At 40.2% G+C, this 144,179-nt stretch overlaps 12 protein-coding genes and 1 pseudogene across 14 annotated transcripts; 9 read left to right on the plus strand and 4 right to left on the minus strand.

Moving 5' to 3' along the window:
* Nucleotides 1-7,109: 7,109 nt before the first annotated feature.
* LOC139153551 (olfactory receptor 5AR1-like) lies at nt 7,110-8,062 on the plus strand. The gene is given in 2 exon segments (XM_070727624.1): nt 7,110-7,185; nt 7,188-8,062. Coding segments are annotated over 2 exon segments (951 nt in total).
* A 6,746-nt stretch (nt 8,063-14,808) lies between these two features.
* Nucleotides 14,809-15,768, plus strand: LOC139166960 (olfactory receptor 5AR1-like). Its single transcript, XM_070751310.1, has one exon. The coding sequence runs from the start codon at nt 14,809-14,811 to the stop codon at nt 15,766-15,768; it is 960 nt and encodes a 319-aa protein (XP_070607411.1).
* Nucleotides 15,769-33,442: 17,674 nt separating this feature from the next.
* LOC139167015 (olfactory receptor 5AR1-like) lies at nt 33,443-34,066 on the plus strand. Its single transcript, XM_070751447.1, has one exon. It carries the CDS (start codon nt 33,443-33,445, stop codon nt 34,064-34,066), a length of 624 nt encoding a protein of 207 aa, XP_070607548.1.
* Nucleotides 34,067-38,422: 4,356 nt separating this feature from the next.
* Nucleotides 38,423-39,361, plus strand: LOC139159166 (olfactory receptor 5AR1-like). The gene has a single exon (XM_070736521.1). The coding sequence runs from the start codon at nt 38,429-38,431 to the stop codon at nt 39,359-39,361; it is 933 nt and encodes a 310-aa protein (XP_070592622.1). The 5' UTR covers nt 38,423-38,428.
* A 6,172-nt stretch (nt 39,362-45,533) lies between these two features.
* Nucleotides 45,534-51,770, plus strand: LOC139167091 (olfactory receptor 5AR1-like). The gene is made up of 5 exons (XM_070751546.1): nt 45,534-46,458; nt 46,706-46,862; nt 50,023-50,082; nt 50,459-50,582; nt 51,654-51,770. Exons 1-5 carry the CDS (start codon nt 45,540-45,542, stop codon nt 51,768-51,770), a joined length of 1,377 nt encoding a protein of 458 aa, XP_070607647.1. The 5' UTR covers nt 45,534-45,539.
* Nucleotides 51,771-55,119: 3,349 nt separating this feature from the next.
* On the plus strand, nt 55,120-57,549 carry LOC139159175 (olfactory receptor 5AR1-like). Of its 3 annotated transcripts, none has more exons than XM_070736537.1 (2): nt 55,126-56,025; nt 57,535-57,549. In XM_070736537.1, exons 1-2 carry the CDS (start codon nt 55,126-55,128, stop codon nt 57,547-57,549), a joined length of 915 nt encoding a protein of 304 aa, XP_070592638.1. The 3 variants fall into 3 exon arrangements, with proteins under 3 accessions (XP_070592645.1, XP_070592638.1, XP_070592631.1); XM_070736530.1 differs by lacking the exon at nt 57,535-57,549 and adding an exon at nt 57,131-57,158 and having other exon boundaries at nt 55,126-56,027; XM_070736544.1 differs by lacking the exon at nt 57,535-57,549 and having other exon boundaries at nt 55,120-56,085.
* Nucleotides 57,550-63,526: 5,977 nt separating this feature from the next.
* Nucleotides 63,527-69,434, plus strand: LOC139167172 (olfactory receptor 5AR1-like). The gene is made up of 3 exons (XM_070751627.1): nt 63,527-64,472; nt 68,603-68,631; nt 69,396-69,434. Exons 1-3 carry the CDS (start codon nt 63,533-63,535, stop codon nt 69,432-69,434), a joined length of 1,008 nt encoding a protein of 335 aa, XP_070607728.1. The 5' UTR covers nt 63,527-63,532.
* Nucleotides 69,435-78,720: 9,286 nt separating this feature from the next.
* Nucleotides 78,721-80,708, plus strand: LOC139167255 (olfactory receptor 5AR1-like; annotated as a pseudogene).
* Nucleotides 80,709-90,061: 9,353 nt separating this feature from the next.
* Nucleotides 90,062-91,030, plus strand: LOC139167341 (olfactory receptor 5AR1-like). The gene has a single exon (XM_070751840.1). The coding sequence runs from the start codon at nt 90,071-90,073 to the stop codon at nt 91,028-91,030; it is 960 nt and encodes a 319-aa protein (XP_070607941.1). The 5' UTR covers nt 90,062-90,070.
* A 10,602-nt stretch (nt 91,031-101,632) lies between these two features.
* LOC139167438 (olfactory receptor-like protein OLF1) lies at nt 101,633-102,571 on the minus strand. Its single transcript, XM_070751917.1, has one exon. It carries the CDS (start codon nt 102,569-102,571, stop codon nt 101,633-101,635), a length of 939 nt encoding a protein of 312 aa, XP_070608018.1.
* Nucleotides 102,572-108,567: 5,996 nt separating this feature from the next.
* LOC139159199 (olfactory receptor 4S2-like) lies at nt 108,568-109,524 on the minus strand. Its single transcript, XM_070736554.1, has one exon. It carries the CDS (start codon nt 109,516-109,518, stop codon nt 108,568-108,570), a length of 951 nt encoding a protein of 316 aa, XP_070592655.1. The 5' UTR covers nt 109,519-109,524.
* Nucleotides 109,525-119,588: 10,064 nt separating this feature from the next.
* LOC139159210 (olfactory receptor 4S2-like) lies at nt 119,589-125,866 on the minus strand. The gene is made up of 2 exons (XM_070736563.1): nt 125,857-125,866; nt 119,589-120,547 (listed from the first exon to the last, which is right to left on the minus strand). The coding sequence occupies exon 2, from the start codon at nt 120,537-120,539 to the stop codon at nt 119,589-119,591; it is 951 nt and encodes a 316-aa protein (XP_070592664.1). The 5' UTR covers nt 120,540-120,547; nt 125,857-125,866.
* Nucleotides 125,867-138,467: 12,601 nt separating this feature from the next.
* On the minus strand, nt 138,468-139,424 carry LOC139159220 (olfactory receptor 4S2-like). Its single transcript, XM_070736571.1, has one exon. The coding sequence runs from the start codon at nt 139,422-139,424 to the stop codon at nt 138,468-138,470; it is 957 nt and encodes a 318-aa protein (XP_070592672.1).
* Between the last annotated feature and the right edge of the window lie 4,755 nt (nt 139,425-144,179).

The raw sequence follows: 144,179 nt of genomic DNA on the forward strand, positions 1-144,179 counted from the left end.
CTATTAGAGTATCATAGTTGTTTGATTTTAAGCTAGACACTCTGTTTGTCAAATTGATGCCGAGGTATTTAATTTTTGTAGCTATTTGGATGTCCAATTTAGCTGATAATATATCTTTCTGTGATTGTCGCATATTTTTGGTTAGAATTTGGGTTTTAGTTTTATTTATTTTGAGGCCTGCCACTGTACCATAATCTTCCAGGACTTCTAATAATTTGGGACCTGAGTCTAAAGGATCTTCTAAAATAAATACCAGGTCATCTGCGAAAGCTTGGAGCTTATAGGTTTCTTTCTTACAATTTAATCCCCTTATATCTTCCTTGTCTCTAATAATTCTCGTTAGTACTTCAAGGGTTAAGATAAATAATAAGGGAGACAGTGGACATCCTTGTCTTGTACCCTTGTAAAGAGAGATTTTTGTCGATGTGTCCCCATTGAGAATAATATAAGCTGATTGGACAGAGTAGATGGCTTTTATTGCATTTATAAATTTGGGACCAAATTCCATATATTCTAGTTGTTTAATATATATTGACAAATCTAATAATTAAAATCTAAGGTAACAATTACACATTTAAAAAATCTAAAAGCAAGGAACCCCAATATAAAAAACATACATACAGTCATATCATGCACCAAAACTACATAGGCAGGGGGAGATGTCTCAGTTCCCCCATGCTTGATGACAGAGGTGGGTTTTAAGGAGTTTACAAAAGGCAAGGAGGGTGGGGGCAATTCTAATCTCCGGGGGGAGAGGGTTCCAGAGGGCTGAGGCCACCACAGAGAAGGCTCTTCCCCTGGGCCCCGCCAAACGACATTGTTTTGTTGACAGGACCCGGAGAAGGCCCACTCTGTGGGACCTAACCAGTAGCTGGGATTCATGCGGCAGAAGGCGGTCTCGTAGATACCCTGGTCCGGTGCCATGAAGAGCTTTATAGGTGATAACCAACACTTTGAATTGTGACCGGAAACTGATCGGCAACCAATGCAGACTGCGGAGTGTTGGTGAAACATGGGCATTTTTGGGAAAGCCCATGATAGCTCTCGCAGCTGCATTCTGCACGATCTGAAGTTTCCGAACACTTTTCAAAGGTAGCCCCATGTAGAGATAGAGTTTGTCTATCTGCACCTTGTCTACCAAAACCAATATGGCAAAGAATAAAGAAAAAAGTGGGCAGCACCTACCTAGTGTTTTTGTGTTAGTCCTTTCAGGTACTCCAGGCAAATAGCACCAATCATGCCTATTAACACTAACTTTAGTCTTCAACTTACAACCACAGTGGATCTTGCTCTTCATGATAGTAAGTTGTGACTGTAATAAAATATATCAGTCAGGTGACCGAACTCAATTTTACAATCTTTTTGTGGCAAAGATTGAACATGGGCACAGTTTTACTGAAAACCAGAAGTAAATGACGGTTTTTGCCAAATCAATGATGAACACAATCACATGACCACAGGATGCTGCATACATTATGGCCTTTATTTTTACGTGAAAGGACAGCCCTTTGCTTGCAGCGCCGCTGCGGTGTTCTTTTTTGTAAAAATAAGAATGTTTATTTTTATGTGAAGACCTCCCTTTGAAGGAGCTGAGGAATCCCTCACATGAAGAGATTCCGGGGGCGAAGCTTTGACGTCACCGGCAGGTTGCTAAGGACGCCAAGGTGATCACTTTCTGGATTCCATGGAATCCAGGAAGGGATCACCTTGGCGTCCTTAGCAACCTGCCGGTGACACCAAAGCTCCGAACGCCGAACACGACCCTGAAGTTTGCCCGAAGTTTGGAAAAATTTCAGGTTCGTGTTCGGCATACCAAACACCACAAAATTCGGTACGGACCCAAATTGTGCGGGTTCAGTTCGCCCATCACTAATTAAGAGACAATCCCACCTACACTAAGGTGACCAGATGTCCCACTTTTGGTGGGACAGTCCCGATTTTTAATAATTTGTCCCATGTCCCATGGGGTTTTTAAAAAGTCCCAATTTTCCTTTCTCTGGACTGGTCAGAGCGAATAAAGCATTTCCTTTCTCTGGGCACTGGGAGAAGCTTCCTCCTCCTGGCGTCCAGAGAAAAGAACCACTTTATTCGCTCTGGACAGTCCAAAACGAATAAAGTCCAGGGTATAAGTTGCTTTGCATATGCCCAACAGAGGGGGGGAGGGAGGGAGGGAGGGAGAGGAGAGAAGAGAGAGAAAGAAAGAGAGAGAGAGATCAGAGAGTTGGAGAAGAGACCGAGCGTGCAGCTCTCCGGCATTATGGGGAAAAGAGTGCTGCTTCCAGTATAAGAAGTAGCCTGAAAGCAAAACAGGCAAGCTACTTTGCTCTCTTCCCTTGTCTTACTGTTCTTATGCTTTTCAAAAACAGGAATGGTGCCGGACTGGGAAGCAATACACAAAAACAAACGTTGAGGTAAAAGTCTGTAAAGATTTTTCAGTCGTCCATCATCCCCCCCCCCCCCAATGATGTCCCGCTTTACCAAAGTTATAATCTGGTCACCTTAACCTACACACACACACACTATTCCCTCCCTCCCCATCTTTTAACTATATTTTATTTTGATTGGCATTTCTATTTCTAGTCTTTTAAATATATTTGTTTGATTTAATGCTGGAAGTTGCCCAGAGTTGCTTGTTATAAGATGGCGGCAGATATGAGCCTTGGTGGTGCAGTGGTTAGAGTGCAGTACTGTAAGCTGCTTCTGCTGGCTGTAGTTCGCCAGTTCAAATCTCACCAGGCTCCAGGTTGACTCAGCCTTCCATCCTGTCGACATGAGTAAAATGAGGACACAGATGGTGATATGCTGACTCGGTAAACCACTTAGAGAGAGCTGTAAAGGATTGTGAAGTGGTATATAAGTCTAAATGCTATTGCTATAAATTCATTCAATCAACCAACCAATGGTTGTTAGCTATTTCTTTTTTACTTTCTTGCTTTTAACATTTGTTCTTATGTAGCCTGTATTAAAACCCACTGGCTTAACTTAAATACCAGAATCTTGTTTGTTATACAGTGATCCCTCGATTATCGCGAGGGTTCCGTTCCAAGACCCCTCGCGATAATCGATTTTTCACGATGTAGGGTTGCGGAAGTAAAAACACCATCTGCACATGCGCGCCCTTTTTTCATGGCCGCGCATGCGCAGATGGTGGAGTTTGCGTGGGCGGCGGGGAAGACCCAGGGAAGGTTCCTTCGGCCGCCCAGCAGCTGATCTGCTTGGCAGCGCAGCAGCAGCGAGCAGACGAAGATCGGGGTTTCCCCTTTGCGTGGGCGGCGGGGAAACCCTGATTCGGCTCCTCACTGCTGCCGCGCTGTCGAGCAGATCAGCTGCTGGGCGGCCGAAGGAACCTTCCCTGGGTCTTCCCCGCCGCTCACGCAAAGGGGAAGACCCAGGGAAGGTTCCTTCGGCCGCCCAGCAGCTGATCTGCTCGGCAGCGCAGCAGCAGCGAGCAAACAAAGATCGGGGTTTCCCCGCCGCCCACGCAAAGGGGAAACCCCGATTCGGCTCCTCGCTGCTGCCGCACTGCCGAGCAGATCAGCTGCTGGGCGGCCGAAGGAACCTTCCCTGGGTCTTCCTCGCTGATGCCCCCGCTCGCCCGCCCGCCCTCCCACCGCCCGCCGCCCGCCAGCAAGAGGGGGAGAGATAGAGAAAGAGAGAGAAGGAAAGAAAGAGATGAGAGAGGGAGGAAGAGAGTGTGAGAGAGGAAGAAGCAAGATAGAGAAAGAGAGAGAGAAAGAAAGATGAGAAAGGAAGGAAGAGAGTGACATCATCGGGTGGGAAAAATCGCGATATAGCGTTTCGCGAAGAACGAGATCGCGAAAATCGAGGGATCACTATATATTGTTCTCAATAATTGGTCATGATTTCAGAGCTCGTAATCAAATGGTCAAGATGCAGCTGAATGCAGATGATCTTCTTCATCTGTTATCTGAAATGCCCATTGTTTTCTTGAGAAAGGAAGAAGAGGATAATGAGTATGGAAATCTTTCATCAGGAAATAAGATTGCAGACTGCCCCATTTTGAGAGGACATTGATTGATAGAATGACCATTACCACTGAAAAAAAATAGAAACAAAACTTTAGAACTAGTGATTTCAATCTGACAATACAACTTTCAGAAAAAAACCAAATCCCTAAATGTCATTCACTTGCAACTAAACTGCAATTAAAAAAATAAATCGCAACAAAACAAGAAAGTTAATTATTGGTACTTAAAATGTTTGTATGCAAAAGGTATATTGAAGTCCATCAGGGAACAAATCTCAGATGGTCTCAAAAGACATATAAGATCTTTTTGCCTACTTACAGAGTCTGTAAGAACGAAAACTCCATCAACCTCAGGTATGTTTGTTAACGCAGGGAGGATGCTTAGTAACATGCACTGGTGCCAAAGGCAGGCATTCATACCTTGCCCTTACAGTTTTCATATCTACAAGCCATAGCAATTTATGTGGATTTCGTATATTGACAAAGTTCTATTTCTCCTTGTTCTCAGAATAACTTGATTAGTTTATGAATATATGTGTCTATAATATAAACTACAGTATAGCCCAATTCAGTATATACAGTATATTGTATATATGTATGCACGTGTGTATTTCTATCCTGCTTTTATTATTTGTATAGCTAAGATGGTAAGATAAGATAAGATAAGTTAAGATAGGTTAAGATAAGTTAAGTTAAGATAAGATAAGATAAGATAAGATAAGATAAGATAAGATAAGATAAGATAAGATAAGAGTGTGAACATACTTAATACTCCTTCTTTCTATTTTGCCCCCACAATAACAATTTCTTTCTAAAAAGATGCAATAGCTATAAACAGCAATTGTTTATAATTATTTAATTTTAATTTAGGTATTTAGATACCAACTGATCTTCCATTGATCTTACCACAGTATATCAATGTTCCACTTTTTAAACCCATGCCTTAAATACCAGAGCAAAATATACATTTTTAAGATATTAATTAATGATTAAATCAATAGTTCTCAAGTTTGTTTGTCACCATACCATGAATAAAACTAATGATTTCATTGATGTCAAGGTTGGGAAGAGCTAAATACAGAATCTAAATACAGAATCTAAAATCTAAGATAAATATTCAGAATAACTGAATTTTAATCTGTATATCACAGATACTGTCCACAATGTGCATTTGTGATTCTGCAAAGTTTGAGAATCCTGGGTTGAACTATTAAGATCAAGATTTCTTCTGAACTCATGTTAAGTTACTAAAACAACAAATTATTGAATATTAACAGATGTATTCTGCTGTACTGTGCTAATAAAGATGATCTTCTCGTAATATGAGAGAGAGAGATTAAGTGTGTGTGTGTGTGTGTGTGTGTGTGTGTGTGTGTGTGTGTGCAGGACCCTATGTTACAGAGATAAAGTGAAGTGTGTGCTGAAGGGAAAAATTGTGTATTCTTGTGTAGTCTTCTATGCTAGAGTGTGTCCAGTCATTGGAAAGCAAGGAACTCCCACAGTTGCAGTGATTGTGTGCTTTTCATTTTATCTTTCACAGGTTGAGAGAACAAAAAGAGACCTTCTCCCCTCTGGGAGAAGTGGGACAAGTTTTTCCCACTTTCTAAGTAGAGATTTTTCTATGGTATCCATTTAGAATTGCTAAACTGTCATGAGATAGTTTAGCATCTCAGCCAGTTAGTTCATTGTTCTTATCTTTGAAGGAGATATAGGCAGCTCCCCCTCTGCTCTTGACCATTTACAATTATCTAAACAATTCTGTTACTTTTGGATGCTGCTTTACAGGAATCATGAATGAAAACTGACTTACCAATATTTTAATACATACATTACTCAAAACCTTTTATTTGACTCTGGAATTGAGCCAGAATGAAGGACGTCAAATAGAGGTTTTTTTAGTAATCTGGATATTAATAGCAATAGCAATGGCACTTAGACTTATATACCGCATCACAGTGCTTTACATCCCTTTCTATGCAGTTTACAGAGTCAGCACATCGCCACCAAAATTCAGGGTCCTATTCACCTCGGAAGGATGGAAGGGTGAGTCAACCTTGAGCCTGGTGAGATTTGAACTGGTGAACTACAGACAGCAGACAGCAGAAGCAGCTTGTATTACTGCACTCTAACAACTGAATCACCAAGGCTCATAAAATATTAAAATATTTGTGGGCTACTTTTGTAGGAAATAATTAATATATAGACAACCACATCAGGTGAGAAATTATTGCACTCAACTTAGATGTTTTCAGATAAAATTATTTCCATCCATGCTTGGGACCATATAAAAATCAGTATTGTTTGCAACATAAGCAGAAGATACTCTGCAATCAGAAGCAATGATAGTCAACAAAAATAGTTTTAAAACCATATAATCTATAAAATATGGCAGTCAAATGCATTAAGTGAAACAAGAAATGTGACAGTGCTTGGAATTTACCAGTACCCTGAAAGCAGATGACTTTATGTTATTTTTTTAAAATTCACAAGCTTCTCAATAAAGAAGGGGAAAGAAGGTTTATGAGCAATTCAAAATTTATACAATATTTTTAACATTTGTTCCATCATAGATTTTTATAAAAATAGTTGCACAACAAATGAAATAAAATATTAGAATATCTGTTCTAATATCCATCATTCCATCATAGATTTTTATAAAAACAGTCGCAAAACAAATGAAATAAAATATTAGAATATCTGTATATACTGCCCTGTATTATACTTTTGTTTAATGCAAATTTAACAAACATGTAAACATGTCCAATATTTTAGCTTACCTGTGCCATAGGTAAGAGGAATTGTCATGAGCAGCATGTAAGATGTATAATGTAGTTAATGTATATAAATAACAAACCACCTTCATTTGGGGTTTTTTGTAGGGCTGCTAGCTGTCCAGGGCTGCATGTTGTCCCTGGACCACGGGTTAAACACGTCTGATTTAGACTAATACGGTGGAAATGTGATCCTGGTCCTCATGGTTATTTTTATATAGAGAAACCAAGTTAGATGGAACTCTAAGAAAAACAAATCTTCTTTCCTTCCGTTGATAGATTTTTTTTAAAAAAAAAAGACATTTCATATTCAGCTAATATTCTGAACCCAGCACCCATTGTGAAAGATCATGGATAAAGGGAATTATACTCTCATTACCGAATTCATTCTTCAGGGATTCACAGACAATCCCAAAATGCAACTTGTTCTTTTTTTATCTTCCTCTTAATTTATCTCATTGCGGTGTTAGGAAATGTTGGGATGATTCTACTGATATGGACTAACACCCAACTTCACAAACCTATGTATTACTTCCTGGGCAACCTCTCCTTTGTTGATCTCTGCTGTTCCTCAACCATTGCTCCTAGAATGCTGATTGATTTATTAAGAGAAGATAAAAGGATTTCCTTAAATGCCTGTGCTACACAGCTCTTTTTCTATGTGTTTTTTGTAGACATAGAGTGTGTTTTGTTGGCTGTGATGGCCTATGACAGGTATGTGGCCATTTGTAATCCTCTTCTCTATTCAGCAGCAATGTCCAAAACACTCTGCCAACAATTGATTGCTTTTTCATATTGCATAGGCATAATGGATACAATAGTATATACTTGCTCTACGTTCCTACTCACATTCTGCAAGTCAAATCTTATTAATCATTTCTTTTGTGATATGCCTCCACTATTTGTACTCTCCTGTTCTGATACCTCTGTAAATGAGCTTGTGTTGCTTATAATTGATGGCTTCATTGAAGCATGCAGCATTTGCATGGGTCTTATATCCTATGTTTATATTGTGGTTACAATCCTAAGAATGCACTCTGCTGAAGGCAGGCGCAAGGCGTTTTCCACCTGTGCTTCTCACCTGATAGCTGTTGGAATATTCCATGGGACCATAGTCTTCATGTACATCCGACCCACCTCCAGCTACTCCATGGACCAAGACAAATGGGCTTCTATGTTCTACACGGTCGTGATCCCTATGCTCAACCCTTTGATCTACAGCCTGAGGAACAAGGAGGTGAAAGATGCTGTGATAAAATCAGTGGGCAATGTATGGACTTTTAAAAGCGTGAAGCCCAAATAAATGTATGGGACAGTTTCATTCAGTAATAATCTCTGAGTCTTTTAAAGAGGAATAATAACACTGGACAATAGTAATACACTGTATTGTAATGTTCTGTAACTGTTTATACTTCTGAATATTATCTCAATAACAATCATAATTTAGTACGCTTAACTAACAATAGTCTCAATCCTGCTGAACCACTTTTTCAGTTTAATCAGATAAACTTTGCATTTCTGGTTCTTAGCCACTTCCCAAGCTCTTCAGCCACCAACAATGGTAGCATAGCAAGAGTCTACAAAATGAGGGCTCCTAGTTTCTTAAAGCAAGATCACTAATTGTATGAATCACATGATTAAAACTGTGTATATTTTTGACTGTGGAAAGCTCAAGGCTGAAAGCCTATAATAAGCATTCAGAGTTCTGCCCAAGTAAATTAAAAGTTGTTATTAGTTCTGAATTTGTCATGCTGCAAGTAGTTTAACATATAATAAACCAAATATTTCAGTCAGATTTTATATTTAACCATACTTTTCATCATTTTATGTTTAAAATACTTATATTCCTTCTGTGGGGAAAAAACCCTATCTGTTCAGTTAGCCTTGTCCAGTCTATGAAAATTTTGATGACAAGGCATGGGATTTGGAGTCCAAAATATAAAGAAAGGATACTGATCTGATGAGTTGTATCAAGGTGTATCCAATCAGAATAAATATAATCAAATATTTTTTTTAAATCTGAGTTTCTCTCCCTTAATATCTGATAATTTTTATAATTTACTAAACCTAAGAAATCCTGAGCTGGAATAATAAATTGATTTCTCTAAAATTGCTGTAGAACTCTACACATTGCAATTGTTGATAGGGCTGTATTAAAAATTGAGATACAAATATATTAAATATTCAAGGCAACAAAAATATTGGAGCATTATACATTGGAAAAAGAAACCAAGAAGATAGGGTCACAAAAGTGTTTTAGGAACTTTGGCAGAGAAACAATTTTCACTCTTTTTCATAACACTCCTGTTGATCCTTTAGCAGTAAGAACTTTTAGACAGATCAGTGAAACCTCTCCTATGAATTATGTAATTAATTTCCACCAAAAGTACAGAAGATTATATAATAGAAGACAGAGCTGAGAACAATTATTTGAGAATTTTAGGCTTTAGTGCCCCCCGTCTCCACCCAGTATAAGCCTCAGCATCTTCTGGTGAAGACCATAATACATTTTTTTTTCTTATGCTAATGAGCTCATGGTTTTGTTCCCACAATGGCCGACTACTATCTTTAGTTATAGGTGGCTATCTTCATCATCATCATTGTATTTCTATAACTTAATTTGATGTGATGTGGTCAATAAAACTATTAAAAACACAGTATATTAATATTTGTAAGTGGCCTCTTCCTTTAGGATGCAATCTGCCTGTTCCATTGGTCTTATGCCGAGGGACAAGATAAATCCATTTACTTCTGTGCTGTCTAATTGGACACAGGATGCTTCTCCACCCTCCACCCCCCCTTAAAATTTTACAGGAAAACTTTCCTAATCATCTTTGGAGATACAAAAGGCGAGATATGATATTCTGGGTAAAGGTAAACTGTATTACTTCCTAACTAATAAAACTGTATATTTTCTGAACCAATGCCTTGTATTTTTATAAACAGATTCCAATCTCTTTACATGGAAAACTTTGTTCAGGAGTTTTTTATACCTAGGCTCTATCACACCAGGGCTGAATGCACATCCCGCTGATCTAATGGTGACATGAGAGGGAGGGGGAAATCTTATAAATTAATTAAAAAACACTAGAGCTCAGCAGATCCCCACTGGAGGGAACTCTTGTATCCCCCAATTTCAGTTGATCTAAACTCATAAAAGGCATATGCTGCCTTCATAGCATTTATCCGTCAACAGGTCACACAAAGCTAGGAATAACTTGCACCATCTTCCACTTCTTGAGATAGACCTGGGTAACTCTTTGAAAAATGGTTCTAGGGATACCCTCAAGCTGTTGTGGTTGGCTCTGGCCCAGCTCCTGCCCCAGAGAATGGGGAGGTGGATGCAGGGGAAACTTCAACATGTCACAGGCCTGTGCTATTGCCGACAGAATCAATTCAGAGTTTAGTTTCCTCGGACAAAGAAGAAGGTGGGAGTGACTCGGCAGAGGAGGGCTTGGCACACAGCCAAGGCAGTCAATCTTCCTTATCTTCTATTGCTTCAGATGATGATATTTTGGACCCACGCAAGCGCAGAATGATGCGTAGAAGAGACCAAGTAAGAACATATTACAGGAAATAAGGGAGGCCACCTGTGTTTGGGTGGGGCTCCAGTAATTAGGGCTGCTGCTATAAATAGCAGCATGTGGGTTTGGCCATTGGGGAGGATATCGCAGTTCGTCAGGAATCTTGTGTGCTGGACTTTGTTGCTTTTTCACGCCTTTGAAACCAAACCAGAGCAACATGTATGTGTGTCTCACTTCATTGGAAGAAGAAGGGGTGTGAAGTTTCTCCACAGCTGCAGGCTAAGTACTTAATGACTGCTTAAGGGAAATTGTACAGACTACCCCGTTGTTTTGGGGAAAGTGCTCTTTGCAATACAAAAAGAGTGTTTAGTTTATTTTGACTTTTGTGATAAAGAACATTGTTTTGAATTTTCAAACGTGTGTATGTCTGAAATTTGTACCCTTGAATTTTTGGGAGGCTCCTACCAGAGAGCCCGGCAGAACACAAGCTATGTCAGACACTGAGAATCCAGTTAATTTTCTTTACAGCAATGGCTTATGTAGGAATCTATTAAAGAACTTGTGGAAAAAAACCTAAACTATGCCTTTCCCCATCATTAGGAAGAGCATTAGATTTTTGAGAAACAGCATTGACTAGATACTATTATTCACAATGCCAAAAAAGGTCCATGAAATAATGAAAATACTTTTTATGAATTTGCTATAAATTTCTACAATTAGCAGAAACTAATAAGGCTAATTCTTGCATTTTACTCATTGCATCCAAACGGTGGGTTCTAACGTATCTTGCTGCTGGTTTGCTTCTCCCTGCGCCACATGGCCGTGCCATGTGAGCACACTCATGCTTCACACGCATGCATGCCCAGTGCCAAAAATTCAGAAAAAAAATAAATTAAAAACAAAAGGGCCCAAACAAGATGGCGACCACATGCACAACTCAATTTCTGCACATGCTCAGAAGAAAAATAAATAAATAAATAAAATTCTAAATTCAAAACATTGTTTACAATTTTTTTAAAGAACATGCTCAGAAGAAAAATAAATAAATAAAAAAATTTAAAAATTCAAAACATTTTTTACAATATTTTTTTTTACAGACCAGCACCAACCAAACCAGTTCCATGACATCATCATGACATCACTACTGGTTCAGGCAAACTGTTTGAGTTGTAGGTTGGGGTATTATATCTATAAAGGGGGATGTAGTGTAATGGACCACAAGAAAGCCACAGTTTCTTAAAAACACATGGGGGGAATGAGACAAGAGTCAACATAGTCTAAAGCTAGATCAGAGAATGAGAAAAAAAATTAGGATAGTCATTCCATAGAATTTCCCAAAGTAATTAGAAAAGGAAAATATGCCAAGGTATATTGGTTAAAGAAATTCCCAGGGATTGTCGGTTAGAGTTAGAGTGGGATAGGGTTACACTCTCAAGATTCTGTCTATGTCAGGGGTGGGTTCTAGATCCTTCTGCTGCTGGTTTGCTCAGTCGCATCATGCACACAGCAATCAAAAATGAGCTTCTGCGCATACACTGAAGGAAAATCCAAGATGGTGCCCCCCCCCCCCCGAAGACACCAACAGAACTAGCTCCATGACATCATCACTGAGATACTAATGGTTCTAAAGAGCCAGTTAGAGCCAATAGGAATCCACCTCTGGTCTACATGGTTTCAGCAAATAAAGAACTGAACTTTGTCTGGATTGTTCAATGTTGCCATTGGGCTGAGTCTGAAAATTGTTGAGTTGTAGCTTGGGACTCAAGATGTTAATTAGGTAACAAGAGTGCCCAATTAAAACTATCCCAACAAAGAATGAAAACGCAATCACTTATCTCCAGGATGTGGGTTATTGCCTAAGGGAGAGTACCCCAAGTGATATGAAAAGAGATTTAAGATCTCTGCCCCTATTTACAGCTTTGCAAAAGCAAAGAAGCCACTGATTCAAGTCCAGGTATGTTCGCTAATTCCCAATAAGATTTATACAAATGTTGAGATGATATTATTAACAATCCATATAGGAAATATTAATGAAAGGTTTGTAAACTGTACTAAAGTCAGAGACAAACCAAATGTTAGTTTCAATGGCTTCAGAAGGATTTGTACTTTTTCAGATGTTAAATCCTTCTTAAGACTTTAGCACAGATGGATCATTTTGCTGTAACAAGAGAGAAAATGCAACCATTGCCAGGATCCCTTCAATAGATTCTCTTATGTAAAGAAAGCTGGAAAAAAATAGATTGCAGATCAAATGACTAGTATCAGAAAGATTCTTCTAACAGGACTGACTCATCTTCATCTTAAGAAATTCTTTCTTTTTGAACATCTGATCAAAGCTTTACTAAGTTTAATGTGATCTAATTAAATTAGATATTTCTAATTTAAGATGCATGTAAATAAGAATAAGACATCAATTAAAAGTAAAATCAGGAAAATATATCAAAGAATGGGAGGAAATTGCTTGGACCATTGTCATGAAAAATGGAAGAAATATGCTTCCTGCCTTGTTGTCTATGGAGTAAATTAGGAGCTCTATAGGATTTATTTATTTGTTTGTTTGTTTGTTTGTTTGTTTGTTTATTTATTTATTTATTAGATTTGTATGCCGCCCCTCTCTGTAGACTCGGGGCGGCTCACAGCAACAATAAAACAATGTACAACAAATCTAATAATTAAAAAAAACCCCATTATTAAAAGCAAACATACACACAACCATACCATGCATAAACTGTATAGGCCCGGGGGAAGATGTCTTAATTCCCCCATGCCTGACGGCAGAGGTGGGTCTTAAGAAGTTTACGAAAGGCAAGGAGGGTGGGGGCAGTTCTAATCTCTGGGGGGAGCTGGTTCCAGAGGGTCGGGGCCAAATGACATTGTTTAGTCGACGGGAGCCGGAGAAGGCCAACTCTGTGGGACTTAACCGGTCGCTGGGATTCATGTGACAGAAGGTGGTCCCGGAGATATTCTGGTCCAATGCCATGAAGGGATTTATAGGTCATAACCAACACTTTGAATTGTGACCGGAAACTGATCAGCAACCAATGCAGACTGCGGAGTGTTGGTGTAACATGGGCATACCTGGGGAAGCCCATGACTGCTCTCGCAGCTGCATTCTGCACGATCTGAAGTTTCCGAACACTTTTCAAAGGTAGCCCCATGTAGAGAGCATTACAGTAGTTGAACCTCGAGGTGATGAGGGCATGAGTGACTGTGAGCAGTGAGTCCCAGTCCAGATAGGGCCGCAACTGGTGCACCAGGTAAACCTGGGCAAACATCCCCCTCGCCACAGCTGAATGTGAACTGTGGATCGAGGAGGACGCCCAAGTTGCGGACCCTCTCTGAGGGGGTCAATAATTCCCCCCCAGGGTTATGGACGGACAGATGGGATTGTCCCTGGGAGACAAATCCCACAGCCACTCCGTCTTATCCGAGTTGAGTTTGAGTCTGTTGACATCCATCCAGACCCCAACAGCCTCCAGGCACCGGCACATCACTTCCACTGCTTTGTTGACTGGACATGGGGTGGAGTTGTACAGCTGGGTATCATCAGCATACTGATGATACCTCACCCCATGCCCTTGGATGATCTCACCCAGCAGTTTCATGTTGATATTGAATAGCAGGGGGGAGCGGACCGACCCCTGAGGCACCCCAGTTGAATTTTCCCAGTTGAACATCAGCCTCCAGGGCTTCAGTCCATCCAGATATCATCTAAACTCTATCTTGAGAACTTTGGAGATCCTTTGTGGAGAAGAAAGCTCATATCTATGGCAGACGTGATCTCTTTGGAGGGAGAACATTATGCCCAGGACATCCATTTTGCTATCTGTTTCGGTAAATGTGATTTTATCTTCCTCCACCTTAGTTTATAAGAATGTCTAAGGGCTTCTCCTTGACAACAATCAATCAGACCACCAATACCTTTTTTTCACCTAGCCTCTTTAGAGGAACCATTGCGAGGGTCTTCATTAAGAATAATCTCAGCCAAAGTACTTGATATTGAAACTGATAGTGGGGATTTTATTGCTCCTACAGCTTCAAAGCTTCATAAATAAAAACAATTACCGGTACTATATTTTTGGAGTATAAGACACACCTTTTTCTTCCCTAAAACAGGGTGGATATGTTGGTGCATCTTATACACTGAATGCAGCCATTTTTGGCCTCCTGAAGCACCAACGGGGCTTTTTTTGCTTTCCTCCATCCCCCAGAAGAACTCTGCAGGCCTCCAAAACTGTCTGCACACCTCATTTTTGCAAAAATGGAAATGAAAGCAGATATATTTTATATATATTCAAGGACTACATTTTTGCAAAGTAAATAGATTAAATAAACAGATAGATAGATTGACTTAAGTAAGTAATGTGGTCCAAATCCTCTTGAAAAAAATCCAGATTCTTTTTGCATGAAGATAGGAACATGGATGAAGCTCTGAGTAATATAATTTTCTTTTTCCTAACAAGGAATCAGAAAGACATTTTGGGATCATCAAATCACCTGAACCAATCCATCTACTCAGGAAATCATGGATCAAGGAAATGATTCTGCCTTTTCTGAATTTATACTTCAGGGTTTCACAGACAATCCCAAAATGCAACTTGTTCTTTTTACTGTGTTCTTCTTGGTTTATGTCATCACTGTCTTAGGGAATCTGGGGATGATTCTGTTGATTTCCACTAAACCCCAACTACACAAACCCATGTATTACTTCCTGTGCAACCTCTCCTTTGTTGATCTCTGCTGTGCCTCAACCATTGCTCCTAAAATACTTATTGACTTATTAAGTGAAAGTAAAAGGATTTCTTACATTGGCTGTGTTACGCAGCTCTTTGTATTTGATATCCTTGCAGATGCAGAATGCCTTTTGTTGGCTGTGATGGCCTATGATAGATATGTGGCCATCTGCAATCCACTCCTCTACCCAACTGTAATGTCCAAAAAAACCTGCCAGCAAATGATCACTATTGCGTACTTTACAGGCCTGCTAGATTCAATGATACAAACTTCCTGTACATTCCGGCTATCTTTCTGTAGCTCCAATGTTATCAATCATTTCTTCTGTGATGAGCCTCCACTTCTAATGCTCTCCTGTTCCGATACATATATTAGTGAGATTGTGTTATTTACCTTTGTTGGCTTTGTTGAAGCAAGCAGCATTGGGATGATTCTTGTATCCTATGTTTACATTTTGGCTACAATCTTGAGAATGCGCTCCGCTGAGGGCAGGCACAAAGCATTTTCCACCTGTGCTTCTCACCTGACAGCTGTTGGGATATACCATGGGACAATACTCTTCATGTACTTTCGGCCCAGCTCCAGTTACTCCATGGACCAAGACAAATGGGCCTCTATGTTCTACACGGTCGTGATCCCCATGCTCAACCCTTTGATCTACAGCATGAGGAACAAGGAGGTGAAAGATGCTATGTCAAAATCTCTTGGCCATATATGGGTTTGGAAAAGGAGAATCCTTATTTTTCAATGATTTGAAAGAGTGGCCATTTGGGGGGGGGTGTACATACAGGAGATCTATCTCGAAGGCATGGTAAAACCAGATTGGGTATATGTGAATTTTTAAAAGATGTGGCCCTAGAAAATTTAATAGACAACTTAATAATAATCTCTAGTACTTAAAAAAAAAAAGAGGGAATTCAGTGAAAATAATAACTCAGGTATAATGTGTCTTAGCCAAATATGAAAGTGACAACTTGTCATCTAGTTTATGTTAAAAACATTTGTGGCCACCCTAGGGCAGTGTTTCTCAAATAGTGGGGCAGGCTCCCCTGAGGGAAGGGACGTTGAACGATGCCAGGGAAGGTTCATGACTCCAGGGAATGTGCTTTTTTTGCCGCAGGGAGTAGGGGTTTTTTTTGTACAGCACAGAGTAGGAAATATGAAGTGCATATAACAAACCCCTAAGAGACACCATGGAAAAATATTTAACAGGGATGAAAAGAAAGGAGGAGAGAGACGGAGATAATGAGACGAATGTAAGTCTCCCAAAAGCTAAGATGAGGAAATATGATGAAGCGTATGTAGAGCTTGGCTTCACTGTGACTACGGTGGGAGATGAGGAAAGAGTGGTATGTTTACTGTATCTAAAAATGTTGGCAGCAGACAGCATGAAGCCAAATAAATTAAGGTGTCACTTAAACACATTACAGCCCAATCACGCTGATAAGCAGCTTGCGTTTTTTCAGTTAAAACGTGCTGAATATCGCAAACAATTGTCGCAGCAGAGAGCTGAGGGGCTAAAATGTTTACTTCTTCCTGGGGGGGGGGGCATAACAAAAAATAATTGAGAAACACTGTCCTAGAGAATGTTTGTGGTTGACCCCTCTAGCTCTTGCAGATAAGGTGATAAAGAAATTCTAGAAAGCAAAAGCCCAAATAAGCTAATACCTCTGTCTAAAGTTAATTCATAGCAAAAAAAAAAATCCTCTAAGTACTTATTAATAAACTATTAAGCCACCAGGCCGCCGAGGTGGAGCGATAAGAACCAAGCATTTACATTCATTCTCCAGTGGCTCAAAAATTATATACTGTATTTTTCAGAGTGTAAGATGCACTAGATAAAACACACCTTAGTTTTGTGGGAGGAAAATGAGGATGGAATCTGCCTACCAGGTATTCATCTAGCTAGCATCCTTAGTCTTATCAGCTTTAACACATTATTTTATCCCCTGATTAAGGCTTTAAAAAAAACCTTATTTGAAGATAGTAACAATGAAAGAGCCTGCAAGCCAATAAGAGCTGGGAACATTGTTAGCACTTTGTTAGTGCTGGGGGGGAAACTTATTTGGAGCAAGCAGAGCAATGAAAAAAAGCCTACAAAGACTTAGAACTGGAAAAACATTATTTGGAGAGTAACAATGAAAGAGCTTGAAAGCCGGTAACAGCTGGGAACATTAGGGCTCGAAAGAAATTTATATTGAACAAGTAGAGCTATAAAAAAGCTTGCAAAGACTTAGGGCTGGAGAAACATTCTTTGGAGAGAGTAACAATGAAAGAGCCTGCAAGGTAAGAGCTGGGAAGATTATTAGCAGCTAGTTGGGGCTGAAAAAAAAGCTTCCCCAAAAAAGCTACATTCAAAGTATAAGATGCATCCAGATTTTCAGTCTCTTTTAGGGAGGAAAAGGGTGCATCTTATACTCTGAAAAATACATTAATATTTTTAACATTCATTGCATCATAGATTTTTGTAGAAATGATCTCGCCACTAGCACAAAACATTAATGAGTTCTCATATGCAATGCTTCAGCAAATGAAGTAAATATTAAAATACCTATACACACTTTCCTACTTTGTACCCCAACTTAACAAACACATGAATTACTTTCTGGAAAACCCATCCCATTGTTGATCTTTGCTGTTCTTCAGCCATTGTTCCCAAAATTCTGATTGATTTATTAGTTGAAACTAAATGGATTCCTTTCAGTGTCTGTGTTTTACAGCTGTTTTTGTATGCCATGCTTGTAGACATTGATTGCCTTTTATTGACTCTGGTGGCCTATCACAGATATTGTCCATCTGTAATCCATTTCTCTATTCAGCTATAAAACCCTCTGCCAGCAAATAATTGCTTTATGAATATGATATTAGACCCTTCCTCTACATTCTGATTACCATTCTGAACATGAAATCCTATTAATCATTTGTTCTGAAACATATTTTCACACTCAGGGATCTCCTTCTCTGACATGAGTGTTAATCATGTGGTGCTATTCATCTGTGTTCTTTGAAGTGAGCAAGATAGCTATGATTCTTCTATGCTATGTTTATATTTGGTGTACAATATTGAGAATGTTTTCTGCTGAGATCTGCGCATGCGTTGCACTAGCTAAATGCTCCGAAAGAAAGCTCCTATATGTGGAAAAGGAAAAGGAAAAGTTAACCCTCAACAACCCTCTCTAGCTTGGTGAAAGCGGATTGAGAGGAGAGCGAACGGTACAAGCTGTGGAAAAACTTGATTAGAAGGAGTTAAAAGTTGAAGCAAGTAATTGTTTTAAACGTGTTTGCGTGGAGAAGCGAGAACAAAGGGAAGATGGCGTCTACTTTGGAGTTGGAGGGAAAGATGGATTCGCTGCTTAAAGCTTTTGCTGACATGGGGAGACTGCTCCAAGATATGAAAAAGGAATTATCTGCAGTCGGAGTTGGAATGACAGAATTGAAAGAACAATCCAAAGCACAAGATCAAAGAATTGGGAAACTGGAGGTGGGAAAATCTCGCCAGGAACTTCGTATCATTAACTTGGAGGACAGACAGCGCAGGTCTAATCTTCGCTTGAGAGGTTTCCCCAAAGATTTTGCAGAGAGTAAACAACTTATTCAAGAAATCCTTCAATGGTTCACTGAGAATAAAGTTAAATGTGAGTTGCAAGAATTTGAAAGAGCGCATTGAGCTTTTGGATCCCGCAATCGGGGGGACTCAAAGGACTATTGTAAGGTTTGTTTCAGAAAGGAGAGCTGCTGAAATATTTAAAGAGTTGAAACAGATTTTAAACTTACGTTACAAAGCTTTTCCAATACGCGTTTTAAAAGATTTGTCTGCTGAAACCCTTAAGATGAGAAACCAGATGAGAGAGGTGTCCTCCCAACTTTATGAAAATGGAATCAGGTTTTCGTGGCGTTATCCTGCTACAATAATTGTGTTTAAAGATTCCAAGGTTTTCCAGGCGAGATCGTTAGAAGAGGGAAGAAAGCTGCTTTTCCAATTGGGGTTAAATCCGGAGGGAGCAACCCAGAGCCAGTCATCGGTGGATCGGCCAGATGCAGCAGAAGAAGAGTCGTTTCTCCAACCGTTCCGTGATGCAGGGCAAAGTAAGGGGGAGAAGATTGCAGCACTTCAAAGAGAACTGGCCTCACTCCAGGCAGAGAAGAAAGACGAGCCAAGGGTTACTCGACAGAAGAAAAAATAATAAACTGAACTGAGTTGACTTGCTAATATGGTATCAAGTTTTTCAACTAATTAATCTTTTTTCTGTACTTCTTTTTTGGCTGTTCTCGCTAGTTAACAAGGGGAGAGGAGGGAAGGAGGGGGGAATCTTTTATTATGTTGTAAAATGGGGAAGAAGTGGGGGCTTTCTGAGGAAACGCAGATCCAGGAGTGCCTCTTAGTAACGGAAGTTTTTTTCGTTGCCTCCCCCTGGGGGGGGAGGCCAGGATAGGGGCACCAGGGTGGGGATTCATTGTAACAAAAAAACATTTTTCCGGTAGGCTCTGTTTTGTTGGAAGGGGAAATGCATTTAAATTACGTAAATGGGTGATATAGGGTTATTATCGCTGAATGTAAATGGTCTCTCATCACAGAAAAAGTGTTATAGAATCATGAAGCTGGCTAAGGACAGTAAGGCAGATGTTTTATTTTTATCAGAAACTCATAAGGGAAGGGAAAAAACAGACAGATTAGTTACAAATACTGAGTGGCAGAAAGTTTATGAGTCGAGAGGAATGAATAAGGCAAAAGGAGTCGCCATCTTGTTTCACCGAAGAGTGCAATTTCAGTTAAGTAATATTAAAAGGGACAATGATGGCAGAATGTTATTTATTAAGGGGAAAATAAGAAACAAGTTAGTAACCTTAGCGGTTATTTATGCCCCTAACGTAAATGCAAAACAATTTATAATAAATGTAAAACGGAAACTAGATAATTTTGCGGAAGGTATAGTGATTTTAGCAGGCGATTTTAATTTGGAATTAACAGCAGGGAAGGGGGAAAAGAAAAAGTTACATCTAAATAAAATTAATATGATGGATCTTAATGAAAACGTAGTTAATAGAGATACTTTCTATTCTGCAAGACATAATAAATTTAGCTGTATAGACTATATGTTAATTAATAAAACAGATAAGGTAAAGTTTAAGAAAGCGGAAGTAAAAACTATTTGGCTATCAGACCATGCTCCTCTGTTGGCTGTGATAGAGATAGAGGTTTGTAGCAAACAAAGAATTTGGAGGTATAACCCCATTGTCTCAGCAAATGAGGAGAGTAGAATTAAATTACAAAGGGAACTTAATGGATTCTTTTGTATTAATGCAACAGGTGAGATTAAACAAACAATAGCTTGGGATACACATAAAGCAGTAACGACGGGTAACTGCATTAGTACTGAAGCTTTTATTAGGAAATCCTGGGATGTTAAGAGGAATAATTTATTAAAAGAAATAGATTTAATCCAAGAAACTTTAAAAATTACAAGAAATAGAGAATGGAATTTATTATTATCATTTAAGAAAAAGAAATTACAATTACTTGATGAAGAAAGATGGAATAAAATGAAGATGATTATGAAACATAGAATTAGAGGTTGGAGTAACAAATCAATGAAGCAAATGGTACACTATTTGAAAAAAAGAAAAGAGAAATCTTACATCTCTGCTTTAAAAGATAAGGATGGTGTAATAAAACGTAGTAATGTAGAAATGGAAAAAATAATGAGAGATTTTTATGGGGAATTATATAAAAAAGAGTATGTTGTTTCGCAAACCTCAGAGGTTAAAAAGAAATTAAAGGAAGAAGATAGTCAAATGTTAAATGCAAAAATCACAAGTAAGGAGATATCTAGAGTTATTAAGGGATTGAAACCTGCCAAAGCTCCAGGTCCAGATGGTTTTACTGCTGAATATTATAAAGTGTATATGAATGAATTATTACCGCATATGGAGAAATTGTTTAATAATGTAATGGAGACTTTTGAAACTCCACAGACGTGGAAAATGTCAGAAATTATAACGGTCCCAAAACCAGATCGTGATTTAATGGACCCGAGTTCTTATCGCCCCATCAGCCTATTAAATCAGGATTATAAGATATTTATGAAAATATTGGCAAATAGGGTGGAGAATATATTACCAAAAATAATTGGAGAAGATCAATACGGATTTGTGAAAGGAAGGAAAATTTATGAACCAATAAGAAACGTGGTCAATGTTTTACACCATGCTACCAGTACCAAAAGAAAATTAAGCATTTTAAAATTAGATGTTTATAAGGCTTTTGACAAAGTTAACCATGACTACCTATTTCAATTATGTAAAGACTTAAATATGGGAAACATATTTTGTAGAGTTATAGAAACAATATATAAGGATAATGTGGCTCAAATCAGAGTAAATGGCAATAGAACAGAAATGGTTAAAATTCAAAATGGAACTAAGCAGGGTTGCCCACTATCCCCAATGTTATTTGCATTAGCAATTGAGACCCTAGCAAACAAAATTAGAAATGATAAGGAATGGAGAGGCTATCAAATAGGGGAACTTGAATTGAAATTAAACTTATTTGCAGATGATGCTATAGTGATGTCTGAAACCCCAATTGAAATGATGAAAAGAATAATGATACTACTTCAGGAATTTAAAGATCAATCTGGACTTAAGGTTAATATAGACAAATCAGAGATAATATGTTTAAATACTGGCCCTAAAGAGCAAATCGAGATTCAAAAAACTTCAGGACTGAAACTAGGTTGTAAAAAATGAAATATTTGGGAATTTGGTTATTCAAGAATCCAATAAAAATAGTAACGGCCAATTATAACCTAATATGGAAAAAAACCCAGAAACAGATTAAAAATTGGAAGGGTAAAAAGTTAGGAAGAATGGCTAAGATTAGGGCCCTTAAGATGATGATAATACCAAAAATGATGTATTTGTTTCAGGTTCTACCTGGTAGTTTTCCTGAGGCAAAATTAAGAGAATGGGATAATAGACTAAATTTTTGGATTGAAGGAGATAAAAAACCCAGAATAAGGAAGCATTGGCAGTTTGCACAAGAGAAAGAGGGAGGTTGGGGCAGCCCATGTGTAGTATTATATAGAAATGCATTTCAAATGGAAAGGTTAATGGAGCTACAGTTATGGGGGGGAAAGAAATGGGTAGAATTAGAAAAAGAAATTAATAATATAAATAACAAAGAACTATTATTTAAAAATTGGAGTAGAATTGAAACCAGTACCTTAAGTGATCCTTTTAAAGCATGTTTAGAAATATGGCTTAAATGGCAGAAGACAAGTGGAATAAAGGTATCCAGGCTATCAATGTTACATGTATTGAATATAGGGGATGATGTTAACCTAAGTAGAATTATTAAAATATTAAATAGTAAAGGGATAATGAGAATTGAACAATTATATGAGAAAGATGGAAGAGTTAGTAGAACTAGATTGGAATGGTGGATTGGTAAACAGAAATGGTTGCAGATTAATGCAATATGTACATACTTAAACAAAAGTGAGAATAAAGAAGCCTTTTTACGGGAAGAAAATAGTTTAGAAAAAAATAATAAGTGAAAAGATAAATGAAAGTAAAGCACAAGCCGGTAATATATATAGAATGCTATTGCAGATGGAAGAAGAAGTAACAAAAAGTTTAACAAGATGTTGGCAGGATGATTTATAAATAGATGAAAGAGAAATGAAAGAAACAATAGAAAATATATACAAGATTAAAAATACGAGAGTTAGAGAGATGAGAAGAAAAATCTTACATAAATGGTATTATACACCTGTACAAATTGCACACTTCCAGGGGAAAGAGAAGGGCAAATGTTGGCACGGGTGCCAGAAAAAAGGAATTTTTATGCATATGATCTGGGAGTGTGCAGAAATTCAGAAATTCTGGAATGTAGTCCAGAATGAAATTAATAAAATGTTAAACATTAACTGGATTATTACAAAAGAAATAGCAATTTTAATTAAATATAGGGAACTAGGAGAATTTAAGGAAATTAAAACCGCAGCATTGGAAAGTGCTCAAGCGGTGATGGTATTAGGATGGAAAGATTCTACAAAATGGACAGTACAAAATTGGTACTGGTATATGGTGGATCACATACATTTTGAAATTATGGAAATAAGATTAAATAATTTTGATGAGAATAAATTGGAGAAGCTGATGGTGCGATGGAACAAGGTAAAAGACTATATGTTAAGTAGAATCTGTGATGTAAATATGAAAAATAAATTACAATCACTCTTTCAGTAATATTTGTTCAAGATAGAGCCAAGGATTAATAGATAGATAAATAAGTAAAAAAATTTGAATCCTCTTGTAGGGGTGGTGGGGGTGACGGGGTGTGTGTGTTGTTAGGTGACGGGCACATGCACTGTGCACTGTTATATGTTTGTTTTATGTAAACCTATAAAACCAATAAAAATTATTTTAAAAAAGAGAGAGAGAGCAGGCATAGGGCCTTTTTCACCTCATTTGACAGCTTTTCAGATATTCCATAGAACCTGCTGCAAAATGTAGCGGTGCGTGCAATAACAGGTATACCTAGGTATGCCCATGTTATTCCATCTTTATGTGAGCTATATTGGATGCCAGTCAGTCTCTGGACCCAACTCAAGGTGTTGGTTATGACCTTTAAAGCCTAAATGGCTCAGGACCAGACTATTTACGGGACCACCTCTGACCTCATACCTCATTGCTGCCAGTAAGGGCCCAAAGAGTCAGCCTTCTCCAGGTCCTGTCCACCAAGCAATGTGGGTTGGCGGGACCTAGGGGAAGAGCCTTCTCTGTGGTGGCTCCAAACCTATGGAATCAACTGCCCTCAGAGATTTGCATTTATCTCCTCCCTACCAGTCTTCCGAAAAGCCGTTAAGACCTGGCTTTTCCAGCCGGCCTGGAATTAGATGGACTGCTGTGTGTATGGTTCTTATTAAGATATTATTTTATTGTTATTATATTACTGATTTTATTATTCAATTTTGATTGTATTTTAATGCTATTGTATTTATTCCACTTGTTCGCCATTCTGAGTCCGCTTTGGATTGAGCAGCATATAAATACAAGTAATAAATAAATAAACCCATAGTCTTTATGTATTTCCAATCCTCATCCAGCTTTTCAATGAACCAAGACAAATGTCCTTTTATGTTCTGATTGTGAACCCCATGCTTAACTATCTGATCTACAATCCAAAATGAGAATATCAACAGACTTAAGCAATTATCTGCAATAAATATAGATATACCGGTACTCTATAAATTACAGTGATCCCTCGAGTTTCGCGATCTCGATCTTCGCGAAACGCTATATCGCGATTTAAAAAAAATATTAATTTTTTAAAAAACCACTTCCGTGTTTGGCTTCAGGACTCAGCTGGGAAGCGGCGTGGCTGTTTTAAAAGGTCGCAGCCGGCCTGGGGGGGCTTCCCAGCACCCCCCCGAACCCTCAACCTGGGTCTTCCCGGCCGCCCACGCAAAGGGGAATCCCCGGCTCCTCGCTGATGCCCGCCACTCGCCCGCCCGCCAGCAAGAGGGGGAAGACCCAGGGAAGGTTCCTTCGGCCGCCCAGCAGCTGATCTGCTCGGTAGCGTAGCAGCAGCGAGGAGCCGAATCGGGTTTCCCCTTTGCATGGGCGGCAGGGAACGCAAACTCCAGCATCTATGCATGCGCGGCCATAGAAGAAAAAAAGGGCGCGCATGCGCAGATGGTGTTTTTACTTCCGCAACCCTACATCGTGAAAAATCGATTATCGCGAGGGGTCTTGGAACGGAACCCTCGCGATAATAGAGGGATCACTGTACTAAGGAGGATCCAACCTTGCGCTCATTCTGCCTATCAGACATCCCAAATTCCACTGTCTCTTTCTTGCTGTAAAAAAGCCCCCCTTTCTGAATACATTTCATCACATTAATATTAATTACTTAATGCTTAATTATCCTTTGATTGTATTTTTTAATTCCTTCTATCTCGCGCTAATGTCCAAAATTCAAGGCTCCATCCTATCATTTTTTTAAAGATCTCAAAATAAAAGCATGTTTCCATGGAAAAGTCTTTTTTAAAAAATAATCTTTATTACAAATAAATGGGGGAAGGGAATACAGAAAACAGAAGGACTATTTAAACATTGGTACAAATTTGTGTAATTTTAGAATATGCAATTTTAAAGTAGTATACATACTTACATAGGGGAAAAGAATAAAGAGGAAAAGTTAGAGAGAAAGAGAGAAAAGGAGCAAAAGGGGGGAAGAAAAAAGAAAAAAAAGAGATGAAGAAAGAAAAGGAATAAAACTGCAAAGTGAGAAAGGAAGAAAAAGAGAATGGAAAAAAGATAGAAGATAAAACCAGCATAAGAGTCTTTTAATTAACTCCTAAGTGTTATTTCAAATCCATCTGGATTTTTAGTCTATTTGTAATATTCCAAAATCAAGAAAAAAGCAGAAACAAGAGTCACAAGTTGGGAAGACAAATGGTTGTCTCTAACAAAGATTGCAACCAAAGCAGCTACCAAAATCTGTCTTTTGACAACTGGTTATAATCATTCATGTTTTGTCAAGTGAGGAGTTTCACTGAGAACCATAGTTCTGCTCACTTCTATAGATATCTACAGTTTGGGGATAGTTTGGGGATAGTGTCTCATCACCTGATTGTTCCAAACAAGTAGAGAACTTGAGATCACCCACAAGTACTCCAGATAGTCTTTGTAAACAGCAAGGGCTCATGCCAAATATTTCCTAGTTCTACACAATCGACTTCAATGATCTAACACAAATCGATTTTACAGAAGAAAGGCATTATGCAACCTAAAACCATCTCTATCTATTGGACCTAATGGATTATGTGCATATTTCTTTAAAAAGCTCTCCACAACCTTCGCTTGAACCTCCAAGCATAATTTTTAAAAATCTTTCAGGACTAGCTCCTTACCCAATTTATGCTCACTAGCCATCCCTATCTTCAAAAAAGGAGAACCAAGAAATGTTGAAAATTACAGACCAATCTCTTTGGACTGTGTCACCTGCAAAATCATGGAACCAATCATAAACCAATCCATTACACTTAGAAAATAATAATCAACACTCCAACAATTTGATTTCAGGAAAAAATTATTCTGTAATCTGCAACTCTTACACTGCAAAACATATGGACCACTCAATTTAACCAGGGTAAAACAACAGTTGCAATATACATTACTCAGTTGGGGACAGGGTTATGGAATAATGGGCATTGGGGGCTTAACACAGCTGCCATGTTAAGGATGTGACTTAACAAGGCCCCCACCCCATATTGGGAAGCATCGCATGCCAGGAAGAGGGGCAAGTGGTCACTATATTGTACAAGAATATTCTGGGATATAAGCAGGGATGGGCTACTGCCCAGATGGAGGGCAATGCAGTGGGGTAGCAAAAATGGAGCTCCACCTCAGAGTACCCAATTTGCACTGAAAGTTGTTGAAAGAAAATGCAGGGTGTCCTGCATAAGCCACACCCACAGTGTGGTAGTAAAAATTTCGGTAGCCCTTCACTGGATATAAGCATAACATTTTTGAATCCTCTGGCCTCGATAGGGCCTCAGTGCCAACTAGCTTTAGCATACATGAACCTGTGCAAGGGCTCAGCTACAGTGGCCTTATGAGAAAGGAATATGGTGTAGAAATAGAACAGGCCTAAAAAGGCCTGCAGCTGAACCCTTGACACAGGTGTAGGAGCATTTTAAATGACCTCTAATTTGGAGGGTGCTGGATGAATATTTGAACCATCAATAAGGAACCCTAGGAATTCCACTTGTTTTACTCCAATTAGGCATTTGTGAGGGGGTTTTATTTATTTAAGTCCAGCCTTCCAGAATTGAAGGAGGACAGCACGTAGTCAGGCATTGATGATGCTAAAATAAGAACATCATCAAAGTATGGTATGACCTCCTATAGTCCTTGGAGGAGCCACTCCACAAGGGACTGGAAGATGCCAGGGGCCACACACACACCAAACTGGAGAAGCTTACACTTAAATGCACCCTAGAGGGTAACAATGATCACCATTGCAGTAGTGTCATCCATGGGTGACTCCAACGTATCCGCATTACTCCAATGTGAACTCCGCTCCCGTGAACTACGCGCCGAACTCAGGAGACGGTGCGAACTCGGCGAAAATAACCTCTACATTGACTACCGCTCTGATTGCATCAGAACCAAAGCCTACAACCCTCCCTTCATCGTCAATCCCGCTACCCCTCCACAACTTTCCAACACTTCTCCACCCACCATCCCACATCAACAATCGGACCTCCCCAGCACCTCCAGCAATGAATAGGAAAATGTGCCCCTTACTACCTTGCCTCAATCCTGCCACAACTCAACGCAATCCAATCCCCTTCCTGAACTCAAACACAACCTCAAATGCAAACTAATCAATGCAAGAAGTTTAATCAACAAGTTATCAGAATTCCTCCTTCTGCTCAACACCAACTTATTTGACATAATCTTTGTTTGCGAAACATGGCTCAACTGTTCCTTTCCTGACTCCATCATTACACAAAATAACTACCTGGTTTTCCGGTCCGACCGCGAATCCCGCAGAGGAGGTGGTGTAGCCATATTCTACAAAAGCTCACTCAATCTAAAAAACATTCAAGTCGCACAAGATTTATTCCTTCCTGAAACCCTAATCTGCGATCTTTCCCTTAACACCACTCTCCGCTTTTTACTGTGCTACAGAGCTCCAAACTATGACACTTCCCATGCATCAAAATTAACTTCCCTACTAACATGGGCATCCTCCTGCCCCTACCCCATCATCTTCCTAGGTGACCTCAACCTACCACACATCAACTGGACACTAAACGAATGCTCCACCGAACCTATACATACCGCCATCTACAACACCGTCACCAGCCTGGGACTGGAACAATTAGTATTAAACAACACCAGACTCAACAGCTGCCTCGACCTCATCTTCTGCAATAGTAAAAGTGCTATTTATGGACTGCATATCATAGAACCCTTCTCCAACAGCGACCATAGTATGATCAACTTCAACCTCAACCTACGCCATCATAACATTCAACAGAACAACGTGTCACCTAAGTACAATTTCAGGAAAGCTAACTACGAACTCATAGACGTCAGTCTCTCATTTATTAATTGGCAATCCCTCTTCTCCAACTGCATCTCCATCGATGACCTCTACAACACGTTCTTACTCCAAATCAATAGACTTATAGATCTGTATGTTCCAATTACTCCTCCTAGAAGAAAACAGAAAAACAACATTCCCATCTCATTAAAGAAACTACAAACCAAAAAAAGATCCCTCTGGCGTAGAAACAAAAAAGGTCCTGTAAACAACTTTAAAAACCGCTACAGAAGAATATGCCAACAAATAAAAGTAGAATGTCTGAACTACCGCAGTAAACAAGAGGAAAACCTCCTACGCTCCAAATCTACAACTTCGTGCCTTCTACAACTTCGTCAACAACAAACTTAACGACTCCAGACCTATTCCACCTCTCATTGGACCACACAACAAAGAGTACCACGACGACCCATCCAAAGCAAATCTTTTCAACTCCTTTTTTGGCTCCGTTTTTGTTAACAGTAATAACTCATCCCCCCTCTTCGCAAATCGCACTCCTAACTCATTAAATAACCTAAGCCAAATCATCTTCACCACAGACTACGTTGAAAAAGCAATCCGTGATCTCAAACCTTCCCTATCTGTCGGTCCAGATGGTCTTTGTGCATACTTCCTAAGAAAACTCTCATCTGCCATAGCTGAACCTCTAAGCATCATCTTCCAAAATTCCTTCATGACCAGCACTCTCCCCAAACTGTGGTCAAAAGCAGTAGTCATCCCCATCTTCAAAAAAGGAGACCCATCACTAGTTGACAACTACAGACCCATATCACTATGCTGTGTACCTTGTAAAATCATGGAATCAATTATAAATCGTTCAATCACTCTCTACTTAGAATCTAACAACCTACTATCAAAAAAACAATTTGGATTCCGTAAGAAACTATCCTGCAACCTACAACTACTCCACTGCAAAAACATCTGGACTACCCAGCTTGATCAAGGAAAATTCATCGATGCAATTTATATCGACTTCTGCAAAGCCTTTGACTCAGTGGTTCACGACAAACTTCTCCTAAAACTCAAATCCTATGGCATCTCAGGACTCCTCCACAACTGGATTACCGCATTCTTGTCAAACAGACAACAAGTTGTCAAAATCGGGAGCGCCATTTCCTCCCCTGTCCCTGTCAAAAGCGGCGTTCCCCAAGGCAGCGTACTAGGTCCTACTCTTTTCATCCTATACATCAATGACCTCTGCGATAATATCGTAAGCAACTGTGTACTTTTTGCCGACGATGTGAAACTCTTCAACACCACCGACAACACACTCACTCTTCAAAAAGACCTTGACTTCATTTCAGATTGGTCCAACACCTGGCAACTTCAAATATCAACCAACAAATGCTCTACCCTCCACATCGGCAAAAAGAATCCAAACCACATATATGAACTGAATAAACAAATCCTCACTACCAACCAACACTCAGTAAAAGACCTCGGAATACTCATTTCAAATGACCTAAGTGCTAAAGCCCACTGCAACAATATCGCCAAAAAAGCCTCCAGAGTTGTTAACCTGATCCTACGCACCTTTTGCTCCGGCAATCTCACACTACTCACAAGAGCCTACAAAACCTATGCCAGACCCATTCTCGAATACAGCTCATCTGCCTGGAACCCACACCGCATCTCAGACATCAACACTCTCGAAAACGTCCAAAGATACTTCACCAGAAGAGCCCTCCACTCCTCCACTCGAAACAGAATACCCTACGAAAATAGACTAACCATCCTGGGCCTTGAAAGCCTAGAACTACGGCGTCTAAAACACGATCTAAGTATTGCCCACAAGATCATACGCTGCAACGTCCTTCCGGCCAACGACTACTTCAGCTTCAACAGCAACAACACAAGAGCACACAATAGATTCAAACTTAATATCAATCGCTCCAAACTTGACTGCAAAAAATACGACTTTAACAATCGAGTTGTCGAAGCGTGGAACTCATTACCGGACTCAATAGTGTCAACCCCCAATCCCCTACACTTCTCCATTAAACTCTCCACGATTGACCTCTCCCGATTCCTCAGAGGCCAGTAAGGGGCGTATATAAGTGCACTGTTGTGCCTATCGTCCCCTGTCCAATTCTCTTTTCTTACCTCTTTTATCTTATATATTCTCTCCTCTATATATATTCTCTTCCTATCCACTTCCCTTCTTTTTACTTCCTATCTTTATATATATATTCCTAATGTATATTCTCTCTCATATGTATTGTATATTGGACAAAGAATAAATAATATTAATAATAATAATAATGGGGAGTTGCTGATAAGCTTGAGCAAGATCCAGTTTAGTGAAAATGAACCCCTGGCCTAAGGAGTGCAGGAGGTGCTGTACCACAGATACCGGGTATGGGTCAGCCTGAAGAGCTTTATTCAGGATTGCCCGGTAATCAACACAGACCCTTATAGAACCCGTATGCTTTAATGGGGTGACTATGGGCATTTTCCATTTTGTGTAGTCTACCTGTTCTAATACCCCTTGTCTAATCAACCTTCAGGCTTAAAGCCAGGGTTACTCACCTAGGTTTCAACCGTACTGGGGTAGCTTTGGGTTCTAAATTGAAAGAAATAGGGGTCCCTTTATAGTTACCCAGGCCGCCGTCAAACACATTTGCAAAGTCGTTGATGATGCTGGTCAGCCCATCTGGAGATGTAGAATGGATGCCTGATACTGTGAGGCCTAAGGTGGAGAACCATTCAAGGCCTAGGATTGATGGCCTAGGATTGATGGCAAGTGACCATTTACCACAATGAGTGGCAATAGCCCTGAAAAGGCCTTGAAAGTAACTTTAAATGAATTGCAGCCCATGGTTGTAATCAATTTGCCCTGATAATCTTTCAGAGCAATGATGTAAGGTTGAAGGTACTGCCTTGTGAAGTGGGGAAGCAACCTTATAATAGTTGCCCAGGAGATGAGAGACCTGGATGAGCTGGTGTCCACCTCCATACACCAGGGTTGCCCTTCCAGGATGATGGTGAGGTGGAGCTTGGCCATAGAAGGGGTGGCTGAGGCCTGGTACGTGTCATCAGCAGGAGGGCTATGGACCCTGGTGACTGCGAGAAAGTCCTCCCAATGGTTTGGTGATCTGCAATAAGAATGTCTCAGACTTGGCTGGCCAGGTGGAGCATCCAACGCTCTAGACAGTGATGCTTTGGGGCAGCCCTCCAGGCTCTGGGAAAGTGCAATCTTTCCTGATGGGACAGAGGTAGATTCTAACTTACCTTGCTGTTGCTTCCTCCCATGCCATGTGGCTGTGCATGCTTCTCATGGGAATGCATGCATGTACAATGGTAAAAAATGTGCAAAAGCAAAAACAAGCAAAAAAAATCCCCCAAAAAATTCTGGGGGAAAAAAATCTGTTTTTTTTTAAAGATGGGGGCACCCATGGACCGGCACTGACTGAACTGGTTCCATGACATCATTGTGACATGACCAGCGGGCAAACCAGACTGAATTGGGAGGAACCCACCTCTGACTGGACCTGAGAATTGTTGAGTTTTATCTAGGGATTTATTTACTTAACTATAGTCTCCAATTAAAACTACCTCAACAAAGCATGAAAATGCAATCATTTATCTCCAGGATCTGAGGTATTGAAATACTTAAGGGATAAGATCCCAAATGATATGAAAAGAGATTTAAGATCTCTGCCCCTATTTACAAGTTTTGTGAGAGCAAAAAAGCAACTGATTCTACTTCAGGTAGGTTTACTAATTCACAATAAGGTTTATTTAAATGTTGAGATTATACTTTACACACTGAATATTTATAACAAGTCATATGAGAAATATCAGTGAGAAGTTTCTGAACTGTACTAAAATCAGAGACAATCTTAGCTTTAGAGTTCATTTGGCGGCATCACTTTGCAAAAGCTGAACTCCTGCCTTTTAAAATGTCACTAGAAATGATACCAATATTTCAGTTTGTTATGATTGAAATGTTGGTCTAAAATTTATTTGTTTGTTTATGTATATCCTGTCTTTATTGTTTTTATCAATAGCTCAAGGCAGTGAATATATCCAACACTCCTTCCTCCTCCTATTTTCTGCACAACAACAACCGTCTGTAGGGCTGTGAGTGGGGCTGAGAAAGAGTGATTCAACCAAGGCAAATAAAGGTAAATAAACAGATTAATTGAATATTTCTATACTATATTTTTGGCTCCACATAAAAAGAAGTTCAGCTATGTACAAAGGCAAGAGATACCCTTAGTACAGGAAGGTGTATCACTTGGGAAATATGAAAGAAAAAATTATGGGAAAGCAAACAAATGTTTTATTGCACCATGAAAGAGCATGAAATTAATGGCTATTTGAACCAGAAATTTGGAATCCAAAGAAACAAAATTGTAAAATGAATAGTGTGGGAATTTCATATGTTCTACTACTGCCAATTTACCATCTATCATTGGAAGGAAATATTCGGATAAATAAAACCTAAAATAGGGGATCTGAGCTTTCAAATCACCTCCATTTCTAGAATATATCTTCTATAATTTTGGAATGTATAGAAGAGGGGCATTATGGCTGCTAGCAGAGGGTAAATTCATTAATATTTGAAACATACTTACATAGCAATATAATCCTGTAGCAATACATTAATCAGTATTCTTCCCTTAACTGAAACACAGACAGACAGACAGCGGTAGAGAGATGGAGACAGAGATAGAGATAGAGGCAGAGACAGAGACAGCGACAGAGACAGAGATGACAAAGATAGAGATAGAGATAGATTCAAAGACTATATTTTGCAATAAATACTGTAGATTCCACCTGGTTAATATGCTGTATACTGAGTTAAATTAGTAGTGTGGTCCCAATCATTCAAAGACTACATTTTGCATAATAGGTACTGTATATTCTACCTAGTTAATATGCAGTATATTGATTAGTATGGTCCCAATCCCTCTTGGAAAAAAATCCAGATTCTTGTTACATGAAGATAGGACCAAGGGTGAAGCTCTGAGTAATAAATTTTAAGCCCAAAATTTTAACCTTAGACTGTCTACAGTCGATCTTACCCCATTCCTAAGAGATCTCTAAAGGGCATGTATAAGTGCACCATCATGCTTACCATTCCTGTCCTACTGTCCTATTGTCCAAATTTACCTATAACTACTTTGCTTTTGTTTATGTTTATACCATACCTGTTATCTTGTACACGTTCTGACAAATTAAAAAGAAATTAAAAAATAAATTAAATAAATATTATTTTTCTTTTTCCTAACAAGGGATTAGCAAGACATTTCAAGATCAGCAAATCACCCGAACCAATCTATCTACTCAGGAAATCATGGACAAAAGGAATGGTTCTACCTTTTCTGAATTCATACTTCAGGGATTGACAGATAATCCCAATATGCAACTTGTTCTTTTTACAGTCATCCTATTTGTTTATATCATCACTGTATTAGGGAATCTGGGGATGATTATCTTGATTTGCACTAAAACCCAACTTCACAAACCCATGTATTATTTCCTAGGCAATCTCTCCTTTGTTGATCTCTGCTGTGCCTCAACCATTGCTCCTAAAATGCTAATTGACTTATTAAGTGAAAGTAAAAGGATTTCCTACAGTGGTTGTGTTACACAGCTCTTTGTATTTGCTATCCTTGCAGATGCAGAATGCCTTTTCTTGGCTGTGATGGCCTATGACAGATATGTGGCCATCTGCAATCCACTTCTCTACCCAACTGTAATGTCCAAAAAAGCCTGCCAGAAAATTGTCTCCATTGTGTACTTTACAGTCCTGTTAGATTCAATGATACAAACTTCCTGTACATTCCGGTTATCTTTTTGTAGTTCCAACATTATCAATCACTTTTTCTGCGATGAGCCTCCACTTCTAATGCTCTCCTGTTCCGACACTTATATTACTGAGGTTGTGCTATTTACATGGAATTGCACAATCTTCTGAGTATTATCTCAATAAAAAAACATATGCAATTTAAATATAATATAGTACACCAATGGAAGTCTCCACTTCTGCCAAAGACCACTATTTCACTATTTAATCAGAGAAACCTGGCACTTCCAACTGGTTCAATATGCAAGTCATAAGCATTCAGTATGGAATAAACTGAGTATTTCAGATATTTTTATTTAGTCATAATTACACAAGCTGCTAGGCTTAGCTGGCCAATGTCTCCCAGCACATGGGTAGGGTGGGAGTTCTGGACACCAACAGTGGGTGTCTGGACACCCACAGTAAAGGAAGGCGAATTCTCAGAAGATTTTTTTTAAATTCAGAGACTTTTCAAAAAAGAAGGGAAAAGAAGGTATTAGCACAAGGTCAACCAGAAAGTACGCATATCCAATATGAAGAGTCCAATGTTCACACAGGATCCAAGAAATATTTTTTAAACGTATTTATGTACAGAAGCAGAAGAGGACACCTTTGGGCTTCATACCAAGGGGACATGCCAGAAATCAGGCACCAGGGGTGTGGGGGTTGTTTAATTATTATTTCCTGAAAGAAACAAAATAAGATAATTATTGATTGGTATATGATAGTCACACATGTAGAAAAAGCAAAACCATTCCATAATATCCATATTTATTCGTTTGTTTGTTTGTTTGTTTGTTTGTTTGTATGCCGCCCCTCTCTGCATTCCAGGTATGTTTGCTAATTCACAAAAAGATTTATACTAATGTTGGGTTTACTCTTTACAAACAACATGTTTATATTAATCCATGTGGAAAATGTTATTGAGAAATTTCAAGACCATAATTAAATCAGAGACTATCTTAGTTTTAGAGTTTCAATGGATTGATAACATTCTGTACTGGTGAGAAAGTCCTCCCAATGGTTTGGTGGTCTGCAATAAGCATGTCTCTGACTTGGCTGGCCAGGTGGAACGTCCAACGCTCTAGACAGTGATGCATGGGGGCAGCCCTCCAGGCTCTGGGAAAGTGCAATCTTTCCTGATGGGACAGAGGTGGATTCTAACTTACCTTGATGTTGCTTCCTCCCATGCCATGTGGCTGTGCATGCTTCTCATGGGAATGCATGCATGTACAATGGCAAAAAATGTGCAGAAGCAAAAACAAGCAAAAAAATCCCCAAAAAAATTCTGGGAAAAAAAATGTGTGTGTTTTTTTTAAGATTGGGGCACCCATGGACCAGCACTGACTGAACTGGTTCCGTGACATCATTGTGACATCACCAGCGGGCAAACCAGACTGAATTGGGAGGAACCCACCTCTGACTGGACCTGAGAATTGTTGAGTCTAGGGATTTATTTACTTAACTATAGTCTCCAATTAAAACTACCTCAACAAAGCATGAAAATGCAATCTCTTATCTCCAGGATCTGAGGTATTGAAATACTTAAGGGATAAGATCCCAAATGATATGAAAAGAGATTTAAGATCTCTGCCCCTATTTACAAGTTTTGTGAGAGCAAAAAAGCAACTGATTCTACTTCAGGTAGGTTTACTAATTCACAATAAGGTTTATTTAAATGTTGAGATTATACTTTACACACTGAATTTTTATAACAAGTCATATGAGAAATATCAGTGAGAAGTTTCTGAACTGTACTAAAATCAGAGACAATCTTAGCTTTAGAGTTCAATTGATTTATAGTAGTTTGTATTTTTAAGATATTAAAACTCTTTTAAGTCTTGATTCCAGGTGGATTATTTTGCAGTAAGAAGACAGAAAATGAATAAATAAGAATTAATGCAGATCAAATGACTTGTATCAGAAAGATTTGTTTAACAAGACTCACTCACCCTCACCTTAAGGAATTATTTCCTCCTCAATGTCTGAACTAAGCATTAATAACTTTAATGTAATTAAGTTGAATCTTTCCAATTTGAGAGCCATGTTAATCTAAATGAGAATAAGACATCACCTAGAAGCAGAATCAGGAAAATGTTTCAAAGAATGGCAGAAAGTTGCTTGGACCATTGTCATGAAAAGGGGAAGAGATATGCTCCCTGCTTTGCTATCTATGGCAGGGGTCCACAAACTTGGCAACTTTAAGACATGTAGACTTCAACTCCAAGAATTCTGAGAGTTGAAGTCACAAGTCTTAAAATCGCCAAGTTTGAAGACCTCTGGTCTATGGGGTGAATTGTCCAAGGGAGCTTTTCAGGATTTCTCATTTGAATACTATCTTCCACAGCTTGTGTCTATCCAAACACCATCTAAACTCGATTCTTTGTGGGAGGGGAAACACATACATATTTGTGACAAGCGGGATTTCTTTTGAAATAATATTACACCTAGGCTATTTATTTTGCTATCTGTTTCAATAAATGTGGTTTCTTGTCTTCTAGAGTGATCAATCAGTGGAACAGCTTGCCAGTGAAGGTTGTGAGAGCCCCAATATTTGATCAAGGGGAGATTGGACTGCCATCCATCTCAAATGGTGTAAGAACTTCTGCTTGAGTGGGAAGGTTGGACTAAATGACCTACAAGATCCTTTCCAACTCTAATAATAAATCTAAACCTAAGATTTTATCTTCCTCCAGCTTGGTTTATTGGGATGTCTAAGGGCTTCTCCTTGACAACAGTCAGTCAGATCGTCAATTCCTGGTTTTCACTCTGCCTCTTTAGAGGAGGTGTTGTGAGGTTCTGAATTAAGAATTTAATCTCAATATCTGAAATTTAACCAAATGGACAGAGAGGGTTCAATTGATCCTACAGTTTCAAGACTTCATAAATTAAACAAATAACCTTGAACAGGCATCAGGCACAGATTTGACATACAGAGATTTTGGTTATCGTGATGAATGATTTATACTAGCAGAAACATTCATTGTGATTTTACCTCATCGATTATGGAACATTAGCAATGAACATTTGGCGGCATCACTTTGCAAAAGCTGAACTCCTGCCTTTTAAAATGTCACTAGAAATGATACCAATATTTCAGTTTGTTATGATTGAAATATTGGTCTAAAATTTATTTGTTTGTTTATGTATATCCTGCCTTTATTGTTTTTATCAATAGCTCAAGGCAGTGAATATATCCAACACTCCTTCCTCCTCCTATTTTCTTCACAACAACAACCGTCTGTAGGGCTGTGAGTGGGGCTGAGAAAGAGTGATTCAACCAAGGCAAATAAAGGTAAATAAACAGATTAATTGAATATTTCTATACTATATTTTTGGCTCCACATAAAAAGAAGTTCAGCTATGTACAAAGGCAAGAGATACCCTTAGTACAGGAAGGTGTATCACTTGGGAAATATGGAAGAAAAAATTATGGGAAAGCAAACAAATGTTTTATTGCACCATGAAAGAGCATGAAATTACGTTGCTAGAATATTTTGACAGCAATAGAAACCAAGAATATTTTAATGGCTATTTGAACCAGAAATTTGGAATCCAAAGAAACAAAATTGTAAAATGAATAGTGTGGGAATTTCATATGTTCTACTACTGCCAATTTACCATCTATCATTGGAAGGAAATATTCGGATAAATAAAACCTAAAATAGGGGATCTGAGCTTTCAAATCACCTCCATTTCTAGAATATATCTTCTATAATTTTGGAATGTATAGAAGAGGGGCATTATGGCTGCTAGCAGAGGGTAAATTCATTAATATTTGAAACATACTTACATAGCAATATAATCCTATAGCAATACATTAATCAGTATTCTTCCCTTAACTGAAACACAGACAGACAGACAGCGGTAGAGAGATGGAGACAGAGATAGAGATAGAGGCAGAGACAGAGACAGCGACAGAGACAGAGATGACAAAGATAGAGATAGAGATAGATTCAAAGACTATATTTTGCAATAAATACTGTAGATTCCACCTAGTTAATATGCTGTATCCTGAGTTAAATTAGTAGTGTGGTCCCAATCATTCAAAGACTACAATTCTACCTAGTTAATATGCAGTATATTGATTAGTATGGTCCCAATCCCTCTTGGAAAAAAATCCAGATTCTTGTTACATGAAGATAGGACCAAGGGTGAAGCTCTGAGTAATAAATTTTAATCCCCAAAATTTTAACCTTAGACTGTCTACAGTCGATCTTACCCCATTCCTAGGAGATCTCTAAAGGGCATGCATAAGTGCATCATCATGCTTACCATTCCTGTCCTACTGTCCTATTGTCCAAATTTACCTATAACTACTTTGCTTTTGTTTATGTTTATACCATACCTGTTATCTTGTACACGTTCTGACAAATTTAAAAGAAATAAAAAAATAAATTAAATAAATATTATTTTTCTTTTTCCTAACAAGGGATTAGCAAGACATTTCAAGATCAGCAAATCACCCGAACCAATCTATCTACTCAGGAAATCATGGACAAAAGGAATGGTTCTACATTTTCTGAATTCATACTTCAGGGATTGACAGATAATCCCAATATGCAACTTGTTCTTTTTACAGTCATCCTATTTGTTTATGTCATTACTGTATTAGGGAATCTGGGGATGATTATCTTGATCTGCACTAAAACCCAACTTCACAAACCCATGTATTATTTCCTAGGCAATCTCTCCTTTGTTGATCTCTGCTGTGCCTCAACCATTGCTCCTAAAATGCTAATTGACTTATTAAGTGAAAGTAAAAGGATTTCCTACAGTGGTTGTGTTACACAGCTCTTTGTATTTGCTATCCTTGCAGATGCAGAATGCCTTTTCTTGGCTGTGATGGCCTATGACAGATATGTGGCCATCTGCAATCCACTTCTCTACCCAACTGTAATGTCCAAAAAAGCCTGCCAGAAAATTATCTCCGTTGTGTACTTTACAGTCCTGTTAGATTCAATGATACAAACTTCCTGTACATTCCGGTTATCTTTTTGTAGTTCCAACATTATCAATCACTTTTTCTGCGATGAGCCTCCACTTCTAATGCTCTCCTGTTCCGACACATATATTACTGAGGTTGTGCTATTTACTATTGTTGGCTTTGGTGAAGCCAGCAGCATTGGAATGATTCTTGTATCCTATGTTTACATTTTGGCTACAATCTTGAGAATGCGCTCCGCTGAGGGCAGGTACAAAGCATTTTCCACCTGTGCTTCTCACCTGACAGCTGTTGGGATATACCATGGGACACTACTCTTCATGTACTTCCGACCAAATTCTAGTTACTCCATGGACCAAGACAAATGGGCCTCTATGTTCTACACAATTATGATCCCCATGCTCAATCCTTTGATCTACAGCCTGAGGAACAAGGAGGTGAAAGACGCTGTGCCCAAATCTCTTGGCCATATATGGATTTAGATTGAGAGGGGGGATAACTTTTAAGTGTGACCGTTTGAGGGAGGCTACATACAGAAGATCTATCTAGAAAGCATGGAAAAACCAGATTGAGGATATTTGAATTTTAAAAGGACATGACCCTAGACAAATTTAATAAGCAATAATACTCTGTACTACTCTGGGAGGGGTTGGAAACCTCAGTGGAAAAAAGAATATACATTGTGTTCTCTTGTTTTTTTCAACTGAATATACATGGAATTGCACAATCTTCTGAGTATTATCTCAATTAAAAAACATATGCAATTTAAATATAATATAGTACACCAATGGAAGTCTCCACTTCTGCCAAAGACCACTATTTCACTATTTAATCAGAGAAACCTGGCACTTCCAACTGGTTCAATATGCAAGTCATAAGCATTCAGTATGGAATAAACTGAGTATTTCAGATATTTTTATTTAGTCATAATTACACAAGCTGCTAGGCTTAGCTGGCCAATGTCTCCCAGCACATGGGTAGGGTGGGAGTTCTGGACACCAACAGTGGGTGTCTGGACACCCACAGTAAAGGAAGGCGAATTCTCAGAAGATTTTTTTTTAATTCAGAGACTTTTCAAAAAAGAAGGGAAAAGAAGGTATTAGCACAAGGTCAACCAGAAAGTACGCATATCCAGTATGAAGAGGCCAATGTTCACACAGGATCCAAGAAATATTTTTTAAACGTATTTATGTACAGAAGCAGAAGAGGACACCTTTGGGCTTCATACCAAGGGGACATGCCAGAAATCAGGCACCAGGGGTGTGGGGGTTGTTTAATTATTATTTCCTGAAAGAAACAAAATAAGATAATTATTGATTGGTATATGATAGTCACACATGTAGAAAAAGCAAAACCATTCCATAATATCCATATTTATTTATTTGTTTGTTTGTTTGTTTGTATGCCGCCCCTCTCTGCATTCCAGGTATGTTTGCTAATTCACAAAAAGATTTATACTAATGTTGGGTTTACTCTTTACAAACAACATGTTTATATTAATCCATGTGGAAAATGTTATTGAGAAATTTCAAGACCATAATTAAATCAGAGACTATCTTAGTTTTAGAGTTTCAATGGATTGATAACATTCTGTACTGGTGAGAAAGTCCTCCCAATGGTTTGGTGGTCTGCAATAAGCATGTCTCTGACTTGGCTGGCCAGGTGGAACGTCCAACGCTCTAGACAGTGATGCTTCGGGGCAGCCCTCCAGGCTCTGGGAAAGTGCAATCTTTCCTGATGGGACGGAAGTGGATTCTAACTTACCTTGATGTTGCTTCCTCCCATGCCATGTGGCTGTGCATGCTTCTCATGGGAATGCATGCATGTACAATGGCCAAAAATGTGCAGAAGCAAAAACAAGCAAAAAAATCCCCAAAAAAATTCTGGAAAAAAAATGTGTGGTTTTTTTTTAAGATTGGGGCACCCATGGACCAGCACTGACTGAACTGGTTCCGTGACATCATTGTGACATCACCAGCGGGCAAACCAGACTGAATTGGGAGGAACCCACCTCTGACTGGAGCTGAGAATTGTTGAGTTGTAGCTTGGGATTTATTTACTTAACTATAGTCTCCAATTAAAACTACCTCAACAAAGCATGAAAATGCAATCTCTTATCTCTAGGATCTGAGGTATTGAAATACTTAAGGGATAAGATCCCAAATGATATGAAAAGAGATTTAAGATCTCTGCCCCTATTTACAAGTTTTCTGAGAGCAAAAAAGCAACTGATTCTACTTCAGGTAGGTTTACTAATTCACAATAAGGTTTATTTAAATGTTGAGATTATACTTTACACACTGAATTTTTATAACAAGTCATATGAGAAATATCAGTGAGAAGTTTCTGAACTGTACTAAAATCAGAGACAATCTTAACTTTAGAGTTCAATTGATTTATAATAGTTTGTACTTTTCAGATATTAAAACTCTTTTAAGTCTTGATTCCAGATGGACTATTTTGCTGTAAGAAGACAGAAAATGAATAAATAAAATTAATGCAGATCAAATGACTTGTATCAGAAAGATTTGTTTAACAAGACTCACTCACCCTCACCTTAAGGAATTATTTCTTCCTTAATGTCTGACTTACTAACTTTAATGTAATTAAGTTGAATATTTCCAATTTGAGAGCCATGTTAATCTAAATAAGAATAAGACATCGCCTAGAAGCAGAATCAGGAAAATGTTTCAAAGAATGGCAGAAAGTTGCTTGGACCATTGTCATGAAAATGGGAAGAGATATGCTCCCTGCTTTGCTATCTATGGCAGGGGTCCGCAACTTGGCAACTTTAAGACATGTAGACTTCAACTCCAAGAATTCTGAGAGTTGAAGTCACAAGTCTTAAAATCGCCAAGTTTGAAGACCTCTGTTCTATAGGGTGAATTGTCCAAGGGAGCTTTTCAGGATTTCTCATTTGAATACTATCTTCCACAGCTTGTGTCTATCCAAACACCATCTAAACTCGATTCTTTGTGGGAGGGGAAACACATACATATTTGTGACAAGCGGGATTTCTTTTGAAATAATATTACACCTAGGCTATTTATTTTGCTATCTGTTTCAATAAGTGTGGTTTCTTGTCTTCTAGAGTGATCAATCAGTGGAACAGCTTGCCAGTGAAGGTTGTGAGAGCCCCAATATTTGATCAAGGGGAGATTGGACTGCCATCCATCTCAAATGGTGTAAGAACTTCTGCTTGAGTGGGAAGGTTGGACTAAATGACCTACAAGATCCTTTCCAACTCTAATAATAAATCTAAACCTAAGATTTTATCTTCCTCCAGCTTGGTTTATTGGGATGTCTAAGGGCTTCTCCTTGACAACAGTCAGTCAGATCGTCAATTCCTGGTTTTCACTCTGCCTCTTTAGAGGAGGTGTTGTGAGGTTCTGAATTAAGAATTTAATCCTAATATCTGAAATTTATGCAAATTGACAGAGAGGGTTCAATTGATCCTACAGTTTCAAGACTTCATAAATTAAACAAATAACCTTGAACAGGCATCAGGCACAGATTTGACATACAGAGATTTTGGTTATCATGATGAATGATTTATACTAGCAGAAACATTCATTGTGTTTTTATCTCATCGATTATGGAGCATTAGCAATGAACATTTGGAGGCATCACTTTGCAAAAGCTGAACTCCTGCCTTTTAAAATGTCACTAGAAATGACACCAATATTTCAGTTTGTTATGATTGAAATATTGGTCTAAAATTTATTTGTTTGTTTATGTATATCCTGTCTTTATTGTTTTTATCAATAGCTCAAGGCAGTGAATATATCCAACACTCCTTCCTCCTCCTATTTTCTGCACAACAACAACCGTCTGTAGGGCTGTGAGTGGGGCTGAGAAAGAGTGATTCAACCAAGGCAAATAAAGGTAAATAAACAGATTAATTGAATATTTCTATACTATATTTTTGGCTCCACATAAAAAGAGGTTCAGCTATGTACAAAGGCAAGAGATACCCTTAGTACAGGAAGGTGTATCACTTGGGAAATATGGAAGAAAAAATTATGGGAAAGCAAACAAATGTTTTATTGCACCATGAAAGAGCATGAAATTACGTTGCTAGAATATTTTGACAGCAATAGAAACCAAGAATATTTTAATGGCTATTTGAACCAGAAATTTGAAATGCAAAGAAACAAAATTGTAGAATGAATACTGTGGGAATTTCATATATTCTACTACTGCCAATTTACCATCTATCATTGGAAGGAAATATTCGGATAAATAAAATCTAAAATAGGCAATCTGAGCGTTCAATTCATCTCCGTTTCTAGAATATATCTTCTATACATTTTGGAATGTATAGAAGAGGGGCATTATGGCTGCTAGCAGAGGGTAAATTCATTAATATTTGAAACATACTTATATAGCAATATAATCCTGAAGCAATACATTAATCAGAATTCTTCCCTTAATTGAAACAGGAGATGAAGTAGGTATATTAGAAATAGAGAGAGAGAGACAGACAGAAAGACAGATAGAGATAGAGATAAAGACAGAGACAGAGACAGAGACAGAGACAGAGATAGATTCAAAGACTATACAGTGGTACCTCATCTTACGAACGCCTCTTCTAATGAACTTTTCAAGATATGAACCCGGTGTTTAAGATTTTTTTGCCTCTTCTTCCAAACTATTTTCACCTTACGAACCCAAGCCGCAGCTGCTAAGATGAAGGGGTTTCTTTTTCCCACCTTTTTTTAAGAAAGAAAAGGGAGGGGTGGCTTGGAGTGGGGAAAAGACTCCATTTAATTAACTAGGAGAACGGCGTGTTTGCAAGCAATGAGGGGGGTGTCTTTTTAAGAAAGAAAAGGGAGGGGTGGCTTAGAGTGGGGAAAAGACTCCATTTAATTAACTAGGAGAACGGTGTGTTTGCAAGCAATGAGGGGGGTGTCTTTTTAAGAAAGAAAAGGGAGGGGTGGCTTGGAGTGGGGAAAAGACTCCATTCAATTAACTAGGAGAACGGCGTGTTTGCAAGCACTGAAATGGTGTCTTTTGAAGAAAGAAAAGGGAGGGGTGCCCCCCTTGCCTTTCTTCCTTCCCACTCACCCTTTAGCCTAGCCTTGCTTCTTCCACCACCACCCCCTTTAGCTGCTCCTCCCTGCCCTCTGTTCGCCTCCCTTCTAAAGTTTGGGTTTTTCCTGAAGGATTTGCACGCATTATTTGCTTTTACATTGATTCCTATGGGAAACATTGTTTCATCTTACAAACTTTTCACCTTATGAATCTCCTCCTGGAACCAATTAAGTTCGTATCATGAGGTACCACTGTATTTTGCAATAAATACTGTAGATTCCACCTAGTTAATATGCTGTATACTAAGTTAAATTAGTAGTGTGGTCCCAATCATTCAAAGACTACATTTTGCATAATAGATACTATAGATTCCACTTAGTTAATATGCTGTATACTGAGTAGTGTGGTCCCAATCCCTCTTGAAAAAAATCCAGATGCTTGTTACATGAAGATAGGACCAGGGGCGAAGCTCTGAGTAATAAATTTTAATCCCCAAAACTTTAACCTTAGACTGTCCACAGTCGACCTTACCACATTCCTTAAATTAGTGCAAATCTTTTTCTTTCTTTTATACAAAAGTTTCAAATTCAGTCCAGTTAAAAAATAAAAGATTCAAAAATTTAAACCATCAAGGTAAAATTCATTGAAAAAGTTTAATCCATTTGCCACGATTCCTTCTGAATTAGTCCACTTAAAAATTTATCAAATCTTGGATAAGTTCCTAAAAATTCATTCATTTCAATCATTTTCATTTTATCTTATAAAATATAGGTAATTTATGTTAGGGTTTTCAATCCACATGTTTAAGAATTTAAAGTCCAGAATCAATATATAATAATTAAAATATAAAATCGTCTCTCTTTTTTTTCCCAAAACAAACAATCTAACAAAAGAAAGTAGGTCCGGGCGTGTCTTAATCTCGTGGAAGGATTTCACTCTGAGTAACAAACTTTTTCACTTTTCCCTTTTAAGTTCAAGATCTTGACTTTTAAGGTATTGATTACCGAAATATTACCTCATATGTGCTTTTATCGTCTTCTTTTCTGATGATCTGCTTCTTATAGACTTCTGTTCTATTTTCTTAACTTCCTCCGTAGACCGATCGCTATGGCCGCATCCCTGTCGATGCTGGGGCGTGGTTCTCCATGGTACAGCTGCAGGGCTTTCCCTACCCTTCGGGGCAGTGGTGATCTGCCCCTAGGGACCTGGGAGACCCCCTGTTCTGTGCCGAGCCCTCTGGGCTCAAGCAAAGCACAAAACGCACCCTATAACAAGGAAAAGGGAGAAACAAAGATGGAGCAATGTCTTTGTCCTCCCGGCATGATCGAAGCATCACCCAGAAGTCCTACCTTACCTCATTCCTAAGAGATCTCTAAAGGGCATGCATAAGCACACCATCATGCTTACCATTCCTGTCCTACTGTCCTATTGTCGAAATTTACCTATATCTACTTTGCTTTTGTTTATGTTTATACCATACCTGTTATCTTGTACACGTTCTGACAAATTAAAAAGAAAAAATGAATAAATTAAAATAAATATTCTTTTTCTTTTTCCTAACAAGGGATTAGCAAGACATTTCAAGATCAGCAAATCACCCGAACCAATCTATCTACTCAGGAAATCATGGACAAGAGGAATGGTTCTACCTTTTCTGAATTCATACTTCAGGGATTGACAGATAATCCCAATATGCAACTTGTTCTTTTTACAGTCATCCTATTTGTTTATGTCATTACTGTATTAGGGAATCTGGGAATGATTATCTTGATTTGCACTAAAACCCAACTTCACAAACCCATGTATTATTTCCTTGGCAATCTCTCCTTTGTTGATCTCTGCTGTTCCTCAACCATTGCTCCTAAAATGCTAATTGACTTATTAAGTGAAAGTAAAAGGATTTCCTACAGTGGTTGTGTTACACAGCTCTTTGTATTTGATATCCTTGCAGATGCAGAATGCCTTTTGTTGGCTGTGATGGCCTATGACAGATATGTGGCCATCTGCAATCCACTTCTCTACCCAACTGTAATGTCCAAAAAAGCCTGCCAGAAAATTGTCTCCATTGTGTACTTTACAGTCCTGTTAGATTCAATGATACAAACGTCCGGTACATTCCAGTTATCTTTTTGTAGTTCCAACATTATCAATCACTTTTTCTGCGATGAGCCTCCACTTCTAATACTTTCCTGTTCCGACACATATATTACTGAGGTTGTGCTATTTGCTATTGTTGGCTTTGGTGAAGCCAGCAGCATTGGAATGATTCTTGTATCCTATGTTTACATTTTGGCTACAATCTTGAGAATGCGCTCCGCTGAGGGCAGGTACAAAGCATTTTCCACCTGTGCTTCTCACTTGACAGCTGTTGGGATATACCATGGGACAATACTCTTCATGTACTTCCGACCAAATTCTAGTTACTCCATGGACCAAGACAAATGGGCCTCTATGTTCTACACAATTATGATCCCCATGCTCAATCCTTTGATCTACAGCCTGAGGAACAAGGAGGTTAAAGATGCTGTGCCCAAATCTCTTAGCCATATATGGATTAAGGTTGAGGGGGGGATAGCTTTTAAGTGTGACCGTTTGAGGGAGGGTACATACAGAAGATCTATCTAGAAAGCATGGAAAAACCATATTGGGGATATGTGAATTTTAAAAGGACATGACCCTAGACAAATTTAATAAGCAATATTACTCTGCACCACTCTGGAAGGAGTTGGAAACCTCAGTGGAAAAAAGAATATACATTGTGTTCTCTTGTTTTTTTCAACTGAATATACATGGAATTGCACAATCTTCTGAGTATTATCTCAATAAAAAAAAACATATGCAATTTAAATATAATATAGTACACCAATGGAAGTCTCCACTTCTGCCAAAGACCACTATTTCACTATGTAATCAGAGAAACCTGGCACTTCCAACTGGTTCAATATGCATGTAGGTAGTAGAAAAATAAGAGAGACAATTGGACAGGAGGTGGAAGGCACAATGGTGCACTTATGCAAGCCCCTTACTGACCTCTTAGGAATCTGGAGAGGTCAACCATGGATAATCTAAGGGTAAAATATTGGGGGTTGGGGGATGACACTACAAAGTCAGATAATGAGTCTTTATTCCCTAACCAAGATTTTCATCCATTTAGAAAAGGGTAGTTTGACAGCATTCTATCAGAAAAAAAGGATTCCAGGCATAAATCAAAATCATTTATTGTAGATAGCACAGAATCAAAACACATTTATAACTATGGGCTTTAGAAATCAAAAGACTGGAAACATATATAATATTATATTATAACATTCCACATCTGTAAATTAAATACTGTTGTTGGTTCTGAATTTGTCAAGTCATAAGCATTCAGTAAGGAATAAACTGAGTATTTCAGATATTTTTATTTAGTCATAATTACGCAAGCTGCTAGGCTTAGCTGGCCAATGTCTCCTAGCATATGGGTAGGGTGGGAGTTCTGGACACCCACAGTTCTAAAGGAAGGCGAATTCTCAGTTTTTTTTTTATTCAGAGACTTTTCAAAAAAGAAGGGAAAAAAAGGTGTATTAGCACAAGGTCAACCAGAAGGTATGCATATCCAGTATGAAGAGGCCAATGTTCACACAGGATCAAAGAAATATTTTTTAAATGTATTTATGTACAGAAGCAGAAGAGGACACCTTTGGGCTTCATACCAAGGGGAGGGGAGTTGTTTAATTATTATTTCCTGAAAGAAACCAAAATAAGATAATTATAGATTGGTATATAATAGTCACACATGTAGAAAAAGCAAAACCATTCCATAATATCGAAATCTATTTGTTTGTTTGTTTGTTTGTTTGTTTGTTTGTTTGTTTGTTTGTTTGTTTGTTTGTTTGTTCGTTCGTTCGTTCATTCATTTATTGGATTTGTATGCCGCCCCTCTCCGAGGACCCGGGCGGCTCACAACATATATAAAAACATAGTAGTACATCTAATCCGATTAATATAATTAAAAAAACCTAAAAACCTTATCATTCACTCCATAAAACACACTAAGAAACACTTGTTGGTCAGAGGGAAAGGTCTAAAGACCCCAGGCCTGGTGACAAAGATGAGTCTTTAAACTCTTTTGGAAGGCAAGGAATGTGGGGGCAATGTGAATTCTACTTCATTCTCATATAAATTGCCACAAAGAGGAGAGAGTGAACTTATTTTCCATGGCACCAGTGGACAGGGCAAGAAAAAACGGGTAGAAAATAATCAAGGAAAGAAGCAACCTAGAATTAAGGAGAACCTCGTAACAGTGAGGACAATTAGCCAGTAGAACAACTTGCCTTTAGAAGTTGTAGGTGCTCATCACTGGAGGTTTTTAAGAAAAGACTGGTGTTGGGTCTCTTGTGCTTGAGCAAGGGGTTGGACTAGAAGATCTCCAAAGTCCATTCCAGCTCTATTCTGATTGAAGTTGGCTACGACTTGGTGTGTTTTTACTGTGCTAATAAGTTTTACTTACCTCCAGACCTTTGTCTAGATGTCAGGGTTCCAAGTAACATACCCACAGCAAACAAAACTCTGAGGCAGGCAGATTCCTCAAAGAATAATTTTGTTGGATATGCCAATGCTTCTGATTTGATAGCTTTCCAGATTTTCCATTGAACAATAGTCTTCATGTCTAACTATTATCCTAAACACCAAAAGTCAAGACAAGAAACCATGGATGAAAAGTAACCAAGGAGAGAAGCAATTTAGAACTAGGGAGAAATTCTATGTTCTATATGTTCATGTACTCCAGTCCACTTCCAGCTATTCAATGAACCAAGACAAAGGAGCTTCTGTTTTACATGCTCATGATCCCCATGATTAATCTCTGATGTGCAGTCTAAAGAAGGAGGTGAAAAATGAGAACTTTGCCAGATTAAATTATGTTCAATTACTATAGATACACTCTGTAAATTACTAAGGAGAGTACAAGCTTGCTCTCATACTGCCTACCAGACATTCCAAGTTCCACTGTCTCTTTCCTCTCTGTGAAAGTTCCTTCCTTCCTGGAACTCTTGATTATATTTCACCACATCATGTCATACTTAAATACCATGTTTTTCAGAGTATAAAATGCACCGGAGTATAAGACACACCTAGATTTTAGAGGTGAAAACAAGGGGGGAAAGTATTCTGAACTAAATGGTGTAGTAATACTTTTTACAACCATGTACACTTTTTACAAACTTCAAACCTGACAGCTTTAAGATTTCTGGACTTCAACTTCCAGAATTCCTCCTCCAGTCATGCTAGATGGGGTAATTAAAAGACAAAATTACACCCATTTTTTTCCCATAAAAATGGGATGGGCAAAGCATCTGGGAAGCATGCAGAGAAATCCTGGGACTGGGGGAAGACAAAAATGCCCCCATTTTTGTGAAAAATGTGCAAAACAAATGGCCCATGCAAAAACTTGGGCATTTTTTGCTGCTTCCCCCCAACACCCAGAAGCTCTCTGCAGGTTTTCCAGACTCTTTGTCCACCCCATTTTGGCAAAAAACAGGCCTATTTTTCACAAAAATTGTGTTAGTTTTCTATGAAATTTATGTTTTTAAGTATTCTTCTTCACTTCACCTAGAGAGTATTATCATAGCAGAATTGTGCAACACAATGTATATTGGGCACATAAATACACTGACTCCAGTATAAGCTTATGATTGTCATAGGGGTCAAATAAGCAATGAGGGGGGGGGGGGAAATATTAATAAAAATCTTAAGGATACAAGCAACAAGGTACAGTCATACAGTCATAAGTGGGAGGAAATGGGTGATAGGAATTATGAGAATAAACTAGTAATAATAGTAGTGAGGACTTAGTAAATAGTTTGAAAGTGTTGAGGGAATTATTTGTTTAGCAGAGTGATGGTGTTCAGGAAAAAACTGTTCTTGTGTCTAGTTGTCTTAGTGTGCAGTGCTCTGTAGCGATGTTTTGAGGGAAGGAGTTGAAACAGTTTATGTCCAGGATCCGAGGGGTCAGCCCTCTTTTTGACTCATTCAGTATACAGGTCCTCAATGGAAGGCAGGTTGGCAGCAATTGTTTTTTCTGCAGTTCTGATTATCCTCTGAATTCCATGTCTGTCTTTTTGGGTTGCAGAACCAAACCAGACAATTACAGAGGTGTAGATGACAGACTCAATGATTCTGGTGTAGAACTGTATCAGCAACTCCTTGGACAGTTTGAGCTTCCTGAGTTGGCACAGAAAGAACATTCTTTGTTTTGCTTTTTTAATGATGTCATTGATGTTAGGTGACCATTTTAGGTCTTCAGATATGATAGAACCTAGAAATTTGAAGGTCTCTACTGTTGATATTGTGTTATCTAGTATTGTGAGAGGTAGTAGGATGGAAGGTTAGACTGACAAGATTCTGTCAGCAAATTTAAAAAATGAATTTTGATTGGATTGTTCGATGTCGTTCTGGATCTCAAAATTGCTGAGCTGTGGATTGGGACTCAAGGTGTTATTTACTTAATGAGTCTCCAATTAAACCTATTGCAACAAAGAACTAAAAACACAACCACTTATTTCAAGGATCTGGGGTATTGAAGTACATAAGAGACAATATCCCAAGCGATATGAAAAGACATTTAAGATCTCTATCCCTATTTACTTGGATATTTTGAAAATATCAAAGAAGCCACTGACCCAATTCCAGGTATGTTTGCTAATTCACAAAAAGATTTATACTAATGTTGGGTTTACTCTTTACAAGCAACATGTTTATATTAATCCATGTGGAAAATGTTATTGAGAAATTTCTAAACCATAATTAAATCAGAGACTATCTTAGTTTTAGAGTTTCAATGGATTGATAATATTTTGTACTTTTCATATATTAAAGACTTCTTAAGCGTTGATTCCAGATGGATCATTTTGCTGTAAGAAAAGTAAAATTTAATTGGTTGCAAAGATCGCTTCAACAGAGTCCTATGATGTAGAGATAGTCTCAAAAAATAAGAATTCATACAAATCAATATCTGATAATTTCTGACTAGTATCAAAAATATTATTTTCACAAGACTGGCTCACCCTCATCTTAAGGAACACTTTGTTGAAAGTCTGATCTAAGCATTACTAAATTTAATTTAATAGAATTAAATAGAATATTTCTAATTTGAGGCCTGTTAAAATTTATACAACAATAAGACATAGCCTATATATAAAATTAGTAGTCTCTACCAAAGAATGGCAGGAAATTCCATCTTATCTATGGGGTGAATTGTCCAAGAGATTTTCCAATTGAAGACCCACCTCCAGGGCTTCATTCCATCCAGTCACCATCTAAACTCCACCATGAGAAATGTGGAGGTTCTTTGTGGAGAAGAAAACTCATATTTATGACAGGCAGGATGTATTTTGAGGGAATATTACACCTACAATATCAATTTTGCTATCTGTTTTTATAAGTGTGATTTACTTACTCCTTGGAAAGAGTATAAGATTTTATTTTCCTCCAATATGATTTATTAGGATGTCTAAGGACTTCTTCTTGACAACCATCAGTCAGATCATGGTTTTCACTCTGCTTCTTAGAGGAGGTGTAGTGAGGTTCTGAATTTAGAATTTAATCTCAGTATTTGAACTTTAACCAAATTGACAGAGAGGGATTGATTGATCCTACAGTTTCAAGACTTCATACATTAAACAAATAATCTTGAAAAGGCATCAGGAATAGATTTGATATAGAGAGCCTTTGGTTATCCTGATGGATGATTTTTACCAGCAGAAACATCAGAAGAAACATCACCTACTTCTTTCAAAGGCTTATTACATTGATGATGATGATGAAGAGATGGTGAATATTTGGAGGCATCACTTTGCAAAAGTTGCACTCTTGCCTTAAAGATCTCTCTAGAAATGATATTGGCATATGTTGACTCATATTTCAAGTTGATATCATTGATATATTGGTCTAAAATTATTTATTTGTGTATTTGTTTATATTCTGCTTTTTATTTTTTTACCATTAACTCAAAGATATCCAACTCCTTCCTCCTATTTTCCCCATAACAACCACTCTGTGAGTTGAGTTGGGCTGAGAAAGAAAGAATGAGTGATCCCTGATTAATAATATCTCTACCTCCTATATTATTTGGCTCCACATAAAAAGAGGTTTGGCTATGAACACAGGAAAGAGACACTCTAGACACAGAAAAATGGGGAATGTGAAGGAAAAATTGAGTAAAAGCAAAGGTGTGCTTTTTTTTCACCATGAAAAGACATGAAATTCCATGTTGATAGAATGTTGAAACTTGAGAGCCATGGAAACCAAGAAATAAATGGTGTGGGAATTTCATGTACTATGCTACTGCCAACTTACTGTCTATTCTCCAAAAGGAAATGTTTGGATAAAAAAAACTGAAATAGGAAATCTACAATATAATGCAAAATTTCCAAACAGATGGAATTATGGCTGTTAGCAGTTATAAATTTGTTAAAATTTGACACATGCATTTATAGCAACGTGTCTACTGTAGCAATATACTGTACTGGTATTAATCTAAATTTTCCATTTGACTGATACAGGAATAAATAAAAAGAATGCTAAATGATTGGAATACAAAGCAATATATATATGATTTGATTTTTATAAGAAAAGTTTAAACATATGAAAAAAAAATTCTTTTCTACTCTGTGTATTGATCTTACAAATTTTAGGGTTTTTTTTCTGTATTAGAAACACTTCTATTTTGAGCGGGGTAATTGTAGCCCCCATTTATGTTAAATGTATGTTTGTTTTGTGTGTCTTTTATGAAAATTAATTAATTTTTTTTAAAAAAAAACAAAATTTATATAAGAATAAGACATCGCCTATAAGCAAAATTAATAGTCTCTACCAAGGAATGGCAGGAAATTGCTTTGTACCATTGTGGTGAAAAGAGGAAGAGAAATGCTTCCTGCCATCTTGTCTATGGGGTGAATTGTCCAAGAGATTTTTCAATTGAAGACCCACCTCCAGGACTTCAGTCCATCCAGACATCATCTAAACTCCACCATGAGAAATTTGGAGATTCTTTGTGGAGAAGAAAACTAATATTTATGACAGGCAAGATGTATTTTGAGGCAATATTACACTTAGGATATCAATTTTGCTATCTGTTTTCATAAGTGTGATTTATTTACCCCTCAGAAAGATTATAAGATTTTATCTTCCTCCAATGTGGCTTATTATGATGTCTAAGGACTTCTCCTTGACCACTATCAGTCAGATCGTTAATTCCTGGTTTTCACTCTGCCTCTTTCGAGGAGGTGTTGTGAGGTTCCGAATTAAGAATTTAATCTCAATATTTGAAATTTAACCAAACTGACAGAGAGGGATTGATTGATCCTACAGTTTCTAAACTACCGGTATATAAATTAAATTATCTTGAAGCGGCATCAGGCACAGATTTGACATACAGAGCCATTTGTTATCATGCTTTATTTATTTATTTATTTATTTATTCGTTCATTCATTCATTCATTCATTCCTTCATTCATTCATTCATTCATTCATCCATTCATTCATTCATTTATTTATTTATTTGGTTTTCTAGACCGCCCTTCTCCAGTGAACTCAGGGCGGCTTACACAAGATGGATTGTTTTCACCAGCAGAAACATCAGAATGCTGCCCATTTGGTGCATCTACCTCTATCAATGGCTTATTACATCATTGATGATGAAGAGATGTTGGTTAATATTTGGAGGCATCACTTTGCAAAAGTTGCCCTCTTGCCTTAAAGAGCTCTCTAGAAATGATATTGCCATGTATTGACTGATATTTCAAGTTGATCTCATTGAAATATTGGTCTAACATTATTTGTTTGCTTGTTCCTTTATATCCTGCTTTTTATGTTTTTACCAGTAACTCAAGCTGGCAAACATATCTAACTCCCTTCTTCCTCTTTTCCCCATAACAACAACCCTGTGAGGTGAGTTGGGCTGAGAAAGAAAGAATGAGTGCTCTCTGATTAATAATATCTCAACCTTCTATATTATTTGGCTCCAAATAAAAAGAGGTTTGGATATGAACATAGGGAAGAGACATTCTAGATACAGAATGATGGGGAATGTGGAGGGGAAAATGATATAAAAGCAAAGACGAAATGGGGAATGTGAAGGAAAAATTGTGTAAAAGCAAAGATATGGGTTTTTTTCACCATAAAAAGAAATGAAATTCCATGTTGATAGAATGTTGAGAGCCATGGAAACCAAGAACCTTTTAATGGTTGCTAAAAACTGACATTTGGAACCCAAAGAAACGAAACTGGGAAATGAATAGTGTGGGAATTTCATATACTCTGCTAATGCCAGCTGACTGTCTACTGTCCAAACGGAATGTTTGGATAAATGGAACTGTAATAGGGGACTTGCAGCCCTTCAAATGATCGCCTTTCTACAATATAATGCAAAGTTTCCAAACAGATAGAAGAGGGGGAATTATGATCACTAGCAGTTATAAATTTGCTAAAATTTGACACATACTTTTATACCAACATATCTACTGTAGCAATACAGTGTTCCCTCGATTTTCGCGGGTTCAAACTTCGCGAATAGTCTATACCACGGTTTTTCAAAAAAATTTAATTGAAAAATACTTCACGAGTTTTTTTCTATACCACGGTTTTTCCTGCCTGATGACATCATATGTCATCACCAAACTAATATTTTTTGCAAATAAATAACAAAAAAAATAATTATTGTTAATAAATAATTATGTTTATAAATATCAGGATCACTAAGTGTCTTATTCAATGGTGAGTACCAGTAATAATGGTGAGTAAATGGTTGTTAAGGGAATGGGAAATTGTAATTTAGGGGTTTAAAGTGTTAAGGGATGGCTTGTGATACTGTCCACAGCCAAAAATAGTGTATTTACTTCCGCATCTCTACTTCGCGGAAATTTGACTTTCGCGGGCGGTCTCAGAACACATCCCCCGCGAAAATCGAGGGAACACTGTATACTGGTATTAATCTGCATCCTTCACTATATTTTGCATAATAAATATTGTAGATTCCACTTAGTTAATATGCTGTATATTGAGTTAAGTAAGTAGTGTGGTCCAAATGCTCTTGAAAAAATCCAGATTCTTTTTGCATGAAGATAGGAACATGGATGAAGCTCTGAGTAATATAATTTTCTTTTTCCTAACAAGGGATCAGAAAGACATTTGGGATCATCAAATCACCCAAACCAATTCATCTATTCAGGAAATCATGGATAAAGGAAATGATTCTGCCTTTTCTGAATTCATACTTCAGGGTTTCACAGACAATCCCAAAATGCAACTTGTTCTTTTTATTGTCTTCTTCTTGGTTTATGACATCACTGTCTTAGGGAACCTGGGGATGATTCTGTTGATTGCCACTAAACCCCAACTACACAAACCCATGTATTACTTCCTGTGCAACCTCTCCTTTGTTGATCTCTGCTGTGCCTCAACCATTGCTCCTAAAATACTTGTTGACTTATTAAGTGAAAGTAAAAGAATTTCCTACAGTGGCTGTGTTATGCAACTCTTTGTATTTGATATCCTTGCAGATGCAGAATGCCTTTTGTTGGCTGTGATGGCCTATGATAGATATGTGGCCATTTGCAATCCACTCCTCTACCCAACTGTAATGTCCAAAAAAGCCTGCCAGCAAATGATCACTATTGCATACTTTACAGGCCTGCTAGATTCTATTATACAAATTTCCTGTACATTCCGACTATCTTTCTGTCGCTCCAATGTTATCAATCACTTCTTCTGTGATCAGCCTCCACTTCTAATGCTCTCCTGTTCTGATACATATATTAGTGAGATTGTGATATTTACCTTTGTTGTTTTTGTTGAAGCAAGCAGCATTGGAATTATTCTTCTATCCTATGTTTACATTTTGGCTACAATCTTGAGAATGCGCTCTGCAGAGGGCAGGCACAAAGCATTTTCCACCTGTGCTTCTCACCTGACAGCTGTTGGGATATACCATGGGACAATGCTCTTCATGTACTCTCGGCCCAGCTCCAGCTATTCCATGGACCAAGACAAATGGGCCTCTATGTTCTACACGGTTGTCATCCCCATGCTCAATCCTTTGATCTACAGCCTTAGGAACAAGGAGGTTAAAGATGCTGTGTCAAAATCTCTTGGCCATATATGGGTTTGGAAAAGGAGAATCTTTGTCTTTCAATGACTGGAAAGGGTGGTCATTTGGGGTACAGGGGTGGTGGGAATACATACAGAAGATCTATCTTGAAGGCATGGAAAAACCAGATTGGGGATATGTAAGTTTTTAAAGGGTATGGCCCTAGAAAATTTAATAGACAACTTAATAATAATCTCTACCATTTAAAATATATATATAAATTGAGGAGGGGAATCATACATTTTGTTTTCTTGTTTTTTAATATCAATAAAATCTCAATAAAAGTTATGTTATTTAAATATAATTTACCAATCCAAGTCTCCGCTTCTGCCAAAGGCCACCATTTCATTCATCAGAGAAACTTGGCACTTTCAACTGGTTCACTCCTCTAGTTCCTTCCCACAATCTTCAGCCATAGTAGTTTAACAGCAGTCCATTAACAAAATACTGGTTTAACAGCAGTCCATTAATAAAAAGGTTCCTAGCAGTCTTAAATCAAAATAATCTATGTGAGAAAGCACAAAATCTTTAGAAATCCCAAGACTGGAAGCATGCATGTATGTTTGGCTTTATAATAAGGGTTTTTTTAGTTGTTTTAGTATTGGATTGTTACATGCTGTTTTTTATCACTGTTGTTAGCCACCCCGAGTCTACGGAGAGGGGTGGCATACAAATCCAATAAATAAATAAAATAAATAAATGTACAATATACGATTTCAAATATTAAAATTAAAGGCTGTTTTTGATTGTACATTATATTTGTGTGTGGGGGGGGGTTAATTTAGTCATAATGCTTGGCTGCATAGCTAGAGGTATAACAAGCAGGAAGAGGGAGATTATGATCCCGCTATATAGAGTGCTGGTGAGACCACATTTGGAATACTGTATTCAGTTCTGGAGAGCTCACCTACAAAAAGATATTGACAAAATTGAATGGATCCAAAGACGGGCTACAAGAATGGTGGAAGGTGTTAAGCATAAAACGTATCAGGAAAGACTTAATGAACTCAATCTGTATAGTCTGGAGGACAGAAGGAAAAGGGGGGACATGATCGAAACATTTAAATATATTAAAGGGTTAAATAAGGTCCAGGAGGGAAGTGTTTTTAATAGGAAAGTGAACACAAGAACAAGGGGACACAATCTGAAGTTAGTTGGGGGAAAGATCAAAAGCAACATGAGAAAATATTATTTTACTAAAAGAGTAGTAGATCCTTGGAACAAACTTCAAGCAGACGTGGTAGATAAATCCACAGTAACTGAATTTAAACATGCCTGGGATAAACATATATCCATCCTTAGATAAAATACAGAAAATAGTATAAGGGCAGACTAGATGGACCATGAGGTCTTTTTCTGCCATCAGACTTCTATGTTTCTATGTTTCATAATTAAAAATATCTAACTTGAAGATTTTTTTCTTTATGGCAAAGAGACTACATGTTCAAATAGTCTTGTTCTATCCAGGATAATATTGGTTATGATGTAGGCTGACAGTGGAGAAAGCTGTGAGCAAAAGAATTGTTCTCTTGTATTGAACATGATTCCTTTATCAGCTTCTATTTAACTATAATGGGAAAGTGTAGACATTTGATTTTTTGATGTTTTTACCATGATTTGCATGTAGTTGCTGCTTAACCTTCTTTACATTCTATTGCTCAAACTATTTCTGATCTCTTCATTATTTTCATTCAGCCCTTACCATATCTTCTTTTCTTCACTTTTAATCAAAAACAAGTTTTAACTGATAGTCATGAAAAATATTCTTATTTTTCTCAGTATACTCAGTTCAACAGAAGTGGAATTTGAAATAAAAGTGTGGTATTATGCAACACCCATAGACTTTTCATACTATACCTGCTATACACAGGTATGCGGTACCACACAATTAGGATACTACGTTGCTAGAAAACTGCATTCATAGAACTGTCCATTGAGATTCTCAGTCATCTAGGTTAGTGTTTCCCAACCTTGGCAACTTGAAGATATTTGGACTTCAACTCCCAGAATTCCCCAGCCAGCATTCGGAGTTGAAGTCCAAATATCTTCAAGTTGCCAAGGTTGGGAAACACTGATCTAGGTCATAGCTATCCCAAAGGTCATTTTTCAAAAGGCAACTGGATTTTCTTGTTTTTCTTTGAGGACATGTTGATTTTCACCCAAGAAGCTTCTTCACCTCTCACTGAATGGCGTGGAATGGAAGGATTTATACTACTTGCAGACAGCTAGTCATTTGCATTCTTTTTGAGAGAACAGTTTCTTATTGGAACTGATGAAAGGACTGTGTTGTAGACTGGAGCCCTCTCTCAACAGAGGGGGAGGGATACAACATCATCTATCTCCAGTTTACAATGCAGTTCCAAGAAGGCTCCATACCCATTTGCACTATTCAGATGATCCTGAGGACACAGATAAACCTCCAGGCAGCCTTAATGACTATAAAAATGGCCAGCTGTCTGCAAGGAGTGTAAATCCTTCCATTCAGCACCATCAGTCAGAGCTGAAGGAGCTTCTTGGATGAGAAGTTAAAATGTCTTCAAAGAAGTATAATAATGTCTAGTTGCCTCTTGAAAAAGCATCTTTAGGGCACCTATAGATCATGGTTTCTGCTAATAGGTGTTGATTATTTTGTGGATCTAAAGAATGATATATAATCCCAGACTCACTTCCATTATAAAAACATACCAAGTAAAAGCTCTTCATACCCTGATTACAGTATGTCACAGAAGTGAGTACACACCCCTCACATTTTCTAAATATTTAAGTATATCTTTTCATGTAACAATACTGAAGAAATGACACTTGGCTACAATGTAAAGTATTGAGTTTACAGCTTGTGTAACAGTGTAAATGTGCTGTGCCCCCAAAATAACACAGCACACAACCATTAATGTTTAAACTGCTGGCAACAAAAGTGTGTACAATCCTAAGTGATAAAGTACAAATGGGGCCCAAAGAGTCAATATTTTGTCTTTCCACCATTATTTTCCACCACTGCCTGAACCCTCTTGGGCATACAGTGCACTGGAACTACACTGGTGGCCACTGGAGTCCTCTTCCATTCCTCAATGACAACCTCATGGAGCTGGTGGATGTTAGAGATCTTGCGTACAAACACCTTCCTTTTCAGGATACCACAGAGATGTTCAATAGGGTTTACATCTGGCTATATGATAGACCAGCCCATCACCTTTACCCTCTGCTTCTTTACCAAAGCGGTGGACATTTTGGAGGTGTGTTTGGGATTGTTATCATGTTGGAATACTGCCCTGTGGCCCAGTCTCTGAAGGGAGGGGATCGTGCTCTGCTTCAATATGTCACAGTACATGTAGACATTTATGGTTCCCTCAATGAATTGTAGTCTCCCAGTCCCACCAGCACTCATGCAGTCCAAGACCATGTCATTCCCACCATCATGCTTGACTGTAGGCAAGACACACTTGTCTTTGTACTTCTCTCCTGGTTGCCACAACACATGCTAGACATCATTTGAACCAATTAAGTTTATCTTGGTCTCATATGAACACTGGAATGGTTCCAGAAATCCATGTCCTTAGATTGCTTGTCTGCAGCAAACCAGACAAGCAGAGTTTGTGGGCTCTCTTGTGCATCATCTTTAGAAGAGGCTTATTTCTTGGATGACAGTCCTGCAGACCTATTTGATGTAGCATGCGGAGTATTGTTTGAGCACTGACAGACTGACCCCCCCCCAAAAAAACCCACACAGCTCTTCAGTTCCTGCAGCAATGCTGACAGCATGCATACGTCTATTTCCCAAAGCCAACCTCTGGATAGGACACTGAGCATGGGCACTCAACTTCTTTGTTTGATCATGGTAAGGCTTCTTCTGAGTGGAATCTGTCCTGTTAAACTGCTGTATGGTCTTGGTTCACGTGCTACAGCTCAGTTTCAGGGTCTCGGCAATCTTCTTATAACCTAGGCCATCTGTACGTAGAGCAACAGTTTGTTTTTTCAGATCCTCAGAGAGTTCATTGCCATGAGGTGCCATGTTGAATTTCCAGTGAAAAATAGGAGGGAGCGATAACACCAAATTTAACGTATCTGCTCCCACTTCACACATGATACCTTATTCCACTAATGAATCACATGACATCAGAGAGGAAAAAATGCTTCTTGGGCCCCATTTGGACATTATCACTTAGGGGTGTACTCACTTTCATTGCCACTAGTTTAGACATTTATGTTTGTGTATTGTGTTATTTTGAGGGGACAGCACATTTACACTGTTATACAAACAATAGGCTCAATACTTTATTTATTTATTTATTTGTTTGTTTGTTTGTTGATTTGTTTATTTGTTCATTTATTTGTTCATTTATTTATTTATTTATTCATTCATTCATTCATTCATTTATTTATTTTATTTGTATGCCACCCCTCTACACAGACTCGGGGCGGCTCACAACAATAATAAAACAGTATACAATAAACAAATCTAATATTTAAAAAGTATCCAAAAACATTAATTTAAAAACCATTCAATGCAAGCATACCATACATAAAACTATATAAGCCTGGGGAAAATATCTCAATTCCCCTATGCCTGATGGCAGAGGTGAATTTTAAGAAGTTTATGAAAGGCAAGGAGGGTGGGGGCAATCCTTATCTCCGGGGGGAGCTGGTTCCAGAGGGTCAGGGCCACCACAGGGAAGGCTCTTCCCCTGTGTCCCGCCAAACGATATTGTTTAGTCGACAGGACCTGGAAAAGGCCAACTCTGTGGGACCTAACCGGTTGCTGGGATTCATGCAGCAGAAGGCGGTCTCGGAGATATTCTGGTCCGATGCCATCAAGGGTTTTACTTTACTTTACATTGCAGCCAATTGTCATTCCATCAATGTTGTTACATGAAAAGATATACTTAAATATTTACAAAATGAGAGGTGGTGGACTCACTTCCATGACATACTGTATACCCACTTTGTTTCTTGATCTGGTTCTGGATCCATTGTTTGGAAAATAAATCACATATGTTTGTTGATTGTTTCCAATTCCATGTGCCAGCCCCCCATGCTCAGTTCCAATGTTTGATGTTGGACTTCAGAGCTTTAGCACCTTTGCTTTCTGGCTGTTACATCCAGGTGACCAAGCTGATTTTATGTCCTTTTTTGCAGCACTCATTAAGTGACCCACTACAATAGTTCATGTGAAGTGGGGCAAAACAAATTTAACCATTGTTCCACTGAATAGCAGGAAATTTGTGGTCCAATTGTGGTGGTGAGTTGAAAACTAGCTGTACTTGCTTACAGCTCCTATGGCAATTTTCTGCTTGAAGTATTGTAGTCCTTGTTTAGCTATTTTTCACAGCCACCATAGCGATTTAAAAATGTAACTTTGCAACCAATCCTTGCCCTTTGTGATATCTGTAAAGCTGAGGTACAGGCAATTCTTGTTTAATAATGGTAATTAGGAGTGAAATTTCTTCTAAACAATAAGGTCATAGAATGCAAAAGCAGTGCCTGCAGTCTTGGTTATTTCTATTAAGCAAGGATGCTCTATTATAACCATGACTTCTGATTTCCCCCTGGCTTCCCCACTGACTTTGCATGTGGGAAGCAGGAAGGAAATTCACAGACAGCAATCCTATGAACACGGGGGGCGCTGCGATGGCCAGACCGGTCATAAATTCCCTGGTTGCAAATTCAAAAGGACGTTATTAAGTGAGGACCACTTGCTGTATCACTAAGGGTGCAGGTTTTCTAAAAACTAGAAATAAATGACAGTTTCAGGAAAACAGATGGAAAACGTTTCATATGGCTGCAGGTACACTGCAAAGAGGTGTAAAACAGCCCAGCTGCCAAGTGCCCAAAGAACAGTCAGGTGCCTGGAGAGGGAGGAGTGACCATCAGAATTTCAAATACAGGCAAAAACTACCCCTAAAATAGGTTTCTTGTTACTTTGAATGGTATTTCAGTGACTGGTCATAAGTCAGTCATTAACAGGATCATGGAGATGTGCTATGTATACAAATAACATTAGAGCTGAATTTAATTCTACAGCCATAAAAAACACATGATTTTACTTTTTACATTAAGATTCCTCCAATTAAAACTATCACAAGAAAGTGTGAAAATGCAACCACTTATCTGCAGGATCTGGGGTATTGAAATGCAATGAGGGATATTATCCCAGCTGGATTGAAAAGACATTTAAGATCTCTGCCCCCTTTTACCAGTGTTGTAAAAGCAAAGAAGCCACTGCCTTAATTCCAGGTATGTTAACTTAGAAAAAGATTTATGTCAGTGTTAAACTTTGCCATTCTTAACCTTTTTCCTCCTAGTGTTTTTTCCTGCAGATACAGTGTATGCTTCCCCCCCCCCCCAGATCAATGGAGTGTGTTGTTCCACTTATTAGAAGAAGAACGAAGCCATAAGCTTGTGCCCAAGCCTTTCATTGTTCATTGAGCGAATTACTATCCCAAAGTCACCCAGCCAACTTTCATTCAATTTTTAGCCTGATGACTTTAACCCCTAGACCAAATAGGCTCTTCCTAGACTTTTTACCACACTGCACATTTATAGTAATAATGACTGTTCATATCTTTCATATATAATATATTTAATAGACTTTATATTCTATACCGTGTGCCACTAAAACATTCAAGAAGCAAACTGTTTCAGTTTTTTGTGTTGTGGTTTTCAAAGCATTATCGTGATCCTTCTCTACCTGAGGTCAGGCTCAGATCTGGCACAAAGAAGCTTTGTTCACTCTCATGTATAATCATATTAGCAGATACATAGGAAAAATGCAACCAAGTTGCTATGCCTAACATCTTTCAGTAGCTTTTTATAGCATTCATCGACTCCTCAGATTTAGTGCTTCCAGAAATTATAGTACATTGACATATTTCCATATCTTTTCAGAATTGTCCTGCAAGGTTTATTTTGGATACCATGTTATTTAGCAAAAATTTAACCTAAGCCTTTGAATGCTAATATTTAATTTTATTTTACATTGGTCTTCTTTTAATGCTAATTTAATATATATCTGTCTTCTATCTTGTACATCACCTAAGGACATTAAGAAGGAAACTATTCATAAGATTATTTATGAATTCCAGGTTTGTGAAATGTTGGCAGCAACTGAAATAAGGACTCTTACAAGGGCTGAATAAATCTAAAATTAAGAGCCTAAACAATTTAAGGGGAAAAATGAATTGGGTGGGAAATTCACCTGCTGTATTTCCACTCAGTTCCTACTCTATTGAGAAAGGAAAGGAAATAAAGGAATTTTCGAGAATATAATGGAAGGTTTCTAAATTAGTGATGCTGGATAGAAATGCCAGCAGATGGAAATACATTATGGTCCGACATATAGTTTACAGCAAAAGTAAAAGAAAAAGTGTCCAGTTGTTTTATGAAGAGAGAAACATGAATGAAGCCCTGGATAATACAATTTTCTTTCCCCTAACAAAGGATCAGAAAGGCATTACAGAATCAGCTAATATTTTGAATCCAGTGAACACTGAGAAAAATTATGGATAACAAAAATGAATCTATCATTACTGAATTCATTCTTCAGGGATTAACAGACAATCCTAATATGCAGTTTATACTTTTTACAATTTTCCTCCTGGTTTATGCCAGCACTGTTTTAGGGAATCTGGGGATGATTCTGTTGATTGCCACTAAACCCCAACTTCATAAACCCATGTATTACTTCTTGTGCAACCTCTCCTTTGTTGATCTCTGCTGCTCTTCTGCCATTTCCCCCAAAATGCTGATTGACTTGTTGGTTGAAGGAAAAAGAATTTCATTCAGTGCCTGTGTGACACAGCTCTTTCTGCTTGCTATGTTTTCAGACACAGGGTGTGTTTTGTTGGCCATGATGGCCTATGACAGATATGTGGCCATCTGCAATCCGCTCCTATATCCAGCTATAATGTCCAAGAAGGTCTGCCATCAAATGATTGTTGTTGCATATTGTATATGCCTAATGGATACAATAATATACACTTCATCAATATTTCGACTTATATTCTGCCGGTCAAATGTTATTAATCATTTCTTCTGTGACATACCTCCACTCTTAATGATCTCCTGTTCTGATACATACATCAGTGAAATAGTGATAATTGTTGTTGCTGGCTTTATTGAAGTAAGCAGCATTGGAATGATTCTTGTATCCTATGTTTACATTTTGGCTACAATCTTGAGAATGCGCTCCGCTGAGGGCAGGCACAAAGCATTTTCCACCTGTGCTTCTCACCTGACAGCTGTTGGGATATACCATGGGACAATACTCTTCATATACTTTCAGCCCAGTTCCAGCTATTCCATGGACCAAGACAAATGGGCCTCGTTGTTCTACACGGTTGTGATCCCCATGCTCAATCCTTTGATCTACAGCCTGAGGAACAAGGAGGTGAAAGAAGCCATGTCACAATCTCTTGGCCATATATGGGTTTGGAAAGGGAATAATCCTAGATATATTTAATGGACAACTTCATTTCATGCACTTTGCCATTTCCAAAGTCCATCAATGAGAAGAAGAATGTACTTGCTAGCAATAAACAAAGAAAAGGTTCCTGGTAACCTTAAATCAAAATTATGGTTTTTACACATCACAGGATCAAAAACCTTTATCACTATGGATAGTAAATATCAGAAGTTTGTAAATATGATACACCAGTGCTTCTCAGCCTTTTCTTCATCATGGACTTCCTTTAAATACCTTGTGGCGCATGACCACAAAATGTGTTTCAAAGGCCACAGACCTTCAAGACCACCAACACATAGCAGTGGCAGCAGGAGGCTCTTCCCACCCGCCATGGTTGGTTCTGCGCAGACGAGCATGTGCACGACATGGTAGTGGTGGCATTTAGAACCCATCACTGACTTAGCTCAAGATTTAAATAATAAAATTTTCCAGCCTTCATGGATCCCTTGTGATGACATCTTCCCCACCCCCCAGGTGTCCGCAGACCACAGGTTGAGAACCACTATGTTATGGTATTTTATATTCTAACTATAAATATTAGAATAGTTCACAGGTTAACAAAAATAAAGAAAGTTACAGGCAGCTTTACATGCTTATATTTCTGTGATTGTGTTTGTGTGTGTGTTACTTTTATTATTATCTTTACAAAATTAAAAATATCCAAATCCAATTTGATTATGTGGAAAATGAGATCACCTGTTCAATTAGCCTTGCCAAATTAGAGCAATACTACTTAAGATTTATGTGACTTGGAATATCAAGGAGCTCATAAATTGTTGGATTTCCATGTTATTTATGGTTATAAGTAATGTTCTTCACTTAATGTTCTTCACTTAAGTAATGTTCTTCACTTCACCTTTTTTTAAAATTATTATTATTGGATTGTACATAGAAACATAGAAGACTGACGGCAGAAAAAGACCTCATGGTCCATCTAGTCTGCCCTTATACTATTTCCTGTATTTTATCTTAGGATGGATATATGTTTATCCCAGGCATGTTTAAATTCAGTTACTATGGATTTACCAACCATGTCTGCTGGAAGTTTGTTCCAAGGATCTACTACTCTTTCAGTAAAATAATATTTTCTCATGTTGCCTTTGATCATTCCCCCAACTAACTTCAGATTGTGTCCCCTTGTTCTTGTGTTCACTTTCCTATTAAAAACACTTCCCTCCTGAACCTTATTTAACCCTTTAACATATTCAAATGTTTCGATCATGTCCCCCCTTTTCCTTCTGTCCTCCAGACTATACAGATTGAGTTCATTAAGTCTTTCCTGATACGTTTTATGCTTAAGACCTTCCACCATTCTTGTAGCCCGTCTTTGGACCCGTTCAATTTTGTCAATATCTTTTTGTAGGTGAGGTCTCCAGAACTGGACAAAGTACTCCAAATGTGGTCTCACCAGCGCTCTATATAAGGGGATCACAATCTCCCTCTTCCTGCTTGTTATACCTCTAGCTATGCAGCCAAGCATCCTACTTGCTTTCCCTACCGCCTGACTGCACTGTTCACCCATTTTGAGACTGTCAGAAATCACTACCCCTAAATCCTTCTCTTCTGAAGTTTTTGCTAATACGGAACTGCCAATGCAATACTCAGATTGAGGATTCCTTTTCCCCAAGTGCATTATTTTACATTTGGAAACATTAAACTGCAGTTTCCATTGCTTTGACCATTTATCTAGTAAAGCTAAATCATTTACCATATTACAGACCCCTCCAGGAATATCAACCCTATTGCTCACTTTAGAGTCATCGGCAAATAGGCAAACCTTCCCTACCAGACCTTCCCCTATGTCACTCACAAACATATTAAAAAGAATAGGACCCAGAACAGACCCTTGTGGCACACCGCTTGTAACCTGTCTCTGCTCAGAATACTCGCCATTAACCATAACTCTCTGATGTCTATGCTTCAGCCAGCTTGAAATCCACTGAACTATCCAGGGATTAAGTCCAATCTTCACTAATTTATCTATCAGCTCTTTATGTGGAACCGTATCAAAGGCTTTGCTGAAGTCCAGATAGGCCAGTGATTTTCAACCTTTTTGAGCCGCGGCACATTTTTTACATTTACAAAACCATGGGGCACATTGGGGGGGGGGCTAAAAAAAGTTTGGACAAAAAAATTATCTCTCTTTTTCCCTTTCGCTCTATTTCTCTCCCTTCCTCTTTTTTTCTCTCTTCCTTCTTTCCTCTCTTTTGCTCTCTTTCTCCCTCCCTCTATGTCTTTCTCTCTCCCACCTTCCCTCCCTCCCTCTCTCTCTCTCTCTTGCTTTCTTTCTCTCTTGTTCTCTTTCTCTCTTGCTCTTTCTTTCTCTCTTTCTCTTGCTTTCTTTCTCTCTTGCTCTTTCTTTCTCTCTTTCTCTTGCTTTCTTTCTCTTGTTTTCTTTCTCTCTCTGAGCTTCACGGCACACCTGACCATGTCTCGCGGCACACTAGTGTGCCACGGCACACTGGTTGAAAAACACTGAGATAGGCAATATCCACGGCACCACCTTGATCCAACACTTTTGTGACATAGTCAAAGAAATCAATGAGATTAGTCTGACAATGATTTGCCTTCAGTAAAGCCATGCTGATTTGGGTCCAATAAGTTATTGTTTTTTAGGTTTTATCCTCTTTTTGAGTAGAGTCTCCATCATTTTAACTATAACTGATGTCAAACTAACTGGCCTGTAGTTACTAGCTTCTTCTCTACTCCCCTTCTTGTGGATAGGCACAACACTGGCCATTCTCCAATCCTCAGGAACATCTCCTGTTAACAGGGATTGGTTAAACAAATCAGTCAGGGGGGTAGCAATGACAGATCTGAGTTCTTTAAGAACTCTGGGGTGGATGCCATCTGGACCCATTGCCTTATTTTTCTTTAATCGTTCAAGTTCTTCTAAGACATCGGCTTCTAAGATCACTGGAGCCGAATCCGTACAGCTGGAAGCAATGCTATATCCCTCTATAGTATTATTTTGTAAGGTGTCTTTTGAGAAAACTGAACAGAAGTAGCTATTGAAATGGTCAGCGATCTCCTTATTCCCATCAATGCATGTATTATTCCCGGTACTAAGCTTTGTGATGCTGCAGTTTTTCTTCCTCCTATCACAAATATATCTGAAGAAGGTTTTATCCCCCTTCTTTACAGATTTTGCAATTTCTTCCTCTTTTGAGGCTTTAGCAGCATATATTATCTGTTTCGCCTCCTTCTGTCTCATTTTATACACCTCTCTATCAGCTATACTTCCAGACTCTTTATACCTCCTATAGGCAGCCTTTTTTTCATTGACTATAGCCCTTACATCATTGCTAAACCATCGCGGTTTCTTCTTCCTTTTACCTTTAGTTATTTGCTTTACATAAAGTCCTGTGGCTTTTAAGATGGCCTTTTTAATACAGTCCACTGGGTGCTCGCTCCTGCCATTTTATCCCTCCCCTTTAATTCATTATTTAAATATTCCCCCATTGCATTAAAATTTGTTTTTCTGTAATCCAATACTTTGGTTGCAGTATAGGATTGCTCACAATCAGTTTTTACATCAAACCACAAACATAGATGGTCACTGCAACCTAAATTTTCTCCCACCTTGACCTCTGAAACCCAATTCCCATTCGTAAAAACTAAATCTAGAATATTCTCCCCTCTAGTTGGTGTCTTAACTAGCTGTGCCAGAGCTGCTCCTGTAAAGGCCTCTACTATATTCTTACTTTTGCATGTAAGGGCACTGGGGATATTCCAGTCAACATCAGGCATGTTGAAATCACCCATAACCACAATATCTCCCTTAACTGCCATTAGGGTAATTTCATCCACCATCTTGTTGTCATGTTCCTCAGATTGCCCTGGAGGCCTACAGATCACCCCAATTCTAATGACAGAACCGTCTTTATTTTGCATGCAAATCCAGAGGGTCTCCAGATCTTTACATGTATTTTGAATTAGTATTGTTTTTAGACTTTCTTTAACATAAATGGCTACTCCACCTCCCCTTCTCTCTATTCTATCCTTCCTATATAGTGTATATCCTGGTATAGATATTTCCCATTCATTACCATCCAGTTATGGTAACCAGATCCAAATTATCTCTAGATATTATGGCTATTAACTCACAGAGCTTTTTGCTCAAGCTTCGAGCATTCGTGCACATTACCCGAAGAACATTATTTTCATTATTAGTTTGCCCCTTATCATCAACAACTACATCTATTTTATTTATAGCTCCCTTTTCATAAGTTTCCAGAAACTGATTTATCCTCATTGGTCGGGGACAGAAATCATCCACATCAGTTACATCTCTGTCCCCTTTACCTAGTTTAAATGCCTGTCCAAAAAAGTTCTGAATTCCTCACTGAGCACCTGGGTACCTCTGTATGATGGATGCAAACCATCCCTCTTAAACAACTCCCTACTAGACCACCTACTGACATCATGACTTACATAGCCAAAACCTTCAGCTTTACACCACTGCCTTAACCACACATTAAACTATCTGATACAAGTTGTTTTATCCTCCTGGCCACAAACTGGTAACACCTCTGAGAAAGTCACTGAATCAGTTATTTTACCCAGCTCCACACTTAGACATTGAAAATCATTGAAAAAACATGTGTTTATTATTGTTGTTAGCCGCCCCGAGTCTACGGAGAGGGGCGGCATACAAATCCAATAAATTATTATTATTATTATTATTATTATTATTATTATTATTATTATTAATGCAGCAGAGATTCTTCATAGTAGAACCATGCTTCAATGTACTGCATATTAGAGTACACAATACAATGACTCCAATATAAAACTTATGTTTTTATTTCTTCTTTTCTCATTGAACTGCATATTTACACAAATAAACAACTTGACAGTATAACTATATTTCTCTATACATCTGCTCTCTATGATGCAGATTCACCAACGGTCAGCATCTTCCAACTGCCAAAACTGACCACATGCCAGTATGCAAATTAGCTCTCTCTCAACATTCCATCCCCTTTTCCAATGCCATATGCTAACATACCCCTGCTGAAATAATTTAGATTTGGTTTCCTTTTCAAACTAAAACAATATAAATAATTTCTTATTTCATTTTTATGGAAAAACATTATTTATTTACATTTTCTTTACTGCTAGCAAATACATCAACTTTCTATGTCTTTCATATGATAATGGCTTTGTAAATATATCAGCTATCATATTTTCTGTTGGCACATATTCTAAGACAATTTCTTTCTTATAGAAAGAAATATCTTTTACATGTTTACACCTCATTATGTTGCCTTCTTTATTATATTTATTTATTTATTTATTTTATTTTATTTGTCATACAAATGTAGTATTGTATTGTGGTATGTTTAAAATAATATAAGTATAAAGTATAGAAAAGATAAAAAGACATTAGGACAGGAACAATTTCTTTCTTATAGAAAGAAATATCTTTTACATGTTTACACCTCATGTTGCCTTCTTTATTTTATTTTATTTTATTTATTTATTTATTTATTTTATTTGTCATACAAATGTAGTATTGTATTGTAGTATGTTTAAAATAATATAAGTATAAAGTATAGAAAAGATAAAAAGACATTAGGACAGGAACGGTAGGCACAAAGGTACACTTATGCACGCCCATTTACAATTGGTTGTAAATTTGGTTGTTACCGTATATACTCGAGTATAAGCCGAGTTTTTCAGCCCCAAAAATGGGCTGAAAAACCCGACCTCGGCTTATACTCGGGTCACCACAAGAGGGCGCCGGGTGACCACAAGAGGGCGCACCGCGGGAGCCCGGCAGCTGCAAAACACACGCGAGGGGCGAATCGGGGAAACTGCCAGGAGAAAACTCAACCCCTGTAAACCACAAGATTCCTCGAACTTTTATTTTTTAAAAAATGCCGCCCGCCTCAGAGTAAACGCCCCGCGCGTATAATTAAGTGACTGGGGTTTTTTTCATGCGTCAAGAGGAAAGAATTAAAAACCTCGGGAAATAGAGCGCCCTGCTTGTAACCGCCACTAAAGCACACAACCTCCACCCACCCCCACTTCGCCAGCCGCCACACCTTCGGTGCAGTCTGGATAGAAGTGCGGGGCCACATCTTCTCTCCACCCCACCCACCACCACCCAATATCCAAACTCTGTAGTTTTCAGGAGGACGGAAAGATGCTTTTTGGGGCGGAGCACGCCAGTCTCTCTCCGTACTCCCGTCTAGTGCACATCACCCCCGGGGAGGGCGGGATTGACTCTCCGGCAAACGGTCCGAGCATCCCCCTCCACACCCGTGCATCTGGAGTAAGGCGGCGTCTTTTAACACATCCCCCTTCAGCCATGCTCGCAAAGCCACCCATCCTCCTCCTCCTCCTCCATCCCTCGCCGGGGGGAGACTCCCCTCCTCCGCCCCTTCTCTGACCTTGTAATCCTCGTGGCCGAGGTTTTGCAGGCGCTGTTTGCCTGAGGGGGGCCGGATTTCCACGCCGCCGGCCGGGGGCTCCTTCGGGGTTGCCTCCGCCGGAGAGTGCTGTTGCTGGGGCTCCTGGTGGTCCCGAGATGGGGCGCGGCGGGCTCCGCGCTGCCCCACGCTGAGCGCCACGAAGTCCAACGTCTTGCTCTTGAAGGCGCCCTCCACGTTGCAGAACATCCCGCCATACTTCTGGCGGGGCACTTGGTCGGCGGTGCCCAGGCGCGCCAGGTAGACGGGCAGATCTTCCTCCCCCGCCGCCGCAGGATCCGGCCGCTCCCGGCCTCTCCGCCCGCTGTGAGAAGACATGGCCGGGAGTCACTGGGGTAAGTCAAGCCGGCGACTCCGTCTGCGAGGCAGAGAAAGAAGGGCGGGCGGGAGGGAGACTTCCCGGGCGCCGCTGGCTCGGCTCAGACGCGGAGTGACTGATGACTGAGAGAGAGAGAAAAGGAGCGCCTGCTGGGAGGGAGGGAGAGAGAGCGACCGAAGAAGGGAACGTAGCTGGAAGGCGCCGACAGGAGCTCCAAGAGAGAAGTAAAACGGGGCTCCGAGTGACGCAGCAAAGTGGGAAGGTGGGGGGGGGACTCATGAAGCAGGAATCCCCTCCCCCCTGACTTCCCATCGTCTGTTCCTCTCTCGCACGCCGTCGGAGCAGTTGGCTGGCAACTTTGCTGCGTCACTCGGAGCCCCGTTTTACTTCTCTCTTGGAGCTCCTGTCGGCGCCTTCCAGCTACGTTCCCTTCTTCGGTCGCTCTCTCTCCCTCCCTCCCAGCAGGCGCTCCTTTTCTCTCTCTCTCAGTCATCAGTCACTCCGCGCCTGAGCCGAGCCAGCGGCGCCCGGGAAGTCTCCCGCCCGCCCGCCCGCCCTTCTTTCTCTGCCTCGCAGACGGAGTCGCCGGCTTGACTTACCCCAGTGACTCCCGGCCATGTCTTCTCACAGCGGGCGGAGAGGCCGGGAGCGGCCGGATCCCGCCGCGGCGGGGGAGGAAGATCTGCCCGTCTACCTGGCGCTTCCCTCTTGGAGCTCCTGTCGGCCTTCCCTTCCCCGGGTCCAGCAAAGTTTCCAGCTTGTACAATTACTGCACTAATTCCCTGATTAGATTTTGAGGTAAGTTCTCTCTCTGCTTTTTTTCAAAGTCTCCTTTCTATAGAACTTTGATAAAGTTCCCCCCTCCCTCCCCCCTCTCTCTCAAGAGACACAGAGAGCGAGACAGAGAGAGAGAGAAGGAAGAAGGGTAGAAGAAAAAGGAATTGAGTACTTTTTAAGGGCTTTGTTGGATTCATTCTGTAGATTTGTTATGGTACAAGCAATATACAATCGTACTAATTTTAGCCTGCCAGTAGATTGTAAAAATAAGATACATTATGCTGCTTTCTTCTACCCCATAGAGATTCATGAATACTTAAGATGTTTAGCATTTCTGTACTCACTTAGCATTAAGTTTTAGTGTTAAAATAATATTAATATTTACCTCTTGGATTTAAATCTATTGTTATTTCTGTGTGGATTTACCTCAGAATAAGTCTCAGTTTTTTGGGAACTTGCTGATAGATATGCTTAAAACTGCAGTCCATCTGTGCAGTTGCCTGTAAGTAAGTCCTATTGAAATCTGTAAGGCTTAACTCAGAATAAAGAGTTGATTTAATATGCAATCCTGTACATAAATTTACTCAGTAATTAACTTGGCTGCATGGCTTGGGGTAGTTTGGTAGAATGTTATGCAATTTTTATGTCTCTGAAAATCTTTTATTCTTAGATGGGAAAAAGAATTTTGTGAAATTATTGTGCAATTTGAATTTGTAAAAATATTGTTTTGTTCTTCTCTCTACTTTATCATTGGATTATAGAGAGAAAAATTAAGTCTCTAAAATACTGTTTTGAGGGATTTTGACTCATAGGTTTTAGCTTGGTTGCTGATTGAACTACTTTTTTTACTTTTTAATTTATTTAATTTTATTTAATTTATTGTAAATATCAGATTGCTTTTATTTACCCACTTTGAAATAAATATTGTTTACCCTCTTTAAAATAAATATTCTAAAACATGTCTCAATTAATGTAATTTTATTGTTTTCCATTTTTATAAGTTACCAGTAGCCACTGCATTTTCTAACCTCGGCTTATACTCGGGTCAATAAGTTTTCCCAGTTTTTGTGCCAAAAATTGGTGCCTCGGCTTATACTCGGGTCGGCTTATACTCGAGTATATACGGTAATTCAATTTCTTCTGAAGCTGCCTTTTTCCATCTTCTTGCCTCTTCATTTGGCATTTTGTTTACTTCTTCCCAATTTTGTGGTTCTTTTACTAACATTACTGCCTTATTCTCCTTTTATTCTCTATTAGTTACCTTATTCTCCTTTTTTTTTTTAACTTCAGCTACTTCCTGTGTTTCCTTACCGATTTCTTTTTTTACTTTATTTTCTTTCTCATTATTTTTATTTCTCAACCACACCTGGTCTCTCCCAATGTCTTCTTCAAATATTACACTCCTAGACACTACTACCCTATCCTCATCTTTTATATAATTTTTCTATATTCTCATCATATCCTATGAAAATTCCTTTCTTGTCCCTTGAATCTAATTTTCCTCTGATCTGCTTGTAACATAAACATAGGCTACACATCGAAACACTCTAGTATAGCTCAGATTTGGCTTACTTCCACATAGGACTTCATGTGGAGACTTTCTAAGATAGGAGTGATAAATTCTATTTTGTATGTAATTTACACACCTGAGTCCTTCAGCCCAAAATTTCCTTTCTAATTTGGCGCCTGAAAGTACCGCTCTGACTCCAGCACATAATGTCTGGATGTTTCCTTTCAACAATTCCCCCTTCTTCTGGGGTATATATAGGAGTGTGCCTGTGACTTATTCCTTGTGACATTAAATAGTTTTCAAAATTTCTATTTTTGAATTCACTACCATTGTCACTTAATATTGTAGTGATTGTATTTCCAAATTTCTTCTTTCAGCACATAACAAAGAATTTGAACCATTTTAGTACCTCTGACTTAGTCTCCATTGGATATACAAAGCAATATCTGGAGAAATCATCGATAATGGTTAAAAAATAAGATTTACCATTAACACTTTCACAAGATATTGTTCCATGCACATCAATGTGTATAAGTCCCATTACTCTTTTTGACCTTCCATTACTTCTTATAGGAACCGTTTTTCTTTTTGCTTTTTCAGTGTTACAGCAGTTACACACTACATAGTTTCCACATTTTTGTACCTTTAAATTATATTAATCTTTTTCATTTATCATCTTATTCAAATACCCAAAATTCACATGGCTTAACCTATAATGCCATTTATGTATGCAATTGAAACTTTACATTTTTCTTCACTTAAATTTTGCAAATATCCTTTTGCCCTTTCCAGATTCTCCTTCCCTTCAATTACATATAAAGACCTTTCCATCTTACCTGTTACACACACTTTGCCCTTGTGTATTATCTTACATATATTGTTTTCAAATAATACAGAAAAACCATCCTTATTTAGTCTAGACACCGAAAATAAATTGCTACTGATTTCTGGAACCCACATAACATTGTTCCACACGTCTTGATCTTCTGGATGTTTCAGTGCTGATATCTTCACCTTTCCAACCCCTGCTATTCTTATCTCTCGTCCATCAGCCATCTCGACCAATCCATCCAACTCTTCTTGTTTTCTAACCTGCAAAAAATTATTTTTATTATACCTCATATGATTTGATGCTCCTGAGTCGACCACCCAGTATTGTAGATCATCTTCCTCTGCATCATTTTCTCTGCACATCATCATCTTCTTAGGTTTCTTTTCTTCATTCCTTCCATAGCTTTGGAAGTTTTCTTTATTCTTGGTACTCTGTTTCTCTGAACATTGTTTATGTTTGTTTGTTTGTTTGTTTATTTAGATTTGTATGCCGCCCCTCTCCGCAGACTCGGGGCGGCTCACAACAAAGTGAAAAAACAGTTTACAACAAATCTAAATTTCTACTAAAAACATTTAAAAAACCCCATTTTCTAAACACACATACATACACACATACCATTCATAAATTGTATATGCCCGGGAGAGATGTCTCAGTTCCCCCATGCCTGACAACACAGGTGGGTCTTAAGGAGCTTACGAAAGGCAAGGAGAGTAGGGGCAGTTCTAATCTCCGGGGGGAGTTGGTTCCAGAGGGCCGGGGCTGCCACAGAGAAGGCTCTTCCCCTGGGGCGCGCCAACCGACATTGTTTAATTGACGGGACCCGGAGAAGGCCTACTCTGTGGGACCTAATCGGTGGCTGGGATTCGTGCGGCAGCAGGCGGTCTCGGAGATATTCTGGTCCAGTGCCATGAAGAGCTTTAAAAGTCATAACCAACACTTTGAATTGTGACCGGAAGTTGATCGGCAACCAATGCAGTCTGCGGAGTGTTGGTGAAACATGGGCATACCTAGGTAGGCCCATGACTGCTCTCGCAGCTGCATTTTGCACGATCTGAAGTTTCCGAACACTTTTCAAAGGTAGCCCCATGTAGAGAGCATTACAGTAGTCGAACCTTGAGGTGAGTGACTGTGAGCAGTGAGTCCCTGTCCAGATAGGGCCGCAACTGGTGCACCAGGCGAACCTGGGCAAACGCCCCCCTCGCCACAGCTGAAAGATGGTTCTCTAATGTGAGCTGTGGATCGAGGAGGACGCCCAAGTTGAGGACCCTCTCCGAGGGGGTCAATAATTCCCCCCCCCAGGGTAATGGAAGGACAGATGGAGTTGTCCTCGGGAGGCAAAACCCACAGCCACTCCGTCTTATCCGGGTTGAGTTTGAGTCTGTTGACACCCATCCAGGCCCCAACAGCCTCCAGACACCGGCACATCACTTTCACTGCTTCGTTGACTGGACATGGGGTGGAGATGAAGAGCTGGGTATCATCAGTGTACTGATGATACCTCACCCCATGCCCTTGGACGATCTCACCCAGCGGTTTCCTGTAGATATTAAATAGCAGGGGGGAGAGGACTGACCCCTGAGGCACCCCACAAGGGAGAGACCTCGGAGTCGACCCCCACTAACACCGACTGCGACCGACCGGAGAGGTAGGAGGAGAACCACTGGAGAACAGTGCCTCCCACCCCCAACCCCTCCAGCCGGTGCAGAAGGATACCATGGTCGATGGTATCGAAAGCCGCTGAGAGGTCAAGAAGCACCAGGACAGAGGATAAACCCCTGTCCCGGGCCCGCCAGGGATCATCCATCAACGCGACCAAAGCAGTTTCCGTGCTGTAACCGGGCCTGAAACCCGACTGCTGGGGACCTAGATAATCGGCTTCTTCCAAGGATCGCTGGAGCTGGAGTGCCACCACCTTCTCGACAACCTTCCCCATAAAGGGAAGGTTGGAGACTGGCCGGTAGTTATTAAGTACGGCTGGGTCCAGGGAAGGCTTCTTGAGGAGGGGGCGCACGAGCGCCACTTTATAGGATGATGGAAAGGATCCCCTCCCAAAGGAAGCATTGATAATCTCCTGGGCCCAGCTCCGTGTCACCTCCCTGCTGGCCGAAACCAGCCAGAAGGGACACGGATCCAGTAAACAGGTGGCGGAACTCACAGCTCCAATGGCCTTGTCCACTTCATCAGGTGTCACCAGATCAAACTCTTCCCAGACAGATGGACAAGTACGGGCCCCAGTCATCTCAACTAACTCGTTGTCAGCCGACTCTGTTTTCCAATTGGAGTCGAGGTCCGCCCGGATCTGAGCGATTTTATCAGCGAAAAACGTGTTAAAATCCTCGGCACTACTCTGTAAGGGCTCCCCAACTCACCTCTGATTAAGAAGGGAGTGGGTCACCCTAAACAGAGCGGCCGGGCGGGATTCCGCTGATGCAATCAAGGCGGCATGATATGCGCATCTTGCCGCCTTGAGCGCCACTTTGTAAGTCTTAATAAAAGCTCTTACAAGTGTTTGATCAGATTCAGACTTACTCTTCCTCCATCACTTCTCTAGACGTCTCTTCTGGCGTTTCAACTCCTGGAGCTCCTCGTTGAACCATGGAGCTCTATGGGGTCTAGCGCCACGGAGAGGTCGCAAAGGCGCAATCCAATCAAGAGCCTCCGCTGCAGCCTTGTTCCAGGCTTCCGCAAGAGACTCCGCCGAACTATGGACGAGTGCATCTGGAATAACCCCAAGCGCCGTCTGAAAGCCCTCTGGGTCCATCAGGCGTCTGGGGCGGAACATCTTAATTGGTTCCGCCTCCCTGCGGGGAAGGATTGGAGCCAGGAAGTCAAGCCGTAGTAGAAAATGGTCTGACCATGACAAAGGCAGTACTTCTAAGCCCCTTAGTCTCAGACCATTACTCAGTTGCTTATTGTCCAATAAGATGTTTGTCAGACCCACATCTAAAGCACCTTTTCTGCTTCACCTTTAATGCTTTATCCACATTATTCTCAGTTAATCTGGTGCTTCCACTGTTACCCCCTGCTGATGTTTTAATTCTTTTATTGTATTCTTCTATCAATTTACTTGTCACATTTTCTACAGTTATCTGTCCATTTGGCAAGTTTTCAAGAATACTGACTATGGTTTCCACTGACCTTAGCATCACTGCAACCTGCTCCTCTTCATCTATTTGTGCTTTTTTTTTTCAGCTCACACACAGTCTTTTCAATGTTGTCTAATGATTTATCATGCTTGTGTCAGGTTTCATCTTTATCTGATACCACATTCTCCTCAGAAAAAGCCTCTTGCTTACAGATGGCCTTACAAATAAATTTTCAAATGTTTTCCAAATTAATTTTGCTGTTGGTATATCTTGAATTCTGAACAAAATTGAATCTTCTATGTTCATAACCAGCAACAATTTAGCTCTGGTGTTTTCTCCATTGTATTTCCTTCTGGCTTCACAATCTTCTTGATCTTGCTCAATATGATACCATAAGCCTTCAGACTCCAATAATAATTTCACTTTTATACACCATGAACTGTAATTTTCTCAATTCAATTTGCAGATTAGTGGCTTTTGTATCATATCCCCAGCCATTCTGATAAATCTTCAGAGAAAAATTTGCACCTTCAATACTGTGCCTTTAAATTTTCTCCTCATGCTGCCAACTGTCAAATTCCAGCTACTGCAGTTAACATCACCAACTGCCACAGCCTTCAACTGTCTTCTCCACAGGGATTTTTTGTTCTTTTTTTATTATTAAACTTTAATGAAGAACATTCTGGGCATCTGGTTATCTGTGCTCGTAACCCATTATGTTGGATTTCTATGTTATTTATTGTTATAAGTGATATTCTTCACTTCATACAGCAGAGATTCTTCATAGCAAAACCATGCTTTGTTGTATATTAGAGTATACAATACAATGACTCCAATATAAAACTTATGTTTTTAGTTCTTTTCTCATTAAACTGGTTTTATATTTACACAAATAAACAACTTGACAGTATAACTATATTTCTCTATACATCTGCTCTCTATGATGCAGATTCACCAACATTCAGCACACGAATCCCTAAGAATTCTATCTTCCAACTGCCAAAACTGACCACATGCCAGTATGCAAATTAGCTCTCTCTCAGCATTCCATCCCCTTTTCCCATGCCCTGAGAAAAACACTTGGTAATAAATGGCTTTGTTTCATAATTGTTGTTTCTAAAGAAGAAGGATACTAGTGAAAATTAATATATTTGTACAACTGTTCTAATGCTGGACTTCTGTGCTATCATTCTTTTGAGGATTATTATATATTAATTGTGTGCAGTGCAGATTAATATTGTAAACAATCATACTACTGTATTTGTTGGCTGTGATGGCCCATGACAGATATGTGGCTATCTGCAATCCTCTCCTCTATGCAAGAGTAATGTCCAAAAAGGCCTGCTAGAAAATTGTCTCTGTTATCTACTTTACAGTCCTGCTAGATTCAATGATACAAACCAGCGTTCCCCGTAAGCTGCGCGCGTGAGCACGCACGTGCCCCAAAATACCCCACCCCCGCACACCCTTTTCCATGGGCGTGCACTCCCCATCCCCCTGCCAACCCGCGGAGGGGTGAGGAGGCACCGGCAGTAGAAGGAAAGGGAGCCGCGGCCACCCCTGCCTCCCCACTGTGTTTCCGGCCCCCTCATGCCCCTGGCCTCTCAGCGCTGCCCCCCGCCCACCTGATCCGCCCCCTCTCCTACTCTCCCATTGAAAGAAAAGCACAGAGGCTGCCTACTTGAGCCTCCCATTGCTTCACCCCGCTTCGCCCTGCCTGTCATCCTGGACCTCCGTTGTGTTTTCGGGGGGGAGCGGCGGGAAAGCCCTGTGCCAGCCAGGAAAGCCGGCTTTCTGGGAAAGCAGCACGCCTTTTAAACACGCTGCTTTCCTGCACCTCTTTCCTGGGGGGGGGGAGTGGCCTCCCCCCCCCGTCCAGGAAAGAGTTGCAGGAAAGCAGCGCATTTGAAAAGCGTGCTGCTTTCCCGGAAAGCCAGCTTTCCTGGCCGGCACAGGGCTTTCCCAGGCAGCTGGCTTGAGCCTTGTGCAGGTCAGCAAAGCCGGCTTCCCCCGGAGACGTGGAAAGAAAGAAGGGAAAGAGAGGGAGGGAAAGAGAAGTGGAGAGGAAAGAGGGAGGGAGGGAAGGAAGGGAGAGAAAATTGAACGAGAGGGAGAGAGAAAGGGAGGAAGAGAGGAAGGGAGGAAGAGATAAATATAAAGGGAGAGAGGGAGAAAGAGAGGGAGAGGGAGGGGAAGAGTGGAAGGAAGGAAAAGAGAGATAGAAAGAGAAAAAAGTGGAAGGAAGAGAGAAGGAAAGAAAGGAAGGGAGAGAGAGAGAGTGAAAGAGAGAGAAGATAGGAAGGAAGTGAGAGAGAGGAAGAAAGCAAGAGAGAGAGAGGAGTGGTAGGAAGAGAGAGAGAGAGAAATGATAGAATAAAGGGGAGAAAAAAGAGAAATTAGAAGATGATTGAGGCAGAGAATGAAGGGAAAGAGAGAGAAACAGAGAGAGAAGTGACTCTTGATTTAAAGCATATGGTAAAAGCACTTAAATAATAACAGAGAAAAAAACCCCAGCCCTCACCTGTTTTTATTAATAGTTATGTTTTTGGATTTGCTAGTTGTTTTAGTTTTAATAGTAATAGAGTTTGGTTTTGTTTTATTATTAATTTCTTTTAATAAAAAAGAAGGGATTTATTTTATTTATTTGTTTGTTTATTTGTTTGTTTGTTTGTACTTCTATGCCGCCCAGTCCCAAGGGGACTGCCACTCAGACACTATACTTTTCCGCCCACCCCGGAAAAAAATTAGAGGGAACATTGATACAAACTTCCTGTACATTCCGGCTATCTTTCTGTAGCTCCAATGTTATCAATCACTTCTTCTGTGATGTGCCTCCACTTCTAATGCTCTCCTGTTCCGATACATATATTAGTGAGATTGTTTTACTGTATTTACCTTTGTTGGCTTTGTTGAAACAAGCAGCATTGGGATGACTCTTGTTCCTATGTTTACATTTTGGCTACAATCATGAGAATGGACTCTGCTGAGGGAAGGCACAAAGCATTTTCCATCTGTGCTTCTCACCTGACAGCTGTTGGGATATATCAAGGGACAATACTCTTCATGTATTTTCAGCTCAGTTCCAGCTATTCCATGGGCCAAGACAAATGGGCCTCTATGTTCTACACGGTTGTCATCCCTATGCTCAATCCTTTGATCTACAGCCTGAGGAACAAGAAGGTGAAAGATGTTATGTCAAAATCTCTTGGCCATATATGGCTTTTGAAAGGGAGAATCTTTATTTTTCAATGACTTGAAATGGTGTCCATTTGGGGTGCAGGGTAGAAGTCCATACAAAAGATCAATCTAGAAGTTATGTTAAAATCAGATTGGGGATATGTGAGTTTTTAAAGGATGTGGCCCTACAAAATTTAATAGGCAACTTAATAATAATCTCTACCATTTTTTTAAAAATAGAAAATATAGAAATTGGGGGGAGGACATACATTTTGTTTTTTGTTTTTTTAGTTCTTGTCTTTCAACTCTACATGAAATTTCCTCAATCCTGTGAATATTCTCAATAAAAGGCATAAGCTATTTAAATATAATTTGCCAATACAAATCCCGTTCTGCCAAAGGCCACCATTTCAATTTCACTTGGCACTTCCTACTGGTTCACTCTTTTTGTTTCTTCCCACAATCTGCAGCCATAAAAAATAGTAGTTTAACAGTAGTTTAACCTCAGTCTATTAACAAAAGAAGTCTTAAATCAAAATAATTTATGGGAGAAACCACAAACTCTTTAAAAATCACAAGATTGGAAGCATGTATAATATTATACCATTTCAAATCTTAAAATTAAAGATTGTTATTGATTGTGTATTTGTCAAATCATAAGCACTTCAAAATAAAGTAAACCAATTACTTCAGGGTTTTTGTTTTTAAATTTAGCCATAAATTGCATTATTTGCAAAGTTAAAATTCTCTAACTCTAAGATTATTTCGTGGATATAAAGAATGATATATAGTCCCAGATTCACTTTCACTAGAAGAACATACCAAGTAAAGGCTCTCCACACCCATATACAGTATGTCACAGAAGTGAGTACACCCCCCCTCACATTTTCTAAATATTTAAGTATACCTTTTCATGTAACAATACTGAAGAAATGACACTTGACTACAATGTACAGTATTGAATTTAGAGCTTGTATAACAGTGCTGTCCCCTCAAAATAACACAACCCACAACTATTAATGTGTAAACTGCTGGCAACAAAAGTGAGTACACCCCTAAGTAATAATGTCCAAATGGGGCCCAAAGAGTTAATATTTTATATGGTCACCATTATTTTCCAGCACTGCCTTAACCCTCTTGGGCATAGAGTGCACCAGAGCTTCACTGGTGGCCACTGGAGTCCTCTTCCACTCCTCAATGACAAAATCATGGAGCTGGTGGGCGTTAGAGATCTTGCGCACCTCCACTTTCCTTCTCACAATGCCTCAGAAATATTCAATAGGGTTTAGATCTGTAGATATGCTTCACCAGCCCATCATCTTTACTCTCAGCTTCTTTAGCAAGGCAATGGACATTTTGGAGGTGTGTTTGGGGTCCTTATCACATTGGAATACTGTCCTGTGGCCAGTCTCCAAAGGGATGGGATTGTGCTCTGCTTCAATATGTCACAGTACATGGTTCCCTCAATGAATTGTAGTCCCCCAGTTTATATTGGTCTCATATGACCACAGGAATGGTTCCACAAATCCATGTCCTTAGCCTGCTTGTCTGCAGCAAACCAGACAAGCAGAATTTGCGGGCTCTCTTGTGCATCATCTTTAGAAGAGGCTTATTTCTTGGATGACAGCCCTACAGACCAATCTGATGTAGCATGCGGCGTATAGTCTGAGCACTGACAGACTGACCCTCCCACCTCTTCAAACTCTGCAGCAATGCTGGCAGCACTCATACATCTATTTCCCAAAGCCAACCTCTGGATAGGACACTGAGCATTGGTACTCAGTTTTTTGGTTGACCATGGTGAAGCCTGTTCTGAGTGGAATCTGTCCTGTTAAACTGCTGTATGGTCTTAGTTCACGTGTTACAGCTCAGTTTCAGGGTCTTGGCAATCTTCTTATAGCCTAGGCCAGGGATAGGCAAAGTTGGTTCTTCTATGACACATGGACTTCAACTTCAACTGCTAGCATGATAGCCTCAGGAATTCTGGGAGTTGAAATCCACAAGTCATAGAAGAGCCAACTTTGCCTACCCCTGATTTGCCTAGGCCATCTTTCTGTAGAGCAAGAATTTGTTTTTTCAGATCCTCAGAGAGTTCATTGCCATGAGGTACCATGTTGAATTTCCAGTGAACAATATGAGAGGGTAAGAGTGATAACACCAAGTTTAACACATCTGCTCCCCCTTCACACATGATACCTTATTCCACAAATGAGTCATCAGGGAGGGGAAATTGCTACTTGAGCCCCATTTGGACATTATCATTTAGGGGTGTACTCACTTTTGTTGCCAGCAGTTTAGACATTGATGGTTGTGTATTATGTTATTTTGGGGGGACAGCACATTTATACAAGCTCTAAACTCAATACTGTACATTGTAGCAAAGTGTCATTCCATCAATGTTGTTACATGAAAATATATACTTAAATATTTACAAAATGAGAGGTGGTGTGCTCACTTCCATGACATACTGTATATCCTGTTCAGTTTCTTGATCTGGACCTGGATTAATTGTTTGGAAAATAAATCACATAAGTTTCTTGGTTGTTTCCAATTCCATGAACCAGCCCCCCATGCTCAGTTCCAATGTTTGATGTTAGACTTCAGAGCTTTAGCACCTTTGCTTTCTGGGTGTTACATCCATGATTTTATGTCCTTTTTTTGCAGCACTCATTAAGTTACCCGCTAGAATAGTTCACTATGGGTGCAATTTTGCCAAAAACTGGGGGGGAAATGCCAATTTCAGGAAAACAGTTGGAAAATGTTTCATATGGCTGCAGGAGACTGCAAAAAGCTGTAAAACAGCCCAGTTGCCAAATGCCCAAAGTCCAGTCAGGTGCCTGGAGAAGGAGGAGTGACCATCAGTATAACTACCCCTAAAATAGGTTCCTTCCTACTTTAAACGATCTTTAAGTGACTGGTCATAAGTCAGTCATTAGTAGGATCATGGAGACGTGCTATGTGTACAAATAACATTAGAGCGGAATTTAATTCTACAGCCATCAAAAAACCATGATTTTACATTTTACTTTAAGATTCCTCCAATTAAAACTATCACAAGAAAGTGTGAAAATGCAACCACTTATCTGCAGGATCTGGGGTATTGAAATGCATGAGGGATATTATCCCAGCTGGATTGAAAAGACATTTAAGATCTCTGCCCTTATTTACCAATGTTGTAAAAGCTAAGAAGGCACTGCCTTAATTCCAGGTATGTTAATTTAGAAAAAGATTTATATCAGTGCTTAACTTTGCCTTTCCTAACCTTTATTTTTCCTGCAGATACAGTGTATGCTTTTTTTCCCAGATCACTCAATGGAGTGTGTTGTTCCACTGATTAGAACAAGAAATGACCCATCCGTTTGTGCCCAAGCCTCTCATTGTTCATTGAGTGAGTTACTAACCCAAAGTCACCCAGCCAGCTTTCATACCTAAAGCAGGACTAGATATCAGAGTCTCCTAATTTTTAGCTTGGTGGCTTTAACCACTAGACCAAATAGGCTCTCCCTAGACTTTTGGCCATTACACACTGCATATTGATAGTAATAGTAACTGTCCATATATTTCATATATAATATATTTTAATAGTTTTTATATTCTATACTGTGTGCCAATGTTCCCTCTAATTTTTTTTTGGGGTGGGCGGAAAAGTATAGTGTCTGAGCGGCAGTCCCTTTGGGACTGGGCGGCACAGAATAAATAAATAAATAAACAAACAAACAAACAAACAAACAAACAAACAAAAAACCCACCCTGTTTTGCCTCAGAGAATTTCAAAATAAAATACTGTACTGGGTGTCTATAACAGTGAGCTCATAATAGGGCAACTCTATCAATATCAAAATGCCACTTAAATAGTTGAGCTAGTTTCAAACTAGATTTTGATTTTCTTTCTCTCTTCCTTACTCCCATTCTTTTTCTTTCTCTTTTCCTTCCTCTCTTTTTTCTATCTGTTTCTCTCTCTTCCTCTCTTCCTCTCTCTCACACTTTCCCTCTCACTCTTTCCCTCTCGGCTTCTGCGCAGGTTTGGAAAACTCTGAGTTGACGATGATTTTTAAGTGAGCGATTGCTCACTGCTCAGCTTAGAGGGAACTATGCTGTGTGCCACTAAAATATTCAAGAAGCAAACTATTTCAGTTTTTTGTGTTGTTGTTTTTTTAAAGCATTATCATGATTCTTCTGTACCTGGGGTCAGGCTCAGAACTTTGTTCACACATGCAAAAATCATATCAGCAGACACATAGGAAAAATGCAGCTCAGTTGCTATAGATAACATATTTCTATAGCTTTTTATAGCGTTCATCAACTCCTCCGATTTAGTGCTTCCAGAAATTACAGTACATTGATATATATCTATATCATTTCAGAATTGTCCTGCAAGGTTTATTTTGGGTACCATTTTATTTAGCAAATATTTTACCCATGGCCTTTGAATGCTAATATTTAATTTTATTTTATATCGGTCTTCTTTTAATGCTAATTTAATAAATATTTGTCCTCTCTCCTATACATCACCTAAAGCCATTAAGAAGGAAACTTCAGATTATTTATGAATTCTGAACCTCTTCAGATTATTTATGAATTCCAGGTTTGTGAAATGTTAAGAGCAACTGAAATAAGGACTCTTGCAGGGGCTGAATAAATCTAAAATTTAGACCCTAAACAATGAAAAGGGGAAAATGAATTGGGTGGGAAATTCTGTATTTCCGGTCAATTCCTCCTCTATTGAAAAAGGAAGTGAACTGAACAGGAATCTAGCATTTTCCAGAATATAATGGAAGGTTTCTAAATTAGAGAGGGTAGATCAGAGATGCTAGCAGCTAGAAATACACTATGGTCCAACATATAGTTTACAGCAACATTGCTGACATTGTGGTATATTATTCTGTAGCTTTCACTTACATGGCACTGTGTAAATGAGTTTGTATATAACATACTTCATATTGAATTTTCATTAACTAGGTTTTTTTAATGTATTACTCTATATAATAAAAGTTATATTGCTATCATATGATATAAGTCCCCCATTTGACACTCTTGGGTGATAATTAAGAACTTTGCTGGCCACGGAAGAGTCGGACTCTGATCAGCTGGGCTGCGGAAAATGGTGGCCGCCACAGCGAACTGACCTGCATGGAAGACGGAAGGCGGAAAGAACGAGAGGCAGGAGAGTGAGGAGTGAGAAGTGAGAGAATGAGAGGCGAGTGTCCTGGATTGTGCTGGCTGAGGAGTGAGAGAATGAGAGGCGAGTGTCCTGGATTGTCCTGGCTGGAGATGTTGGAGGTGGGCCAGGGACGCTGGTGCGCTGTTGGTGGGAGCGCCCAGTGCCGGAGGGTCTGCCGATCGAAGGGCCAGCGTGGAGAGGCCGGACCGACTGTCGTCGCTGGGAACGAGGTCTGTGAGGAGAGAGGAACTGAAAACGAGGTCTGCGAGGGGAGAGGAGGTGAGGAGGATGTCGGGGCGACGCCGAGGCTGTATTGTGAGTGTCTGGAGCTGTGGAATGAACGTTTGGCGAGAGCCGGGGGTCCTGGGCGGAACCAAGGAGCCAGAGGCAGAATCGTGCAACATCAAGAGGAGACGACTTATCCAGGACTGGGACATTCCCCTACCCCAAACCCCCTCTTTTTTGCCTTTTTTCGGGGACATAGAACATACTATTAATCCAGAACTTAGTAACTGAGAACTGATACGACCTTGCTGATAACCAAATTCCTATATTCCTATATTCTATATATATACACTTTATACACTACTGATTAGATTGGATTCATTTTAATTAACTAAATTATTACATTATTATCCATATTTTATATATTTTATATTTTTATGTGTATCTATTACCTTTGTTAGTATTTTAATTTTTAGTATTTTTAACTATAAATTGATTTACTTTTAACTAAATTATTGGGGGGGGTTAATGATGGACAATTGGGGAGGGTGTAGTATGTATGGAGTGAATGATTGGTATGGATGGGATGGATGGGATGGATGGGGTTACAATATGGGTGAAATGAATGGGAAGGATGCAAGTAACATAGTTGGCCCACCTGGCGCTGGAGAGGCGGGAGGGGGGGAGGTACCTATCTCTGGGGGGACAGAGGGTCAGAACATCCCGGTGTTGCTGGGGAGAGGCAGATATGGCGGGGGCCACAGAGTTAGCCGTTCCAGGGGAACGAGGGATCATTGCGTAATAACGATCCCTTGTTCTGGCTCTGTGAGCTCAACCTTGGGTACTGGTGATGAGTGTAATTCTGGCCCTGGGCTCAGGTTGCTGCTGCTTAATGCCAGGTCGGTGGTAAATAAAGCTCTCCTCATCCGGGATCTAATCCTGGATGAGGAGGCCGACCTGGCATGTATTACTGAAACCTGGCTGGGCCCAGAGGGAGGAGTTCCTCTCTCTGAAATTTGCCCAGCTGGGTTTCAGATATGGCATCAACCTCGACCCCAGGGAAGGGGGGGAGGAGTGGCTATTATAGCCAGGGAGTGCCTTTGCCTACGTGGACTCATTGCTCCAGAGATTGCGGGTTGCGAATCTCTCTTGATGAAGCTGGACTTAGGCGTTCAGGTGGGCTTGTTTCTCACGTACCTGCCTCCCAGCTGCGTGTCAAAAGCCCTGCCTGTGCTGCTCGAGGAGGTAGCCGGGTTGGCAGTGGAGTTCCCCAGACTTATTGTCTTGGGGGACTTCAACCTGCCGTCACTCGGCGAAGCCTCTGGACTGGCACAGGAGTTCATGGCCACCATGACAGCCATGGACCTGACTCAAGTAATACAGGGTCCGACTCACGAGGGAGGGCACGCACCCGACATGGTATTCCTCTCTGAGCAATTGAGTAATGGTCTGAGACTAAGGGGCTTAGAAATATTGCCTTTGTCATGGTCAGACCATTTTCTACTACGGCTTGACTTCCTGGCTCCAATCCTTCCCCGCAGGGAGGCGGAACCAACTAAGATGTTCCGCCCCAGACGCCTGATGGACCCAGAGGGCTTTCAGATGGCGCTTGGGGTTATTCCAGATGCACCCGTCCACAGTTCAGCGGAGTCTCTTGCGGAAGCCTGGAACAAGGCTGCAGCGGAGGCTCTTGATCAGATTGCGCCTTTGCGACCTTTCCGTGGCGCTAGACCCCGTAGAGCTCCATGGTTCAACGAGGAGCTCCGGGAGTTGAAACGCCAGAAGAGACGTCTAGAGAAGCGATGGAGGAAGAGCAAGTCTGAATCCGATCAAACACTTGTAAGAGCTTTTATTAAGACTTACAAAGTGGCGCTCAACGCGGCAAGATGCGCGTATCATGCCGCCTTGATTGCATCAGCGGAATCCCGCCCGGCCGCTCTGTTTAGGGTGACCCGCTCCCTTCTTAACCAGGGGGGAGTTGGGGAGCCCTTACAGAGGACTGCCGAGGATTTTAACATGTTTTTCGCTGATAAAATCGCTCAGATTCGGGCGGACCTCGACTCCAATTGGAAAACAGAGTCGGCTGACAACGAGTCAGTCGAGGTGACTGGGGCCCGTACTTGTCCACCTGTCTGGGAAGAGTTTGATCTGGTGACACCTGATGAAGTGGACAAGGCCATTGGAGCTGTGAGTTCCGCCACCTGCTTACTGGATCCGTGTCCCTCCTGGCTGGTCTCGGCCAGCAGGGAGGTGACACGGAGCTGGGTCCAGGAGATTATCAACGCTTCCTTGGGGAGGGGATCCTTTCCATCATCCTATAAAGAGGCGCTTGTGTGCCCCCTCCTCAAGAAGCCTTCCCTGGACCCAGCCGTACTTAATAACTACCGGCCAGTCTCCAACCTTCCCTTTATGAGGAAGGTTGTCGAGAAGGTGGTGGCACTCCAGCTCCAACGGTCCTTGGAAGAAGCCGATTATCTAGGTCCCCAGCAGTCGGGTTTCAGGCCCGGTTACAGCACGGAAACTGCTTTGGTCGCATTGATGGATGATCTCTGGCGGGCCCGGGACAGGGGTTTATCCTCTGTCCTGGTGCTTCTTGACCTCTCAGCGGCTTTCGATACCATCGACCATGGTATCCTTCTGCACCGGCTGGAGGGGTTGGGGGTGGGAGGCACTGTTCTCCAGTGGTTCTCCTCCTACCTCTCCGGTCGGTCGCAGTCAGTGTTAGTGGGGGGCCAGAGGTCGACTCCGAGGTCTCTCCCTTGTGGGGTGCCTCAGGGGTCGGTCCTCTCCCCCCTGCTATTTAATATCTACATGAAACCGCTGGGTGAGATCATCCAAGGGCATGGGGTGAGGTATCATCAGTACGCTGATGATACCCAGCTTTACATCTCCACCCCATGTCCAGTCAACGAAGCGGTGGAAGTGATGTGCCAGTGCCTGGAGGCTGTTGGGGCCTGGATGGGTGTCAACAGACTCAAACTCAACCCAGATAAGACGGAGTGGCTGTGGGTTTTGCCTCCCAAGGACAATTCCATCTGTCCTTCCATTACCCTGGGGGGGGGGAATTATTGACCCCCTCAGAGAGGGTCTGCAACTTGGGCGTCCTCCTCGATCCACAACTCACATTAGAGCTGTGGTGAGGGGGGCATTTGCCCAGGTTCGCCTGGTGCACCGGGACTCATTACTCACAGTCACTCATGCCCTCATCACCTCGAGGTTCGACTACTGTAATGCTCTCTACATGGGGCTACCTTTGAAAAGTGTTCGGAAACTTCAGATCGTGCAGAATGCAGCTGCGAGAGCAGTCATGGGCTTACCTAGGTATGCCCATGTTTCACCAACACTCCGCAGTCTGCATTGGTTGCCGATCAACTTCCGGTCACAATTCAAAGTGTTGGTTATGACCTTTAAAGCCCTTCATGGCACTGGACCAGAATATCTCCGAGACCGCCTGCTGCCGCACGAATCCCAGCGACCGATTAGGTCCCACAGAGTAGACCTTCTCCGGGTCCCGTCAACTAAACAATGTCGGTTGGCGGGCCCGAGGGGAAGAGCCTTCTCTGTGGTGGCCCCGGCCCTCTGGAATCAACTCCCCCTGGAGATTAGAACTGCCCCTACTCTCCTTGCCTTTCGTAAGCTCCTTAACACCCACCTCTGTCATCAGGCATGGGGGAACTGAAACATCTCCCCCAGGCAGATACAATTTATGAATGGTATGTTTGTATGTATGTGTGTTTAGAAAATGGGGTCTTTTAAATATTTTTAAACAGTAATTTAGATTTGTTGTAGATTGTTTTTTCACTTTGTTGTGAGCCGCCCCGAGTCTGCGGAGAGGGGCGGCATACAAATCTAAATAATAAATAAATAAATAAAATATAAGTGATATACTGTAGTAGATATGATAAAATCTTGAAAAAGTGTCCAGTTGTTTTATGAAGAGAGAAAATGAATGAAGCCCTGAATAATGCAATTTTCTTTTCCCTAACAAAGGATCAGAAAGGTATTTCAGGATGACCTAATATCTTGAACCCAGTGAATCCAGAGAACAATCATGGATAACAAAAATAAATCTGTCATTACTGAATTCATTCTTCAGGGATTCACAGACGATCCCAAAATGCAGTTTATACTTTTTACAATTTTCCTCCTGGTTTATGCCACCACTGTTTTAGGGAATCTGGGGATGATTCTGTTGATTGCCACTAAACCCCAACTTCATAAACCTATGTATTACTTCCTGTGCAACCTCTCCTTTGTTGATCTCTGCTGCTCTTCAACCGTTTCTCCAAAAATGCTGATTGACTTGTTGGTTGGAGGAAAAAGAATTTCATTCAGTGCCTGTGTGACGCAGCTCTTTCTGATTGGTACATTTGGAGATACAGGCTGTGTTTTGTTGACCATGATGGCCTATGACAGATATGTGGCCATCTGCAATCCTCTCCTATATCCTGCTATAATGTCCAATAAGGTCTGCCATCAAATGATTGTTGTTGCATATTGTATATGCCTAATGGATACAATAGTATATACTTCCTCAACATTTCTACTTATATTCTGCCGGTCAAATATTATTAATCATTTCTTCTGTGACATACCTCCACTCTTAATGATCTCCTGCTCCGATACATACATCAGTGAAATAGTGATGATTGTCATTGCTGGCTTTATTGAAGCCAGCAGCATTGGAATGATTCTTGTATCCTATGTTTACATTTTGGCTACAATCTTGAGAATGGGCTCCGCTGAGGGCAGGCACAAAGCATTTTCCACCTGTGCTTCTCACCTGACAGCTGTTGGGATATACCACGGGACAATACTCTTCATATACTTGCGGCCCAGTTCCAGCTATTCCATCAACCAAGACAAATGGGCCTCGTTGTTCTACACGGTCGTGATCCCCATGCTCAATCCTTTGATCTACAGCCTGAGGAACAAGGAGGTGAAAGATGCCATGTCAAAATCTCTTGGTCATATATTGGTTTGGAAAGGGAATAATCCTAGATACATTTAATGGACAACTTCATTTCTTGCACTGCCATTTCCAAAGACCATCAACGAGAAGAATAATTTACTTGCTAGCAATAAGCAAAGAGAAGGTTCCTGGTAACCTTAAATCAAAATTATGGTTTTTACACATCACAGGATCAAAAACCTTTATCACTATGGATAGTAAAAATCAGAAGTTTGTAAATATGATACACGAGTGCTTCTCAGCATTTTCTTCATCGTGGACTTCCTTTAAATACCTTGTGGCGCATGACCACAAAATGTGTTTCAAGGGCCACAGACCTTCAAGACCACCAACACATAGCGGTGGCAGCAGGAGGCTTTTTCCCACCCGCCACAGTCAATTCTGCGCAGGCAAGCATGTGCGCAACATGGTAGCAATGGGATTTAGAACCCATTGCTGGCTTAGCTCAAGATTTAAATCAAAGATGGTATATCCCATCAAGGCTAGCAAAGACTTATCCAATATTACAAGATACATGCTGGAAATGCAAAATGGAAAAAGGCATCTTTTTTCACATGTGGTGCTCATGCTCTAAGATACAAAAAACTTGGAAAACAATTCATAGATGGCTTATAGAAATTACCAAAGAAGAAATAGAATACACCCCAGAAGGTATGCTACTAGGAATTTGGAAGAGACACTATTCTAAACAAACACTTCTTCTCATAACACACATAAATACGGCAACCAGAATAGCGATTGCGCAAATGTGGAAAAACGAACAGACTCCAACAGAAAATTTAATAATAGATAAAATATACACATGTGTAGAAATGGATGAAATTACAAATTCAATCACGGGAAACAAAATTAATGAATCGAAACGAACATGGTACAAATGGCATGAATGGATTCAAAAGAGAACCTAAAAATAATACAATACAAAGTATCAGTACAAACAGAATAAATAACAGATACCTTGCAAATGTCTTTTTTATTATCTAGAAAATGTAATATATTAATGAAATAAACAAATAAATGTATAATGTATATTATTGAATGTAAGATGCAAAAGGATTAATGATATACACAAAAGGTAACGAAGGTGGATATGATCTGTAAAACCAATCAAATCATGTGATAAACATTTGTGAAAACAATAAAGAATTTTTTTTAAAAAAATTATATCATAATTTTTCCAGCCTTCACGGATCCCTTGTGATGACATCTTGCCCCTCCCAAGGTCTGCAGACCACAGGTTGAGAACCACTATGTTATGCTATTATATAATCTATCTATAAATATTAGAATAATTCACAGTTTTAACAAAAATGGCCACCGGTCACAAAGGCAATTCAAAATGTCTCCCACTGACTGAAGCGAGCAGGACATGCTCAAGGGAGCATGCAGTGGCATTTTTAACAGGCCAGAGCCAATCCTGATAGCAATCATCTCAGGAAGACATCTGATGGGTGCTTCTTTGGACTGCTGTTGAATAGAGCCGCTGTGATTGGAAGCCCATTCCAGGTCCATCTTGCGAGGCAGCAAACATTAAGAACAAGCAGCCCAGCTGATAGGCAATCCCATGGGGAGCTCAGTCAGTGCTTCGCACTAGGCCACAGGGCTTCAACTGTTTGGCAGTCAGCCAGGGACTTGCTAGTGGCGCCAGAAGGATGAGAGGAATATAGGCTGTAGGAAGGAATGCAGTAGTTTGTCCAATCATTTAACTGCCTCAGGAAACTTTAACCAGTCATACTAAGATGTGTCTTGTAGTTCACGCCAAGCTAGGCCACATCCCTCTTCCTCCCTCTCACAGCTGGAATGCTGGCAAGTAGAAGAATTTCGGGCCTTCAGCTGGAGGTATGAGCAACAGCTGGATTGACGCTCGAGACTGCCTTCAACCCAACCAAAAGCAGGAGTTGTTGGGGAGCTCATAGGGGGAGGGAAACTCATTATTAGATTGAGAGATGGAGATAAGAACCCCTTGACTGGAATTCCTTTGGAAGCAAAGGCATGCATTCTGGACTAGGACTGAGTTGAAAGAGAGGGGACCTAAGATGGAGGGCAATATTTATACTCAGTCCTCATTGGCTAATGGACAAGGTCAATTCATCCTTGGATGCTAGCTCCACCTACTACAGAAAACAATCAATATTAATATAAATTGTAAGAATACAAGTAACAAGTTATAGCCATACAGTCATAAGCGAGAGGAGATGGGTGATAGGAACAATGAGAAGACAAATAATAATAGTAATGCAGTCTTAGTGAATAGTTTAACAGTGCTGAGGGAATTATTTGTTTGACAGAGTGATGGCATTTGGGAAACAACTGTTCTTGTGTCTAGTTATCTTGCTGTGCAGTACTATATAGCATTGTTTTGAGGGTAGGAGTTGAAGCAACTTATGTCCATAATGCGAAGGGTCAGTAAATATTTTCACGGCCCACTTTTTGACTTGTACAACATACAAGTCCTCAATGGAAGGCAGGTTGGCAGTAATTGTTTTTTCTACAGTTCTGATTATTCTCTGAAGTCTGTGTCTTTCTTGTTGGGTTGCAGAACTGAACCAGACAGTTATAGAGGTGCAGATGACAGACTCAATGATTCCTCTGTAGAACTATATCAGCAGCTCTTTGAGCAATTTGAGCTTTCCGAGTTGGTGCAAAAAGAACACTCGGGCTTTTTTGATGACATTTTTGATGTTAGGTAACTATTGTAGGTCATGAAATACGATAGAACCTAGAAATTTGAAGGTCTCTACTGTTGATACTGTGTTGTCTAGCATTGTAAGAGTTGGTAGGCTGGGAGGGTTTGTCCTAAAATCTACCACCATTTCTAGGGTTTTGAGTGTGTTCAGTTCCAAATTGTTACAGTCGCACCATGAGGTTAGTTGTTAAACTTCCCATCTGTATCAGGGATGGGTCGCTACAAATGTGGTAAGTGCCGCCTTTCCCTCCTCCTTCCCTCATGCCAACTCCTCCATTGCCCATTTCTTCATTGCAGCACAGTGTCCAGGATACACTTTGATAGGAGGGGGAATTTAACAACTGGTTCACGCAGGTTCAGATTGGCCGTCATGCAGTGATGGGCTCCTATGGGTATGGTCAGGTACACATAGCCGCTAGAAAAATTTTGGTCAGGTACACAGAACCTCTAGAAAAAAAAATTTTCTTTTTCCCCCTTTCTGGGCTCTGGGTATGTTTTTTCTATCACAGAAAATGAGTTTGAATGTGCATAATTTTAGAAGAGCTGTGCATGTGTGTGTGTGTGTGTGTGTGTGTGTATGTGTGTATGTGTGTACATACAGTTTATATAGTAGATAATGTATATTTCTGTGTGCCTATGTGTAATATGTATGTACACACGACATATATACATAAAATTAAATACAGTGATCCCTCTATTATCGCGAGAGTTCCGTTCCAAGACCCCTCGCGATAATTGATTTTTCGCGATGTAGGGTTGCGGAAGTAAAAACACCATCTGCGCATGCGTGCCCTTTTTTTATGGCCGCGCATGCGTAGATGGTGGAGTTTGCATTGCGGGCATCAGCGAGGAGCCGGGGTTTCCCCTTTGCGTGGGCGGCCGGGAAGACCCAGGGAAGGTTCCTTCGGCCGCCCAGCAGCTGATCTGCTCGGCAGCGCAGCAGCAGCGAGGAGCCGAAGATCCGGGTTTCCCCTTTCCATGGGCAGCGATCTTCGGCTCCTCGCTGCTGCTGCGCTGCCGAGCAGATCATCTGCTAGGCGGCCGAAGGAACCTTCCCTGGGTCTTCCCCGCCGCCCACAGAAAGGGGAAATTCGGATCTTCGGCTCCTCGCTGCAGCCGCGCGCCCCTCGCCTTCGCCTCGCCCAGCAGGCGAAGGAGGGCGCAGCTCCGGCCGCTCGCCTCGGAGCCGGTCGGCCTCGCTGGCCGCTTGTAGCCGAGCCTCGGCAGGGGAAGAGGCGGTGGCGCCGCGGCGAGGCGAAGGCGAGGGGCGCGCGGGGAAGCTGCCGGAAAGGAGGCGGGCGACGGAAGGCGCAGCTCCGGCCGCTCGCCTTGGAGCTGGTCGGCCGTGCGCCCCTTGCCTTCGCCTCGCCGCTGCACCTTCCTTCACCCGCCCTTTTTGACTGCCCATCCGCCCCACGGCCTCTCCCCCCCTTCAAAACAACCCCCCCCCCGCTGAGCCGGAGGGAACTCCTGACATTCGGGCAGCAAAAAGAAGTGCAGGGCAGCCCCCGCTGAAAGCGCGCAGAGCCGGCGACACACAGGAGCGGGAGAACCGCACGCGCGCACACACACCGGAGAGCCACACGAGAGAGCCCCGTTTCCTCAGAGTGGCGTTGCCTTCAGCGCCGCATCACCCGGCAAGGTTCTTCCCAAAGCCGCCGAAAGGGGGGAAAAACAGCCCCAAAAAACCCTGGGCCGCCTTGGCATCGCCGCCCAGCCAGCCGCGCACGGACCCTCCCTTCAGTCCTCGCCCGAGAGAGCCACGAACGGCACTCCCGGTGAAGGGTGGCGGTTTTTCCAGTCCGCGGCAATTCCCCTCAGCACGCTGCCGGATCCAGCGGGGGAGGGGGGGAAGCGAAGGCACGGCGATGGGCAAGGGCTGCCAGTGAGCCTTCTCCGTCCCTTTCCTGCTGCACCGGACCGGCTCCGACTTTTCTCGGCTGCTGCCCACGCCCGGCTCTCTTGGCAGGCAGAAGCAACAAGTCCGGCGCGGAGGCCTCTTTCTCGCTGGGCGTCTTTGGCTGGGGCTGCTTTCTTTTTTCTGGGGGGGGAGGAAGAGAGAGCTTCTCCCCACCACCTCTCCCCACCGCCTCACGGGGGTCGCGTGAACGTGCTACATATTGCATCCCTCCATAAAAGCTATAGGTGTTTAAAATTATACACGCAGGCTGTCGGCGGAAAGTGATAGTTTCAATGCTTAAACAGCTTTCCTCCCCAACTATAAACCGGAGTTCTGAGCTCCAAACACCCACCCACACAAAGAGAGAGACGTGTCGCCGCGGAGTTGGCCTCCCCTGCCGAGAAACATTGCCGGGAGCGGCGAGGGGATGCTCCCCGCAACCCGCCGAACGTCGAGGTCTCTCCCTCCCCCGTGCACCAGGTGGGGGGATTCCCCTGCAAATCCAAGCGGCGCCACGAAGGGCTCGATTGGCTGGCCCACAAGAAGCTCAAGTCACACGGGGGAGAAGAATTGGGGGCTCCCTGCAAGATGAGCAGCCAGAATCAACACAGCCGAAAGGTGAGTGGCGCGGTCAGGCGCCCTCCTTCGCCCGCCTCCTTTCCGGCAGCTCCCCGCGCACCCCTCGCCTTCGCTCGCCGCGGCGCCACCACCTCTTCCCCTGCCGAGGCTCGGCTGCAAGCGGCCAGCAAGGCCGACCGGCTCCGAGACGAGCGGCCGGAGCTGCGCCCTCCTTCGCCCGCCGGGCGAGGCGAAGGCGAGGGGCGCGCGGCTGCAGCGAGGAGCCGAAGATCCGGGTTTCCCCTTTCCGTGGGCGGCAGGGAAGACCCAGGGAAGGTTCCTTCGGCCTCCTAGCAGCGAGGAGCCGAAGATCGCTGCCCACGGAAAGGGGAACCCCGGATCTTCGGCTCCTCGCTGCTGCTGCGCTGCCGAGCAGATCAGCTGCTAGGCAGCTGCTCGAGAGCAAGAGGGGGAGAGATAGAGAAAAGAGAGAGAAGGAAAGAAAGAGATGAGAGAGGGAGGAAGAGAGTGTGAGAGAGGAAGAAGCAACATAGAGAAAGAGAGAGAGAAAGGAAGATGAGAAAGGAAGGAAGAGAGTGACGTCATCGGGTGGGAAAAATCGTGATATAGCGTTTCGCGAAGATCGAGATCATGAAAATCGAGGGATCACTGTAGTATATTTTGGATGTTCAATAATAGTAAATGATAGGAAAATTGTATCTCTTTGAGGCAAGGAGAGGCCAGGCACCCTAACCCTAATCCAAACGCTTGACATGTGTGATGTCAAGTTGGCCACCTTTAAGCCAGTCATGTGACTTTAAGCCAGTCACATGACCATTAAGCCACCCCCCCAGTCACATGATCATAAAGCCACTCCCTCTTAGACACATGGCCAGCAAGCCACATCCACAAAATAAGCCATGGCCACAGTGTGGTAGTAAAAAATTTTGCAGCCCTTCACTGCTGTTATGGGAGGGTCATCCTGCATGTGCAGCAGAGCTGGAGGACAAGGCTGGGCCATTCCTCCCACAACAACCAACCTGACCTCGGCGAACTGGTTGTTAAATTATTTGAATCCCACCATTGAGAAAGCGCTGGCCTGCTTCAGAGCCAGTCCATCATAATACCCATCAATATTTGTGTGTGTGTGTGTGTGTGAGAGAGAGAGAGAGAGAGAGAGAGAGAGAGAGAGAGATCATATTATGACAGACTGATCTATTTACATGTGGGACCTCATGGTATTCCATGATATGTGAAATGCAACATGATGGCAAATGACTGGAGCTAGTTGGCAACTTGAAAGCAGGCATGATAGCATGTGAAGCCTATGCTGCAGCAATTAAACAAGGAGTGGGTCTCCCTGATTGCCTCTGTGAACAATTGTTCAAAAGTCTCAGGACTCTCACATGAAAAACCAGCCTCCAGGGATTCCCTCTATCACCTGAACAGCCTCTGAATTCCATTATGATCAGTTGGTTATTCTTTGTAGACAAGAAAACTCAAATTTCTGCCGGACAAATCCCAGTGACCGGTTAGGTCCCACAGAGTTGGCCTTCTCTGGGTTCCGTCGATGAAAGAATGTCATCTGGCGGGACCCAGGGGAAGAGCCTTCTCTGTGGCAGCCCCGACCCTCTGGAATCAACTCCCCCCCGGAGATTAGGATTGCCCCCACCTTCCTTGCCTTTCGTAAACTCCTTAAAACCCATCTCTGTCATCAGGCATGGGGAAATTGATTCCCCTTGGCCGTTTCCGTTTTATGTATGGTTTGTATGAGATGTATGATTGTTTTTTATATTAAGGGTTTTAAATTGTTTTAATTATTGGATTTGTACTGTTTTGTTGTTGTGAGCCGCCCCGAGTCTTCAGAGAGGGGCAGCATACAAATCTAATTAATAATAATAATAATAATAATAATAATAATAATAATAATAATAATAGACCTGACATTTCTTTAGGCAATGTTATGGACCAGTTATCCATCATGCTATCTAATAGGTTTCGCTGAGTAGGTTTTGTTGCTTGTCTCTTTGGAAAGCATGTCTCCCTCTCCTTTGATTCATTTGCATATTAGTTCTCTCCCCGGTTTAATTTGCACTTCGCCCTGCCAATGATCACTCAGATCATTAATATCACTTTTTATTCAAGTGCCACTTTAATGGTGGTGAGATTCTTTCTGAAGCAACAGTCTCAAACACAGCATTTGATATTTAATCAAGTTGAGGGGGATAATAGCATTAGGAGCTATTAGAAACATAGAAACATAGAAACATAGAAGACTGACGGCAGAAAAAGACCTCATAGTCCATCTAGTCTGCCCTTGTACTATTTTCTGTATTTTATCTTAGGATGGATATATATATTTATCCCAGGCATGTTTAAATTCAGTTACTGTGGATTTACCAACCACGTCTGCTGGAAGTTTGTTCCAAGGATCTACTACTCTTTCAGTAAAATAATATTTTCTCATGTTGCCTTTGATCTTTCCCCCAACTAACTTCAGATTGTGTCCCCTTGTTTTTGTGTTCACTTTCCTATTAAAAACACTTCCCTCCTGAACCCTATTTAACCCTTTAACATATTTAAATGTTTCGATCATGTCCCCCCTTTTCCTTCTGTCCTCCAGACTATACAGATTGAGTTCATTAAGTCTTTCCTGATACGTTTTATACTTAAGACCTTCCACCATTCTTGTAGCCCGTCTTTGGACCCGTTCAATTTTGTCAATATCTTTTTGTAGGTGAGGTCTCCAGAACTGAACACAGTACTCCAAATGTGGTCTCACCAGCGCTCTATATAAGGGGATCACAATCTCCCTCTTCCTGCTTGTTATACCTCTAGCTATGCAGCCAAGCATCCTACTTGCTTTTCCTACCGCCCAACCACACTGCTCACCCATTTTGAGACTGTCAGAAATCACTACCCCTAAATCCTTCTCTTCTGAAGTTTTTGCTAACACAGAACTGCCAATGCAATACTCAGATTGAGGATTCCTTTTCCCCAAGTGCATTATTTTACATTTGGAAACATTAAACTGCAGTTTCCATTGCTTTGACCATTTATCTAGTAAAGCTAAATCATTTACCATATTATAGACCCCTCCAGGAATATCAACCCTATTGCACACTTTAGAGTCATCGGCAAATAGGCAAACCTTCCCTACCAGACCTTCCCCTATGTCACTCACAAACATATTAAAAAGAATAGGACCCAGAACAGACCCTTGTGGCACACCGCTTGTAACCTGTCTCTGCTCAGAATACTCGCCATTAACAATAACTGTCTGATGTCTATGCTTCAGCCAGCTTGAAATCCACTGAACTATCCATGGATTAAGTCCAATCTTCACTAATTTATCTATCAGCTCTTTATGTGGAACCGTATCAAAGGCTTTGCTGAAGTCCAGATAGGCAATATCCACGGCACCACCTTGATCCAACACCTTTGTGACATAGTCAAAGAAATCAGTGAGATTAGTCTGACATGATTTGCCTTCAGTAAAGCCATGCTGATTTGGGTCCAATAAGTTATTGTTTTTTAGGTGCTGATTTATCCTCTTTTTGAGTAGAGTCTCCATCATTTTAACTACAACTGATGTCAAACTAACTGGCCTGTAGTTACCAGCTTCTTCTCTACTGCCCTTCTTGTGGATAGGCACAACACTGGCCATTCTCCAATCCTCAGGAACATCTCCTGTTAACAGGGATTGGTTAAACAAATCAGTCAGGGGGGTAGCAATGACAGATCTGAGTTCTTTAAGAACTCTGGGGTGGATGCCATCTGGACCAATTGCCTTATTTATCTTTAATCGTTCAAGTTCTTCTAAGACATCGGCTTCTAAGATCACTGGAGCTGAATCCATACAGCTGGAAGCAATGCTATATCCCTCTATAGTATTATTTTGTAGGGTGTCTTTTGAGAAAACTGATAATAAATTAGATAGAAATTATTAGATAGAATAAATCATATTGATCTAACCTAGCCATGGATCAAGCTCAAATATAGTACAGAAGTCTTCTTCACCCTGATTGGTTATCTATACCAGTGTTTCCCAACCTTGGCAACTTGAAAATATTTGGACTTCAACTCCCAGAATGCTGGCTGGGGACTTCTGGGAGTTGAAGTCCAGATAACTTCAAGTTGCCAAGGTTGGGAAACACTGATCTATACTAACAGAGTGGTAGTGGTATTCACTTACTTTCACTACTAATTTGGATACGGAATTGCGTACAGCACTTCTCCACATGTGCAGAGTGTCTGTGCTGACATCGGGACAGATGGACAGAGCTTCCTGCCACCGCCACTGCCGGTTTGTGAGAACGGGTAGAATCTGTATTCTGACGGATGAGACACATTCTTTTGCATTTGGTAAAATGCTATTCTATTACATTTGTCTTTATAAACTTCCAATTCCCTACAAAGAAGACTAGTCATTTGGTTAGAAATCATTATCTTGGATCAGTGATTAATTTTTGAAAAATCAATACCAGCTATGAACTGAGGCAGGATATCTTTGAAGATGAATGGCAAATTTGAATGTTTTATTCCTTTTACCACAACATAAACTGAAAGAGGAATTTGCAGATAAGATGAGACAACCTTTATTATCATTTTTACAGTGAGCACACTGACCCATATTAAAAATGAAATTCTGTTGCCTGCTCTCAAAAGAAAGTACATATCTGCACAAACTCAGACACATTAATCACTGTCCATTTTGAACACATAGCAGAAAGAGGAAATTTGAGAGTTCACAAGGTTGACACTGTATGGAACATAACTGTGACTGAACGTAGATGTTCTGCTTCAGATGCCACGAAGCCTCTTCCCAGAAGGTAACAAGGAAAACAGGTCATGAAGAGCATGTGTAGCGTCCCAGACAATCCTATGTATCCTGTTCAAGCAATGCTGATATGCTATGTCCTGGATAGAAGGAAGTGAATTATCAATGATCTTTTCTGTCATCCTCACCATTCTCCACACCGCCTTCCTGTCTGAAGCAGTAATGCTTCCAAACCATTTAAGCTAAATAAATCGTTATATCCTTAGATCTTTCCTTCAGCCCCTGGATCAACACCCCCATTTATATAGAAGTATTCTGTTGATCACAAGTGATCACAAGATCACTACCTCATGAAGTGATTAGTTTGCTGAGTTATCAATGGACAATTCGGTTCAAAGCTTACTCAGGATCCTTCTCCTTCAAACTTCCCTCCCATTGCTATTAATATTACTATGTTTGTATGTATGATTGGTTTTAAAATAAGGGTTTTTAGCTGTTTTAGTATTGGATTGTCACATGTTGTTTTTACCATTGTTGTTAGCCGCCCAGAGTCTACGGAGAGGGGCGGCATACAAATCCAATAAAATAATAATAATAATAATAATAATAATAATAATAATAATAATAATAATATTGTGAAGATAAAACAATGCTGGGAGACAAGAATATGCACCACCTTGGGAGAAAGATGGGAAGCAGCTATCCAAAATAAGACCATCAGTGAGGGCTTATTGTCTTCCTCAGCAATCTTTTGAAGGCCCCCTTTACATCGGCATTTCTCAAACTGTAAATGAGAGGATTCAACATGGGGATGATCAGCGTGTAAAACACTGAGATTTTTTTGTCGGTGAGCATGAAGAAGCGGGATTTGGGTCGGAAGTACATAAAGAGGATGGTGCCATGGAACAAAGCAAAGGTGGTCAAGTGGGAAGCACAGGTCGAGAAGGTTTTCAGCCTGCCTCCTGAGGAGGGCATCTTGACCACTGCTATGATGATGAAGCCATAGGAGACAGCAATAGTCACAGTGTTCAAGCCTTCAACCAGGATGCCAAAGGTGAAGAGCAGCAGCTGGTTGAAGGAAGTATCTGAACAGGCAAGGGCCATCAGAGCAGCCAGGTCACAAAAGAAATGATTAAGGGAATTCCTTCCACAATAAGAGAGCCTTAGCGATGCACAGGTATGAATGAGAGAGCTCAAGACACCCCCGGCATATGCTCCACAAAGCAGCCAGAGACAGAAGGATCTAGACATGATAACTGTGTAAGACAAGGGTTTGCGAATAGCTACATAGCGGTCAATTGCCATGATAGCCAGAAGGAAGGCTTCCACATCTGTAAAAATGCAAAAAAGGAAAAACTGGACAATGCAGCCCCCGTAGGTGATGGTCTTTCTCTTTGCCATGAAGTTCAGCAGCATCTTAGGAGCAACAGTTGAGGCTATACAGGCATCCATTAATGAAAAATGTTGCAAGAAAAAATACATAGGGGTCTCAAGCTGAGGACTATACCTGATCAACACAACCATTCCCAAATTCCCTAACAAGATCCAAAGGTAGATTATAAGAAATATCAGGAAGAGAATGTTCTGTAGCTTTGGGTACTCTGCAAATCCTTGCAGAATGAATTCAGTCACAGCAGAGCTATTTTTCTCCATCATTTCTTTTTTTTAAAAGCATATATTTTTGTAGGGTTGGGTGGATACTGATTTAGCATATTATCATCTTTTAACTCTTTTTACGATAAAGAATTGGATGTATCTGAGATCTTCTTCAGGATGGCTTTAGCTGCTCCAAAGTGTGAAATCTTGAACTTCCTGGAAGGCACAGGAATTAATAATTAATTGTTTCTGAAGGGAAAGGCAGTGTCATGGCTATAAGGAATGGACTCTGTAATTAATTCATAGGGCGAAGAGTTTGCATTTTGTCATGCAAAGGACATTCAATCCAACTTAATTTTATTTACATGCAAGCATCAGCTGATTGCAATAAAGGAAGGAAACAAATAACTAACCAATTTACATATATATATATATACCATATTTAAATAAGTTTGCAATGAATGACAATACACTCTCATATTGCTAACATGTTGTAAGCCACCCTGAGTCTAAGGAGAAGGGCGGCATAAAAATTGAATAAATAAATAAATATGATTTGTAATGCACACAGGATAATTGCTCAGAATTTCTGTCTGTAGGTAGAATGTGTAGAGAATTGTAACACAAACACAGGCAGCTATTTGCAACTCATGAGAAAAATATGAAAGAAAAATAAAAATTAAAGAAAGCTCATTCTCTATGCACCCTTATAGAATCACATAACTATAAAATTAGAAATGTCTACACGAGACATCTAGTCCAACTCCTGTTAAGCCATTTGTGAGGCTTCTTCTTAAAAGCTTCTAGAGATAGAAAACTCACCACTTCCACTGTTCTTACTATTAGGAAGATTGTTCCTCATATTCGAGCAAAATCTTTGCAGTCTATACTTTCATAATCTACTACTTTGAGCAACACTTCAGGAGCTATGCAGATTTGAACGTAATTTCTGATTTTACTGATTTTCATCCGCTGGCAACAAAATACCTTATACCACCAGACTTGAAATACTGGGATTAGACAATTTACAATTATGTTGCCTCCGATCTGATCTATACTAAAAAATCATATACTAAAATGTCCTTCCTATTAATGACTATTTCACTTCAACTGCAGCATGTAATAGATTCAAACTAAAAGTAAACTGCCCTGAACTTGACGGCAGAAAATAGAGTGGAATGCACTACCTGACTCTTCCCCAAACCCCAAAACCTTTAACCTTAGACTGTCTATAGTCGACCTCTCCCCATTTCAAAGAAGTTTGTAAGGGACATGCATAAATGCACCACAGTACCTACCATACCTGTCCCACTGTCCTATAGTCTCTTTATTGTTACTTTTTACTTATGTTATGTTTATACAATCTAACACTATCCTATACATGTTTGAACAAACAAACAAATGAATGAATGAATGAATAAATAAATAAATAAATAAATAAATAAATAAAATTATGAAGCTACCTAAGTAATTGCAAACTCCCTGGAAATAATGAGCAAGTACCAATCTTCCTACTTTGAGCCAAAAGGTCTGAAAGTGGCTTCTATTCAGGTTTTCCTGGACATTGAAAGACAAGTTCACAATTCCAACAGTATATTTTAGATACTGTTTACTTTTAAGTTTACTCGTATGCTTTAAATCACTGCTTCCCAAACCTAGAAAATTATTCAAAGATTGATAAGAATAGTTTTCTCTGGATAACAACACACAAATTCATTGCTCAGCCACAATAAGGACATTTAAATTGACTTACTTTGGATAATAAGGATTTTCTGATAAGCAGTTTTGGGTAACGGAAAAAACCCCCGGAAGGACTGTTTTAAATGCTTTTCTTTAAAGTATGCCTGTCCTTCAAGAGCAAAAACCTGTATGGCAAGTCACTCCAATTTTTCTTCACAAAAGCCACTTCTTGAAGGAGGCTAAGTTTGAGAAATGCTAATTGAAAGACACCCAATGTTTTTCTATGTTTCTATCATATTAGCTGAAATGTAAGTCAGTATGTCGACTTAATTTTTTTCATTGATATTCACTTTGAGCATCTATTCCTTTGAAAAAGAAAAAAATAAATATTTCTGCTCACCCCTTGAGTCACTTGGAGAAAAAAATAAGATAGACAACAAATAGAAACAAAATAAAAACAATAGATTACAAGGCTTTTCTTTTCATATTCTTTTTTTTAAAGTGGCCCAAACAAGCATATCTGAAACTGGGTTTTCAGCCATAAATCTTGAAAAACAATGGAATTCATTTGTTAACTCTTTAGAAGTAAAGAAGTTAAAGAAGTCTAAAGAAGTTAACTCTTTAGAAAGTAATGCTAACTCTAAATTAGATTAAAGAAAATTATTTATATACTTTCCATTTGATATTTGATATTTGTAGGCATTTTGAGCATTTAGTGGGACTTCCTAGCCCAATGCAAAAGTAACTTAGAACCCTTTATTATTCTAATTGACAGATGATCTCATTTCCAACTCTAACTCATTTCCTTAACGGAGTCTCCACTATGATTCCCCACTATTCCTGCAATAAAAAGTGGTTTAGGATCTAGCTCAAGTCCTTGGACCCTGAGGTTATAAAGGCAGCTTTGCTCACAAAGAGAAAAAGGTGTGTAGTGATTTTTTTCCCCTTAAGTAGAAAATCTTTTAAATAACAGGCAATTCCTCTACGGATTCTGCAAACACCAAGCTTTTTCTTCACTATCCCCATAGGAATATATGTTCATTCTTCCTTGAACAGTAACATTTTATGTTAAACTTTGTGATAATTTAATGAAGTCTACAATAAATGTGACATGGAATATTATTTCACAGGGGTGTTTCAAATGAATGATTCATCTTACATAATGCTAAGGCAACTTATAAAGTACTATAACCTTAGCTAGGTGTTTAAAAATCCAAATATTGTTAATCTTTAAAGAAGACAAAAATGAGCCACCAATTTTATTTTATTTTTTGTCTCTATGAGTCTAAGGAGCAGAATTGATTTAATGAACTCCTTTACTTTGTTCTATAGAAATGGTTGCTTCTGTTTAAAGTAACACACCTGTCATTTTTCAGAATAATGCTGTAATTATGAGACTAGTATAATAATTGTTCCTTTCGGTACCTCTTCCAAGTATTTATTTCCATAGATTGACACTCTCCCTCTCTTGAAAAGTGCCCAAGGGAACAAATATAGTGTGCCACACTAAAAGGTTCTGCTCTTTTCCTCCTCCCCACATCAATACCTCCAGATGTCTCTTGTGCATTTTGTACCACCACCTTTCCTAACACTTCTGAGTTTTATCTTTGTCTCTTTAGTCCTTGGCACAATCCCTGGCTTATCTGTCACTCTATAATTCAAACATCCTTCTTTGGCTCAAAACTATCTAACTGCAATTGCCTTCTCTTTCCCTTCTCTCCATCTAATTGAAACTCCAGCTGCAATATGTTTTAATTCTGTTTTTGACTTACCAGTTATGGCCCAAAACTGCCCCAAATACTTTTTTTAAAAAAATCCTTTTATCTCATCATTAGTACTAATTATTTCTTTTAATGCCTTCCCAGTCATGGATTTGATGGAGGCTTCCTGCCATTCCAGGGGCAGTGTGGTAATGCACAATTGATCAGAAGTAAGGTAGTTATTGCACAGTGATTCCAGTTGGAGGAACAGGAAGATCTTTCTGATAGTTAGTGAGGCTGCATCTTCTATTCTGGCTGTTATGCCAGCTTTGCTTGGTTTTGGGGTCTGTGCAAGCCACACAGCTTTCTGTTAATTATAGTGGCAACAAGGCCATAGAAAGCCCATTTGTAGACTGACATGATTATTTGACATCCAAGCTTGAAGTGGAAATGAGAGTGGGAGCAGTTCTGTGACTCTGGGAGAGAACTAATTTGTGTCCTGCAGTTGCCGTGTACCCTACCCGTCCAATCCTTTATTTTCATATACATAATGGACTGAACTACATCATGACCTTCTGATTTACTAGCCTAGAACTAAAACACGATTTGAGTATTACCCACAAGATCATATGCTGCAACGTCCTACCAGGTTTCAGGTAAGCGAATAGCTGAAGATTTGGAATTACTGTGGTGAGAGGAAGCGGAAGCAGTAGAGGTAAGCAATCCTGGCCCTAGAAAGCCTAGAACTATGGCACCTAAAACACGATTTGAGTATTGCCCACAAGATCATATGCTGCAACGTCCTACCAGTCAATGACTACTTCAGCTTCAACTGCAATAACACAAGAGCACGCAACAGATTCAAACTTAACATGAACCACGCCAAACTTGACTGTAAAAAATATGACAATTGAGTTATCGAAGCATGGAACTCATTACCGGACTCAATTGTGTCGACCCCTAACCCCCAACATTTCTCCCTTAGACTCTCCACGATTGACCTCTCCAGGTTCCTAAGAGGCCAGTAAGGGGAGTAAATAAGTGCACTGGAGTGCCATTCGTCCCCTGTCCAATTATCTTTCCTTTCTTTCACCTATCTTATATATTCTCTTCCTTTCATATATCCTCTCCTCTAAGCTCACTTTCACCCTCTTTTATATTATCACATGTCTATTTTTCTTCCTATGTATTTGTGTATTGGGCAAATGAATAAATAAAAATAAATAAATAATTATTATGGGAGATTCTACGGTGTAACTACTCTGAACTTCTTCCCCTTTCCCCATTCCAGTTCAGGACTTCACAGTCTCTTAATCTAGGCTTCTCTCTGCCAAAAAACCTCTGTGTTGCCAAAACTCCTATCCACTGATTGTCCAAGTGCACAAAAAATCGCAATAGGAGGAAGAAGGAATATTAGCTATATTCGTCACCTTGAATTATTTATAAAAATGATAAAAGGCGGGGTACAAATAATTTTTGTCTTGTTTTCATAGAACATCATAGAGAATAACCATGGCTTGTGTGATCCTGGTTTTGTAGATATAGACCCATTACTGCATATGGATTGCCCTTTCCAAGGCTTTCATAGGTGTTCTATTGAGTGCTAGTCTGGAATATGCTCCTTGACTGCTTGCTCCTTTATTGTTGATGTAAATCATAAAAGGCAGAAGTTATCACCATTTGGATGTCTTCATTGTCAGTTCAAAGGGTGGTTGTTCTACCTGTTATTATTAGTTTAGTTGTCTTTATATTAATTCTTTAATTTTTTTCAGTATGGATAAGCAGCAACATGCATAATAAATCCTAATGACACCAAAATATCAGCAGGCAACCAAAGATGTCATCATTAAATGCCACCATCATGCATTTGCATCTTGATATTTTATGATGCACATACTCCCTCTCATCTCTAAATTCCAAGCCATTTTTTTTTAAAAAAAGTCTTTGGAATTTTCCAACCGATTAAAACACAGGCACCGGTTTTCCTTTATTTTTTGCAAAGTGAAAACATCAGGAAATTAGAAAGAAAAATGTGCCATTTTTAGTGTTTCTTTTGAAGCTTGAGAACACAGATTTATTGCCAACAGGATTCAGACATAATCTTTGACTATCTCCTGCTAGGCAGGTAAGCTGTGTATTTTTAAAATTAATTTTCTGCATGGATTTCATCAGATGCAAATGATTCTACACAACAATTGCATTCAAATGTGACCAGATTGAGTTAAGACTTATACAGCATCTTGGTATCTCTCAGGTGGTTCACACACAAAAGTGCTCCTTGGATTACCAGATTAGACCTTTCAGCAGGGAAAGAATAAATTAGCCTTTCAGAAACATTTTCCCCTCTGTCTAGACCACAGTAACAGCAACATGAGGTTGTAGCAATATTTATTTTTAACTAAATATTAAATCTCAAGATGTAACTGTTACAATTTTCAATGTTTATCAGGACAAGAAATCAAATTTTCTTTCCCTAGCTGTGAATCTTAGGAGAAAATATCCTTTATATGTAGCATTAAAACTTAAGGTATACTAATTGGACATTTCACTTATTATTTCAAGAAGAAAAGATGAATTCTATCTGAAACCTAACTAACGATAGAAAAGTTTATTTTCCAACAGACCCAGATCTGACACTTTTCTGCATCTTTGATATGACATGTGATTAAACCAAGATTATATTTTTAAATCCACTTTTAATTTCCTAGCCAAAGTTGCATTTTTTCTCCATAATTTTCTCATGGCACCCTTTACCTCCTCATTCCTCAAGGTGTAAATCAATGGATTGAGCATAGGAGTTATAATAGTATAGAAAACAGCCACACTTTTGTCCTCTGAGAACGTGGTTGAAGGCCTCAAGTAAAGGAAGATGCAGGGCCCACAAAACAGAATCACAACTGTGATATGAGAGCCACAGGTGGAAAGAGCCTTGAGACGGCCTCCAGAGGAACGAGTTCTGATTGTGAGTAGGATAACAACGTAGGAAACAAGCAGGACAAGAAAACAGCTGAGGGAAATCATGCCACTGTTGACAATGACAATAAGTCCAATGATGTAGGTATCAGCACAGGCTAACTTCAATAATGGGTGAACATCACAAAAATAGTGGTCAATTTCATTAGGCCCACAGAAGGGCAGCTGTGTAGTAAGGAGAGTCTGTACCATTGAATGTACAAATCCACCCAGCCATGACATAGACACCATCCAACTGCAGACCCTCTTGTTCATAATGGTGTTATAATGAAGAGGCTTGGAGATTGCAATGTATCGATCATAGGCCATCAGTGTGAGAAGAAAAATTTCAGTACAACCAAAAAAGTGAACCCCAAAAAGCTGTGCTATGCAACCAACAAAAGAGATGGTTTTCTTCTTCACAAGGAAGTCCGCTATCAGTTTGGGAGCAGTGACAGAGGAGTAACAGATATCTATGAAGGAAAGGTAACTGAGAAAGAAATACATTGGAGAAATCAGGTGGTGACTGCTCTGGATTGTGACTATGATCAGTAGGTTCCCCAGCAGAATTGTCAAGTAGAAGATCAAAAACAGACCAAAGCAGACTTTCTGCAACTCTTGATCCTGAGTGAGTCCCAGCAAGATGAATTCAGATACATTATTTTGGTTCTCCATATTCTCAAAGTTAGATAACGAATTACAACATATCATATAAAATTAGTAACACTGGAAATTAAAGGTTTAATGTTTGCTTTTTTTAACAAACAAAATGTATGCACACTGACACAGACTGAAAAAAATGTTGAATTGGATGTTCTCAAGGTCCTGATTGCTTCATATGCAAGAAATATTTACCCTAAAATTTAATGAAGATAAACAGTTATCAGAAATATAATGTGTATTCTGCAAATCAAGGAAGTGCCTTTAAGAAGTACTGAAGCAGAGCAATATTATACGATAATGGAGAAAGTTTTCTTGGAAAAAAATTTGTAACATATGCAAAGTTGTAAAGTCATAATAGAAATGTGTAAAGCCAAACATCAAATGCATTTTTTCAATGTTTATCCAAACATCAAGTTAACCAATCATGGTTTTATTCAGTCTAACAAACAACCCTGTCAAAACCTTCCCAATTTATAGATGCTCCAAAATCTATAACATCAGCTGATTTTATAGAAAAGCATCCCTGAATGCCATTGGTGTTCTTTTGTTCTGTAAATCATAGCCAATGTCTTGATTTAGTCATCTAGCAGTGAGAAAGACCCATGACAAGAATAATTTTTCAGTGCTGTTGTCCCTTGTTATATATTTTGCAGCCTCTGTTGCAGAAAATTGAGTTGTAATGTACTGCTAGATAGGAAGGCTTTCAAATATTGGAATACCATTTCTTGCTACCTTTTATGTTCTTTCCAACTGAACAAAGTCCAAATACTGTAATTAAGTTTCTAATTTGGTACCCATTGGCTTAAATGAAGCTGTGAGGCACACTATAGCCAGGATGTAAACATTTGGACAAGCATTAAATGGCATTAAAGTTGTTGCTTTGTAATGATCATATGGATTACTACATTCCTTCTCTGCATTTCTAAGACAATAGAAGTTTACATATATTATATTGGCATATGTGCAGTTACACTCTGCAACTTATATGATCTTGTTCTACTACTGTAAAATCAAAATCAAAACAGAGTTCAGATGAGAATACGAACAGCATTTATGTTATAGGTGATATGATAGTATGGAAAACTTTTAAAATGTTATATATAAGCAGCATGCTTTACTTAGTTATCAAAGCCTTCTATCCTGGCTAACCTGGATGTTTAAAAAAGGCACCAACAGAAGAGAATGTGATTATAACTCTATTAGTGTTTTTTAAAGTTTTAGTTATATTAATTGGATGTTTTAGTTATGTATACTGTATATTGTTTTTTTATATGTTGTCAGAAAGAAAGAAGAAAGAAAGAAAGATACAAAGAAGCAAAGAAGCAAAGAAACAAAGAAAGAAAGAAAGAAAGCTCAGAACTGAACTGTGATATCCTTGGTGTTGTCTGATCTTGGTTGTTTGTTTTCAGACATTTTGCCACCACCCATCTCCCATCTTCAGTAGCACTGAACAATGAAATGACTACAAGCGAACAACCAAGCTCAGAAATCAGTAAAGACACATGCATAGAAAAAGTTACCTAATAATAATTCATATTTTTTTCTGGCCAAATATGGTAGCTATGTGCCACTGTGGCATAGTAGTTAGAATGCAGTATTACAGGCTACTTCTGCTGACCACCAGCTGCCAGCAGATTGGATCTCACCAGTTTGGCAGATTGAATCTCACCACTCAAGGTTGACTCAGCCTTCCATCCTTCCAAGGTCAATAAAGAGAGCACCCAGATTGTTGGGGGCAATATGCTGACTCTGTAAACCACTTAGAGAGGGCTGTAAAGCACTATGAAGTAGTATGTAAGCCTAAGTGCTATTGCTATGTTTACTTTTTCCTTTCCTAATGGTTAGCTTACCCTTCAATTTCTCCCTAATGCTTTCATTCAGCTAGAAATTCCAAGGAATTTTAAGCCACATTATTTGATAATTATTATAGCTTCTAATTCTTTGGGGAGGAAAAACCAAATTGTACATGATAAATTAAGACTATTTTTAATTTAGATTTCACAAACATATTGGAAATAATTGCAAAACAAGAGTATTTCACAATAGCATATACAGTATATGCCACAGAATAAGAGTGATTAATGCCTGGAACTTAGTACCTGACTCTGTGGATTTGCCACCAAAGCCCCAAAACTTTACCCTTAGACTGTCCACTGTTGACCTCATCCGATTCCTAAGAGGTCAATATGGAGCATGCATAAGCGCACCAGCGTGCCTACTGTTCCTATCCAATTGTTCCCTCTTTTATGTATATAAACAATGTTATATCTATGTATATTACAAATATGTACTTGACAAAATAAATAAATAAATAATAATAATAAAGTTCTTCAATAAATAAGATTTTGAATGCTCTGTAATTCTGCCTACCTACATCTTTCCCAATTTTGTAAACCATAATATTCTTTCTTCAGCTGCCCACTGTGTAAAAAAAGCCTAAATGAAACCAATGGCATGGCATCTTTCTCCATCAATTTTTTTCTTTTTACAGGTTATTTCTCTTGCTTTATTAAGAACTGTGAAATGAAATGTTTACATAGGTTCTACCATTACATCACTTAACAACCTCCCAGTAGTATTTCATTCTTTCCCAAAAGAAAATAAATGTTATACTATGAACTCTTCTTAACTATTTAACTCAATCCAATTTATTTTGTAGTAGTTAATTACTACCACACCTTTAAATTACACTTACTTAAAGTGAAGTATTATAGCAGTCTTTTTCAGCCTCTTGATATGTAGGGCCACAGTGTCCATCATTACCCGAAGAGCATCAAATTAGGAAAGGCTTAATATTTGTTCAGAAATTATGACTTTTAAATATTAAAGGATATTCTTAACAGAAGAATTAGAAACCAGAAATACAGAAATATCTCAATAGATTAACACTGTGGGCCCAATATAACAAAATGATGTTCAACATCGAGAAAAGCAAAGTCCTACACCTAGGCAAGAAAAACCCAAGACACACATACAAGCAGTAATGGGCAGTCAAAATTTTTACTGCCACACTGTGGGTGTGGCTTATTTTGTGGGTGTGGCTTGATGGTCATGTGACTGGATAGGAGTGGCTTGTCGGCCATGTTATCATCATCATTTGAGTCAACTGTTAAGTCCTTGACTTACAACCTCACCAGTGTCGCTCGCTGGGGGGACAATTTGCTTCATGTTTCCACTGGGTTGCCCCCCCACCTCAGGCTGGGTAGCTAGGTGAATGGATGCCAATCAGCTGTTGAGAAAAGAGGGGGGAGGAAATGGGCCCCCCGCAACTCCTGCCGATGCTGGTCTCCCTGCCCCTTTCCGAGGAGGGGGAGAATGATGGGAGGGGGGATTTTAAAATATTGGAAAGCCAAGGGAGAATTACAAGGTTACTATTGCTGCATGATGCCTTTTCATCTCAGCTGCAGGTGAAGCAAAGGCTTCGCAAGGGGAAAAAGACAGCAGCCCAGACCGCTTTGGCATGGCTTGCCTCTCCTTTTTTCCCCTGCTGTTGAGCGCTTCTTGCTTTTTTCCTCTTTCCTCCTTCCTGGCCTCAGGAGGTGGCTGCATGAGGCTGCAGGGGAGCCAGGCAGGAGAGAAGGAAACTCATCCGAGGCCAGGAAGGAGGAAAGAGGAAAAAAGCAAGGAGCACAGATGCAGCAGCAGGGGGGAAAAGGAGAGCCCAGCCTAGACTAGTAATCTCGGAAGTGACTGCCACCAGTCAGCTTGGGCTGGGCACGCAGCTTCATTTCCACTGCCCATTTCCATTGCCTGCTGCCCACCTCGGCATACAAGGTGGGAGGAATCACAGCAGTAGTGACTGTGAAAGAGATCTTGGTGTCTTGGTAGACAACCAACTAAATATGAGCCCACAAGGCGCAGTGGTGGCTTAAAAAGCCAACACAATCTTAAGATGCATCAGCAGAGGGATACACTCCAAGACTAGGTACGTACTAATACCAATATATAATGCCCTAGTCAGACCACACCTGGAGTACTGCATTCAATTCTGGTCACCTCACTACAAAAAGGACATAGAAACTCTGGGAAAGGTACAAAAGAGAACAACCAAAATGATAAAGGGACTAAAAACCAAGACATGTGAAGAGGGGTTACTGGAACTGGCATGGATACTCTGGTGAAAAGGAGGGCCTGGGGGACATGATAGCAGTGTACAGGTACCTGAGGGGCTGCCACAGAGAAGAGGAGCTGGCCCAGAGCCAACCACAACAGCATTAACACTTTGAAAAGTGTTCGGAAACTTCAGATCATGCAGAATGCAGCTGCGAGAGCAATCATGGGCTTCCCAAGGTATGCCCATGTTACACCAACACTCCGCAGTCTGCATTGGTTGCCGATCAATTTCCAGTCACAATTCAAAGTGTTGGTTATGACCTATAAAGCCCTTCATGGCACCGGACCAGAATATCTCCGGGACCGCCTTCTGCCACACGAATCCCAGCGACCAATTAGGTCCCACAGAGTTGGCCTTCTCCAGGTCCCGTCAACTAAACAATGTCGTTTGGTGGGTCCCAGGGGAAGAGCCTTCTCTGTGGTGGCCCCAACCATCTGGAACCAGCTCCCCCCTGAGATTAGAACTGCCCTCACCCTCCTTGCCTTTCGTAAACTCCTTAAAACCCATCTCTGCCGTCAGGCATGGGGGCACTGAGATAACTTCCCCAGGCCTTTACTGTTTGTGTATGGTATGTTGTGTGCATGTTTTTGGGTTTTTAGTTTTAATTATGGGTTTTTAGTTCTAATTATTAGATTTATATTATATATTGTTTTCTATTACTGTTGTGAGCTGCCCCGAGTCTACGGAGAGCGGCGGCATACAAATTTAATAAAAATAAAATAAAATAAATAAATAAGACAAGGAAGGGCTTTTTCCAACATGGAAATGCCAGGGAAAAAAATTGCCGAAAATTGCATCATCAGTGGGTTCCTACCAGTGCGGTGCTCTGGACCATGCCGATAGGAACCCACCACTAGGGAACATGTCTCCAAAGCAATTTGATAGCATGTCTGTGTGTCAGTATATCTGCATCAGTGGTGGGTTGCTGCTGGTTCAAACCGGTTTGCTTGTACCAGTTTTGGAAATTTGCCCCTGCTCGCCGAACTGGTAGCAATGGCAGGCTGGCCACGCCCCCAAACCCGTCCTCCAGTCACCGCATCTTGAATGCAGCTGGCAAAGAACCCAATATGCAGGTAGACATTTCCGTGTTGTGACACAGGCACAGACACTTCCAACGTGATGCAAACTGGTAGGGAAGGTAAATAGAACCACTCCTGATCTCAATCGTTTTAGGTCTGGCTAGTCCAATGACCTAATTCCTACAGCTGCACCAGGGGCGGGTTCTCTTACCTGCCTACCAGTGTTCTGCACGATCATCCTCATGTTTCACGTGTGCTATGCACACATGCATCTATCCCTCACACAACTTTGCTTCCACGCATGCGCAGGAAGCAAAAAATCAACAAAATTGTGCTCACGTGTGCATGATTTAGACAAAAAATCACTAAAATCATGTGCATGTGAGTGTCCCTTCATTAGATTTTGCTTCTGCACATGCAAAAGAAGGCCAAAAAATTTTTTTGGGGGGGATGGCATGCATTGGACTAGCAAAGAGGGCACAAGAGCTGTTGTGTGCAAACTGCACAACCAGCAAGCCGCTACCGGAATGGTGCACCCTACCGCACCGAGTCTTCGGAGAGGGGCGGCATACAAATCTAAGTAATAAATAATAAACCCACCACTGAGTTGCACCCTCTGCCCCATCCCCATCTAATTCAGTTTCATACTTCCACTCTAGTGAAAACCAAGAATTAATTATTCCATTAACTAACCAAGCTTCCTAAAGCATCCAACTCGTCAATGACTCTGGAAGGCATAAGTTTAAAGACTTATCTATGCCGCCAGGCCTGGGGTCATTAGATCTTCCCCCCTGACCAACGAGTGTTTTAGTGTGTTTCACAGAGTGAATGGTAAGGAATGTTTTTAATTATATTAGAACTTTTAGGTTTTTTTAATTACATTAATCGGATCCAGATGTATTGTTATGTTTTCTCTGAAATGTTGTGAGCCGCCCCGAGTCCTCAGAGAGGGGTGGCATACAAATCCAATAAATAAATAAATAAATAAAATTAAAAGTTCCAAACAACAGTCCAATATATAAGCCAATAGATAAAAGAGGGTGAATATATATCATGCATGTGCTAATCTAATAGGGGCACACACCCCACCTTAGCTCAAGATTCTTGTGAAGGAAAGCAGGAGGAAGAAAGAATATTAGCTATGTTCATCACTCTGAATTATTTATAAAATTGATAAAAGGTGGGGCTTAAATAATTTTTGTCTTTCTTCCATAGAACATCATAGAGAATAACCATGGCTTGTGTGACCCTGGTTTTTGTAGGTATAGACCCATCACTGCATCTGGATTGCCCTTTCCAAGGCTTTCATGAGTGTACTATTGAGTGCCAGTCTGGAATATGCTCCTTGGCTGCTTGTTCCTTTATTGTTGATGGTAAATCATAAAAGACAGAAGTTATCCCAGTTTGCCCAGGTTCGCCTGTTGCACCAGTTGCGGCCCTATTTGGACAGGGAGTCATTGCTTACAGTCACTCATCACCTCGAGGTTCGATTGCTGCAATGCTCTCTACATGGGGCTACCCTTGAAAAGTGTTCGGAAACTTCAAATCGTGCAGAATGCAGCCACGAGAGCCATCGTGGGGCTTCCCAGATTCGCCCACGTTTCTACAACACTCCGTGGTCTGCACTGACTGCCAATCAGTTTCCAGTCACAATTCAAAGTGTTGGTTATGACCTTTAAAGCCCTACATGGCATTGAACCAGAGTACCTCCGGAACCGCCTGCTACCGCACAAATCCCAGCGACTGATAAGGCCCCCCGGGTTGACCTTCTCCAGGTCCTGTCGACTAAACAATGTCATTTGTTGGGTCCCAGGGGAAGAGCCTTCTTTGTGGCAGCCCCGGCCCTCTGCAATCAACTTCCCCTGGAGATTAGAACTGCCCCCACCCTCCTTGTCTTTCGTAAACTACTCAAGACCCATCTATACCGCCAGGCATGGGGGAGTTGAGACACCTTTCCCCCATGCTCTCTATATATTTTATGTTTGGTATGTATGTGTTGTTTGGTTTTTAAATATGATAGGGTTTTATATGCTTCTTTTTTAATATTAGATTTGTTTTGCTATAATATTGTTTTAATTATTGTTGTGAGCCACCCCGAGTCTTCGGAGAGGGGCGGCATACAAATCTAATAAATTATTATTATTATTATTATTATTATTATTATTATTATTATTACTATTATTATTATTATCATCATCATCATCACCATCACCATCTGGATGTCTTCATTGTCAGTTTTAAGGGTAGTTGTTCTACCTGTTATTATTAGTTTAGTCTTCTAAATTTTTATTAATATTGCTTCTTCATTGCTTATTTGACCCCTATGACAATCATTAAGTGTTGTACCACATGATTCTTGACAAATGTATATTTTATTTTATGCATGATGAGAGCATATGCACCAAGACAAATTCCTTGTGTGTCCAATCACACTTGGCCAATAAAATTCTATTCTATTCTATTCTATTCTTTATATTAATTTTTAATATAAAAATTCTTTAATTTTTTTCAGTATGGATGATAAGCAGCAACATGCATAATAAATTCTAATGACACCAAAATAACAGCATGCAACCAAAAATGTCATCATTAAATGCCACAATCATGCATCTGCATCTTGATATCTTATGATGCACATACTCCCTCTCATCTCTAAATTCATACAATCAAGCCATTTTTTAAAAAAAATTCTTTGGAATTCTCCAGCCTATCAAAACACAGGCACTGGTTTTCCTTTATTTTTTGCAAAGTGAAAACATCAGGAAATCAGAAAGAAAAATGTGGCCATTTTTAGTGTTTCTTTTGAAGCTTGAGAACACAGATTTATTGCCAACGGGATTCAGATATAATCTTTGACTATCTCCTGCTAGGCAGGTAAGCTGTGTGTTTTTAAAATTAATTTTCTCCATAAATTTCATCAGATGCAAATGATTCTACACAACAATAGCAGTCAAATGTGACTAAATTGAATTCAGACTTATACAGCTTCTTGGTATCCCTCAGGTGGTTCACACACAGAAGTGCCACCCACAAAAGTGCCACATACAAAAATTACCAGAAAAGACTGAATATCACAGCAGGGAAAGAATAAATTAGCCTTCCAGAAACACAGATAAAAGAGCCCACTACTCACAAATCCCAAAATGGTTCTCAAGCATGGAGGCAATTACCCATCCAAATACTAAAAGTCTATAAGAGATGGTTAAATATGGGCAATTATTAGACGTAAGAGGTGAAGTAAAAAATAGAGACCAATTAGAAAAAGATGGATTAAAATTGGATTGGTGGACCTATAGCCAAATAAAATCAAGATTCCAAAAAGATAAAAAAATAGGTATACAAAGAAAGGACTCTGAATTGGACAAAATAATATTAGGTCAAGACAAGAAAATTATTTATAAATTATACAAATATTTATTAGATTATAAAATGGAAGAATACAGTATATAGTCAAGGGGAATATACATAACTGGATTAGGAACTTTGGATATAATGTTAATTTGGACAAATGGGATAATATTTGGTCAAAGAACTACAAACTAACAAAATCAGCAGCGTATAGAGAAAACCTATACAAGATGTATTATAGATGGCATCTCCCACCGGCAAGATTAGCACAGATGTACCCAAAATTAAAACCACAATGTTGGAAATGTGAAGAATAAAGGGGAACATATTACCATGTCTGGTGGACCTGCCCAAAGATTAAAAAATTTTGGTCCAAAATACAAAGATGGCTGTGGGAAATTCTCAAAGTCAAAGTAATTATGAAACCCAAAGCATATTTGTTAGGTATTATTGATCAAAAATTAGAAAAAGATAAATATTATTTAATAATACATGTTCTAGCTGCAGCCAGGATGGCATTAGCACAGTGTTGGAAACAACGTAAAGTACCGGACGACTCACTCATCCTTAAAAAAATATTAGATTGTGCAGAAGCAGACGCGCTAACATTAAAATTAAGAAACAAAGAAGACACCAACTATTATAAAATTTGGAAGTGTTTTTATGATTGGTTTGCAAAAAGAAAAGAAAACTAAAATTACAATACAAATAACAATATACTCTTCTAATATATCTTTTCTTTTTATTGTTTCGTTTTGGAAGTTACAATGGATTTCATTATTTATATATTTGTAATTTATTTATAGAAATAATAATTTTTAAGCTACTAATATTAAATATAAACTTAACATAAGGCAGTAAGCAAATAATGAACTTATGGACAAATTCTTAATTAAACCAAGATGAATGATTGAACACCGATAACCCAATGCCAGATGAAAGACAAGATTAAACTCAGGTTTTTTTTCTTTCTCCTCAGAAAGCATGAAATAAATATAAGTTAATATATTGTTATTTAATACTTGTTGTGATTAGATTTTCTTTTCTTCTTTAGTATTGGTTGCCTTTTCTTTCTTCTTTTGTTTTGTTTTGTTTTTCTTTTGTTTTTTTCTTTGATTATGTTTCTTTTTGATGATATATACTTATTATATTTGTGTATTGTACGAGGTTACATTTTTATTGTATGGTATATGTTTTTTAATGAAGAAATTTAATTAAAAAAAATTAAAAAAACAGAAACACAGATAACAACATAATATGAAACATTTCCCCTCTATCTTGACCACAGTAACAACATGAGGTTGTAGCAATATTTATTTTTAACTAAATATAAAATCTCAAAATGTAACTGTTACAATTTTCAATGTTTATCAGGACAAGAAAATAAATCTTTTTTCCCTAGCTGTGCATTTTAGGAGAAAATATCCTTTCTGTATTGCATTAAAACTAAAGACATACTAATTAGACATTCCACTTATTATTTTGAGAAGATGAATTTTATTGAAAACTTACTATCAATAGGAGTCTCTTTTCCAAAAGGCCCAGGTCTAGCATTAATACACTTTTCCACACCATTGATATTACATTTCATTAAGCTAAGATTATATTTTTAAATCCACTTTTAATTTCCTAGCCAAAGTTGCATTTTTGCTCCATAGTTTTCTCATGGCACCCTTTACCTCCTCATTCCTCAAGGTGTAAATCAATGGATTGAGCATAGGAGTTATAATAGTATAGAAAACAGCCACACTTTTGTCCTCTGAGAACGTGGTTGAAGGCCTCATGTAAAGGAAGATGCAGGGCCCAAAAAACAGAATCACAACTGTGATATGAGAGCCACAGGTGGAAAGAGCCTTGAGACGGCCTCCAGAGGAACGAGTTCTGATTGTGAGTAGGATAACAATGTAAGAAACAGTCAGCACAAGAAAACAGCTGAGGGAAATCATGCCACTGTTGGCAATGACAATAAGTCCAATGATGTAGGTATCAGTACAGGCTAACTTCAGTAAAGGGTGAACATCACAAAAATAGTGGTCAATTTCATTAGGCCCACAGAAGGGCAACTGTGTAGTAAGGAGAGTCTGTACCATTGAATGTACAAATCCACCCAGCCATGACATAGACACCATCCAACTGCAGACCCTCTTGTTCATAATAGTGTTATAATGAAGAGGCTTGGAGATTGCAATGTATCGATCATAGGCCATCAGTGTGAGAAGAAAAATTTCAGTACAACCGAAAAAATGAACCCAAAAAAGCTGTGCTATACAACCAACAAAAGAGATGGTTTTCTTCTTCACAAGGAAGTCCGCTATCAGTTTGGGAGCAGTGACAGAGGAGTAACAGATATCTATGAAGGAAAGGTAACTGAGAAAGAAATACATTGGAGAAATCAGGTGGTGACTGCTCTGGATTGTGACTATGATCAGTAGGTTCCCCAGCAGAATTGTCAAGTAGAAGATCAAAAACAGACCAAAGCAGACTTTCTGCAACTCTTGATCCTGAGTGAGTCCCAGCAAGATGAATTTGGATACATTATTTTGGTTCTCCATATTCTCAAAGTTGAATACAACAGTACAACATATCATATAAAATTAAGAATATTGGCCATTAAAGCTTTAATGCTTTTTTTACAAAAATGTATGCACACTGACACAGACTGAAAAAAAAATGTTGAATTGGATGTTCTCAAGGTCCTGATTGCTTCACATGCAAGAAATGTTTACCCTAAAATTTAATGAAGATAAACAGTTGTCAGAAATATAATGTGCATTCTGCAAATCAGTCCCTTTAAGAAGTACTGAAGCACAGCAATATTATAGGATATTGGGGAAAGTTTTCTTGGAAAACAGTTTGTAACCTGTACAAATTTGTAAAGTCAAATTGGAAATTTGTAAAGCCAGATGCTTAAACATCAAATGCATTTTTTCAATGTTGATTAAAACATCATGTTAACCAATCATGGTTTCATTCAGTCTAACAAACAACCCTGTCAAAACCTTCAAATTTCATAGGGGCTCCAAAATCTATAAAATCAGCTGATTTTATAGAAAAGCATCCCTGAATGCCATTGGTGTTCTTTTGTTCTGTTGGAATCAAATGTAAATCATAGCCAATGTCTTCATTTAGTCATCTAGCAGTGAGAAAGACCATGACAAGAATAAATTTTTCAGTGCTGTTGTCCCTTGTTATATATTTTGCAGCCTCTGTTGCAGAGAATTGAGTTGTAATGTACAGTACTGCTAAATAGTAAGGCATTCAAATATTGGAATACCATTTCTTGCTACCTTTTATGTTCTTTCCAACTGAACAAAGTCCAAATAATTAAGACTCCAATTTGGTACCTATTGGCTTACATGAAGCAGTGAGGCATACTATAACTGGGATGTAAACATTTAGACAAGCACTAAATGGCATTAAAGTTGTTGCTTTGTAATGATCATATGGATTATTACATTGCTTCTCTGCATTTCTAAGACAATAGAAGTTTAGATATATTATATTGGCATATGTGCAGTTACACTCTGCAACTTATATGATCTTGTTCTACTATTGTAAAATCAAAATCAAAACAGAGTTTCAGATGGGTATACGAACAGCATTTGTGTTATAGGTGGTATGAGAGTATGGAAAACTTTTTTTTAAAGTATATATAAGCAGTATACTTTACCTTGTTTTCAAAGCCTCCTGTCTTGGCTAACCTGGATGCAGCATGTTAAAAAAACAGAAGAGAATATATACAACTGAGAACTGAACTATGGAATCCTTGGTGTTGTCTGATCTTAGTTGTTTGTTTTCAGACATTTTGCCACCACCCATCTTCAGTAGCACTGAACAATGAAATGACAACAAGCGAACAACCAAGCTCAGAAATCAGCAAAGGCTCATACATAGAAAATGTTACCTAATGCTAATTCATATTTTTGCAAGTCAATATGGTAGCTATGTGCAATGGGGGCATACTAGTTAGAATGCAGCTACTTCTGCTGATCACCAGCTGCCAGCAGTTTGGCAGGTTGAATCTCACAAGACTCAAGGTTGACTCAGCCTTCCATCCTTCCAAGATCAGTAAAGTGAGCACCCAGATTGTTGGGGGCAATATGCTGACTCTGTAAACTGCTTAGAGAGGGCTGTAAAGCACTATGAAGTAGTATGTAAGTCTAAGTACGATTGCTATGTTTACTTTTTTCCCTGCCTTATGGTTAGCTTACCCTGCTACTTCTCCCTAATGTTTTCATTCAGCTAGGAATTTCAAGGAATTTTAAGCCACGTTTATTTGGTAATCAATAAAATAGCTTCTAGTTCTTTGGGGAGGAAAAACCAAATTGTACATGATAAATTAAGACTATTTTTAATTTAGATTTTAGAAACATATCGAAAAAAATTGCAAAACAAGAGTATTTCTCAATAGCATATTTATACCACAGAATAAGTCTTAAACAAAACTTTGAAACCAGGTAGAACTTGCATCTTTATGGAATATAGTAACTCACATCTGCACACTTAGAAACATAGAAACATAGAAACATAGAAGTCTGACGGCAGAAAAAGACCTCATGGTCCATCTAGTCTGCCCTTATACTATTTTCTGTATTTTATCTTAGGATGGATATATGTTTATCCCAGGCATGTTTAAATTCAGTTACTGTGGATTTATCTACCACATCTGCTGGAAGTTTGTTCCAAGGATCTACTACTCTTTCAGTAAAATAATATTTTCTCATGTTGCTTTTGATCTTTCCCCCAACTAACTTCAGATTGTGTCCCCTTGTTTTTGTGTTCACTTTCCTATTAAAAACACTTCCCTCCTGGACCTTATTTAACCCTTTAATATATTTAAATGTTTCGATCATAACTAAATAAAAATATAAATAAATTTCTTCAATAAATAAGACTTTGAAAGCTCTGTAATTCTACCTACCTACATCTTTCCCAATTGCCCACTGTGTAAGAAAAGTCTAAATGAAACTAATGGTATGGCATCTTTCTCCATCAAAAAAAAAAATGTACAGGTTATTTCTCTTGCCTTATTAAGAACTATGAAATATTTAAATAGGTTCTACCATTACATCACATAACAACCTCCCAGAAGTATTTCAGTCTTTCCCAAAAGAAAATAAATGCTAAACTATGAGCTATTCTCAACTATACAACTCAATCCAATTTATTTTGTAGCAGTTAATTACAATTACAACTACTGTACACCTTTAACCCTGCTGTGCTGTTCAAAAAAACTCTCTAATGTTATGTTCCCGGGTTTATTTGACCCGGACCACAAATTGATCATTTTAGGTACTTATATTTGGTCTTTTTGAAAGCTCTTTTCACTTGGAAACAAGTTTGAACATTTCTGCACACATTGAAATGAAAATTGAAATGAAACAATTAATGCTTATTGGTTTATTTTGCTGATAGAATGTGCACACACACCCATTTTTGTGAATTTAATTTCAATTTATGCATAGTTTTGCTTGCAAAATGCGTTCTATTTTACTAAACCTGGTGTAGGATTGGTAGCTTGAACATTTCTGAACATAATTATATGAAATTTGAACTGGAAAATTGATGCGTATTTGTTTATTTTGCACATAAAAGGCTCCTCCCCTGTGTTCAATTATTTCAATTTATATAAAAATTATGCTGTTAATTTCAAACTTACATACTTGTTTTTAGTAAAATGGATTTTTTTCATATAAGTAGTTGTCTGGCTACAATGTGCTTGCTTTTCAAAAGAATATTCCAAATATTTCTAGCCAAATATATATAAAAAGTGAAAATAATGGCACACAGCAAGACCGAGGGGTGTGTGGCCCTTTTGTGGCCAAAATAAACAAATACGAATCATTTTTTCCAGTTCATTTCTATTTTTCTTATGATCAGGAATGTTGAATTTAGTATATCAAAACTTTTGGGGGGAAATTCCTTAGAGATTTGTAGCCTAAAAAAATATAAATTGACACGAATTTCAGAAAAAATGGGAGGGAGCATTTTGATCAAAATAAAAATATAAGCCTCAATTTTTTCAGTTCAATTTTCATATCATTACGTTCAGAAATGTTCAAACATGTTTCCCAGTGTAAAAGGTTTTCAATAAGACCAAATTCAAGTACCTAAAAAAAATCCTTTTGGTCCGGGTCGCATACGACCCGAAACAAACTCAACGTGATTTTTTTCTTTGCCCAGAAAAAAATTAGCCCCCACCCCCAAAAATATTTTTTTGATGATCAGCAATGTTAAATTGAGTAAATGAATGCCTAAGATATTAAAAATATTTCGGATTTGGAGCCTAAAAAAATATAAAGTGAAAATGGTTGCAAGCAGCCATGGGGGAGGGAGGCCTGATTTCTTATTTTAAAAAACCAATAAGCATCATTTCTTTCAGTTCATTTATATTTTTCTTATGTTCAAAAATGTTCAAACTACCAATCCCACACCAACTATAGTAAAATTGAACACATTTTGCAAGCTAAACTATCTACAAATTGAAAAAAACTTCACAAATAAAGGGGGGGTCTGCCTTTTATAATCAAAATAAAGCAATATGCATAATTCTTTTCAGTTCAGTTTTCATATCATTGTGTGCAGAAATGTTCAGACTACTTTCCAAGTGAAAAAGGTTTCAAATTGACCAAACATAAGCACTTCAAATGAAGAATTTTCGGTCCGGGTCAGGGTGACCCGGGAACAGTACACATGTGACTTTTTTTTCAGCAAGAAAGAAACCCCCCACCCCCCAAAAAAAATTCTCATAGAGAGAACCCCTAAAATGATGAAAAGTCATGAAATTTCAAGTTTCAGATATGCAGGGAAAATTTTTTACAGAGTCTCAAACTTTGATTTCGGGTCTCACAGACCCGAATAGTAAAGCAGGGTTCAATTACACCTATTTAAAGTGAAGTATTATAGCAGTCTTTTTCAGTCTCCAGATATGTAGGGCCACAGTGTCCATCATTATCTGAAGAGCATCAAATTAGGAAAGGCTTAATATTTGTTCAGAAATTATGATTTTAAAATATTAAAGTATGTTCTTAACAGAAGAGTTAGAAACCAGGCAGTACATGGATGATATAATTATCTAATTTTTCATAAGCAAAATTGTGGCTGAACTGTGGAAGGCAACATCTGTAGCAGTTAGTTTTGTTGTCATGACAATATGTCTTTAAAGATGCTCTGGAATTGAACCCGTGGAAAAATGGCTCTAACACATCTTCTGAACTGAAAGAGTAGTAGATGCTTTGAACAAACTTCCAGCAGACGTGGTTGGTAAATCTGCAGTAACTGAATTTAAACATGCCTGGGATAAACATATATCCACCCTAAGATAAAATACAGGAAATAGTATAAGGGCAGACTGGATGGACTATGAGGTCTTTTTCTGCCGTCAATCTTCTATGTTTCTATGTTTCTGACCAAAATGAAAAATACCCAGTCCTTACAAGTATCCATGGAAATGGGCAAAAAAACAAGAAAAAAATGATAAGAAACAGAGAAAGTAATCAAAGGGGAAGCAAGAAAAAGGAACACTGGAATTTAGTGGGACTAATCCAAGGATCTAAAGTTCTACTCTCACAATCTTTAATCTTTCCAAGTCAGAAAGCAATGCAATTTCAAGGATTCACCCATACCAGTAATCCAAATACAAATCTTTGTAAATGAAAATAAATTTGGTTGATTACAGCAGTGTTTTTCAACCAGTGTGCCGTGGCACACTAGTGTGCCGCGAGACATGGTCAGGTGTGCCGCGAAGAAGGAAGCTCAGGTTCCGGTCTCGCAACTTTTTGTTGAGAGAGAGAGTGAGAGAGAGAGAAAGAAAGAGAGAGAGAAAGAGAGAGAGAGAAAGCAAGAGAGAGAGAAAGAGAAAGAGTGTGTGTGAGAGAGAGAAAGCAAGAGAGAGAAAGAAAAGAGAGAAAGACAGAGAAAGCAAGAGTGAGAGAGAAAGAAAGCAAGAGAGAGAGAGAGAGAAAAGGAGAGGAAGGGGGAGAGAGAGAGAGAGAAATGAGCAAAAAGGGGAGGAAAAAAAGAGAAATGAGAAAATGATTGAGACAGAGAATGAGAGGAAAGAGAGAGAAACAAAGAGAGAGAGAAGTGACTCTTGATTTAAAGCATATGATAAAAAGCACCCAAAGAATAAGAGAGAGAAAAAACCCAGCCCTCACCTGTTTTTGGAAATGGTTCAAGAGTGTGTATACACACACACACAAGGGTGGGGAGGAGACAGGGATGGAAAAAGAGAGGAGAGTGTTTTAGGGTGTCATTTTGTGTCATTTTGGTTGGTGGTGTGCCCCAGGATTTTGTAAATGTAAAAAATGTGCCGCGGCTCAAAAAAGGTTGAAAATCACTGGATTACAGGACCTTTGTCGCTTTCACCCTGCTCCAAAAAATGCACCCAATTTTCCCCCAAGGAATCTTTCAGGGGAACACAACTGCAGAAGGTCAGCATGGCAGATACAACGTATTGGACAAATGAATAAATAAAATAAATAAATAATGAAGTAGAAATGATGGCTCCAAGTCACGTGTGACAGATTTTTATTGGTTGATCCAATTATTCTCCTTTCTCTTTCTCCCCTAATTATTTCTTCCCAGTGTGTGTTGAAATTTAGAAGAGGAATTTGCATAGTATCAAATAGGTTCTGCACCTTCTCCCTCATTCCTAATTCAGTTCCATACTTCCACTCTAGTGATAATCAGAAATTAATTATTTCATTAACTAAAGCATCCAACTCATCAATAACTCTGGATGGCATACAAAGTTCCAAACAACAGTCCAATATATACGCCAATAAATAAAAGAGGGTGAATATATGTCATGCATGTGCTAATCTAATAGTGGCACACACACCACCTTAGCTCAAGATTCTTAGGAAGGAAAGCAGCATTAGGCAGCTCGGACACAGATGTTGCTACACAGCAGAGAGCCAGAAGAATAGCACAAAACCTCCAATTACTCTCAAAAGCCTAAAATCGGGATCTCAGATCTAGTTATCTGCAGCATAGGTTAGGACAGTGTTTTTCAACCAGTGTGCCGGGGCACACTAGTGTGCCGCGAGACATGGTCAGGTGTGCCGCGAAGCTCAGCAAGAGAAAAAAAGCAAGAGAGAGAGAGAGAGAAAAAGAGAGAGAGAGAGAAAGAAAGGCAGGGAAGGAGGGAGAGATAGAAAGAGCAAAAAAGAGGAAGGAAGGAAGAGAGAAAGAAAGGGATGGAGAGAGAGAGGAAGGAAGGAAGAGAGAAAGAAAGGGATGGAGAGAGAGAGGAAGGAAGGAAGAGAGAAAGGGATGGAGAGAGAGAGGAAGGAAGGAAGAAAGGGATGGAGAAAGAGAGGAAGGAAGGAAGAGAGAGAAAGAGGGAGAGAAATAGAGTGAAGGAGGAAGAGAGAGATAATTTTTTTGGCCAAACTTTTTTTAGCCCCCCCCCCTCCCCCCTCTCGCTCAATGTGCCCCATGATTTTGTATATGTAAAAAATGTGCCGCAGCTCAAAAAAGGTTGAAAATCACTGGGTTAGGAAACAATGTAGACATGGCCTTTGCTCATCTGTTGCTATAGATGCTCGGCAGATAGTGGAATCCCCTGGGAATTGGAGGCCATTCCTAAAAGTCCTCTCTTTAAAAGAGAGCATGAGACTTAGAAGATTGATGTCAGTCTTATGAGAAACACCAGGCAGAAAACACAATGAGATGACCTAATTTTTTGTTGAAAAGCTACATTAACAGGATCTTCTACGTCCGAAAGTACTTCTATACCTGCATCCCCTTATCAGTCCCAAAATTAGGGCATCTCTCTTCTGCCCCACTGGTCCACCCACATTCTTGCTGCAATTTAGCTGCCTTTTATTTGATCATTTCCTTGGTCATGTCTCTTTGCCTTGCCTTCCAAAATCATAATATCTGATCTGCGGAGCAGCGGGAAGGAAGGAGAGATGCCGCTGCTCCGCTGGACTACGGTGATAACACCAATAATATAGGTAATTTCTGAACTAATTTGAAGGCCAGTGTACATGCTCGGTGAGCCGAAAGTTCCTTGTCCTGGTGTCCTGTTCCTGTGCGGCGTCCTCTCCTTGGTTTTCCTTGGGAGAGCTGAGAGCTGGGAGCCCTGAAGTGACTCGAGACAGCACGTAAAGAGACGGTTCGCTTTATTTCTCAGCTCTTTAGAAGTGACTAACAGCTGGAACGCGTCTCAGCTGGAGCCGGCAAAACCGGCTCTATTTATACACAAAGTTCCCGCTCAAACGCGAGCTGTCAGCGCCGCAGCCAATCAGGCGCAACCTATTTACATAGTCTGCCTAGAGACAGTTTACATGGCAATACTCTGAGGCAATACACTTAATATTCAACACCCCTCCCTTCCTAGACAAAAAAAAACCATACAGATTATACAGAAAGCCATGTGACATATTCATCCAATCGGTGAGGTCTTTGGGTGTTTCTTGTGGACCTGCGCAATTCAGTTAGTCCTTCGTCGCAGGCATGGAAGGAGGTCGATTCGCTAGTACCTCCTCTGGACTCCGAAGGCCCTGGTTGCACTCCGAGGCCCAGAGTTGAGTGGGCTGGCACATCTCCGACCTCCGTTGACGAGGATGATTCCGGGAGGCTGGCCGAGCGGCTTCGGATGGGTGAGTCCAGATTTAAGTCCGTCCATGTTGGCGTTGCGTTGTTTTCCATGGGTGGGCCTGCGTGTGCAATCAGCGGGTTAACGGTAGCATTAGCCCCAGTTTCTGGGCACCTTCTCAAATGATCGATGTGCCTAGTCCATACTCGGCCATCGTTCAAAGAAATCAAATAAGTTTTTGGTGCTTTTTGTTGAATAACAGTGCCCTTAAACCACTTTGGCCCCCCATCAAAATTCCTTGCGAATACACATTGCCCCATATACATATGCCTCTCAACATTATCAACATTATCATTTACATAATTCTTTGTACAATACACAGGATTTAATCTGTCCAAGGTTGATCTGAGCTTCCTGCCCATTAAAATCTCTGCTGGGCTTCTATTTGTTCTTGAATTTGGAGTCATATGTTGTGCCAATAAAAATTCATCAAGGTGCTCTTGCACCTCCCCAGGGCCAGCCCTCTTCAATGCTTCCTTGGCAACTCTTACGTATCTCTCTGCCAATCCGTTCGCCCATGGCGAAAAAGGAGAAATGAGGGCATGCCTTACCCCTAACTGATCCAGGAAGAGTTCAAACTGTCTGGCTGTCAGTTGGGGCCCATTGTCTGAAACCAACACATCTGGGTAGCCATGCGTGGCAAAAAGGTGGCGTAACGCTTTAATAGTTGAGCATGTGGTGATGTTATGCATTAATATTATTTCGACCCACTTAGAATATGCGTCTACCACGATTAGAAAATATTTAGAATCAATGGGACCAGCAAAATCTATATGCAGCCTAGACCACGGGCCCTGGGGTGGCTCCCAGTCCATAGGTGTTGTTTTTGGGGGTTTAGGCCGTGACTCCTGGCAAGGGTCACACTTTGACACCCAACTCTCAATGTGGCCATCTAGCCCTGGCCACCAGAAATGGCCCCTTGCTAACCCCTTCATCCTCACGATGCCTGGATGGCCCACATGTAGCATGGTTAAAACCTTAGATTGCAGAGTTTCAGGAATTACAACCCGGTCGCCCCATAACAGGCAGCCCTTAACAATAGAGAGTTCTAACCTTTTACTTTTAAAATCAGACAAGTCTGTCCCCAAGTGTTCATTATTCCACCCTTTGAGAACACAATTTACAACTTTTATGAGAATGGGGTCTTTAGCTGTATGCTCGGCTACCTCCTTGGCAGTAGTCAGTGGGTTATCAGCCAACTCTATTAATAAGACATCAGCGGATGGGGCAGGATCCTCTACTAAGTCGGGAATGGGGCATCTGCTAAGGCCATCCGCATGGTTGATGGTTGTTCCTCCCTTATGAATTAGTTCATATTGATATCCTGCCAAGAATATTCCCCACCTTAGTAAGCGGGGGGACATAAAAGGTGGAGTTGGTCTGTCTGGGGCTAGAAGGCCTAACAAGGGTTTGTGATCTGTTACTAATTGGAATTTCCGACCAAAAATGTAATTGTGGAATTTCTTTACTCCTGAGACTAATGCTAACGCCTCCTTGTCTAGCTGACTGTAGTTCCTTTCTGTGCTAGACAGGGTCCTGGAGAAAAATGCGATAGGGGCCTCTGTACCGTTAGGCAGTACATGAGCCAGTACACTACCCACCCCGTAAGGGGAAGCATCGCACGTAAGACGTAGGGGAAGTAATGAACTGTACTGTACCACTACGCTTTTGGACGTTAATAGACTTTTTATTCGGGTAAATGCTTCACTCTCAATTTTCCCCCATTGCCAGGGAACTTCCTTCTGAAGCAGCCGGTGGAGGGGTTCCGCTGCTGTGGCCTTCTGCCTCAAAAAAACAGAGTAAAAATTAAGTAATCCCAAAAAAGCTTGTAATTCAGACTTATTTTTTGGCTCGGGAGCGTTTTGTATTGCCCTAACTTTCTCGCTAGTGGGATGAATCCCTTCGCCATCAATAGTGTATCCCAGAAAATTAACACTGCTGGTTCCCCATACACATTTCCCTGGTTTAACCCTAAGGCCTTTGTCCTGTAGCCTAGTTAGAACTTGTCTTATTCTAGCATTTAATTGGGCCTGATCCCTTCCAGAAATTAGAATGTCATCAAAGTAAGGTATAGTTCCTCCTATTCCAGTGAGGAGGCGTTCCATCAAACTCTGGAATATCCCCGGGGCTACACTGACCCCAAATTGCAATCGTGTGCAACGGAACGCTCCCCTATGGGTGACAATGGTTTGGAAATATGATGTAGGTTCGTCTACGGGAAGCTGTAGGTAAGCCTGGGCTAGGTCGATCTTTGCAAATACCTTCCCCTCCCCCAGGGAATGCAGTAAGTGTTGTACAACAGGTATGGGGTATGGGTGGTGTTGTAAGGCTCTGTTCAGGGTTGACTTGTAATCTGCGCACACACGTAAAGAGCCATCTGGTTTGAGGGGAGTGACAATTGGTGTTTCCCAGGGCGCTTGATCAATTGGCACTAGAATACCCTGATGGATGAGTTTGTCTAACTCAATATCTAGTTTGGGTAACAGAGGTAGAGGGACTCTCCGTGCTTTGAGCCGGATTGGAGGCACCTTAGGGTCTAGTGAGAAAGATATAGGTGGCCCTTTATACGTCCCTAGAGTTGGACTGAATACATTTGGAAACTCTTTGACAAAATCCGGATTGTCAGAATGTGTAATTGTGTGGATGCCAGAAATCCCTATTCCCAATGGGTCCATCCAATCTAAGCCTAAAAGGGAATGAGTTTGCCCTGACACAATTAGTAATGGAAGGTCACCCTTAAAACATTTGTATACAATTGGTACATTTACAATGCCTAAAACAGGAATTAATTGCCCTTGAAAATCCTTAATACGTAAATCAGAATGCATTAAGTTATGTTTGTTAACATGAGGCATATACAGTTTAACCTTTGTCCAAGGCATAATGCTATAACGAGAACCAGTGTCCAGTTCCATCTGGCATGGTTTAGCATTTAACAGCAAAGAAATGTTAATTTTTGTTTTGTTGGTTGTTACCGTATTAATAGTGATGTTCTGAGTACCTCTTATGTAGTCGCGGTTATAGTTTGAGTGCTTGTTTCGGCCGAAGGAGCGGAAGCCTCTATTCCCTCGGGTTTGGTTGTTGAATCTGGCAGCCCTTGTAGAGGAGAAGGTGTCCTCAGGAGTTGGGGCTCTGCAAGCGGCCGCAATGTGCCCACGGCGGCCGCAACGGCGGCAATCGGCGTCCCGGAAGGGGCATTGATGGCGGGGATGGTTTCCGCGGCACCCGGAACAGGGAAGAATTTGACGTGGAGGTCTTGACGCTTGGAGGTGGTCTTGTCGAATTAGGAAGCAGTCGTCTTCGGGGTGTGGAGGTGTAGTTGCTTCGGAAGGAGAGTTGGCTTGTTGAGGAGGCGAATAGATGTGAGCCACGACTTCCCGTTTATCGTTTTGCTTGAGTTCTCGAGCAGCTGCTTCAGCGACTTCAGCTGTCTGGGCGAGTTTTATTACGTTTTGAAGTGAAGGCTCCTCTTCGGTCAGGAGCTTGTTTCTCACCGTAGAGTTTTTCATCCCGAAGATGAGGGCGTCAATTAAGCGCGCTTCCGGGTTTTCAAACCGGCACTTTGACAGCACGGCTCTGAGGCGCGTCGCGTATTGGTTGATAGACTCTCCCTCAAGTTGTCCCATTCTGGAGAACTGGTGGCGGTAGACGATCGGCGGCTTTGTCGGTTTGAAATGGTCGGAGAGCTTCGTCTTCAGGGAGTCCCAGGAAATGGAATTCACCGGAGTTGGGTCGGTCAACGTCTGGGCGAGATCGAACATTTCGGTGCCGCAGTAGTTTAAGAAGATTGCTCTCTTCCGATCGGCATCGGCGTTTCTCATGCCCGCAGCCTCGAGGAACACTTCGAATTTCGCTAGATAAGCGTCCCATGTAGTCTTCTCCGGGTTGAAGTAGTCTGGAGCTCTCCCGACCGGCAAGGGATCCATTGCGGCAGGCGCAGGCTCGTTCTTCCGTCGTCGCCAGGTGAAGTGACTCGAGACAGCACGTAAAGAGATGGTTCGCTTTATTTCTCAGCTCTTTAGAAGTGACTACCAGCTGGAACGCGTCTCAGCTGGAGCCGGCAAAACCGGCTCTATTTATACACAAAGTTCCCGCTCAAACGCGAGCTGTCAGCGCCGCAGCCAATCAGGCGCAACCTATTTACATAGTCTGCCTAGAGACAGTTTACATGGCAATACTCTGAGGCAATACACTTAATATTCAACACCCCTCCCTTCCTAGACAGCTGGGAGCCCCGATCAGCTGGGGCTCGGAAGATGGCGGCCGCCAGCGTGCATGTTCTGTGAGCTGGCGTGTACTGTATACTCGGTGGGCTGAAGGTTCTTCATTGTGGTGTCCGGTTCCTGTGTGGTGTCCTCTCCCTCTTTTTGCTGTGGGAGAGCTGAGAGCCCCGTTCAGCTGGGGCTTGGAAATGGTGGCCGCTGTGAAGCGAGCGAACTGCCTCGCCCCCGAGCCCTCTTCCTGAGTTCCTCTCCCACTCCGGTAACGCTCCACGCCGAGACTGAGGCTCCACGCCGAGACTGAGGCTGGCGGGACGAATGAAGGAGTTTGGGGCGAGTTCTGTAAGCCAACAAGCCGGTGAGTCGGGTGAGCTGAAGGAGTTGGTCTGTGTTGGAAGAGAACGCTCTGGAGGGAAATGCGACCAGCCAGGCAGACCCGGGACGCCGAGCAGCTGTGCGGTGGGTGCGCTCGGCGTTGGAGGAGACCTGGCAGATGGAGGACCGACCATTGTGATAGGAGAGAGGAGACTGAAAAGAGACCAAGAGAGGGCTGGTAGATCAAGGCCTGGTGGTGGGAGAGTCATACAGACATGGACACCCCCCTCCCTATTTTGGGGGGGGGAAGAGAGATACTGAATGACCTTGACTTGAATAACCTCTGCCCCTGAGAACTTGGCACTTGGCACTTTGAGAAATTTGACACTTCTGAGAACTCGCCACTTGGAAAAAACTTGGCATCTTGGGAAACTGGCACTTTGAAAACTTTAGCACTTTTGAAAACTTAGCACTTTTTATTAGCTGCTGTGGACCGGATTTCCTAAATGAACTGAATTATTCATTTTTACCTATATTTGTATTTTCTACATTCTTTATTTTGTATTTAGCTTTAATGGTGTCTTAATATTGATATTTCTAATTTTTAATATATTTTTATACTTTTATATTAACTTATTAGTCTAATTAATCTATTTTAAATCAACTGGGGGGGGGTTAAATTGATGTATAACTGGGGTGGGTGCAACAATGTGTATGGGGGGAGTGACTGGTATGAGTGGGATGATTGGAGTGGGTGGGGTTATGGGATAAATGGGAATAGTATGAATGATCTATTTGGCCCACCTGACGCTGGAGAGGCAGGAGGGAAGGGGGCATCGATCTCTGGGGTGGCAGAGGGTCGGAATATCCCGGTGTTGCTGGGGAGAGGTAGATATGGCGGGAGCCACGGAGTTAGCCGTTCCAGGGGAACGAGGGATCGCTGTTTAATAACTATTCCTTGTTCCGGCTCCGTGAGCTCAACCCAGGGCACTGGTGATGAGTGTAACTCTGGCCCTGGGCTCAGGTTGCTGCTGCTCAATGCCAGGTCGGTGGTAAATAAAGCTCTCCTCATCCGGGATTTAATCCTGGATGAGGAGGCCGACCTGGCATGTGTAACTGAAACCTGGCTGGGCCCGGAGGGAGGAGTTCCTCTCTCGGAAATCTGCCCAGCTGGGTTTCAGATATGGCATCAACCTCGACCCCAGGGAAGGGGGGGAGGAGTGGCTATTGTAGCCAGGGAGAGCCTTGGCCTGCGTGGGCTCGTTGCTCCGGAGATTGCGGGTTGCGAGTCCCTCCTTGTGAAGTTGGACTTAGGGGTTCAGGTGGACTTGTTTCTCACGTACCTGCCTCCCAGCTGCGTGTCAAAAGCCCTGCCTGTGCTACTCGAGGAGGTAGCCGGGTTGGCGGTGGAGTTCCCCGGACTTATTGTCCTGGGGGACTTCAATCTGCCGTCACTCGGCGAAACCTCTGGGTTGGCACAGGAGTTCATGGCCACCATGACAGCCATGGACCTGACTCAAGTAGTTCAGGGTCCGACTCACGAGGGAGGGCACGCACCTGACATGGTATTCCTCTCTGAGCAACTGAGTAATGGTCTGAGACTAAGGGGCTTAGATGCGCTGCCTTTGTCATGGTCAGACCATTTCCTACTACGGCTTGACTTCCTGGCTCCAATCCTTCCCCGCAGGGAGGCGGAACCAATTAAGATGTTCCGCCCCAGACGCCTGATGGACCCTGAGGGCTTTCAGACGGCGCTTGGGGTTATACCAGAGGCACTTGTCCACAGTTCGGCAGAGTCTCTTGCGGAAGCCTGGAACAAGGCCGCAGCGGAGGCTCTTGACCGGATTGCGCCTTTGCGACCTCTCCGAGGTGCTAGACCCCGTAGAGCTCCATGGTTCAACGAGGAGCTCCGGGAGTTGAAACGCCAGAAGAGACGTCTAGAGAAGCGATGGAGGAAGAGTAGGTCTGAATCCGACCGAACACTTGTAAGAGCTTTTATTAAGACTTACAAAGTGGCGCTCAAGGCGGCAAGATGCGCGTACCATGCCGCCTTGATTGCATCAGCGGAATCCCGCCCGGCCGCTCTGTTTAGGGTGACCCGCTCCCTTCTTAACCAGGGGGGAGTTGGGGAGCCCTTACAGAGTAGTGCTGAGGACTTTAACACGTTTTTCGCTGATAAAGTCGCTCGGATCCGAGCCGACCTCGACTCCAATTGTAAAACAGAGTCGACTGACAACGAGTCAGTCGAGGTGACTGGGGCACGTACTTGTCCACCTGTCTGGGAAGAGTTTGATCTGGTGACACCTGATGAAGTGGACAAGGCCATCGGAGCTGTGAGTTCCGCCACCTGTTTACTGGATCCGTGTCCCTCCTGGTTGGTTTCGGCCAGCAGGGAGGTGACACGGAGCTGGGCCCAGGAGATTACCAACGCTTCCTTGGGGAGGGGAGTTTTTCCATCACTCTATAAAGAAGCGCTTGTGCGCCCCCTCCTCAAGAAGCCCTCCCTGGACCCAGCCGTACTTAACAACTATCGTCCAGTCTCCAACCTTCCCTTTATGGGGAAGGTTGTCGAGAAGGTGGTGGCACTCCAGCTCCAGCGGTCCTTGGAAGAAGCCGATTATCTAGGTCCCCAGCAGTCGGGTTTCAGGGCCGGTTACAGCACGGAAACCGCTTTGGTCGCGTTGATGGATGATCTCTGGCGGGCCCGGGACAGGGGTTTATCCTCTGTCCTGGTGCTCCTTGACCTCTCAGCGGCTTTCGATACCATCGACCATGGTATCCTTCTGCACCGGCTGGAGGGGCTGGGAGTGGGGGGCACTGTCCTTCAGTGGTTCTCCTCCTACCTCTCTGGCCGGTCGCAGTCGGTGTTAGTGGGGGGCCAGAGGTCGACTCCTAGGTTTCTCCCTTGTTGGGTGCCTCAGGGGTCGGTCCTCTCCCCCCTACTATTCAACATCTACATGAAACCGCTGGGCGAGATCATCCAAGGACATGGGGTGAGGTATCATCAATATGCAGATGATACCCAGCTTTACATCTCCACCCCATGCCCAGTCAACGAAGCGGTGGAAGTGATGTGCCGGTGCCTGGAGGCTGTTGGGGCCTGGATGGGTGTCAACAGACTCAAGCTCAACCCGGATAAGACGGAGTGGCTGTGGGTTCTGCCTCCCAAGGACAATCCCATCTGTCCGTCCATCACCCTGGGGGGGGAATTATTGACCCCCTCAGAGAGGGTCCGCAACTTGGGCGTCCTCCTCGATCCACAGCTCACATTAGAACAACATCTTTCAGCTGTGGCGAGGGGGGCGTTTGCCCAGGTTCGCCTGGTGCACCAGTTGCGGCCCTATCTGGACCGGGACTCATTGCTCACAGTCACTCATGCCCTCATCACCTCGAGGTTCGACTACTGTAATGCTCTCTACATGGGGCTACCTTTGAAAAGTGTTCGGAAACTTCAGATCGTGCAAAATGCAGCTGCGAGAGCAGTCATGGGCCTACCTATGTATGCCCATGTTTCACCATCACTCCGCAGTCTGCATTGGTTGCCGATCAATTTCCGGTCACAATTCAAAGTGTTGGTTATGACCTTTAAAGCCCTTCATGGCATCGGACCAGAATATCTCCGAGACCGCCTTCTGCCGCACGAATCCCAGCGACCGATTAGGTCCCACAGAGTGGGCCTTCTCCGGGTCCCGTCAACTAAACAATGTCGGTTGGCGGGCCCCAGGGGAAGAGCCTTCTCTGTGGCGGCCCCGGCCCTCTGGAACCAACTCCCCCCAGAGATTAGAACTGCCCCTACTCTTCCTGCCTTCCGTAAACTCCTTAAAACCCACCTTTGCCGTCAGGCATGGGGGAACTGAAACATCTCCCCCTGGGCACATTTAATTTATGCATGGTATGTCTGTGTGTGTGACTGTTAGCATATGGGGTTTTTTTTTTTAAATATTTAAATATTTTTTAAATTTGTCTGATTGCTTATGATTTGTTTTTTACATGTTGTGAGCCGCCCCGAGTCTTCGGAGAGGGGCGGCATACAAATCTAAGTAATAAATAAATAATAAATAAATAACTACAACACTCTCTCCAGTTTGGCTACATTGGGGAAAATGCTATTTTCAGCAACTCATGGGGCCTCAAGGATACAGGTAGTCCTTGTTTAACTACCAGTTGCTGAAAAACTATTCAAAATTATGAAAACCTACAATGACCTGTCCTCAAAGTTATGACTGCTCCCCCCTCCAATGAACACATGGTCACATTTCAGCAGTAATGGATTACTATCAGTTCACATGTGTGCTCGTGACTTTTCTGCATATGTGCAGAAGTGTCCCGGGTTGCTAGGCGGTATCTTTTGAAGTAGCGGGTGACATGATTCCTGTATATATTTGAGCTGGTCCTCTCAGAATATACTGTCTTTTTCAGTAAAATGGGAATATATGTGTGAGAGTCAGAGAAATTGTCCTCAATTTTTCCCTAGCTCAGCCTTTTCTCTTTTTTCTTTTATACTAATGTAAGAGAATCCCTGTTGCTGTTATGGTAAGAAAAAATGCAATAATCTGTTGTAGGACGTGGACGATTCAAAACTGTGATCTCTTTAGTATATTTAGCAATATACCAGAGGATATTTTTGCTGAGCTAGTCCTCCATTTTTATGTTGGAATGTGGTTATTAGCAGCATCCCCCTTGTTTGTCTTGCTGTGTGTTTCCATATCAGTGTGTGATAGTGTTGTTGCTAGAACATTTTCTGACCTGGATTTCAGCTTCCAAAATGCTGTATGGTCAAAATCAATTTGCAGTTTCATATACCTGCTAGAACTTGTGCAACGAGTCCACGGAGAGTCACATAGATAGATAGATAGATAGATAGATAGATAGATAGATAGATAGATAGATAGATAGATAGATAGATAGATAGATGATAGATTGATAGATAGATAGATAGATAGATAGATAGATAGATAGATAGATAGAGAGAGAGAGAGAGAGAGAGACAGACAGACAGACAGACAGACAGACAGACAGACAGACAGACAGATCTAAATAATGAAGAGGAACTGTATAAAATCCATCCCAATGAGAAATCTTGAATGCTTTGTCAAACAAAATTTGATTTATTTGTTAACTTATTCTCTGCAACCCAGCCATGTCCAATCCAGTGTTATATTGCTCTATAATCAAATGATCAAATTATTTACAACAAAACTACAAAGTATCGCAAAGTAAAATACAAAGTATCAGTGGAATAACTGTTTTCAAAGCAGCATGATATATTGACAGAAGCAAAATAAAATCTTCATAAAAGGATAGGCATCCTGTTTTAACTGTTTCTACACACACTCTGTTTACATATTTGTCTTTGCAGTTGAAAACATTTTTATGCTCCATAATTTTTTAATGGAATTCTTCATCTCTGAATTTCTTAATGTGTAGATTAATGGGTTGAGCATTGGGGTGATGACTGTATAAAACAAAGCTACTGTTTTATCTTCTGAGAAGTTGCTGGAAGGGCGTATATAGGTAAAGGTACATGGCCCAAAAAATAAAACCACTACTGTGACATGGGAAGCACAAGTAGAAAGAGCCTTTCGGCGTCCCTCAGAAGATTGAGATCTCAAGGAGGCCAAGATTACAATATATGACACCACTAAGATGAGGAAGCAGCTCAAAGCAATCATCCCACTGTTCGCAACCACTACGATGCCAACCATATAGGTATCTGTACAGGCTAATTTCAGTAGAGGGTGGACATCACAAAAATAATGGTCAATTTCATTGGGACCACAAAAAGGAAGCTGGGTGGTGAGAAGAGTTTGTACCAAGGAGTGGAGAAACCCTCCAACCCAAGAAGCTGCAACCATCTGCCCACAGATTCTCCTAGTCATAATGGTGGTGTAGTGGAGTGGTTTGCAAATCGCGATGTACCGGTCATAAGCCATCACTGTAAGAATGAAGATCTCTGTGCAGCCGAAGAAATGGACTCCAAAGAGCTGAGCTATGCAGCCAATAAACGAGATGGTTTTTCTTTCCAGAAGAAAATCTGCAATCATTTTGGGAGCTGTGACTGAGGAATAGCAGATGTCCACAAAGGATAAGTAACTGAGGAAGTAATACATGGGAGAGGTCAAGTGGGTGCTGAAGATTATAGTGATTACTATAAGAAGGTTGCCCAACACAATGATTAAATAGAAGAACAGAAACAGGACAAAGCATATTTTCTGGATTTCTTCATTTTGTGTGAGACCAAAGAGGATAAATTCAGTCACATTGTTTGTGTGGAATGTCATGGATGGGAAGTCCATACCTAGATGATCTGCAAAACAGCATAAATATCAACTGACATATTTTATTAACATATCTTTTGGATGGTTTATGTCTGATCTTACATGCCTAAAAGAATTGTGATAGATGTCTGAAGATACAGAGCACATACTAACCATTTCAGATGGCAGACATGGGAATCATATACTTGAATTCTTGATTGAAAGTCTATGCATAAATCAATAAATGTTCTCATAACATTTTAACATTTTAAAAAACAGCAGTGCACCAGGGGAAAGTATTTCATGCTGTTTTATTTTCAAGTTGCTATTACCTTTTTTAAAAAACAAACAAACATGGGAATGTTAAAATAGAAATTGATAAGCAGAAATTCCAGGGCTTCTTTTTGTACCACTTTAGAACGCTATCCATCCACCCTAACCACCCCATCCATCCATCCATCCACTATATCTATCCCCATCAAGCTATTCCCATTCAGGGTAAGTATGGTAGTTCTTGCAAAACATTCTATGCTTCTACCACATCTATATTTACAGATTATCTATTTTGTTTTGTTCTCTTCACCTCTTTCTGAGAATCAACTTCATCCAATTATAACTTTCTCATCTTTCCTTTCTCTCTTTTTTTAAAATATATTTTATTGGTTTTTACACATATGTAACACAATACAAACAACATACAACGGTGCTCTGTGCATGTGTTCCCATCACCCGACTAAACGTACATTCCCCACCACCAATTGGGGGGGTTCAAATATTTACAAGTATATATTCTGTTATTTGCTCAGCTCTGATTTGCATTTATTTATCTTTCCTTTCTCTTGACCTTGCTCCTTCATAAGTTTGTGATTCAGTCTCTTAAGTTATTTCTATATGATTAAAACTCTTCAACGTACTTCTTCCATACATGTTTGTATTCCATCCATATTAATTCAACACTCATCTATTTTTGACCCTGTCTTCTTTTTTTAATCACAAATACACTTACAATATTAAGGGCTCTGGTCCTACTTTATACAAGTTATTCTCATGTCTTTCCTAATATACCCAACTGGCACTTCTATATAGCAGAGTGGAAAATAGCACACACTCACACACAAGCATTGTTGCTTCTGTCAACAAACATTCCTTCCTTGCAACAAACCACATACTTCCCAATGTTTATACCAATACTTGTAGCTCATAAAATTTTGAATTGTTTTCTCCTTTTAGTAAACCATTTATCAAGAGACACAAATTCATCAGCTTGCTGTATTTTTCTTCCATTTATGTATAACATTTTGCAAGTATTTGCCCAGTTTTTCTGTCAATCTTTGATATATAGTTTGATAAAATCCCTACTTCTCCTTTCATCATACAATTTATCTTACATTTAGTAAGATGATTCAAGTTCACAGAAACAATATGGCATTGTCTGCACACAAAATTGCATCCTCATTCATCCTCAGTCAGATGCCTCTAACATTTCCACAAGCATTCCTCATACATATATCCATAAACATATTAAAAACTAAAAGACATTATACCTCCTTGTCTTGCTCAGTGTTGAACTGTTATATGTATGATTTATTCCCATACATGCTTGATTTTCCTCCTATACTGTTCCTATCAAATTCAGAATAATCCTTTAGCTCCATGTTAATGCCAAACATTCCCTAATTCAAGACTTTCTTTCCACTTTATTGAATGGTTTCTCTAAATCAACCAATGTACATGAATGTCCTTTCTTACTGATTTTCAGGTGTGGGCAAAGGAGATGGATAAGATATTCATTCCCCTACGAGAAAAATGTCTTCAAAATTCTGCCCCTGCTCTCTACGTTGACATTTTTATATGATTACTTTGCTAAATATGTTCAGCTTCTGACTGCCAAAACGTTGCCCACCACTTCAGTAAGCATAGGTATTTTGCAGGGGAAGTATATAAAGAATTCTTATAGTCTAATAAATGCTGAAATAAGTTTCCAACATATATCATGATTACACTGAACAAACAAAAGGTTAGGAGAGAAATGTTACAGATCTTCATCACATAAATCAACTATGCCTGAAAAGTTCATAAATAAATAAGTTTCTTATTTTATTATTGTAATAACCTGTAAAGCAAATATTTCTGCATTCTATGTAATCTGGTTAAATAATATGTCTACTATGCATTGGGTAATTTTATTTAAAAAGAAAACACCAATAATAAGATTACTAACAAACAGACATGAACATATATTGCTTTCATGCAGTTTTAAATCACTGGGCAAAATTCCAACAAAGTTAAGCATATTTAGATCTTACTGATTATAGCGGAATTATTTTGTTGTTGTTGGACTAGAAGACCTCCAAGGTCCCTTCCAGCTCTGTTTCTAACTACAGTAATTACATACATCAAGACACAGTATAAATATTTTTAAAAAGAAATGCATTCCAGAATAGCATACTGTGTTTAAGATTAAGTTTTTGATGCCCTCTCTCTGATATTATTGTTGAAAAACAGAGTGCATAAAACTAAGGAGGCTTAAAGAAAGTCCTATATTTTATGCTACTATATGAGTAATCTCTAAATTATACCTTAAATATATGCCAGCGTCACCTCCTTCAAACAAGCAGTTTGCCAGTATTCTGCTGTTCCAGGAAATGCCTGCCCTATTATTATTATTATAATGACTAATAAGTTAAATGCCAGTGGGATGCATGCAATCAATGTCCCTTAAGTTGTTAATTTTCTTGGAGTGTTCTCAGAATATAGTATTTTTAAATTTTCTGGTTTTGGAAAATTTTTATTTTATTTTATTTATTTATTTTATTTATTAAATTTGTATGCCGCCCCTCTCTGTAGATTTGGGGGTGGCTCACAGTAGTAATAGAAAAACAATATATAATACAAATCTAATAATTAAAACTAAAAACCCATAATTTAAAAAACATGCACACAACATACCTTACATAAACAATATAGGCCTGGGGAAGTTATCTCAGTTCCCCCATGCCTGATGACAGAGGTGGGTTTTAAGGAGCTTACGAAAGGCGAGGAGGGTGGGGCAATTCTGATCTCTGGGGGGAGTTGGTTCCAGAGAGTTGGGGCTGCCACAGAGAAGGCTCTTCCCCTGGGTCCCGCCAGACGACATTGTTTAGTCGACAGGACCCGGAGAAGGCCAACTCTGTGGGACCTAACTGGTCGCTAGAATTCGTGCGGCAGAAGTTATTAGCTTTGGTCATTACTAAACAAAACTTGCCCATTGGTGAAGTGAGTGGTGCCCTTAGGGAGGTGAATGGTAGAGCTGGAATATCTCACTATTATTCTTTTTGCAGAGTTTGAACAGACAAATGAGTCAGGGACTAATATAAAATCATAAAGCAAGATAACAGGAGCCCAGGAACAAAATGAAGGACAGCAAGGATAGGAAGCAATGAAGGAGCTAAATTTCATATTCCTCTCAAATAAGTACTGTCAGTTTGTTTAAATATTTCTCTTAGCATCTTGGCTTCATTTTTATTTCTGGAAAGTGATTGATTTAGGATGCTTGCAGTGTTGCACTACTAAAGGAGGCAGCGAGTTACTTTTCATCTTTTCATAAGAAAATTAACAAGTTGTCCCGTTCCTTGTTTCTGCACTCCTGTAATAGATATTTTCTTAATAATATCTTAACAATTTCCTAACAATTTTTATCTGATCATAATGAGAAGAATTGTGCTCTCTTGTTCAAGATGTAGAAGGCAGAAAGATTCTAGTTGCTTTTGAAGGCAAAATGAGTGGCAGATAAATTTAATAAATGAATAAAATCGAACAGTTCAAAGCTATTTATTTATTTTATTTTATTTTATTTTATTTGTTTGTTTGTTTTGTCCAATACACAATAATACACAATGAGGGTTATAGAGGATATAATCAAGTAGAATGTATTAAAGGGGGAATAGAGGAGAAAATAAAGGAGTGAAATATAACTATGAGAGAATAGCAGAAAAAGATAAAGGTATAGAAGAGAAAATATAGGAGAGACAATAGGATAGGGGACGATAGGCACTCTGGTGCACATGTACGCCCCTTACTGACCTCTTAGGAACTTGGTGAGGTCAACTGTGGATAGTCTAAGGGTAAAGTGTTGGGGGTTAAGGGATGATACTACAGAGTCCGGTAGTGAATTCCACGCTTCGACAACTCGATTACTAAAGTCGTATTTTTTACAGTCAAGTTCGGAGCGGTTAATATTAAGTTTGTATCTGTTCTGGGCTCCTGTGTTGTTGTGGTTGAATCTGAAGTATTATTATTATTATTATTATTATTATTATTATTATTATTTATTAAATTTGTATGCTACCCCTCTCTGTAGACTCGGGGCAGCTCACAACAATAGTAGCAAAACAATATGTAATACAAATCTAATAATTTAAACTAAAAACCCATAATTTAAAAACATGCACACAACACACCATACATAAACAATATAGGCCTGGGGAAGTTATTTCAGTTTCCCCATGCCTGACGGCAGAGGTGGGTTTTAAGGAGTTTATGAAAGGAAGTAGTCTTTGACAGGCAGGACGTCGCAGCATATGATCTTGTAGGCAATACTTAGATCATGTTTGAGGTGTCTTAGTTCTAAGCTTTCTAGACCCAGGATTGTAAGTCTAGTTTCGTAGGGTGTTCTGTTACGGGTAGAGGAGTGAGGAGCTCTTCTGGTGAAGTATTTCTGGACATTTTTGAGGGTATTAATGTCAGAAATGAGGCATGGGTTCTAAACAGATGAGCTATATTCTAGGAGGGGTCTTGCGAAAGTTTTGTAAACTC

This window comes from Erythrolamprus reginae, chromosome 1, assembly GCF_031021105.1.
Source record: "Erythrolamprus reginae isolate rEryReg1 chromosome 1, rEryReg1.hap1, whole genome shotgun sequence".
NCBI lineage: Eukaryota > Metazoa > Chordata > Lepidosauria > Squamata > Dipsadidae > Erythrolamprus > Erythrolamprus reginae.

What these genes read in the sequence shown, in the direction of transcription:
- LOC139167341 (XM_070751840.1), top strand. Translation starts at nt 90,071, where the DNA reads ATGGATAACAAAAATAAATCTGTCATTACTGAATTCATTCTTCAGGGA.
- LOC139159210 (XM_070736563.1), bottom strand. Translation starts at nt 120,539, where the DNA reads ATGGAGAACCAAAATAATGTATCCAAATTCATCTTGCTGGGACTCACT.
- LOC139167015 (XM_070751447.1), top strand. Translation starts at nt 33,443, where the DNA reads ATGGACAAAAGGAATGGTTCTACCTTTTCTGAATTCATACTTCAGGGA.
- LOC139159199 (XM_070736554.1), bottom strand. Translation starts at nt 109,518, where the DNA reads ATGGAGAACCAAAATAATGTATCTGAATTCATCTTGCTGGGACTCACT.
- LOC139167172 (XM_070751627.1), top strand. Translation starts at nt 63,533, where the DNA reads ATGGATAACAAAAATGAATCTATCATTACTGAATTCATTCTTCAGGGA. An exon ending in TATATGGGTTTGGAAAGGGA is followed by an intron (nt 64,473 to 68,602) that starts ATAATCCTAGAT and finishes CTATTAACTCAC; the next exon opens with AGAGCTTTTTGCTCAAGCTT. An exon ending in TGCTCAAGCTTCGAGCATTC is followed by an intron (nt 68,632 to 69,395) that starts GTGCACATTACC and finishes TCTATGATGCAG; the next exon opens with ATTCACCAACGGTCAGCATC.
- LOC139159220 (XM_070736571.1), bottom strand. Translation starts at nt 139,424, where the DNA reads ATGGACTTCCCATCCATGACATTCCACACAAACAATGTGACTGAATTT.
- LOC139167091 (XM_070751546.1), top strand. Translation starts at nt 45,540, where the DNA reads ATGGACAAGAGGAATGGTTCTACCTTTTCTGAATTCATACTTCAGGGA. An exon ending in TGTGCCCAAATCTCTTAGCC is followed by an intron (nt 46,459 to 46,705) that starts ATATATGGATTA and finishes TGAATATACATG; the next exon opens with GAATTGCACAATCTTCTGAG. An exon ending in AGCCACTGACCCAATTCCAG is followed by an intron (nt 50,583 to 51,653) that starts GTATGTTTGCTA and finishes TTTTACCAGCAG; the next exon opens with AAACATCAGAAGAAACATCA.
- LOC139159175 (XM_070736544.1), top strand. Translation starts at nt 55,126, where the DNA reads ATGGATAAAGGAAATGATTCTGCCTTTTCTGAATTCATACTTCAGGGT.
- LOC139159166 (XM_070736521.1), top strand. Translation starts at nt 38,429, where the DNA reads ATGGACAAAAGGAATGGTTCTACATTTTCTGAATTCATACTTCAGGGA.
- LOC139166960 (XM_070751310.1), top strand. Translation starts at nt 14,809, where the DNA reads ATGGATCAAGGAAATGATTCTGCCTTTTCTGAATTTATACTTCAGGGT.
- LOC139167438 (XM_070751917.1), bottom strand. Translation starts at nt 102,571, where the DNA reads ATGATGGAGAAAAATAGCTCTGCTGTGACTGAATTCATTCTGCAAGGA.